Consider the following 144,179-nt stretch of genomic DNA (forward strand, 5'->3'; position numbering starts at 1 on the left):
TTCGAAGCTAACACCTTCTGTTTTAATTAATATTGAGCAAGAAGCTGTTTGCTTCGAAAGTGGTCAACATTATAATTAAGTTTTAAAAGTTGTAATAAGATATAAAGTAATTTTTATATCAAAGTTATTTTGTAAGTTATAAAATGGAAAATCACAAAGTTAGCATTTCAAATGTTGATTATATGTACAATAATCATTATGTACTAAGGAGCTGATGACAGAATTCAACATATTACGCGGATGATGAATGGTTGATGATGATGTGATGCTGGTGAAAACATTAAGGTATAAGTAGCTTTATACTTTCCTCATTTGTTGGATGTTCATAATACCGTTCCGTGTGTTCCTTGAGAATCATCCGGCTGTAAAAAATGAATCAAGATTATTGACAACTCATCTGTGGTGTATGTCGACAGACATAATGAGCAAAATATTTTTACATGATGAAAATCTGTGATTGTTTTGCTTAACGATGCGTGAATTCCTTGTGTGTGTATTTTACATCTTACAATATACAGTGGGTATACTGGCAAAAATATTAAATTATGTATTCATTTTAAATCAGACACAGATTTTTTGAGTCTACTAAGTTGTATTTTATGAACACATTAAGAATTTATATTGTGACAATTGTTTCGCCTTATTAGGGCATTATCAAACGAATGTCAATAATGAACAATAACGATAATGCCCTAACAAGGCGAAACAATTCGCTCACTCCTTTCAAGAACGTCATAAATCAAAAATCGTCAATTTTCAGTTGTGTATGTTTTCGGAATGCCCACAAAATGTACGTTATCCCAGCAAAAGAGGCATATTTTTAACTTAATATTAACCCGCTACAGGGCAGAAAGTGTTATTTTTGCATTTTGAAGAAAAGGTGTTGTTTAATTATTTTTTTAAATGTACTAAGTATTTTTCAAATGGAGAAAAAACCTTCAGTTTTTACTTAAAACGATCTGTTGCACAGTAAAAAGTTCAACAAGTGGCTTGATATTTATTTTTAATACATCGTGTTATATTTTTAAACTTTAAAAACGTTCTCCTGAAAAATCAAGTTTTTTGATTTTTGACGTTCTTGAAAGGAGTGAGCGAATTGTCACAATATAAATTTTTTATGTATTTTTGTTAATAAAATACAACTTAGTAGACTCAAAAAATCTGTGTTTGATTTAAAATTAATACATCAATTAAAATGGAGTTCTACAAATTAAACGCCAAATCAATAAATAAAAAATGTTAACTTTAAAATCCCTGTTATTTAAAGCTTTTAGCCTGAATAAAATATTTCCTATTAAACTTAAAGTTGAATTGACTTGTAAAACCACATAAATATGACATTTCAAACTACTAAGTGTATTTTGCCAGTTTATAGAACGTTCAAAACTTTATAATACTGCATCATTAGTCAAAATTGCATGTTTTCGAGTTAACGTTTTTTGCCAGTACACCCACGATATGTCATACCATAAAGATATCAACCACTACTTTAAAATTCATTCCTTACACTAATAAGTACTTTTTATAAGTTGTCCAATATCCTGGCCTTCGGTTAGTGCTGAAGATTATCTACTCTTTGTTGGTACAATCCATTTTAAGATATGGAATAAAGTCATAGGGCATTCTACAAAACCAAATATGAAAATGGTAAAAAATCTGCAATTTACATTAATGCTTTGCATAGCAAATACTGCACACTTTCTGTTCATCTATTAAGTAACTCATAACGTACTGTATCATATTTAATTTTGCTGCTCGAACGCTTTAACGTCACATGCAGGATATGGAGGAATAAAGCTGACCTAACTAAAGACCTCCAAACACTTCTAGTCAAAGGGAAGCTTCATCTGACAATGCAGAGAAGCAATAAAGTAGATCGATCTCAACAGCTACCATCAAGGATATATCCTGCTCAGGTGAGGAGAGGTCCAGAATGTATTTTATGCTACAGAACAATTTTTTTCACATGTATTTTTATGGGAAAACATTTCGCTCACTCCTTTCAACAACGTCATATATCAAAAAACTTGATATTTCAGATCGTTTTTAAAGTTTAAAAATATAAAAGAATATATTAAAAATAAATATCAAGCCACTTATTGAACTTTTTACTGTGCAACAGATCTTTTTAGGTAAAACCTGAACGTTTTTTCTCCATTTGAAAAATATTTAGTATATTTAAAAAATAATTAAACAATACCGTTTCTTCAAAATGCAAAAACAACTTTCTGCTCTGTAGCGGGTAAATATGAAGTTAAAAATATGCCGCTTTGTTGGGGCACAATTTTTGGGCATTCCGAAAACATGCACAACTGAAAATTGATTATTTTTTGATATATGACGTTATTGAAAGGAGTGAGCGATGTGTTACATAACTTGCTCCTGGAACAAATTACGTATGCCATGTAAGGCATCACTGATTACAATATTCAAATGCCCATTCACATACAAATTTGAAGCGACATCTAGGGAGATTTTAGTGAAGTGAATGCGCCATTCTTTCCAAATTACAATATTAACACATGTTTAGAACAAATATTGTTAATTAAACTAGGTTAGTTAGTTTAACACCAGCAGAGCAGACACCGCAGTAACAAAAAACGCGCTAAGAGTGTCAGAAATGAAGACTCTAAGAAGCATACCTGGTAAGAGTCTACGAGACAGAATAAGGAACAACAGGATAAGGGAAATATGCGAGATCGAAGATGTCATAAGGTGGGGAAGGCAACTAAGGAGACAATGGTATGTGAACAGAATGGAACCATCCAGACTCCCCCACTGCATGGCCAACTTCTGGGCAGAACACCAAAGAGATGGCTTGACAGCTGGGAATCGACATTGCAGGAGGCTAATCCCTCTTAAAAACAGGCCACAAGGCCTCACCAAGCAGAAAAAGAAGAAGATATTTACTACGATGCTTATATTCCTTCTTCATTCATGGCTTTCACCCGGTAACAAATTTCTAAGGTCTAACCGTCCAAGGTTTCAAATTAACACAATTTTTATGGCTTTTTAACAAAATTTTACACAGTTTCTAATTAAGTTTATTATTTTTATTCGTTAGCTTTCCACCCTTCAATAGGACTCTAGACGTCTAAAAAGGCAATATTTTCGATATTTCCAAACCCTTGCATATTAAAAACAGGTCGCAAGGGCTACACCAAGCAGAAAAAGTTATTAATTATTTACTAAACATATTACATACATAAGTCATATATGTATAATATTCCCGATGAGTAATTTCTATTTCTCATTTTGGGACATAGGATTAAGATTAACAAGACTAGAACACAAATAATAAAGTTACAAATAAATGAGAAAAACATAAGGTAAGAAGCATATTCAAAATAAAAAAATTAGAAAATATAACAAATGAGTTAATATAAAAAAAACATAAGCAAAACCAAAATAAGAAAATATGACTAAACACTACATATATATCTTTCAATTAAGTATTTTTTCAGATCATTTATTTTGGATCCCCGTATGGGTTCTATTTTATATATGCCAGGCAGCTGGTTAATTTGGGTACAGGTAATATATTTAAAGGACCTTACTCCAAATTTAGTACATGTTTATCGGCTCCACATGTATTTTGTTATGTCCTTGTGTATTATGATTATGAATTAAGTTAGTTTTGGGTTTGTGGTCTTACATTTGTCTCGGAGTTGTCCATTATACTGAAGTAGTTACTGACTTCCAGATCGTTGATAAGATCTGAATCCATTTCTGCTCTCGTGTCTTCCGGGATGTTCACCTCATCAAGTAGAATCACGAGCCTCTCACTCTACAAGCATTGAAGTGAGATTCTTGTTAACAGGTTGGGTTATCATGACTTAGTCAAAATTTCAGTAATTTGCTAAAGTAAATATTATTATGGCATTATTATGGATACTTTGCTCATGTATGGTAAAACAATTCAATTTGTTTAGGTGGATGAGTGCCAGACATGTAATAGAGCTCTAATTAACCAATTTAAACTCTCATGATTTCGATTCTATTCTACACACACACACACATAATAAATACAAATAAATAATTTGCCAGTTAGTTATTTGTCTGTCATAAGTCAAATCGCTCGCTCCTTTCAAGAACGTCACAAATAAAAAATCGTCAATTTTCAGTTGTGCATGTTTTCGGAATGCCCAGAAAATGTACTGTATCCAGCAAAAGCAGCATATTTTTAACTTAATATTTACCCGCTACAGGGCAGAAAGTGTTGTTTTTGCATTTTGAACAAAAGGTATTGTTTAATTATTTTTTTAAATATACTTAATATTTTTCAAATAGAGAAAAAACCTTCAGGTTTTACCTAAAAAGATATGTTGCACAGTAAAAAGTTCATTAAGTGGCTTGATATTTATTTTAAATACATTGTACTATATTATTAAACTTTAAAAGCGTTCTCCTGAAAAATCAAGTTTTTTGATTTATGACGTTCTTGAAAGGAGTGAGCGATATATGGCCGAATGACACAATATTTTCTTATCTTCCCACCTCCATTGTCCAAATATCAAAAGCTCTTTTATAAATAGTTCTGTTATTTAATGATTCTATAGATAACGGCAGGAGGTTATAGAGCTTTATTGCAAAATACTTGAAGTTCCTTTGAGGAAATGTAATTTGTGTTTGATTTTGTACTGTGGTGACATGATGTTGATATTTATTGATGATAATATTGTCTAAGAATGTAATTTATTTCATAAATAATGCATTTTGGTAAATGATGGTTTTTATAGAAAGACTTTTATAGAAAGTATGGTACTTACTTCTTTTTTCAAGACATCCATCAACCTTGTTCGATCTGACCGAAGGCTCTCACAGTCATCTTCCTGCTTCTTGGTTCTTGGGTCTGACAATTCTAAAAGAGCTAAATGAGCATCTTTTTCACTGATCGCAGCTTCCAATGCCTCTTGCCTGGAAAAAATATTTTTGTTACTTATCATATAACTAACTATAACGCGGCTTCTCAGAAGGGGTAGGCAGAGAGAATAGAACGCCACGCCACTCTGTTTTTGCAAACATTCTTCGCCTCTTCCATATTCATGCATCTTCTTAAACATACCCGTCGATTATTTCAACTCCTGACCTGACCGCTTTCAAGTATTTGACATAACTGATCATACCAAGTTTATCTCGGTTTTCCTCTGCTCCTTTTTCTAACCACATTCACCTCATAAATTTGTTTTACCATTCTTTCTTTTACCTTTCTTCACTCATTTGTTCCACAAGTCCAAACCATCTCAATACACCTTTCTTGATTTTATCGATAATGCTCATTTCAGCTTTACATTATTTCCTCATTTCACCATTCAAACATCTGTCATACATTATTTCGTCTGAGGAATCGCATCTCAACTAAATTCAGTCTACTTTCATCCTTCTTTTGCTAACTCCAAGCTTGACAATCATACATTAGATTTTTTAACTGGCAAAAGTCAAAAGAACGCATCAGGGCAGCCAAGAGGATCATACTCACTTCATTCTTGAAAGTTCTACAAGCTGTTGTCTCCTTGCGGCGGAGTAGTTGGATATATTGGCTTCTAGTCTCCTGACCCTTCTGAGGAGAGGTCTGCAAGTATCACACTCCATAGCACTTGCACTTTGCAAGGAGAGCAATCGCTGTTCCAACTTGTGCATCTGAAATGGTGTGTCATCGAATTAGTAAATTGCATTAAAAAATTGTATTTTTGTATAAACATCAAGATCAATTTGACTGTCTGCTGCTTTTTGTATGCTGACGATGCTGTGCTTTTTGCCGATAGTAGAGAAGACTTTAATGACGAAGATTTTAATGTATGAGATTAAAAAATGTTATAGTTTGTAATGTTTATATCGACGGCCCCTACGTAAAGTACTCTATCTGCAATGTTACTTTACAGGAGAGAGCTTAGAAGATTTTTTCAATGTACTCTTTTTTATTAATTAACGGTTTTATCTGAAATTCCAAACTAGTATTAATATAATAATCATTCAAAAACACGATAAAATAATGTAATAAATCGTTTTTAAACTTTATGCTTTGTCAAAGTAAGGTAGTTAGCGTTTTAGGAGTTCAGTTTATTTCGAAAATTCCATGTAGATAGCGTCTTATACGCCTGAAAACTAGGCGTAATTTATTTTATATACATTTTTTGTTTGTTTATATTTGTAGATAACGGTCAGTTGATAACATACACCAAATATCTCAAAATTGACAAAAATGTAGTTAGAGCACTTTACGTAGGGCACGTCGATATTAATTGAAATAAATAAATTGAATTGAATTGAAAAAAGACCTACAGGAGCTGGTGTCAAATGTGTTCAATGTGTGCGAGAAAAGTGATTTGTCGATGAATGTTATGTCATGGTTTTTGAAAGAGAATGTAGATGTGGATGTAAAATAGTAGTAATCGGGGAAATTTTCGACAGTTAGATGAATTTGTATATTTGGAAAATATGTTTTCTAGAATGGAAAGACTGATAATGCTAATTTGCTGATCATGGTTTTTAAAAGAGATGAATGTAGATCCGAATGTATATTTAATTTGATCCTCCTGGGAATCAAACCCGGTACCTTCAGTATGATAACCAAACAGCTAACCACTACGCTTTGGAGATTTTTTATACACAGTCCACTATCGAATATACAAAATAATATTATAATTTATTTATAACTTATATATCAAGGGTGTTTAAATCTTTTTACACACATTTTGCAGATAGTGATAATAAAAATAATTTATTTGGATAACTTAAATAGCGCCATTTTCTTAAAAAACTACCTCAAGGGCGCTTGAGTGGAGATACAGTGGAACCTCTTATAACGAGCATTACTCGGTACAGAATCTTACTCGTAAAGCGAAATATTTTAGCGTGGAAGTCCCGGCTCAAAAGTAAATGTCGTGAAAAAAGGACTTGACCTTTCTCCGTAACTCGTTACGCGAAATGTCACTCGTTGAGGGAACAACTTATGCACTTTTTTTGCTTGCTATCGAATTACTTGTTATGAGAGGTTCCACTGTATACTGTTTTATCAAGATTTTTACTGATTACTCAACAGTGACAAAAAAGTATGTACAAGTTTGGTGCATAGATGTAAGTTCTGTAAATGCCTTAACAATCATAGTCTCCTCTCTTTACATTATTTTATATATACTTAAATATATTTTTTAAAGAATTAAAAACATTAGTATGATCGATAATCCTGAAATCATTTGAAACATTGGTCTGTATGCTCCCGATAGTTACCTAAGACAGCGTCGACATAGATTGTTTCACATTCCTATACACAGGACCAACCTGCCGATGGTTATGCCTGTAGGAAGAACTACCGCTATGTTGAACAATATCTCATTGGATATTGATCTGTTCCATGTGTCTGAAGGAGTTTTCCGAAGTTCGATTCTTCTACACCTTTAGCAATAGTATTCTTGCTTATTTTCTATTTTATATTGCCTTTATCTATGTTAATGTATACGATGTATAAATTTAAATTTGTAATGTGTATATTATGTATATTTAAATAAAATAAATTGAATTGAAAAAAATTTATTTGGTTACCTTTTCAATGATTCTGACGCGCTCTTGTTCCTCCCGGTAGAATATCTTCTCTCTCTCCGTCGCTATTAGCACAGACTCCTTGAGCGCCTCTTCCAGTTCTACAATTCTTTCATCTTTCATCTGATTCGGTTCATATTCGACACTGGACACATTCAGCAACTGCTCCAATTCATTGATTCTATCATTTTTACTCTTGACTACTGTCAGAAGCTGCTCCAACTCTGCGATGTTACTGTGCTCTCTTAAAGCCGACTCAAGAATTTGCATACAGTTTTGCTGTTCTATAATTTTAGAATTTTTGATGCTTAACTCATCTGTTAAAGCCCCTATTTTCTGTTTATTCTTTTCTAAATTAACTGTCAAGTCATCCACGATTATTCTTTCTTTTTCAATGACTTCTTTCTTCTTTTCATCTAACTTTCGCTCTAGGACTTGTATTTCATATTCTTGTTCTATAATCTTAGCATTTTTCATATCCAATTCTGTGTGTAAATCTCGCAACTCTCCCATTCCAGCGCTTATTTTTAAGAACTCCTCAAGCTTGTTTAAAATCCTTTCCAATTCTTCGATGACAACCGCTTGGTTTTCATCAGTTTTGGGCTCGTTGTCATCTAAGCCATTTAAACCATTCTGTTTCGGAGCTTTCGAGGAAATAGTTTTCAGCAGTTTGTAGGCATCATTTAGATCTTTATCTAGTTCCGCAATGCCTTTATTTTTAATATCTAGGTTTTGATTTACTTGTGGGAGTTTTTGGAAACAAGTCGTACACAGATGATCAGTATCAGCTCCTTTGTTCTATTGTCGCACATAGGATAGTGATGGAACAAATAAAAAATGGACACATAACTTAAAAATGATAAAATGTCCTTATTTACAATGAATACAACTAATTTTTTATAAATATCAAACAAAAAATCAACAATTCACCGAGTTTAATAATATATAAGTCCTCTTCTTGTTGTTTCATATCACACTGTAATCATGAACTTTTGATTTTTCTCGTATAAATATTACTTTTGTTTATAGTATCTTAATAAATTATTTATGATGAACACGTTAATTGCTTTCTTATAACGTAACGCATTAATTTGTGTGCTAATACATTTAATTAAAAACAAGTTTGTAACACGGCACGAACATACAATAAACATTGTTCTTTCAACACTACGCGAGAGTTTAATGTTGAAACTGTCGAGAAATCGCTAACAAAGTTGTACTCGAGAAAGCGTGAGCAAACTGAAACAACCATCGCCTTTGTGGCTTTTTTTAATAATTACTCTAGAAGAAACTTTTCAAGAATCCAGCGGGGCCGGCCTGCTCGGATAGTTGGTATGTTGTTATTGCAAATTGTTACGGAATAGGATGGGATGGAGATCCAAGGGGATGCGTGAAAAGAAGAAGAAAATTGAATTAGTAACAGGGAAATGTTATGGCGGTTTCATCGTATTCAATATTTTAAATAATTTGACCATATATTTTATTAAATAGTTGGGATATTACCTCTTCCTTCTTTCTTTGTTCCTCCATTTGTGCATTTGCTTGTTGCTGGCTTCTAAGTTTTGCTTGCATGTTTTTCAATGACCTGAAATTTAATTTTAATTTAACATGTTTTCATTTATTTATTCTTTTAGCAATAATCAGCTAAGCCTCTATTTAAGCGTCTTGTCTTGTAGGCAAAAGACTTAAAATAGGGAAAGAAGGATTTGAAAAATACATCACAAATACCCAGAAAATAAATATTACAAAAATCATATCTAATTGCATCGCACAAAAATCCCAAGGTAGACGACTCTCGGGCAGACCACCAAAGAGGTGGATTAACAGCTGGTAATCGACATCGCAGGAGGCTAATCCCTTTTAAAAACTTGCCACAAGGCCTACATAAAGAATAATAAAAAGAACAAGATATCTTATTGATAGTCCTGTTGTCTTGCCTTATTTGCTTACAAGACAGCGTCGACACAGATTGTTTCACATTCCTATACACAGGACCAACCTGCCGATGGTTATGCCTGTAGGAAGAGCTACCGCTATGTTGAACAATATCTCATTGGATATTGATCTGAATCCATGTGTCTGAAGGAGTTTTCCGAAGCGGGATTTTTCTACACCTTTAGCAATAGTTCTTGCATATATTTTACTTTAATGTATTTTAATATATACAATTTAATTTTTTTATAGTTTGTAATGTATATATTAATTGAAATAAATAAATTGAATTGAAATTGAATTGAATGGAATTAATAATATCAAAATTACAACTTTGGATTAATAAAATTATACATTCAAAATTATTTTGCTGTAAATAATACATAAAATATATTATTGACCTTCTCGTTTTTGAAATGTCAAAATGGTCTACGGACACAAAGAAAATACAAATGTGTAACATTCATAACCCAGAAGATTAGGAAATAATTCAAATGAAATCTTCCTCACAGTTAGGGAAGAACAATGTTACAGTGAATATTCATTACTGTGAGTATTGGCTTTGTGACCGTCTCAGTAGACGGTGAGATCAGAGTATCGTTCTGTTAGATAAGGTAAACTCACTGTTGCATTTCCATGATCTGTTTCTCCTTGGCATTCTGTTCTTCCTGACTCATCTGCACAAGTTGCAGGAGCCTCTCCATCTCCGCTGAACTCCTTTGTGCTTCCTCCTTGGCCTGCTGCAGTTGCGTTTTAAGGGCATCGGCCTCTTTCTGCGTTTCTGTAAGTTTCTTGTTCAACTCTCCGGCTGCAGCCGCTCCGCCACCCGCCTGGACCAAAAAAACACAATTTATTTTAAAGCCGATGCAATACCATGTTAAATAACCTTTGTTTGTAATATTGTAGTGCAACGATTGAAGGTTGACCTATATTTATATGGGTCAGGAGCATTTTAAGGATACCTTTTCCGTTTTAAAATTAGACAAAACTCTATTTGTGAATGTGATGAGGCGTCATCACAAGATGTCCTACACTCCTTTCAAGAACGTCATAAATCAAAAAACTTGATTTTTCAGGAGATCTTTTTCAAAGTTTAAAAATATAATACAATGTATTAAAAAGAAATATCAAGCCACTTTTTACTGTGGAACAGATCTTTTTAGGTAAAACTTGAAGGTTTTTTCTCCATTTGAAAAATATGTAGTATATTTAAAAAAATAATTAAACAATTCCTTTTTTTCAAAATGCAAAAACAACACTTTCTGCCCTGTAGCAGATAAATATCAAGTTAAAAATATGCCTCTTTTGCTGGGATATAGTAAATTTTCTGGGCATTCCGAAAACATGTACAACTGAAAATTGACGATTTTCGATTTATGACGTTCTTGAAAGGATTGAGCAATATGTCCATTTTTTTTAAAAAGAAAGATTTAAATCGGAAACAGAATATGCGAAACAAGGTATGTAGTTGACAAAAATTGATGATGCATAAAGTCCTATCAGATTTAGTGGTGTCTTATTTAGAAAATATGACAAGACAAGTATGATAAATAAATGAACTATGTGACAAATCTTGATTGATATAAGATATTAATTTCATTGTATCTATTGTATTTTGTTGTTTTAACTATTATTCAATTCACACATTCACTACCATTTTTAAAATAAACAAATGGAATATGCTATAAATTCTTATTATTTTTTGACATCAAAGATGTCAAAAAATGTCTCATCAAAGATGAAGAAGAATATGGAAGTCTGGGCATTTACGGGGCTTACGACCGTCATAGGCTGGTTTAAGTGATCACTTTACACACGTGTAACATTCACCAATTCTAATAAAAATAATTCTAATAAAATTCTAATAATAACACGTGTGTAAAGTGATCACTTAAACCAGCCTATGACGGTCGTAAGCCCGGTAAATGCCCAGACTTCCATATTCTTCTTCATCTTTGATGAGATGTCAAAAAATAATATGAAAATAACTCCTGTAATTGGAGATAATCCAGATTTTGTGAACAAGTATTTGGACACACTCAAAATGTTGTCTATAAATTCTTGTACATAATAGGCAAGGAGAATTTTCTTAGGCAACTAATAAATGTTATTTATAAAAAAAAAATAATGATTGAAGGTATGAATAAAGTGGAAGCTGAATTACAAGTACCTTCTTTAATGAGGCTTCCAATTGGTCCATCTGCTCTTTTCTCTTCTTCAATTGTTTGTCCATCTCTATTAGCGATCTCTCTTTCTCCTCCACTTCTTTTCTTTTACTTTCGATGTTTCTTCTTTGTTCGTCCGTGTGTTTCTTTTGGTCTTCTAACTTCTTGAATTCTTCTTGTAGTTGCCTCCTAGCGGCGGCCGTATCGTCGCCAGCTTTCGCATTCTGTTGACCGGCTGATTGAAGTTTCTTGTTGGCCTCGTGAAGGTCCAGCTATACGGGAAACCCATAAGTTACATCATTAGAGATTGCCTCGGCGACAAATGACAGCGACACCGAACATTCACGGCATTCCCACAAATAAAGCAAATTAAAGAAATGATCTTTATAAAATTAAAATAATGCTTACTCTGTACACAATTCAAAGCAGATAAAATAATGCGTCATAACATTTATCCATAAAACGGAGACAGATGATGATCCGTCAGATGATATATTACTCATGAACGTGTATGTACAACATCCAAAAAGCTGACAACGATGAATAAATAAATACCTGCATATAATTTACAGAATGAAAACAATGCGACACAACACAGATAAGAAAAATGATCACAGATATTATCTATACTTTGAACCCATTAGTTTACCACTTGTACAACATACAATACATAACATGGAGAGAAATAAGAAATGTTTCAAAACAAAATAAGATAAATAACACATTAAAAAACAATATTTATGTGCAAATTTTTCACGTACTAAAATAAACATCGGCGAACAACAAAAAAGAAAATGTATGTAGTGCTGAAAAAAAAAGAAAATTAAAAATAATAATAACGTAAAACTAGACTACTGAAAGGAAGGTTGGAGGATGCCCAAAGGACAGGTTTCGGAATGAGAGCATGCTACGGAAATGCTCAAAAACATTTAAAAAGTGAAATCTACGGTTTACAGAGCATGAATTTATTATGTATATACATAGAAAGAATGATCGCGACTCGGTGATGACTGGACAAAATGGCGAGATAATCTAGGACACAAACACCCGCTACGCAATGGGCGATCCTCCAACTGACCTGGCTCTTTTCCAGTTCTTGCACGAGCATTTCCAGTTGCGCCTGGAACCTCTCCCTTTCTACGTGGGCGTTCTTGGCTTCAGCTTGCGCCTTCTCCAACTCCTTTCTCAACCGCATTTCCTCAGCCTTGTCTCCTCCTTGCTGCGGGCCTTTGTGCATCTGAGACATCTGCTGCATCTGTTGTTGCATGGCGTTAAGCTGTTTCTCGAGATTCTGAACGTGCAGTTGCTTGTCGTTGGCCATTTTTTCCGCAGCGGCAACGCGTCCCTTCTCCGTTTCGACTAATTTGCGCCACTGTTCCACGTCGCCAACTTCTTGGGACTTCTTTTCTGCCTTTTCAGCTCTCATTCTCTGACTATCTCTCTCTTTCTGGATAGTGGTAACCTGTTGCTGGAGTTTCGTTATTTCTCTATCTCTTCCTTCCAATACAGATTTGGTGCCGCGCTCCGCATCTTGGTTCATTCGTCGCTGCTCTTCTTTCAATCGGCGCACTTCCTCTCTCTGCTTCTGGAGTTCTTGTTCCGATTGGGTCAGCTCCTGCTGGAAGTTCATAAGCATATCTTGCGATTTTTCCAACTGAATGACTAATTGATCTCTTTCGACCGTCAACTGCTTGGTGTCCGCGTCGAATTTCATTATTTGTTTTTCGATAGAGTCAGCCTGCTGGTCTCGTTTTTCTAAAATCGAAGCCATCTTCTCTCGGTCTCTCACCGATTGCGCTAGCTCCTGTTGCAATTTTACCATAGTTTCTTGAGTGCGGTGATCCAAGACACGCTGTTGTTGCTCGCTGTTGCGTCTCATCTGTTGTATTTCGTTCCTGAGGATCTCTCTCTCCTGTTCCAACTGTCGCATTTCTAAAGCCGTCCTCTCTAGTTTTTCGTGCATTCTTCCCAATTCGTTCGTCATTCTATCGAATTCCATTCTCGTCGTCTCGTTGGTTTCTTGATATTTGGCAAGATGCATCTGCGACTTCTCTAGTTCCTTAGCGAGGCGACCAGCCTCCATTTCCGTGGCATCTCGGGCTTGGATGGCCTTTTCTAGTTTATCCCTTATTCTCTCCAGCTCTAGACGTTCCTCCGTTCGGAGTTTGTCTCCGGCGACCGCCTGAGTCTTGAGTCTCTCGATTTCGTGGATGTCCGTTTTCAACCGTTCGTTGTCTTTCTCGAGCTGTTCGGACCTCATTTTGAGTTTTTCGTGTCGATCTCTGACCTTCTCGCATTCGATGTGCGCCCTCTCGAGGTCGAGGCGCTGCTTCTCCTGCGTGGCGAGCAGCTTGGCGGTTTCCACCTTGGCGAGCTCCAGCTGCGCGGCCAGCTCGTGCGCGCGGCTCTCGTACTGCTCGCGCGCCTTCTGCAGCCGTTGCACTTCGAGCTGGGAGGCCTCGAAGCGCTCGCGCGACTTTTCGACCTCCGTGCTCCACTTCTCCTGTTCGAACTGATATTTACCTCTGACGCCCTCCACCCTCTCGAGCTCGGCGCGCAGCCGCGCGGCCTCCGGCTCGGCCTTGCGCGCCCGCTCTAGCTCCGCGAGCGTCTTGTCCAGTCGGTCTCTCAGCCTCTCCGCTTCTATTTTGGCTCGCTCGAACTCTTCCTTGGTGCGCTCCTGGGAGTCTTGATACTTGCCGAACTTGGTCGCGTAGCGGCCGGCCTCCTCTCGGGCCGTCTCCGCTTCCTGCTTGTGTTTGTCCAGTTCGGCCTGAACTTTCCTGAGTTCGGACTGGGCTTTGTCGTTTTTGTCGTACATTTTTTCTAGTTCGACCTGCATTCTCGCGAGTTCTTCCTGAGTCTTCTCATTGGAAGCTTGCGCCTTTCCGCACTGAGTCATGGCTCTCTCATACTCGAACTGTAGGCGTTCGTTGTCCTCGGAGAGTTTCTCCTTCTCCCCTTGCACGCGGCGGATGTCTAGCTGCGCCTTCTCGTAGCGGTCGCGCACCATCTCAAGATCGATGGCCAGGCGGTCGAGGTCCTCCTTGGCCTTGTCGTCCTGCTCTCGAGCGCGCGTGAGTAGTAGCTGCGCGCGCGCCGCGTCCTCGGCCAGCCGGCGGGCCTCCTCGCGCGCCTTGGCGGCCGAGGACTGCCCCTTCTCGGCCTCCAGCAGCGCGCGCTCCCTCTCGGCCTCCACGAGCTCGGCCCGGTTCTGCAGGCGGTACACCTCGCTCTGGACCCTGAAACCAGACACTCAATTCAGCACTTACCTCCATTTTACTTCTAACTTGACGACATTTCTGAAATTCTTTAAAAAAATCACCATTATTTTGAAACATCGATAAGATAAAAATCAATAAAGTTTTTCTTGATAATTTTTTCGACTCAATTAAGTAAAATGATACACGGTTATTACTTTTAAATACAAAGATAATTTTTGAACAAAATACGTTAAGTCTTTTTAATATTTAAATTTTAAATGTCAACAGAGACAAATTATCTATGTATTTGAAAACGAATGGTTTTATCGTAGTCGTACAGGAGAAAGTGACCAACTAACAAAATGTAAAATGTTCAGGAGGCCATTTAAGCCACTTGCTTGGCAATAAAATAAACATCAATGTTGTTCATTTTTAACAAGTCAATATTTTATACTTCATACAATATTTTATACAAGTCAATATTTCATAAGTTTTAAATCCTTTGGGATTTTTTCGACACAATATTAAGCTAGTAAAATATCAAATAGTCAATAATCACGTTTTTGTGAAAAATGAACTTGGTCACTTTCTCCTGTATGACTACGATATGAGCATTGGTTACGACGTTCACTATTCTACCCATTATTAAACACCCTTGTTGCATCAATTTTCCAAAGTTGTGTATGTATGCAATCGCATTCATATCTTAATTGGAACTAACAGATGATGCTGCCATATTTTGAAAAATAAATTGTGAAGTAAATAGCTTCCTCTACTTAAACATAGGTAATGGACAATAATGTGCAAAATAGTAAACGTTGCGCAGTGTTTAAAATGATAACTTAATCCAGCCAGTGCCAGGTCGTAAGATCTGAGAATGCTCTTACTGACATATTGTATTTTTATATAAAAAGATCCATTGATTTTGTTTAAACGCCTAAAATAAATATTTAGAGATACTGTCTCTAGAAGTAAAAACAAAATTTTATAAAATAAGTAATATAATATAAAACAATTATATTATTTTAAAATATGTATGCATGCACAGAGTACTTACCTCAAAATATACATAATAATTTTTTATTTTATTTTAAATATACAGATTGTCGAAAACAAATACAAAAAATTATCGCGTTCTTCCAGCGATAACATTGGTATATTTCTGGTATATTTTTTGATGATACTTTGTGGCACATTTACAAAACAAAACTTAAACTTTGTTTTAACGTCTTTTATTTTTGCTACTTTTTTCAAACCGCTTTCGACAAACACATAGTCATCCTCGGTAGATGTTAATATTTAGCCTTAAAGATGACAAGGTGCTTGTCGAAACCGGTGGAAAAAAAGATCCAAACATAAAAGTGGTTAAAAAGAGAGTTTGAGTTTTATTTGATAATGTTTATTGTAACCAAAAAAAATTAAAGTAAAAATTTCATAGAAAAATGAAAGGAACCATTATGGTTAACCCTCGACCAGGCCTTCTTCAAACCCTTATCCGCACCCCAATGGTGCATAGGGCACTGCATCATATAAACGCAGTGTTTTCTTGATAGTTAATACATACATGAAAGGTGATCAGCCCTCCGCTTCAGGTACCAGTCCAGGGTAAAATTCAATAAATATTGTTCAAAACACTCATCCGCACCCGAAGGTGCATAGGGCACTACATCATATAAACGCAGTGTTATCTTGATCATTAACACATGAAGGAAAGGTGATCAGCCCTCCTCTTCAGGTACTAGTCCCGGGTAATAATGAATAAATATTAGAATAAAAAATCCCTAATATTTATTTAACCCCCCGCCCCTGGGAATCGAACCCGGGACCTCCAGTACGGTAGCCGAGCGTGCTGACCATTACACTTCGGAGGTGGACATAGTGAATAAGTATTAGAGTGAAAAAACTCCACAAGGTACCAACTTATAAATATATAAATTAAAAAAAAAAAAACATCGAACACAAACCACAATACCACATGACGTCTACCACGAGACAACAGAAAACATGTCTACCTATCATACTTTTCTAGCATTTTCTCGTATTCCTTGTGAGCCGTTTCCTTCTCGTCTGCCATCTTCTGGGATGCATACAGAGCCTTGTCCAACTTTTCTTTCAGTATGTCTATTTCAGTTATAGCGTCATCTCGCTCCATCTATAACAAAGGACAAAACAAGTTAGCGATGTTCTACAAGTTTCTAAACTAAATTAACAATACAGTAAAACCACGATATAACGGACGTCCATATAACTAACTTCGGATATAACGGATAAAAATTTAGTCAAATCTAAAAAAAAACCTTTTTATTTTTTTTAACATCTCATCAAGATGAAGAAGAATATGGAAGTCTGGGCATTTACAAGGCTGACAACCGTCACCTTTTTTTTTATTAAAACTTCATGTACAGAAAAGAAATAAGTACATTGGCTGGCTTATGGCGTCAGATCACTTTACATACGTATAAAATTCACCGTTGATTGACACTCAAAACTACTCAAAATTTTGGAATTCGTACATATACCATCAATCTCATAATGCTTCATCATTGCGTCTACAACAGCCATTTATGGTTGGATCGAGAAGGCTTGTATTTAGCAGAGATCCTTTTATTTAGATGCATGCAAAAATTTGAGTAATGTGGTTGTCAATCGTGCGTAGAATGGTGATTGTTACACGTGTGTAAAGTGATCACTTAATCAGCCTATAACAGGTCATAAGCCGTTCAAATACCTTGAATTTCACATTATTAGTATATTATTATTAGTGTATTATTATAGTAAAAATATAATTATAATTTATATTTGAAGCACTAACTTTGTGATTTTCCATTTCATGATTAAAATGTAACTTTGTTTTAAAATCACTATAAATATTATATTATAACTCAATTATGATGTCTATCGGTTTCGAAGCTAACCGCTTCTTTATCAAGACTGATTAATCAGTTTTGATAAAGAAGCGGTTAGCTTAGAAACCGGTAGACATTATAATTAAGTTATAATATAATATTTATAGTGATTTTAAAACAAAGATACATTTTATTTATAATAAATTAACTCTTAAAATATGGAAAAACCCAGATTTTGAAGTATTTGGAAATACTAAAAATGTATAGAAGATCTGAAACAGATCGTATTTTGTCGTATTTCATTGCATTTTCTTTTATTATGATTAAACAACAATTTTCATTCATTATGATTTTATAAATAAATATTGTAAAATGTGCCCTCGGCACGGGAAAATTCAGCGAGGGCTCATTTTTATAATTTGAAATTATGTATATGATGAAATAAATAAATAAACATTTTTCAAGGGTTAAAAATGACGATCAGATTCTCCCTTATCACGACCATTTTCAGAATAGAACAAGAACTTTACTTAGAAAAAAGTGTTAGCTTGAACAAGTCTAAAATTTTCAATCCAGAATTCAAACTTGAAGGCATATCGTTTGAAAGTTTTAGAAAGCGCTAATTTTATTAGTTTATTTCCTGCGATAAACTTTATGTAAGAGAAAAATTTCGTTTCATTTCCAAGTTATCGCTTTGAACCATAACATAAAACTGCTTAGTAGATATCTCTCTTATCTCGAAGTTGAGCCCTAATATTTTCGGGAACAAAATACGTTATAACGAGTAGAGAAAAATAATCTAATTTTCTCGAGTTGTTCCGAGGAACTTGCGGTGAAACACTTGGAGAAAAGAAATAATGGATATTCCCTTCTGGGATAAAATGTACTATTCTGGGATCTTTAATAAGTAAACCGGATAGATATTTCCGTAACAATATTATGAGTATGTATGGATTTTCGTTCACAAATACAGTAACTTACCCGATATAGAGGCGTTATCGAGATTTTTATTAAGTATATATTTTTACAGATGGAAACAATAATTCGATATTAGTATTATCAAATGTTTTAAATATGTGTGTATTATAAAGAATAAAAATGTTTCACATTTTTCGAAAGTTTTAAGTATTTGTATTTTTCAAGGGGCAGAAATGTTCCAGCTTTTCAAGAATTACATTCAAGTAGATACCGGTTGAAAATAAGATAACTTAATGATTTTTTTAAATGGCGTAACAAAGAAGAAGAAGAATATGGAAGTGAATGCATTTACAGGACTTACGATCTGTTATAAACTGGTTTAATTGACCATTGTGTGACATTCACAATTCTAATTTTTTAAGAGAAATATTTTTGTTTTTATTATTTACACAAATATTTCAATTTCATACTATTTCTGTGAGCCGAAGAGGTTCATTGTAAGAAATAGGTATCAAATTGTGGTAAAGTGGGTTCGAACCGAGAAACTCTGATTTAAGAGTCCGCTACATTAACTACGGGACCACAACCCGACACATTTATGATTTACAACTACATTACTCAAATTTCGAAAGGTGTATTTATACCTCAACTAAAAATATAATTTGTATTCTTCTGCGACATCTACGGTTGAAATAAGTAAGTTTTTTTAGTATAATTCTCCTTCTTGCAAAATCTATATTTTTATACATTACCCTATTTTTTTATATCTTTAATAGTTATTATAAAATAAATGTAGAATTGCTTAATTGTTTTTTTAATGTAACTATTTTTGTCAATGTAATGTAATGTTTATTATTGTTAATGTAACTATTGTTTATTATATCATTTTTTATATGTAAAGCTGTACAATTCCCAAACAAAAAAATTAAATACAAAACATTTTTTTTTAAATCAGAACCTTCATGAAATGTTTAAATAATAATAAAAAATCTATAAAAATAACAAATTCGTTTTAAAAATATTTGACACTCAAAAAATTGTGATCACCTTATCTCCATAACTCCTTCAGTTTTTATCCTATAACTCCTATATTTTAATAACTCCTTCAGTTTTGATGTCATTAAAAATCTATATTTAAATATTACCTTTTTTAAATTAATGTTTTACTTAGTGAGTACCACTATTTCCACTAGAATACCACTAGAAATAGTGGTATTTACTAAGTAAAACATTAATTAAAAATGGATACATTTTACCACAAAGCGACTGCCGAATCAATTAATGAAATTAAATATTACCGTTAATTTCTGGTGCAGTAAATGCGCCTTGTCCCATCTTTCCTTGATGACGTCAAGTTCCGTGGTCATGGAGTCCTTGTCTCTGATGGCCTTGGATAATTGTGTAGCTTGGAGTTCTATCCTCTCTTGTAACCCTGTCACCTCCTCCTGGCAGGTGTCACGTTCCTTCTGCAGACGCGCCATCAACATCTGTGGATGAAAAAAAAAGTTTATTATTATTGTTATTTGTCCGCCTCCGTAATGTAATGGTCTGCACGCTCGACTACCGTTCTGGATGTCCGTGTTCGATTTCTCAGGGGGTCAAATAAATGTATGTGATTTTTTCACTCTAATATTTATTCCATATTACCCTGGACTGCTACCTGAAGCGGAGGGCTGATCACCTTTCCTTCATGTGTTAAGGATCAAGATAACACTGCGTTTGTATGATGCAGTGTCCTATGCACCATTGGGGTGCGGATAAGGGTTTGAATTTTTATTTTTATTTTCAACCCTATTGTATGGGAGTAAGCATAGAGTTGATAAAAGAAGGATGAAAGTAGCCTGAATGCAGTCGAATTGCGCTTTCTCAGACAAATGTGCGGCACAGCGATCTATGATAGAAGTTCGAATGGTGATATAAGGAAAGAATGCAAGGCTGGAATAACCATTATCGATAAAAAATAAAAGTATTCACAAACTTTAAAAAAAAAAAATTATTAAATTTCAATTCAATTAATTAATTTAAATTAATATATACATTACAAACTATACAAATTTTTATATCGTACACATTAAAAATACATTAAAATAAAATATATGCAAGAACTATTGCTAAAGGTGTAGAAGAATCCCGCTTCGGAAAACTACTTCAGACACATGGAACAGATCAATATCCAATGAGATATTGTTCAACATAGCGAAAGCTCTTCCTACAGGCATAACCATCGGTAGGTTGGTCCTGTGTATAGGAATGTGAAACAATCTATGTCGACGCTGTCTTAGGTAACTATCGGGAACATACAGACCAATGCTCCGGATAATTTCAGGATTATCGATCATACCGCGCAACAATCGATAAAAATGCTTAATCTCATTCCTTCTAGTCTCTAAACTATTGTAGCCAAGCATACCCTGGAGAAACTCGGTCGGGTAGAGCCAAAGATAATAGCCGTACTCTCTCATGTAGAGATACCTCAGAAACTTCTTTTGGACTTTCTCTACCATAAGAGAGTACTTAAGCTCGTGTGGCCCCCAAATTATGGAGCCACTCTCGAGTCTACTTCGCACCAAGGAGTTATAAAGAGTTCTCAGCACGCTTTAAACATAATATATACACAAAAAGAAATAAAAATGTTCAAAGAAATATCTGTATCAATTTATCGAGTGACTCGCGCTGTAAAAAAAGTCAGTAATTGGATTACCGGCAGTTGTATGATAGATTATCTTAACAAGGGAAACTAGTTCCGGACAGTATCTTAAGGACTGTCCGTATCCACTTCCGGGAACTCATTATCTCTCCGCACGAGCCCTCGGCGCCGTTTGAGGGGGGCGATGTATGTTAAGGAAATGGTGGAAATTTAGACAACGCTATTTCCGGTTCCACGCCTACAGGACACGTTTTATGGCGCCAAATCTAATCAAGGACTGGAGACATATTTGTAAAACTATGAATAAATCATCAGTGGGGAATTCTAGTCGATATTTTATTACATCTGGCATGCATTTATACAAAAGATGGTATATGTATAATACCATCGGCCGAGGTTATACAGATCACGGGGTAAATCGAATAAAAAAAATTCTTTTGATATCTTTTTGAAGATACGATACATGCTGGAGTCGGACGATATATTTAATATCTAAGCTTTATTTCGGTTAAATTATTACGAGTAAGTAGCTGATATTGTAATTATTTACTATTATGAAGTGACAATAATCACATTTGGAGGCTTGCAATGTTTGCCTAGAAGCATGTAGGTTTCGTCTTTATAGATAATATTTATGAAGAATATTGTTTTATCTTTTAAAAGTATTTTTTTATAACAAAAAAGGTCCTGGAACTCACTTCATGTCGAGCTTTTTACTTACAAAAATTAATTATATTCAAATATTATTTAAATTAAATTTAAAGCAAGTTTTCTAATCATTTTGACGAATTATATAAACACAGATTGTAATTGCGTAAGCGCCAACATCGTTTCGTTTAATTGATTTTGACATAAAAAAATATATATTATCCGTAAAAAAGGTGCCGGAACGCTGTTTTACCGCGTTACATGGAAAAAAGCCTTGACTAGATGTATGGATGTGAAGACAGGGAGTTTATGTCAGGACAGAAGAGTGTTACGCTCTATCCTCTCTTCTTACCACTGCGGGGAAAAGGCGTGATAGTAGAGTAGTCGTAGAGTTTAATACAATTTTGAAATTTAAAAAATTATGATTTCCTTAAAAAAAAGGCGACAGAACGCTGTTTTACCGCGTTACATGGAAAAAAGCCTTGACTAGATGCATGGATGTGAAGACAGGGAGTTTATGTCAGGAAGAAGAGTGTAGCGTTCTATCCTTTCTTCTTACCACTGCGGGAAAAGGCGTGATAGTAGAGTAGTCGTAGAGTTTTAAACAATCAGCCAAGGTTATTATTATTCGGATCGCGGTGTGAATCGAATCAAAAGAAGAATTTAATATGTTTTAATATTTTCAAGTAAGGTGAATATTTTGGCATAAGTATGTATTATTATATAGCAACTCAAGTGGCAATAAGTAGGATATGTTGCAAGATAAGACCCCACAAGATGAAACCCTAAAATTTGAAGATGGAGACTTTGGGAGAATAAAAGAGGCGTCGGAAGTCCTAAAAAAAGATGGTCAGACGACATAGCCGCTGTGGGGGGTAATAACTGGCTGCAGGCAGCAATAGACCAAAAAAACGGAAGAATACGGAAGAGACCTATGTATATTCAGCAGTGGAGGGTATAAGGCTCAACAAAAAGAAGAAGTGGGTGTATGTTTATATAAAACATTCAGAATATAATTGAGATAGATTAATTCTTGTGTTTGAATTAATTTTAGTCAAATGACAGGCACCGTGGCGTAGTCGAGTAGACGCTCGACTGCGAAACTGGATTGGCAGGTTCGATTCTCGCCAATTGCAAAATAAATTCACAAAATATTCATTTTTCATTGGTCAGGGTGTTTGTTATGTATTTTCGCATAAAACTTCCCGTACCTAACTATCCTACCTGCAGACAAGCTTCTAAAATAGAGGCTTTGCGGGTTATTCATTAAAAAAGTTAGTATCGAATTTCCGTTGAGCAATTTTACTAAAAAAATACGTATATTTTCACTCGAAAACAATTTCCTTTTTTCCACCCTTTTGTAACATGCTTACAAGGGTATAAACAGGCTTACCGGGTTAAACCATAAAACACCTTCTCAAGTAGGCTAACGCAAATTCCAAAGTGGATATATTATCTGTATTATATACATACTTATATGAGATGTTCAGAACGAAAGGGATTTATGTCCACAAAAGTTTTTTTAAGATATCAAGAAAATAAAAAAAAGGAATAAGAGAATTTATATACATGAAATAGACAACGGCATATTTAACTACACTTCTTTATAAAACTACATGAAAGAATTTTGTTTTTAAAATGTATTTTAAATATTTCACCTTATTTAAATAATAAGATTAAAAAAACAGATTAAAAAATTTAATATTGTTTAATTAATGGTTAAAATAATACTTCTTCTATACGATGCAGTGCCCTATGCACAATCGGGTATAGATACGGCATTAGTAGATGTAGGTTTTGTTGTTTCGTTACGAAGCAAATAAACTTAGTTTGTTTTTTAGTGTTTGAGCTTCAAAATAATTATTATTACAGTCCCACGATAATAATTAAGGGAATTTCCTATGGTGAAAGTTGTGTCGTAAGCAAGATGGGGTGGAAATAGGTAACAGGGGAATAATTTAGAGTAAATGTTTAGGGAATTACAGGTAACGAATATTTCAACCCCTATTCGCAGTCTCAACTAATATGTAAGAAATTTCGCCACCTCATAGATACAGTGTGATTACCATTTAAATATATATTTTATTGTATCTTTTCTTAAATTCATTTAAAACATATTAATAAATTTAAAAAAATGAACCAACGACTATTTTTTTTTAATATTTCAAGGGTGTTTTTGTAAATCCAAAATGATAATAAAAATTAGGTATTTATGTAAAAATATTTGTCTTTATTTTACTTTTTTCTGGTAGATAAAATGAATAATTTATAATGTTATTTTCTCGTTTGTATTGACTTTTAATTTTTCTTAAAGCCAAGCTTTCATAAAAATTCCCATTACCCACTGAAATACCACCATTATACACCTACATCTAAAAATATTTAATTTTGGCAATTATCGTCAGTTTGATAATGTGTTTAGGAGAAAAGCGTTTCATTGTGTATATTTAAATAAATGTTGAATTCGATCCAATAATTGTGTATTATTTGTTATATTTTTGATTCGTTACCTAAAAATAAAAAATAAAATTCTACTAACTGACTGCAGTTACAATAAATATTTATTGTTTATACTAGTTTTATGTTTCGCACTGAAATTTCTAGATGGAACTGCATTTCACAATATATAATAAAGCAACAATTATATAGCTTTTTCTACTTTTTTTTCTTGAATGTTTTTCGCAGATACTTTGTGGCACATTTTATAAACTTTATAAAATAAAACAACTTTGTTTTGACCACTTTTTATTGGTTCACTTTATCCAACCGGTTTCGACAAGAACCTTGTCATCATAAGGGTTTATGTACTAAATTTTAAAACATTGAAATACTCATAGTTAATTACCCTTCCCTTACCAAAAACCAAAAATAAATAGTTAATAGTTTTTGGTAAGGGAAGGGTATGTGTGTTTTAGAATTTAGTACATAAACCCTGATGATGACAAGGTTCTTGTCAAAACCGTTGGATAAAGTGTACCAATAAGTGGTTAAAACAAAGTTGTTTTATTTTATAAAGTTTTCAATTTTTATTTTATTTTTCGGGGTTTAAAAATTTTATGAAAACTACAAGGCTGAGGATGAAATCTATATTTTTTTTAAAAATTACAAAATGAATTAAAGTTGCATAGTAAAATTGATAAATTACTTTGCATGAATACGTTTATCATTGATCTGTCGTACGATGTGACGAGCTAAACTATTCACATACTTCATTGTTGCTAATAATAATTTACTAAGTTCACTACAATGATGATGATAACATTTCTCTCGTATAGTGAAATAGCTTTAATCATCCAATTTAACACCCAAAGCACCGTTCTAGCATTATACAAATTTCCACCCCACTACAGTCACTAGTTAAGTTATTATGATTATAGGGTTGTATTTATAGGTTTCTTGGGGAAAGCAATTGGGCCACCCTAAATCACGAATTCTTAGTCCTAAAAAGGACCCCTTCAATTTTAATTATTTTCTTTAATAAGGACAGGAAATTCAAGTTTGGAAAGCCTCGCTAAACAAAATGAAATCTCTTTTTTAATGCGACAAATAAGAAAATAATATATAATAATTAAGTGTTTCGAGATTCACTTTTGATTAAAACCTATTATTTTATTAATGTTTAATTTTATAAGATAATACGGTGTTTTATATCGATATTAAATGTATCGAAACACATGTCACAGAATAATGAAAGAAAAAGTGATATCTACAAAGTTAAATTTAATATAAAAAATAATGAATATTTCAAGAAAAAACATTGTTTTTTTTACCATTTTAAAACTTAAAATATCGGTTTTATAGAATAACTATATTTATTTTATTATGACTTTATTATTACGTCGATGGGATAAAAGAGTTATCTACATAAAATTGACAACATTGGATCTTTTGCATTTTTTGTTCTATAATAATAAATAATATCGACTTACAATATGACAAATAAAAATACAGAATTTTATAGAATAATTAATAATCTTTTAGGATATTCATGCATCCAAAAACCTTTGTCTGTTGTGCTGGAGGTCATGGGTTCGTTTTTCAGAACTGGTCAGAATAAATAAAATTTCACTCTTTGTACTTGATGCGCAGGACTAACCACCTCCCCTTATGTAAATAACGATCAAGATAACACAGAGTGGACATGCAGTGCCTTATACACCATTGGGTTCGGATAAGAGTAAGAAGAAAAAATATCTCATTTTATACACTATGCTTTTAAAAGAAAATTAATAAAATAATAAGGATTACATATTTTAGATACATTGCGTATAATGTACTATAATATATTGCACCCTTGTAATGAAAAATTCCTAAATCTAGATTTATTTTTTTTGCATTGAAATGATTTCAAGCTGTAAATAATGAACACATTTTAAAAATGGTATCCTGTTTAACATTTTTTCAAACAAAAATAATTCATGAAAACCAGAATATTTCAGCAAAATCCTGAAACTGAATTCCCTAAACAGTATCGGGAGATTGAAGCTGGAATAGTTCGGGTCAAAGCCTCCGCATTCAACCCTCAAACGATCGATTACACCGCCCACACTTCTTCCCCAATACACAGATATACAGCCTTCTGAATATAGCCTTCGGGATGCCTACTACCAGGAGTTCAGAACATTGTTTGAGGGAATTATTAATGTAAGGGTATTTTACATGCGGAATCCGAGCAAAAAATTTGTATACGAAAAATTAAAATTTCAACGTTTTTTGATATAAAATGTTTTTGAAATTAAGTTTGAACTTTTGTGATAAAATTATTAGTATTTTACATACCAGTATGTATTTAGGTCACTAAGATTGTCATGCTATTAAATAATTAAGTAATTGTCCAAATTTTCATTCAAACATTTTCCTGTGTATATATATACATATACATTAATCAGCCTAATGGATTTTTATATTTAAAGCTAGAACCAAAATGCCTATTTTTATCTGTTTTTTTTTTCTAAATAATTATGTTAAGGCACTTAACATATTTTTGCTAGTCTTTTTTTAATAAACGCAAACATTAGTTTATGTTTTTTCCAGTAGCCTTATATTTTTTATTGAATGAGTGATTGTTGATGTGAAATTTTTGGCTAAAGGCAGTGACATTAGTTAAAAGCCGATTGAATTATCTTATTGGCAGTAAAATAAACATTTAAATAACTTTATGTATTAATTGTTAAATCAAACATACATTCAATATACATTCCCTATACTCCCCATATAAGTCCCAAGGACATCACTCTTAAATTAAGCTTAACATACGGTGTTCAAAAATGATACAGAACGCATTGAAATACGTGTCATAATAGATAAGAAATTGTGGTATTTACCAAGTAGAACTGAAATTAAAAATTGATATTACCATGTGACTACCGAATCAATTAATGAATAATTTAACCTCGCGGAGTCCATAAAAAAGAGTAATTATTGCTAACTAACTAACTTACTAACTAACACACCACTTCTCCACAAGGGTAAGCAGAGAGAATAGAATGCCACACTACTCTGTCTTTGTAAACATTCTTCCCCTCTTCCACGTTCATGCAACTCGTCATACATACCCGCCGATTATTTCGACTTCTAACCTGACCGAAGTATTTGACATACATTTGTAGGTAACGTAATCATTGTCCCTTTGAATAACGTTTTCTTGAAAAAATATTGGGTTTTATTTAAAAAATCCGTCCGCCTCCGTAATGTAATGGTCAGCACGCTCGGCTACCGTGCTGGATTTCCCGGGTTCGATTCCCAGGGGGGTTAAATAAATATAAGTGATTTTTTCACTCTTATATTTATTCAATATTACCTTGGACTGGTACCGGAAGCGGAGGGCTGATCACCAATCCTTCATGTGTTAACGATCAAGATAACAATGCGTTTATATGATGCAGTGCCCTATGCACCATTGGGGTGTGGATAAGGGTTTGAATGAAATTTATTTAAAAAAATAAATGATTTAAAGATACAGTAGATTTTTAAATTTGTATAAAAAGTGATACTTTTTAATTTTTCTTGAAAGTTTTGAAATTTACTGAAAGATGTTCCACTCCGTTTCCAAACTGCTCGACATTAATCTCTTACGAGCGAACATTTTATATGGCCGTAAAAATGTTAAGTGAAACCAAAGTTTACTCTGTTGCCCTCATCTCAGTTTATGGAGTAAGCATGCAAATATGTTTGTATACACTGGCAAAGTACCACTTAGAGTCTATGTATAAATTAGGCTCTTCGTTGAGTTGGAGGAAAAGTGACACATTCAGAATATTTTATACAAACTTTCAACGAATGAGGTTTTTTTGCTACTTTTTATATTTTTCATTTGAGTTTTAAATACATATCTGTTATTTTTTTTATTTTTCATTTAAGTTTTAAATATATATCGGTAGTGTAAATACACTGGTAAAGTACCACTTAGAGTCTATGTATAAATTAGGCTCTTCGTTGAGTTGGAAGAAAAGTGACACATTCAGAATATTTTATACAAATTTTATACGAAGGAGGTTTTTTTGCCATTTTTTATATTTTTCATTTGAGTTTTATATATATATTTGTTATTTTTTATATTTTTCATTTGAGTTTTAAATATATCGTAGTCATGCAAGAGAAAGTGACCAAGTGCATTTATTACAAAAACGTGATCATTGACTATTTGATATCTTATTAGCTTAATATTGTCCCGTAAAAAATCCTAAAGGATTTTAAACTTGGAAGTATGATATATTGACTTGTTAAAAATGACTAACTGTATTGATTTTAATTTTTTTGCCAAGCAAACGTGACTTAAATGGCCTTCCTGAACATTTGCGTTTTGTTAGTTGGTCACTTTCTCCTGTACGACTACGATTTATCGGTAGTGTAAAGGCAAAGGGGTATATCTGTCTCCAACCAAATTTTGCAGGAGAGCAAAAAAAACTTGTGAAATTAAATAACTCATTTGTTTTATGTATTTTTATATGTACATATCTTAAGAAAATTAAATAAGTATCACAACTACAGCTTTATTCTTTTGACAGATTATGGAATACACTAATTTAGACATTTTGTGCAACAAACATAGAAAATGAAAAATTTGACAGATATATCCCTTTGCCTTTACACTACCGATATATAGATACATAGTCATATACATACATTTATATATTTTAAAAATTCATAAACATTACACATATGTTTTTTTTTACAGAGACCCAACAGCCACCTAATAATGTGTCTTGTCGGTGATTTTCTTTTTACATCGTTTGAAAAAAAAGTTTCTGCTTAATAAAAAGCTTCTTCATCTCATCAATAGATGTTTCTAGTGAAAATTCTTGTCAATTTAAGCATTTTGTTTCGAATTTAAACAATTTATATAGAAATTCTTAGAATTTAAGTAGCGTGTTTGTCGAATCATGGGTAGAATTGGTAAATGTTACACGTGTGTAAAGTGATCACTTATACCAGCCTATGATGGTCGTAAGTTCCGTAAATGCCCAGACTTCCATATTCTTCTTTGTTGAGATATATTGTTGAGATATCAAACAAAAAAAAGTTATTTTTTCAAACGTTTTATTTTAATTTAAAAAAAAATAACCTAATAAACACATGAAAAAAAAGGATTTAATTTTTTTTTTACAATTTTTGCAGTATTAATTCTTGATCATTTTTAACCCACTTCTTTATTTTTTCCTTTGGTTAAATATTAAATGCTTTAATTAGTTTATTTGACAAGTAACAAAATGATCATCTCAACATAGATGAAGAAGAATATTGAAGTCCGGGTATTTACAGGGCTTAGACTGGTACCTGAAGCGGAGGGCTGATCACCTTTCCTTCATATGTTAACAATCAAGATAATACTGCGTTTATATGATGCAGTACCCTATGCACCATAGGGTGTGGACGAGGATTTAAAGAAAAATATTTTTCTCTATTTTGTTATTGTTTTTACCCAAAATTCTTTAAAAAATAATGTGAAACATAAAAATTATAGTGATGTATGTAGGAGAGAGGTTTGTATCTTGTACCGAGTGCACATTTAACAATATTTAAAAAAATTATATAAATAATGCAATAAAATTATTTATGGAATCAAATACGACATGGCTGAATAATACGATCTGTTTCAGACTTTCACAAAATTTTTAGTGTGTCCAAATATTTGTTCACAAATCAGGATTATCTCCAATAGGAACTTATTTTTTACATTATTTTGACATCTGAACAAAGACAAAGAGGAATATGGAAGCCTGACCATTTACAGAGCTTACGACCAGTCATAGGCTGGTTAAGCGATCACTTCACATAGTCTAGCATTCACTATTCTACCCATGATTAACAACCACACTACTAAAAAAGTCTTTCATATATGATCCAGCTCATTACATTTTGTGATTGAGTTCACCACAGTTATCTATGATTGAATTTAAAAAGCATTTATTTACCAGAGACTATTTTATTTGTAAGCAAGATCAAAACCCATGATTTTACATAATGAGAAATGACTTTTCAAAATGCAGAAACCCAGATTTGTAGAAGTGAAGTGAAAATTTAAATAAGTATTTGAACTTATTTAAATTTTCAACTTATTTAAATAATTTGATAAAAAGTTCGTATCTTCAAAGTTTCGTAAGTCGAAGGTTCTTATTAAGGAGACTTTATAATTCTCATATTATGTCCGCTATTATATGAGAAAGTTTGGTAATTATTTAAGAATTTACGATCACCGCAACTTTCACCAATTTTATTTATTTATTTTTATCTCATCATCAATTTATATTTATTCGTAAAATTTTATGATTTTTTTTACAAAAAAACCGCAATTTTTCAATTATTTAAGGGTGACAAATATTTAAATAAAAAAAAATACATATTCGAGATTCCAAAATGATTTTGCGACCCCAAAATAAACAAAATAATTTCAACAAAACTTCAACAAATACTATCATTATTTGGGGTTGCTATGCAATGAATAATAAAAATAACATTTAGGATTTTTACGGAGTGTGTGGAAGTTTTTTGGTGAGAGTATTTTAATATTTTTGAATTAATATAAGCCGTGATGATGACAAGGTTCTTGTTGAAACCGACAGGTTTAATTGTATTAATAAAAAGGTGTTTGTAACAAAGTTATTTTAATTTATAATGTTTATAAAATGAGCCACAAAGTATCTGCGGAAAACATTTATGAAAATCCAAATTATTATTTGAATTATTATATCATCATACATTTCCAAACCCTTATATATGAATGTGCAATTTATAAGGGATTGAAAATGTCAGTATGTGAAGGTGTTTCATAATATTCCTGTAGCGATTGTGAAGCGAACTTTACAAAGTTTAATATCGTAACTACAAGTTGAACCCCGCCGTTACTACGACTACTAGTTGTACAACTCTACACTCCCACTACGATGTAAAATTACTATAACCCAGTTTGCATCCAGAGTCGCCGAACCAAAGTGAATTGCTCCCTCCATTCAAAGTTCGTTAACACTAATTCTGCGCTGCACTGGACTAATTCCAACTAGACTCGGCTTTTTGTACTGCCCCATTACTACACAAAATGTTTTTAATTAGTCCTCAACGGGGTTTGTAAAATGGTCACTTAATTCAATGAAATTCGGCGCTTTATTTTGTGACACGTTTTCGGTGAAAACTGTGTTAATTGCGGCTTGTGAAATATCCCTTGGTTTTTTTGAAAACTGTGATAAAAAAAAAATTGTCAAATAGATTTTTTTTGTCGTATATCTTACGCTCCGCAGATATGCTTGCTTACAAAATATACCTACAACAGCTTATATGAAGGCTATTTAGAAAAGACTTAATTAGAAAATTAGCCGACTCTATATTCAGAACGCGAACGACTGCGCTAGATATCAGTCGTTCTTTTGGGCGCGATTAAAAAAATGTGTATTGGAATTTAACTTTTATAAGAAAATGCATATTTTTTATCATTCTTGTAACTCCTTATCTTTCAATTACTCTTATGCTTTTAAAATCATACATTTATCTCAAAGAAAAACAATTTTTTCAATACACTAAAGGTATTTTAAGTCAAATATTACCTGAGTTTAAAGAAAAGTTGCGATTTATCGTATATTGACACTTGAAGGGAAACGTTTATTTTTCATGTAAATTTGTATATGACTTAAATAAATGTTTAATACTCAATGAAGTTTAAATAAATATAAGGGTTTTTCACTCTATTTAATATTACCCAGGACTAGGACCTGAAACGCAGGGCTGATCACTTTTCCTTCATACATTTAAATATTAAGATAACACTGGTTATATATGATGCCCTATGCACCACTGGGTCTGCTTGTAAGGGCTAGAAGAAGAGTTAAAGTAAAAGAGTAGATATGTGAGTCATCTACATTACGTTATTAGGACGATATCATCCGTATTCCTGATCTCCAAATTACAATAAAACACGCTCACTCCTTTCAACAACGTCATATATCAAAATCGTCAAATTCCAGTTATGCGTGTTTTTGGAATGCCCAGAAAATGTACCATATCCCAGCGAAAGCGGCATATTTTTAACTTAATATTTACCGGCTACAGGGCAGAAAGTGTTGTTTTTGCATTTTGAAGAAAAGGTATTGCTTAATTATTTTTTTATATCAACTAAATATTTTTCAAATGGAGAAAAAACATTCAGATTATACCGAAAAAGATCATTGCACAATAAAAAATTCAATAAATGGCTTGATATTTATTTTTAATACATTGTATTATATTTTTAAACTTTTTAAAGTTTTTTTTATATATATATATGACGTTGTTGGAAGGAGTGAGCGATATATGAAAATATTTCAGTTCAAGTTTTTTTCAAACAGTGTGATGGGGATATGTGGTAGGGGGTAGGGGAGGAAAACCACCCTAACTTCCTGCCACCCTGTCGAGGCTTTCATGGCTAAAAATATAATGCCTCCCAGGACATTCGTTACTTAGTAACTCAACATTTTGATGTGAAATTTGTTACGTTTTCTTTTAACCTGTTTTCGCATACTGAGAATTTTCAGACCTAACCGCTGTGAAACCACCCCGATAAAACCTTTTTATCTTACGAGTTGTATAAAAAAGGTTTTAAAGGATTTCGGTAAATAAGGTAATGGACCTGCTACTAAAAAACGTTTTTTGATGAATCAGGGTTGTGTACAAATGTTCGAGCGAAATGGATTCATGCAAAAAATAATTCATTTAATATTTTTTTCATTATCATGATATATCATGTGTGTAGCAATGTAAAGCTTAACGAAGGCTAAGCTTTCAGTACAATGTAACAAAAAACAGTAAGAACGTATGTTTTTTTATTTATTTTAAGAACGGTTTTTTTATATGCCTTTTTAAAATAATAATAATAAAACCCTTCTCCGCACCCCAATGGTGCATAAGGCACTGCTTCATATAAACGCAGTGTTATCTTGATCGTTTACACATGAAGGAAAGGTGATCAGCCCTCCGCTTCAGGTACCAGTCCAGGGTAATATTGAATAAATATTACAGTGAAAAAATCACTTATATTTATTTGACCCCCCCTGGAAATCGAACCCGGGACCTCCAGAACGGTAGCCGAGCGTGCTGACCATAACACTACGGAGGCGGACATATGCCTTTTTAATATACCCGTTTATTATTTTATATTCTATATTTTGTCCTGTGTTAGTTTTGTTTATATTTAAAACATTTTTTTTAACTCTCTTATTTACGTTTTCAATCTTGTAAACCTTATTCCCATGTACCAAAATGAGAAATGGAAATAACTCATCGGGAATATTATATATATGACATGTATGTAATGTGTTTTTAAATAAATAAGTCAATAAATAAATGATTTAATGGTCTTATTATGGTAGTGAAACATGGAGTTGACAGAAAAAGTATGAAAGTAGACGGAATGTAGTCGAAATGCGATCTCTCAGATGAATTTGTGGCAAAGCGATATATGATACGACGGTTGAAGTTGAAAACAGGAGCAGAAAATAAAATCTAATAAAACTTGGCATGATTAAGTACATATTTTAAATAATTTTTAGTGGTCAGTCAGTCGGAATAATTTAAAGGGTATGTATGAGGATATACATGAATGTGAAACAGGAGAATTATGTTCGAAACGGCAGATTGGTGTGGCATTCTATTATCTCTACCTACCCGTACTTTTAATTCTTCTTTTAACCCTTACCCACCAATAATGGTGCATCGGGCACTGCATATTATAGAAGCAGTGTTATCTTGATCGCAGAATAAAATATACGAAGGAAAGGTCATCAGCTCAGTGCTTTAAGTATTAGTGTAATATTAAAAATATAATACATATATGAGTGAAGAATCACATAAATTTATTTTAACCCTTCAAGGAATGGAATCACCATTGGATCTAGTCAACACACACAACAAACCCTTACCCGCACTCCAATGGTGCATAGGGCATTGCATCATATAAACGCAGTGTTATCTTGATCGTTAACACATGAAGGAAAGATGATCAGCCTTCCACTTTAGGGAAATATTGAATAAATATTTAAGTGAAAAAAACACCTGTATTTATTTGATCCCCCCCTGGGAATCGAACCCGAGACCTCCGAAACGGTAGCCGAGCGTGCTGACCATTGAACTACGGAGGTGGAGGGGGATCTAGTTAGGGGTCATAAAAAAAGAAGAAGAGCGAAGAAAAAGAAAATTTGTTGGGTATTCTTACTTTTCGTAATTATTGAAAAATACAAGAGGACTATCACTAGACAAGAGGACTATCAATTTGAAATTGATTTCACCAATCTGGTGGAGTCTTGAATTTTGTACCTTATGTAGCATAGTTTAATTTCACTTTTAATTTATACTTCTAATTTTTATTTTTATTTTTCTTACTTCATTACTTTTAATTGTTATTACCCTTTTTTACAACCAAATTTCTATTCTTTATATATTTGTTTAACCTGCACCTTTATTGTTTCTGTAAGCTTGTTGTGTTTTCATCTAATCGATGAAAAACATTTAAACTATTTGTAGTGCACTGTATTTCGTTTATTGTAATATGTTATTCATTATTTGTGAACCATAAATAAATTTCATTAGATAAACGTCTGTAAATTTAAGATACCGTCATGGCAGAATGTGTAAGCAGAAGTTACCTGCATTATTCTGATCAAAACTTTTACATTTTATATACAAACACCGTGAGTTGGACAGTCCAATTATAAAGTTCCTGAAACTTCGCCTTCTCCTGAAACGCCTGAAAAGTATTCTGCCCAAAGTTTTCAGTAGTGCAATACGTATTAGTCTTGTATATACTGGATACAAATGAAGCTGAAATATTTCAGGTAAGACAAGTTGTACTATTCACTACGATTGCTCGGATTATTTTTACTATACTTTACACGTATTCTAGCTTCTCTTGTAATCGTGAACTTTAATAAAAAGTAAAAACATGTGTTACATAATCACTCCGTCACGCTTTTAAACATATGGTTATTTGTCTTATATAAAACTGTAAAAACATGTATTAAACTAGCAGTAGCACGTACGTAAATATATGTAATATATTTAGATAATCGAAATGTAACTAAAGTATTTTATTATAACTTAATTATAATGTCTACCGGTTTCGAAGCTAACCACTTCTTTATCAATGAGTCTTGTAGAAGTATTAATCAGTCTTGATAAAGAAGCGGTTAGCTTCAAAACCGGTAGACATTATAATTAAGTTATAATAAAATATTTAGTTAAAGTGATTTTATAACAAAGTTACATTTTAATTATAAAATCAAAAATCACAAAGTTAGTGCTTCAAACATAAATAATATAATATATTTACCTCATCAACAATATAAAATTCAGCTGAAAACTAAATATATTTTTTCATTCACAAAATTTTGCTTGTTCACAAATCTGGGTTTTTCCACTTAGTAGTTATTACATTTTGGCATCTCAACATATAGGAAGAAGAAAATGAAAGTTTGGGTCATAAGCTGGTTAAGTGATCACTTAACACACGTGCAATATTCACCATTTTACCCATGTTTGACAACCACACTACTAAAATTTTAGAGACTCCTGCATATACATATCTCATGACACTACATATGAGTTGATCTAAAGCCATCTACGGTTGAATTGATGATGCTTTTGTTTAGCAGAGACTCGTGTATGTGGATGTATGCAAGATCGGAATAATTTTACAAACTGGGAAACGCCTGGTGTCATGGGAAGAATTTTTCTAGTTTGTAAAGTGATCACTTATGGATTAAAACTCTCATCCAAAAATCTAAATTAAAATACATTTTCCTTTTCATTTATCGTTCACTTTGTGTAATACCACTTAAAAACATTGCTTCATGATTTCCGGTTTTGGAATAACTATTCCGTCATCAGGTCGGATGCAGACTAACAGACCAAACATTAGGCTACGTGTTTTTAAGTGGTAATACACAAAGTGAACGATGAATGATAAGGAGAGTGTTACATTACCATACCACAAAGTTAACGATGCTTTATACATACAAAATATAAAAAAAATGTTATTTATGTACATATGTTATATCGGTATACGTCAACACTGCTAACGAATATAAATTTTTCATGCATTCAAGCTTCCACAGTAGACTAATCTACCCTTCTCAAAAACTTTGGACAGAATTATGAGGCAGAATTTTACCGAAACTCAGTAGGCTTTGTGACGGTCATTGGGTATTTTGGGTTTTTAGTGAGGACTACGAAAAATGTGATTCTATTAAATTGGAATAAATATGAAATATAAAGGTTATATTCATGGAAAAATTATTTTTTTTATCTAATTCATTATACAACAAAGGATTTTATTTATGGATTTGGCATTAACTTTGCGGAATGATGTGTCAATTATATTAAATTAAACACTTGTATTGGTCCACTAATTAAATTTTATTTCATACGACTAGTTTCGAAAACTACAGATGTTTTTGATGAAAATATCGGTGAAAATATCTGTGGTTTTCGAAACTAATCATGAGAAAAAAAAACAATTAGTGGTCTCATAGAAATGTTTAATTTTTAATAATCAACACAGGATTTATTTGATCGAAAACCATTTTTTACTCTCCTGAATTTGAGACTACCCTGCAACGCATTACTGTGGCTCAGTCTGATCAGATAAGATAGAAAATAAAAAAAACATAAATCCGATATACTTATTTCCAATATAAATATTGGAAATTTATTGATAGCAGTTGTGAAGAAGCGTTGTCAATCATGGGAAGAATGTTGCACGTGTGTGAAGTGATCACTAAACTAGCCCATGACAAGTCATAAGACTTGTAAATACCCAGATTTATATTTTCTTCTTGATTTCAAAATGTAAAAATAACTGGTAAGTGGAGAAACCCAGATTTGTGAACCAGTATTAGGACACACTCAAAATGCTGTGAAGATCTGAAATAGATCGTTCAGCCACGGCGTATTTGATTAATTAATTTTTTTTAATATTGTTAAATGTGCACTCGGTACAGGATTTAATAAGGTTTTTCTATAGTAATTAGGTTTGACTATCTTAACTTTGTACATACATCACTATTATTTCTATGTTTCACATTATTTTTTAAAGGATTTTGGGTAAAAACAATAACAAAATACAGAAAAATATTATTCTTTAAACCCTCGTCCGCACCCGATGGTGAATAGGGCACGGCATCATATAAACGCAGTGTTATCTTGATTGTCAACACATGAAGGAAATGTGATCAGCCCTTCGCTTCAGGTACCAGTCCAGGGTGATACTGAATAAATATTAGAGTGAAAAAATCACTTGTATTTGATTTTTTTAAAGTTATTTGTTTTTTTGCCTTTATGCACCTCAATTTAAAATGTTGAGATCTCAAAATGAAAGAAAAACATTCAGGAGACGTAAGATTTAAAAAAAACAAACATTTTCTTTTTATATTATAATACATATTATTTTTCGTATCAACAAGAGACATCCCCAAACTTTAAACAGAAAATAGAAATGGTCTTATTTTCTTTATGTATTTTTTTGTTGAAAGACCATCCAGGGTCCATCGAGTTATAGGGGTGTGGCAAATAACAACCCCCTTTGCCAGTGACTCTTTTTCTAGTGAAGTCCTTCGTCTCCAATTGGAGCCACCCCTTAATATAATATATCGATCAACTACCCGATCACGTATCACAATTCCGAATAAACTCTTTTGTTCCCTTGTCGACAAAATACTCCAGGATTTTCTCGTCCTTCGAAAAGGGTTATAACTATATATATTAATTTTTTCTCTACTTTACACGTATAACTTTGAAAAATTGATGAATTTATATGCACATTTTAACAAAGATGAAGGAAAATATGGAAGTCAGGATATTTACATGGCAAATGACCTGTTATAGGTTACTAGAAATGTCAAATTTGTTAAAAGAAAAATTATCTATTGAACATTAATATTAAATGTTAAAAATGTGCATATTTTGCTGGGATATAGTACATTTTCTGGGCATTCCGAAAACGTGCACAACTGAAAATTGACGATTTTTGATTAATGACGTTCTTGACAGGAGTGAGTGATATATCGTTTTTCCACACATTCGCGTATAATATAATAATTCAATGAATAATTTAATTTAAAATTTTTACGGTATTTGAAGATAAATAAGACTGAAGTGGTTTTTATTTAAAAATAGATAAATATATTTAGAATCAATTATGGTAATGTAAGTATCGATTTAGGGTCATCTGACTAGAAAAAGCTCACAAGACCATTGACCCTTAATCTATAGGATTGAATGTAGGGACCTACCTGAGCTTTCTCGTGCTTATCTCTCAGTCTGTCTGCCTCGAGTTGCACTGTTTCCCTCTCTTTCTGCATGCGAGTCGCTTGTCCGAGGGCCTTGTCCAGCTGTGATTGGATGTTGTCGAAGTCATAGTTTTGTTTCTCCTTTTCCATTTGTACCTAAATGTGAGAAAAAGAAAAATTAGAAAAAAAATTATATTTATTTAAGCAATTAAAAAAAGCAAATAACAATGATATTGGTAATGAATGTTTTTCTATTTTGACTGATATTTTCAGTATTCATATTCTCGTCTGCCAGTAAAAATAACGTAATCACTTAATTTACGTAAACAACAGTCGAGTTGAAAAATGTCAGATTTAAATTAAATAATATTACTCTTATATTCATTTAGCATAGAATTCTGGAATAACATGACAATTTAAATATAAAAAAATAATACATTAAAAAGTGACCTTTTACGTGCAAGTGTTTTATTTTAATATTAAAACAATTTAACTATTTACATTTTATTTTTATTTTTTTTAATATTAAACCATAACATCGTTTACGGTGTTTGAAAATGATGCGGAATGCATCGAAACTCGTGTCACAGTAGATTTCAAGAAATAGTGGTATTAACTGAGTAAAACTTTGATTAAAAATGGAGAGATTTTACCACAAAGTGACTGCCGAATCAATAAACGAAAAACACAATTTGATTTTGAAAAGTAATACAATTTAAGTAAATCGATGATTTGTAATTTATATTGTTGTAATAAATCTTGTTTAAAATATGCCAGAGCTAGGAATTGAAACGCAGCATCACATAACATTTTATATTTTTAAATTGTACCAAGAAACAATTTCAAAATCCATTACTTAATATAAATAGATTATATCCACAAATGCATATAAAATACAATAACTTTGTAAAACACAGAAAAAATACATATTTTAAATTTAAAACTAAAAAAAAAGGATGCATATGAATGTTTAGATCCAAGATTCCTTTTCTGGTGAATCAAGATGGAAATACAATGTAATTTGTAGTTAGATCAAGTAATTATCATGTTGATCTTTTATTAACCCCTTACTTCAAATGCATCACTGTAATTACGCTCTAGATCAATCATCAATCATCAATCAATTAATCATTCATTATCGATGAAGCATCGATTCATTTTGTCGACTGAGGTATAAGGTAAGAAAAAGACAAAGAAATAAAAAAAATCAGATTTAAAATCGCATCACAGCAAATAATTCAAATTTATATAAATAAACTTTCTTTGTTTTAGACAAACAAAGTTATATACAATTTTCACCAAAACAATCACGTTCTGCTTGAACAAGATGGTGAAACTTACCCGACTGTTAATTAAATTGAAACCCTTCCGAGAGAAGGAGTAGCTAAGTAAATCTGCGTTGAGAGACCCTAAGATTGTATTGTTCGAAGGACACGATTGTTTGTATGGCTAGGTCTTACGTTTCCGGAACACCATTCGTAAAATGGACTGTGTAAATGTACTGGTGTGGATTTAAGTACAAATTAAAACTAATTTGATGGAGATTGATGAGAGATAGAATGAATCACAGTAGACAGATCTAGATTTTTACTTTTAAGACAAATATTTTTGTAACTTTGTAATACTGAGTGTTTTTTATTGGTATCTCTATGTAGATGGAAATAATATAGGAGTCTGTGCAATTAAAGGGCTTACGACATGTCACAGGCAGGTTTTTAAGTGATTACTTTAAATACGTGTAGCATTAACCACTGTAGCTATGATTGTCAACTATATAACTAATATTTCGTGTGTTATATTTTTGTATGCTTATGCCGAATTTACAAAAATAATTCCGAACAAATATAACAAACATTTTAAAAAGGTTATAAAAACTAATTAATTTAACCATAAATTTCGGCAAAAAAGTAGCATACGTTTCAATTGAAGCATAAATATATCTTCCGAAATTTGAGTAGTTTGGTTGTCAATCATGGGTAGAATGGTGAATATTTCATGTGTGTAATTTGATCACTTAAAATTAGCTAATGACTGGCCGTAAACCCTGTAAATGCTCAGTCTGCCATATTCTTCTTTGTCTATTTTGAGATATCAATAAAAAAAAAAAATTACTGTGAATCTGCTAAGAGGAGAAAAATCCAAAATTTATGAACAAAAATTTGGAAACACTCAAATTATTGTGAATAAGTCATTTCGAAATGTCACACATAATATTTAAATGTATAAATGTCTCTAATATATATATATATATATATATATATATATATATATATATATATATATATATATATATATATATATATATATATATATATATATATATATATATATATTTATAAATATATATATATATATATATATATATATATATATATATATATATATATATATATATATATATATATATATATATATATATATATATATATATATATATATATATATATATATATATATATATATATATATATATATATATATATATATATATATATATATATATATATATATATATATATATATATATATATATATATATATTATACATATATATATATATATATATATATATATATATATATATATATATATTTATATATATATATATATATATATATATATATATATATATATATATATATATATATATATATATATATATATATATATATATATATATATATATATATATATATATATATATATATATATATATATATATATATATATATATTTTTTTTTTAAACACTTGTCACATATTAAAGATATTCAAATCAATTCAAATTGATTTGAATTTATTTTAAAAATTACATTTGATGCATATTATGCGCATTGGATTAATTACGGCATTTAGTTCATTTGAAAAAATAGCACGTATTTGAAACGTCAATTAAATTTCTTGGTTAATTTAAATAATTAATTTGTCAAAGAAATCTGCCTTGAATGTTTAATCACACAAATATATGATAACGCAAGTTTTGTCAGGATAATTAAATTTAATCTAAAAACTTTGTTTCGTTTCACATGATAAAGTTTTATGATTAAATGTAAAATAGTCTCACTTTTCGCATGAGCGTAGCGTTTGTAAAACGCTGTGACGATAGATTCGTTTTCTCTCGGTGGTTGAATTCTAAATTCAGTAGCAAATAGAGCAACAAAAACAAGGTAGAAAAAATAAAGCGCTCCCTCAGATGTGGAAATTCTTACACACATTCGCACTTGAAGCGAAGCGTAGAGATTCTGAAAAAATCTCGAGAATCGCTTTGAGTTTGTTGTTTCATTTTTATTCATACATTCTAAAAGTCACCATCTTTTCTCTAGACCCAATATAAAGGGTTTTTATTCGAAAAAGTGTGAAAAAGAGTGGCAGCTATTTTATTCTGTGTACGTAATTGTTTGATTAATAGGCGAATTCACAAATCCTGTTTAAATTTAACCTCTAAAAAAGTCAATAATAATCCATTAAAAACATTTTGAGTGTGCCCACAAATCTTGTCCACAAATCTGAGTTATTTCCAATTATTAAAGTAGCTATTTATCACATTATTTTTGACATATCAACATATATGAAAAAAATATGGAAGTCTGGGCATTTACGGGGCTAAAGTGTAAGCCCCATAAATGCCCAGACCTCTATATTCTTCTTCATCTATGTTCAGATGTCAAAAAAACATTCCTGTATTGAATAACGTTTTGCTCGCATAAATATTAGGTTTACATTACGTTTTTAAAAAATATATAAAACCTGTGTGCGATCTATTATGACATATGGGATCAAATGCAAAGCGGACACCGCAGTTACAAAAAAATGCCCTGTCAGAGTCAGAAGTGTCAAAGAGTGTCAGAATTGAAGAATCTAAGGAGCATATCTGGCAAGAGTCTACGAGACAGAATAAGGAACACCAGGATAAGAGAAATATGCGAGATCGAAGATGTCGTTAGGTGGGGAAGGCAACGAAGAAGACAGTAGTATGCGCATGTGAGAAGAATGGAACCATCCAGACTCCCTCACATTGCACTGCACGGCCAACCCCAAGGCAGACCACTAAAGAGATGGATTGACAGCTGGGAATCGACATCGCAGGAGGCTAATCTCCCTTAAAAACAGGGCACAATGCCTATACCAAGAAGATGATAAAGAAGAAGACATTTTATTGCTTTTTAATAATATTTGTGAAATGAAAACAAGGAAATGAATATAAGGGTGGATTTTTTTCCCTTATATTATTATTACAATCAAAATATACTTGTTACTCTTGTATCAGTCAATTTATACCCGGAGGCTTCGGGAACACGGGTTTGTTAATAAAATCAGAGATGCTTTAAGATTTTCTTATGATAAATCTACGTTAATATTGAATTAAATGTATGCATAGGCTGATTTTTTAAGAGGAATAAAAATTCAAAATTCCCAAATGTTCATTCAGTCTATTCATTGTAAAATGCTTCTGCTTTGTCCGCCTCCGTAGTGTAATGGTCAGCACGCTCGGCTACCGTTCTGGAGGTCCCGGGTTCGGTTCCCAGGGGGGGTACAATAAATACAAGTGATTTTTTTCACTGTAATATTTATTCAATATTACCCTGGACTGGTACCTGAAGCGGAGGGCTGATCACCTTTCCTTCATGTGTAAACGATCAAGATAACACTGCGTTTATATGATGCAGTGCCCTATGCACCGTTGGGTGGGGATAAGGGTTTATTATTCATGGTAAAATGGCAAAACGTACTGAATACAAATCAACTGTCAACTGTCAAATCGACCATCTGTAGAAGAAATGTTGCCAGTTTAAAAACCAAGCCACTAAAAAAAACAACCTGTATATCATACGCAAGAAACTCGTTATTCATTATGTTAAATGAAGTCAGTCTTTGAATGTTACATTTAATTTTCATATCAAAGCATATTAGTATTTATTTGGCTTTTTTTTTCAAAGGCTTTTCGTTTTACTGAATCGAAGGAAAAAAAGCTTTTGATGAAACGAAACCCAACTCAAAAAAAAATCACGATATTACACAATTTTCACCTTCTACTCGAATTCTACAGTAAATAAATAAGAATCGACGCTTTAAATTTGTAAAATCCTTCTCAAATCAGACGTAGTTTTTATGGCGGAACAGTTTTCAAATAACAAAATTTAAGGAATCCATGAATATAATAATATAAGGAATAGAAGACAGGCGCTGTAGCGTAGTTGGGTAGAAGCTCGACTGCAAAACTGGCGTCGCGAGTTCGATTCCCGCCAATCGTAAAATAAATTCAAGACAGATTTATTTTCAATTGGTCTGGGTATTTGTGATGCATTTTTCACATTCCGTCTTTTTCTTTACTACCCTACCTGCAGACAAGCCTCTAAAAATAAGGCTTTGCGGGCTATTCCCTAAAAAATAAATTATAAATTTGACTTACCCTTCTGACTTCTCCGATGGACTTGTCCAGTTTCTCTTGGAGTTTGTCGACTTCTGTCTGCGCCTTGTCGAGAGCGTTCTGGAGTTTATCCTGTTGGAGTTGGGCTTTCCCTAAGGTTGCTTGAGTTCTCTCAAGCTCTTCGCGCGACTTCTCCAGTTCTCCTACAGCCTTATCTCTTTCCGCGTGCAACCTGCCGATGTTGGCTTGAGTTCTCTCGTATTCCTCCCTGAGGCTTTCTTGTTCTCCCTGAGCGTTCTCGAGTCTAGCCTTGAGACGATACACTTCTCCTTGGCTCTTCTCGACCTTTTCTTGGAGCGCAGCGGCCTCTGAGCGAGCTCTTTCATTGTCCGCTTGGGTGACTCTCAATTCTGCTTGGGCTCTTCGGAGTTCTGTAGCTGCCTTGTCGGCTCTTTCTTGGATGCGGTCGAGCTCTTGGGATGTCGATAGCGTGCTTCTTCCGAACGTTGTTTGAGATCTTTCCAGGTCGTGTCTGAGGCGTTCGTTTTCCAGTTCTAATCTTGCTAGGCGTTGCTTGGCGGCTTCCCAATCGGCGCCTGAACGACCGACTTCCCCGGCTGCTTTGTCAAGTTCAGCCTTAGATTTGCCTAGTTCTGATTGAGAAGTTTCGAGTTTGGCTTCTAATCTATCCTTTTCAGCGAGTGCCCTTTCGAGCCTTGCCCCAAGTTTCTCTACTTCGCTTTCCAAGGCGTGTATTTTCATTTTGTATTCTGCTAATTCTCTCTCGTGGAGCTCTCTTTCTTCGTTTTTCTCTTGTTCGGCTCTATCGCGCTGTTCTCTAAGTTGGTTCATTTGCTTTTCTTTATCGCCAATCGCTTCTTCTAACGAAGTAAGAGCACCTTCAGAGGAACAATGATGAGCTTGCATGGCGGTGAGTCTAGCTCGAGCCATGTCTACTTGATTATCTTTTTCTTTAAGGAGATCTTCGAGGTTTTCAATCTGAAGTAATAAAAATGAAACATTATAATTGAATTCAGCATCACAAAACACACGAATAGTCTATTTTTTAAATAACAAAAAAGTCAAAATAAAAGCGTGCAACTAAAAAAATAATAAAAATCAAATAAAAAGTGAATTACCTTCTAAGTACTAACTCCTTTTCATTGGTCCTTTATTTTTTGAGGGAAATCTCTCACTGGACAAAAGTATAATAAACAGCTAGCTGTTACAAAACTAAATACACATTTAACATAACAAAACATATAAACGAAATTTAAAAAAAATATGAATTCAAATAAAAGGTGTACAAGGGTGTAAGCCACTAAAAATATCTCATTCATAAAAAAGACCTAAAAATAATTTTTCATCCTAAATTATTTTAGCTTAAAATATTTTATCGCCTGAAATTAGTATACCCAAAATAATTTTACGCTACTTCGGTAATATTTATTAATTAAATTGTAACGTAGGTAAAAATAAAATATGTAAGGGCATTTTTAATTAGCCTGGAAAGAGCAAAGAGAGTTCATTAATACCAATTATGTTAAGTGCTATAAATTTGCTTCAAAAATAAAAGTACGCATAAAAATTACTTTAAATTAATATCCGACTTTTAAAAATACACAAAACTGAAAAATGGGAACTCTAATAATTATTTATAAAAAATGGGACCATGAAAAAAAATCCTACTATTAAAAATCTAAAAACTGGGAGGTAAAAAATCTGAAATAATAATGAATAATAAAGCATAACAACAATAAAAATACAAGTATTATAAAATGCAAAGTAATAAACCAAATGGATTCAAAGTACAATAGTGCGACAGTACATAAAAAAAATATTATCAAATCATACATCATATATCTTTATTTTCAAAATAAATATAAAACAAAAGACTATCTAAAAAATAAAATATGAAAAATAAATAAAATAATATAAAAACCCCCCTGTACATCGTTAAAACCATCAGTTAACTGTCAAATACACAAATTATGACGAATTATTTCGATCAAAGCCAAGCCAAGTCTCTTGGCAAAAGTGTCTGTACTTTTAACAATTTACTAACATTTTCAAAGTTCAACGTAGAAAGTGATATTCGAGTATACCAGTATTTCATATGTACATCATCGTAACCATAAGTAAACTGTCAAATTAACAAATTTTATCGAATTAATGACGAATTATGTCGATCAGTCTTTTGGCAAAAGTGTCATTTTAACAGTTGACTAACGTTTTCGAAGTTGAAGGTAGAATATTTTATATATCGCTCACTCCTTTCAACAACGTCATATATCAAAAAACTTGATTTTCAGGAGATCGTTTTTAAAGTTAAAGAATATAATGAAATTTATTAATAATAAATATCAAACCACTTATTGAACTTGTTACTGTGCAAAAGATCTTTTTAGGTAAAACCTGAAGGATTTTTCTCCATTTGAATAATATTAAGTATATTTAAAAATAATAATTAAACAATACATTTTCTTCAAAATGCAAAAACAACACATTTTGCCCTATAGCGGGTAAATATTAAGTTTAAATATGCCGCTTTTGCTGGGATATAGTATATTTTCTGGAAATTCCGAAAATATGGATAACTGAAAATTGACGATTTTTGATATATGACGTTGTTGAAAGGAGTGAGCGATATGAGTATAAGTCATTTAGACCTAGCACTACTGTTTGAAGGTAACGTTTTTTTGAGCATTAATTTATAAAGGTACCTATTGAAATTTTATACAGATTTTTAGTATGACCAAATTAATTATTAGGTAATACTTACTCGTATATTATTATACTCATAAAACCTACACACGCTACGATTACGGATACGCTACGTTCGAGAACGGATATGCAACTGAGATTGACTTAGCTATTATCGATATTTTAATTTTCCTTCAAAATTTATGATATAATTAAAATATAGCTTTGTTTTAAAATCTCTATAATTTTTGATGTGTTAGCCGTTTTTGCTAGGAGAATAACTTTTTATTTGATAAATTATAATAATATATCTTTTTACTTACGTTTTTTAGTGAAACTGAATTTAGTTGTTGAATTCATTGATATTAATTGATATTAAAACCACATGACATTTCAAATTACTATTTTTAATGTGTTTTCCCAGTTAATAGAACGTTGAAAGTTTTATAATATGCATTATGAAGACAAAATTGCATATTTTCTGGTTAACATATTTTGCCAGTACACCCACGATATATCTATATTCATCCCAAGTTGAGAAAACTAAAATAAAATTACTTTCTAATTTTTCTTTTTATTATAGGGGTTGTGGCCTGTTTTTAAGAGGTTAACCCTTCCTTCCCGGTGTTGTGTACCTTGTACACATTGCTTCTAATAACCTATAAATATCTCTATAAATATAATAAATACAAGGTTAAGATATTAGGTATTCCTCCATAACATATTTACGCATTGATTAAAAAAATATTATTAATAAAAATCAGAATTTATCGGGTACATCGGAGGTATTTTGTGAGTATCGGAACAAATTCGCGTATAAACAGCGCGTGAAGAGTGTACGGGAACCGCGACACTATATTCGCGTCTCACTCTTGCAAACTTGCGCTGTGCAAGCGTGAGGAGCTCAAAGCTCAATGTTCTCTGGCTAGAGCGGCAGTAGCTTTTGGGCTTCCGACTAGAGTGGACCTATGTTACCTTATACCTTGTTCCGTGAGCGTTACCGGATGGTTTTTTAATGTTTTCAGCAAATAAATCAAATTTTTGACTTCATTTATAATTAATTAAGGGGATTAGCTATGAATGTCCGTATTTTTATCATTTTAAAATGCCAATTTTTTTATTGTGTAGTGACTACCCACAAAGGGACGAGCGTTTTTTTTAGCACCGGGAGGAAAAGGTTAATCTGAGTGAAATATTTAAAGCAGTAATACCGTTCAGGAACCTCTCAATTCATTTTATGGTTAAGTCGCATATAATATATGCGGTAATTTTTCAACGCACACGTATGTTATATGTAATGTGTGCCGTGATTTCGGTCGATTTAGTACCAGGCACCGAGTAACACGAGCAGTGTGTTGTTAAATGCGTTAGCCCCGTTATTGGCAATTTAAATAAATAATAATAAAAAAATGTATGCGCAAATCGGACCTTGATGTAAGATTAATATTTGAATTCAGTGAACATTATTGAAATAAATTTTGTTTTGATATCTTAACGAATATGAAAAAAATGGAAGTCTGGACATTTACAGGGCTTACGACCGTCATAGGATTGGTTAAGTGATCACTTTACACACGTGTAACATTCACCAATTCTACCCATGATTTTTGACAACCATACTAATAAATGTTTTGAACTCCAGATACAATGACAACCACACTACTGAAATTTTTGAAACATCTAGATATATTGATCAAACTCAAATTCACAACAGCCATCTTTGTTCGGATAAGGAAAGCTTTTATTAAGTAGAGACTCTTTTCATTTGTATGTAAGGTCCGAATCCTGGATTATGTTCACATACTTGAGAAACGCTTAAAAACATGATTTTCATTGATCTTAACAAATACTTTTTTTTGACATCTGAACAAAGATGAAGAAAAATATGGAAGTCTGGGAATTTAAATTCATTGTCTGGTTTACGTGATCACTTTACATAGTGTAACATTCACCAATTCTTCACATCGACAACCACACCAAACAAATTCTTGAAACCTCTATACATATATTGTTCAAATTCGAAGCAAAGTGCTTGAATCACTAAAATTGTACTAGAGACCTCTATGGTGAGATGAAGAATGTTTATTGAGCAGAAACTCTTTCAGTTGTATGTAAGGTCCGAATCCTGGATTATAGTCGCATACATGACAAAACGCCAGAAAATGTCCTTTTTATTTTATTATTTTAAAATTATACGCTTATAATTTGACCAGTTAATTTATTGACAACATTTTGAGTGTCTAAATACTTGTACACAAATCTGTAAATTTTCTCTAATTAGGAGTTCTCCTTTAAATGTCCAACCTTCTATATTATACTTCATCTATATTGAGTGGTCGAAATTATATAATTGTAAAATATATAATTTTTTTTGTATAATTATGTTGCGTTTCAGAGATTTTCATTCAAATAATTTATATTACTAATTCCTGAACAACCAGATGACTCAAATGAAAATACGACGTTAAAAGAACGCGTGGGTTCATGGTTCCTAATCACGTGGGCTGAGGATGAAATGTATTCAGAATAATAGGGGAGAAATTCCGTTGTAGCATAAATATTCTCTTCTACCCCGAAAGCCTTCCAGTAAGGGTGGAAATAATAATTCGGTTTTATTTATTCAAACAACTAAGCTCTCTCGAAACGTTTTTGTATGTATAACGTAATCGCAAAAACGAAAAGGGTTCAAAGCACATAATGGAAATTACAAATTTACAAAAAAAATGATAAATTCTTTTCGGATCAAAAATTTTTACGGTTGAAATATTTTTTTCATGCCACATATCGCTGCTACTCCGGTGAAAATTCAGACCGGTTTAATGATGTTGGCAACGATGAAATCTGATCACTGGTCAAATTAAAATTTGGTGTTAATACAAATTTTAAGTCATGAAGAATTTAGAATTTTTTAATTCTGATAAAATTTTCAATAATAATAGGCTTTTCCAAAATACATCACCATTATTGTCTATGTTTCCATAAAAAAAAGCCCCGCCCCTTAACCCCCCCCCCTCTTAATGATTATTGATTTACAGAATATTTTTTTTGCTCGTTACTTTTTGTTATCATCTGTTGATGAAAACATTTGTAGTTTTCGAAACAAGTAGTTTGTACTGAAATAAAGCTCAATAAGTTGTACTATAACTAAGTAACTAACCATCGCGCCGCTTCCCCACAGGGGTAGGCAGAGAGAATCGAACGCCACACCACTCTGTCTATGCAAACATTCTTCGCCTCTTCTACATTCATGCATCTCCTCATACATACCCGACGATTATTATACAAGTACGACTGTATGGTATTATACAAGTGTTTAATTTTTAAAAAAAATCCGCCTCCGTAGTGTAATAGTCAGCACGCTCGGCTACCGTTCCGGAGGTCCCGGGCTCGATTCCCAGGGGGGTCAAATAAAAATAAGTAATTTTTCACTTTAATATTTATTCAATATTACCCTGGACTGGTACCTGAAGCAGAGGGCTGATCACCTTTCCTTCGTGTGTTAACGATCAAGATAACACTGTGTTTGTATAATGCAGTACCCTATGCACCATTGGGGTGCGGACAAGGTTTTGAAAATTGAAATTGAATCAATTTAAAAAATAATTAAACTGAATAAAAAAGTATGAAAACGCTTGTTTTTTTAAGGGTTGATGATAATTTACAGTACCATTATAGTCAAAATACTCTCATTAAACTATTACAATTCATTTTCGTTCCTGTCACTTTGAACGAGCATTTTTTTTTTCATAGGGGAATACACGCACCATTTATTTCTGTATTTTGATTCGTGACGAGGTGGCTTTCACCGTGCATGTCCCGATTTAATAATTCAATCGCATGTTTATAGTAATTAGGCCGTTTGTCCAGTCACCCCTAAGAAACCGTAATTCGTTTAGTTCAAGAAAGTTTTCACTTGTGTTGTAAACATCAAATCGAAGAAACAGTTTATTTATACATATATCATGAATAGTAAATGCTTGAATTTATAATTATACCAAATTAACTCATGGTTAATTTCTATACAACATTTTTAGTGTGTCCAAATGCTTGTTCACAAAATCTGGATTATCTCCAATTACAGGAGTTATTTTCATATTATTTTTTGACATCTCATCAAAGATAAAATGTCAAAAAATAATATGTCAATTTCTATCACAATAAATATCTGATTAATTATGTATGACAAAGAAAACAATTAATTTATTTCTTGAATGTTTTTTGCAGATACTTTGTGGCACATTTTATAAACTTTATAAAATTTAACTACATTGTTTTAACCACTTTTTTATTATTATTACACTTTAACCTACCGGTTTCGGTTTTTTGGGTGATTCTATTAGTTATTATTTGGGGTTGCCACATAAATCCTAAATGTTGTAAAAATAACATTTAGGATTTTTACGGAGTGTATAGAAATTTTTGGTAAGGGAATGTAATTAATTATGAGTATTTTAATGTTTTAGAATTTAATAAACCCTGATGATGACAAGGTTCTTGGCGAAACCAGTAGGTTAAAGTGTACAAATAATAAAAAAGTGATTAAAACAAAGTTGTTTTATTTTACAAAGCAACAATTAAACTCTATTTAGGTAAATTTTATGCCGGTTAATTCAATATATACTTCAGTATGCAGATCTTACAAGCATATTTTAAGACACTCTCGTTACCATCCATTGTTTACTATGTGTAATACCACTTATTTTAAACACTTATTTGTGACTACCAGTTTTGGAAAATCATTCCATTATCAGGTCATTAAAATTAAAATAAAAATATTACGATTTGACATTTGTATAAAAATAAAAATTTTGAAAGAGAGAAAGACGAAAAATGAATCACAATGGGAATATTTTCAAAAGTGGACTTGAAATTTTTAAATTCTTTAAAAAAAATTATTTTTATACAAATGTCAAATCGTAATAATTTTATTTTTATTTTAATGACCCGAGATGGAATGATTTTCCTAAACCGGCAGTCACAAATAAGTGTTAAAAAGGTATTACGCTAAGTAAACAATGGATGGTAAGGAGAGTGTTTTATTACCATACCACAAAGTTATGAATGCTTTTAATATACAAAATAGCTTATTTCAAGTTTTATATTGATATTTCTTGGTGGAACTGCATTTTATAAACTAAAACAAAAACTAAGTATATGTTTTTTACACAAAATCTATACATTTGTTGTTCTAATGCATATGGGTACCATTATTTTCCGTGCTTTTATGGGCTAGTTATAACACAACGCATTTAAATCTTACCACTAAAACTAGCGTTGAACTTGGGTCTTTGACATAAACTTCATTGAAACTTCCCTCCCGGTTACCAAACGACTCTTGAAGAAGCAAATAAAATAAAGTTATTTGGCTGTGTACTTCCGAGGATACTATCTTGTTCAATTTAGTAGGTCCTGATTAATGACATGAATTTAACTATAACCTCTAACACTAGGACAAGGAAGGGCGATTGAGAAATCCACAGTTACTTTAGCTATGCGGTTGATAAACATACGTTTCGTTTGCCTACGCAAGAACGCTGGAAATAAAGGCACGAATTTGATTGAATTTATAATTAAAACTGAAAGTTTGATACCTGAAATCAGTATTCAAAGGTCACACAAGTTTTTATCAAAATATATTTTGTTTGTACATCAATGTAAGAAGCTGATAGTCTGTATTAAGAGTTTTAAAGTATTGATTTTTTAAAGCAAATCAATGAACTTTACAACATCTCTTGGGAACTTGCATAGGGCCTCTGCTAAGTAAAAGTATCAAACCAACCGTCCAGTGAACACAAACATAAAGTGTCATAAAAATTAATGACGTATGTATGAGTTCCAAAAATGTAAGTTATGTATGTAATTGTCAATCATGGATAGAATGGTGAATGTTACACGAGTGTAAAATGATCACTTTGGCAGTCTTTTGGTTTGGGCACATTTTATAAACTTTATAAAATAAAACAACTTTGTTTAAACCACTTTTTATTGGTGCACTTTTTCCAACCGGTTTTAACAATAACCTTGTCATCATCAAGGTATATGTACTAATTCTAAAACATTGAAATACTCATAGTTTGGTTATAGATAATTACCCTTCCCTTACGATACCAAAAACTTCAACGCACTCCGTACACCATATGAAAATGAACATTTTATTTTGTACATTTTCATCGTAAGGGAAGGGTAATTATCTATAACCTAACTATGAGTATATCAATGTTTTAGAATTAGTACGTATACCCTGATGATGACAAGGTTCTTGTTGAAACCGGTTGAAAAAAGTGTACCAATAAAAAGTGGTTAAAAATTTATTTTATTTTATAATGTTCCATATTCTTCTTCATCTATGTTGGGATGTCCAAACACAATGGATTTTAATTTATCTACCTAGATAAGTACTTGCAAGATCTTTTAAGATGAATTCAATGTACCATTAGTTGATTATCGTAGACTAATTTTCATTAATTCCGCCTCATTAGTGAAGCGTTATGCAAGCATTCAATCGGAAGAGGTAAGATTGTTTCACAGCATGACAATAAATCCTTTCGGTTGAATAAATAAATATACAATAATCTCAATTGTAACTGCCTCCATAGTGTTGTGGTTAGTGCGCTACACTACCATACTGGAGGTGCCGGTTTTGATTCCCGAGAGGGTCAAAATAAAATATTGATTTTTCAGTCCAATATTTATTTAATATGACCTTGGACTAGTATCGGAAGCGGAAGGCTGATGAATATTTCTTCCATATAACAAGATACCACTATGCGCCATTGGGTGCGGATAAGCGTAAGAAGAATTGCGTCGCCTACTTTCAAAATCCGTCAGATCCAATTTTATAAGATTTTAAAATATGTACTCTATCGGAATGCTAATCGTGGCTTTTATTGTTTAAAATATTTATATACTTGAAAACCCTGCAAAAATACTTAAAAACAGCGATTGCGAATTTGCCTTCTGACCCATATCGGCCAATCAGAGAGCGGGGATAGGTCAAAAATTAAGATGACGTCACTATCGGTTTGTATCTCGTGTATTTTTTTAAATACTGAAAAAAAATATTTAAAAATGTTAAAATTCTTTATTTCATGATATGTATTTTATTTAAATATAGACAAATGTTTTAAACATAAATGTTACCCGGTGTATTTTGCATTTTTTTCGAAAATCGACTATTAGAAACATGGATCTGGCGGATTTTGAAAGTAGGCGACACAATTATAACTGAAATATCGTCAATAGTCAAAGTATTTAATGCACCAGTATGGTAAGTTCAGTTTATATAAACGAACTACAAAATATACCTAATGATTAATTTGGTCAAACTATGAACAAATATATTGGTACCCATTTTTCTATGTTAATTTTAATATCGCTTTTTTTTATTAATAGTAAAATAAATCAATTTCATTTATTTATTTGAATTAAAATGATATTTTTAAGAAATCTGTAACTCGCCTTTTGTTTATAAAAAGGTTATTGCGATATAGTATGGGATTAAGCATGCGACCCTGGGGGACACCGTTCTATAAAAACGAATATATTCGATCTCTCATCGAATTACAAAATAGGCCCCAATTGTATACAAAATCTACGAAAAAATATGTTTATTTACCATTCAAATAAATGGAAACGTTTAGGGAAGCTATTTTACTTTACCTTTCTCTGCAGGACATTTATCTTTCTATCCTTTATGTCCATGTGATCCTTAATCTCTGTCAACTCGTTTCCGATACGATTTCTCTCTTGCGTGGCTTGCATTGCTGTCTGAGTCTTCTTCTCGATAAGTCTGTTCTTTTCTTCCAGTCTTGTTCGAAGTTCTTCCACCTGAGACAGAAATCAATTGAGACATTTTGAGTGTGTTCAAATACTTGTTCACTAATCTGGGTTTTTTCCACTAAGGAGTCACTATTTTTTTGACATTTCAACATAGATGATGAAGAATATAGGTTTTTGTATATTTACAGGGCTTATGACCTAGTATAGGGTGGTTAAATGATCACTTTACTTACACATTGCAACATTTATCATTTACCCATGATTGATTGTTGGTGACTTAAAGTACTTGGACAGACTTTGAAAATAACTGATCAAATTATACGCTGCATAAAACTGAAGGTTATATTTTCTGAAGTTTCCCCGGATGTAAAAATAATCCGGGGTTTGGATCTTGTAAACATCCAAAGGGGTCTCTGATAATTAAAAGCTTTCTCAATCTAACATTTTTGGCTCTTGTGAACTTATATGTACTGCGTCATGAGATCAATGATATAAAGCAGTCCCAAAAATTTGAGTAGTGTGGTTTTCAATCATCGGTAGAATGGTGAATGTTGCACGTGTGTAACTAGCCTATGATAGGTCATAAGCCCTGTAAATACCCAGACTTCCACATTCTTCATCATCTGTGTTGAGATGTTAAAAAACTTAAAATATTTTAAAACTTGAGTTGATATTTCTGTTCAATTCAAAAGTCAATTTCAATTTTGCTTTGTGAAAGTGAGGTGCATTTTGCAAATTGCATTTTGTGATTATTCCCTATTTAGATCTTTCAACTACAGTACTTCTGTGTTTATGTATTATTCTTATGCAGTGGTGATGTACTATTAGTAATAAAAAATAAATTATCAACTAGTGAGATAATATTGTTTCCGGTATATCAATCAGAATACAAAATTTCACGAAGCACACGAGTTTTAATCAAATTAATTTTATATCCTTATATTATCCTATCAGACATCTTCTTCGTTTATTTGTTTGAAAATCCACATAATTAAAGATGTCAAAACACATTTTTTTGAGATAATTTGACGGTTTTGACTGCTGATTTCTGAATGCCAATTGAAAGTAATATTGAAGTAATGAATGAATAATAGTAAAATTGAATGTAACCTGAAATGAGAGTGAGTGAATAATTGAATTATTTTAAACATCAAAGGAATTAAGCTGGACCTAAGAATGTGGAAAAAACATAAACACACTTTAATTAAATGAATTTTAAACATAGGAAAAAAATACTTGAATAAATAAATATGCAGTAATTAAATGTTATGTATAGTCATTTTAGATTAGGTTATTTCTTGTATATAAAATGAATATATCAATATTAGTTGAGATTAGGTACATATTTAAAACAATGTATAACTTTGTTTAGTTTCGATACAAAAGGAATTTGTTTATTTATGGTAGGTTTTGACAAATATATATGGATGATTAGATGAGGGTTCGACGAGATGGATAGTTTCGGTAGGTGTTGCCATAACGAACGAATAATTGTATTTAATTAGATTAGGTTTTGATACTTAAGAGTAGACATTAATGTAAAGTTACGTTAATTTCACACAAAAAAGGAGAACCAAGTAAGGTTTGGTTAGTTCTAAATTTACAAGGGCAGACAGTTAGGTTAGATGGATTTCAGTCGAAAGAGATAAGGCTAGGTCTTATGTCAAACGAAATTAGATGGTTAGATTTGTCATGGTTAGGTTGTTTGTCTAGATCACAGGTTTATATATAACCTATGAACTAGACAAACTCAGTCAGTGAGGATAAGACTAGGTCTTATGACACACGAAAGTGGACAGTTGATTGTCATGGTTAGATCTTTGTCTGGATCACAGGTTGTATAAAATATATTTAGTCAGAAGAGACTCAATTAAGTAGACAGTTAAATTGGTCATGTTTAGGTCGTATGTCTAGATCACAGGTTATATATAACCTCTGATCTAGACAAACTCAGTCATTAGGGATAAGACTAGGTCTTGTAGTACACGAAAGTGGACAGTTGATTTATCTTGGTAACGTCGTATGTCTAAATTACAGGTAATATACAATATAACCTATGATCTATACATACTCAGTCAGTAGAGATACGGCTAGTTAAAGTGTGAAAGTGGACAGTAGGATTGGTTATGTATAGGTCGTATGTCTAGGGGTATAAATAACATACTCGTATCACAGGGTATAAATTACATACTCAGTAGGGAGCGACTCAGTCAAGTGGACAGTTAGATTTGTCATGGTTAAGTCGTTTGTCTATATCACAGGTTATATATAACCTCTGATCTAGACAAATTCAGACAAGAGGGATAAGGCCAGGTCTCATGACACACGAAAGTGGACGGTTGATTTGTCATGCTTAGGTCGTATGTCTAGATCACAGGTTATATAACCTGTGATCTAGACATGCTCAGTCAGGAGGGCTAGTTCTTGTAACACACGGAGGTGTACAGTAAGATTTGTCTAGATCACAGGTTATATAGAGTTAAGTATTACTGATTGAGAGATGGGCAGGTTTAGATGGAGATCGGGAGGGCAAGATGAAGCCGTCTTACGTCAGCCTGGAGCATGTTGTAGTGCTCCTCCTTGGCGCAGAGCGACTCCTTGAGCACGGCGATGTGGCGCTGGTAGTCCTGGTGCTGCTCGTCCAGCGCCTTCATCTTGGCGGCCATGCCGAGGATCTCCTGGTCGCGGCGCTGGATCTCCACCCTGAACTCGTCCAGCTGACCGCACCACGCCATTTCCCAGGACGCGTGCAGGTTCGTTTGGGGCAAGGGGTTTCTGTTTAGTATCGGCGTATTGGCGCCACTCAACGGAGGGTGTCGAGTCTTGAACAATTCTTTTCTCTATATTTATTTATTGATTTGGCGTTTAATTTGTAGAACTCTATTTTAATTTATGGATAACATTTTTATAAATACATAAATTCTTTTCTCATTCAATTCAAACTTAACCGATTTTAATATTTTTTAAATGTTTTTAAATGGTACTTTCAAATATCGCGCTCGTGTTGTAAAACATACAAATGTTGCGCTCAATTTGTAAAACTAGGTTAATAATCGATGTAAATCTTCCAATATGATTTTTATCACAGGTGACTGTAAATTATTTCGTGATAAATTCGAGTGTTTTCCAACAAAAATGTGAATGATATTCCTTTTGATGGTTTTAAAACAACCGTTTTAATATGTTTAAATGGTACCTACATTAAAAATTTCTCTCATGTTGTAAAACTTTCAAGTATGCCGCTCATTTTGTAAGACTTCCGAAATGATTTTAATAACTGGTGACTGTAAATTATTTCGTGATAAATTTGGGTGTTTACCAACGAAAATGTCAATTTTATTATTTTTTGTTGGTTATGAAACACTCGCCTTTTTAAAGGTGTTTAAATGCTACTTTCAAAATTGCGCTCATGTTGTAAAAGTTCATCAATTATTGTGATATATTTCTGTCTTCAAAGGTTTTAGCGAATGTAATAAATTAATTTCAATTATTTGATTTTTTTAAATATTCAATGGAATTTCACAGTTAAAAACTCGACACCCTCATTTTTAATCAAATTTCATACAGTACCTACAAAAAATTGAAAATACTTGAAATTGCACGATTTTTTATTTGTAACTTTTTATTCTGCCAATTATTTTCTTACTGTACAATTTCAAATATTTGCGCATCCAGTATAAATGATTGCCAGCATAACAAAGTAGAAAAAAGTTAGTAAAAAATATTTTTAATTTTTAAAATTAGTAGCATGTTATGTTAAACTAAGCAATTTTAATTTTAAAAAGGACAAGTCTAATGAATTGATTTAAAATATATGATTATGTGAAAAAAGGGAAACTACTTCGAAACTGTAAAAGCATGCAAGAAAAAGTTTTTGCAAAAAGCTTTTTTTGTAACTGACAAACTGATTTAAGTATTACTAAGTTAAAAACACATTATAACTGAGATCAGAGTAATTGGTGGTTTTTTAAAGAACATTTTACTAAGTAACGCAATTTAATCGATCAAATCACGATTTTGATTTTAAATTATAAAAAATACGTTATTTTAACGATAAAAATTAAGTGAAATTTTTGATGCCTTGCAAAAACTTGTAAGAACGAGTATAAATTTTCAAATTCAATATAATATAATTAAGCTTACTTTATAATTAGATATTTTCTTCAGTCAGTCAAAATAAATGTCGTCTCAAATGGAATATTTAGCAAAAAAAACAGTTTTTTTTTGTAAATACACAGGATTTAAAAAATATACATTATATTACTATGGTTTGTAAGAACACATTTTGCATCGATTTATAGAAAAACGTTAAGATAATCATAAAATGTTATACGATAAAAAACTAATTTAAAGTAGTGAAAATCCTCCAAAAATGAGCTCTAACGTCATGAATTTATAAAGCTTATTCTGAAATTACAAAGGTTTGATTCAACGAAGTAGTGTTAGCTTTCAAAACCATAGACGTATAATAAGGAAAAAATGCTGTAAAGTGTAAGTTTTTACTTATTACAATAAAAAAATCTATTAATTAAAAAAATAATTAAGAAATTTTTGGCATCAGAATATTATAAATAATATAATCGAACACAATTTTGGTAGCATACAGTAAATGCAATGATGAAAGTGATGAGAGATGACAGATGACCATGATTTTGTGAACAATGGATGAAGCTCAACATTTATATATATTTTTTAAACACATAAATATAGAAATAATAGTTTATTTTTAAACTCACTTAAATTTATTTATTTTTTCACCGTAATTTATTGAAATGAAATCATGGAATATAATATATAATGAAGGATGCCACTATAAAGAAAATTTGTGATTAACTTTCTACAATTGTATAAAGATTTCATCGCTATGATTTTTTCGTAACCATCTCTCATATATTTTTGAGTTGAAATATTGAAATATTTAGAAGTATATATTTTTAACTGAACACACATAGTTTATAAATTTATCATTATTTTCCAACAACATTTACGTTATATTTACAAATCTTGGTGTTACAACATCTTCTACTCTATTAAGCTATCGAATATGCCGCTATCTTCAGTATTAGACTCCCTTAAATCCAAACTTAAATATTTTTTTCTAAGAACACAATTTTTTTTTATTAATTGACTTTTTTGCTTTATTTTTAACCCTCTGATAGACGCGATGTATCTGTAAGATATATAACTTTTTGTTATCGTCACTTATCGTTTTTTATACGGCAGCGAAGTTTTTTACCGATATGTACATTCAGTAGTTTGAAAATTATATGTTTCTGTTATTAAAATTTGAGAATTGTGAGGCAAGTTACAAAAAAATATTGTTTTATTCCAAATATATGTATGTGAAATAATTCGCGGCCATTGGTACTCTCAATACAAATATTTTTGCCATCGTGATTTTAATAAAGAAAATAAACTCTTAATTTAATTTCTCATTTAAAATCTATTTGTTGATTGAAATAATTAATAAAAAGTCAACATATGAAGCTTAAAGATTTTTCATTTTCAGAATTACTTTGTTATGATGTCAACCCGTTATAAGCAAGCATCTTTCTTGAGATAAATAAGATGCTTTTTGCTTGAAAAGAGTTTAACATTAAATTAAGTTATAAAAAATAAAAAAAGTGATTTAAAACAATGTTATATTGTAAAGTTATAAAATTAATATCTTTAAAAACTAACGAAATTAAAGTTTTATTTGTCAGTTACAAAAAAATTAAACAATGTATTAATAATAAATTGTAAATATTCATACTTCGTAGTTATATTAAAATTAGATTTTTTTATTTATTTTTTGTATATTTCTGACAAGAAATTCTAAAGCAAGAATAAGACGTGTATCTACGTATTAGATACTTTGTGGCCATTCGTCTTTCACTGGGTATTGCGTCCATCAGAAGGTTAAATCACCAAGTTTTTTATTGCTATTGTTTAAATATCTCATTTGGTCACTAACTTGAACTTTCTACTTAAATATACTTAAAATATATACCTACACTTTCTAAACGTCTTTTATAAACATAATTGAATTGTATTCCTACGATATATGTTAGTTTATATGTAATATATTATTTAAATTAAACATTTACTGCATCTATAAAATATATTCTTTATGCCTAATATAGAATGAAAAAAATTATATACTCTAAATAGAAATACTCAAAAATAAATATTTTAATGGAAAAAATATATTTTCTATAAGTTAATAATTAGTTACCCATATTTATAAGAAAAATATTTCTATCTACAATACTTAAAGCATCCACGTTTTGATAAGAATCATTGGAAATAGGTACCTACATAATTTATGGAATATCAATTTAATTGAGTTCTAGTTAGATAAAATCTATTTTAATATAATTTGAAGCCAATTTATGAAATTAATGGATCAAATTTAACCTGAAAATCCATATCTTAATGAAAAAGTGTAATTCTGAAATATTAAATATTTTACTTTATTTTAAATATTAACCTTCAAACGCCCTGTGGTGTTTAAAAAACGGGTTTGCGACGTTCAATGCTTTTTGGTCCCATATGGGACCACTGATCATAGTACATTTTGCAATTAAAACACACTGATTTATGATAATTTTATTAATTATAGGAAAAGTTCGAAATTCCAATTCATAATTTTATTTTCAGTAAATGTTTTTTTCGTGATGAAAAAAATAGGTATATCTCATGGTTAAAAAAAAAACGTAATGCAAACTTGAATATCGTATATGCTAAAAAAGTAATAAATCGTATGCTACATATTCTAACGCCAAAAGTGTAAAAACAATTAAAATAAAATTGGCGTACGATTTTTATTTTTCATTAAATGGTTTTAATTATTTTAAGTTTCGTTTAAATTTTATATACAAAACAATTTAAAAAGTAAAATGTTAGTAAAATAAAAATAAAAGAGTTTTTTTTAAAGTATTTTGTTAATGTTAGTTTTATATATATATTTATTTTACTATGGGGTTTCGCGAATATTGCGCAAAAATTTGCTCGGACTACCTCTATTGCGCACAGCACAAGGGATATTAAAGGTTAACCATTACAAAATACTGAATTTTTTTAAACCTAGATTAAATATATTCTTTCTACTTACAATGGAATCATTTTCTTATTTAATTCATAAGAGTTATCGTTTAAACGTAAGCTAAAATATATAATACGAGAACATATTAAAAAATTAGATAACACGAAAGATGAAAAAAATATATACTAAATATATTTTGCACAGTAAAATTACAAACAAATATAAATTATTTTTAAAAATAAACACAAATACTCTGTATTCATGAATTAAGTTAAAGCATTATTATTATTTAAATTAAATAAATTATTACAAATACGTAGATATGTATTTTTAAATATTTAAATATAACACAGATGTTAAATGAAAATTTTAAAAATAACTTTTTCTCATAAAATTTACGTAACAAAATGTTAAAGATTTTATATAAAATTTTATGCAATCATTATTCTCGTTAAAATACAATTGTGAACGTCATCTAAAAATATACGTTTCCACAAAATTATTTCAAAAAATATTCTTAAAATATAATATTTATTACCAGGGACCAAGAACGTCGAATATCTCCATTAAAACGATAATTCGGAATGTCCTGGATTTTTCAAAATTACGATTTAATTATTTATATAATTTTTCAATAATATTAATTTTGATTACGCGCCGGGAAAACGATTTTTTAAGCTTTTGAATGGGACAAAACGTTTTTAGTCCCTGATTTGAAATATTTACAATTTTACAGAATATAAACAAATTTTTTGTATAAAGCTATCGTAAATTTCTAAAACGTTTGATATTTGGTGGAATTGACGCAGTTCGAAGTGTACATACATAGATATGGCTTTATTGTCAAATATTATTTTAAAATTTAAAATACATTTTAGACTTTTAAATTTTAACAACCATTTAAAAATTCGTATATTTTTATGAAACTAAATTAGAGAATAAATCGTTTTTAAAACAATATGTTCATTGCGAACATTTTATGTATATATTTTTTAATTACAACTAATATAATTGACCAAGGTTTTACTGTGACAAGTTTCCATTGCTTGGTGTTTAAAATAATTTAATTTTATTATATATAGTAAGCAGGGGTTAAAAATAACGTAAAAGTGACATTTACACAGCATCAAAGAGATAATTTTACTTTTACTTGAAGTTTATTTTACATGATTTTTTACAAAAATTCGTTGCATTCGTAATTTCATTTAGACAGCAGTTTGAATTTAACTAAATATGACATATTCGTGAATCGGATAAATCGATTTTAAAATCGGACTGAAATCCAGTAAACTTGACTTATCGATTACAGAATACACTTTTACGTGACTGATCAAGAGTGGACTGTATTGGGTTTTTTGTTCATAAAATATGGTTGGATGTAATTAATTTCTGTAATAAATTTACATCCGGATATCTGGAAATCGAATGATCAGATCAATCGTTAATTTAATTGCCAGATCTCAGAGAAAGAAAATCAGAAAAAAATCGCGACAGTAATATTATCGCAATAACATGAATTTAATCAACAGAGATAGTGATGTAAGATTTAAAAAAAACGGTGTATCAAACACTTATGGAAAGTAAAAAGTGCTGACATTTTTACTGTGAACAATAGTAATTTTAAAAAAAATACTCATATTTTATGCAGTAACTTTTAATCTATCTGTACGACGGAAATAAAATGAGCAAATTTATATAGAAGATGAAGAATTTTTAATTTTTTCTTTTTTATTATTTTTTATAAAGAAGATGAAGAATTAGCAAAAAAAATGCAAAATTGAAGAATTATATACAAATTAATTAAAATCATAGTATAACGTAATTCTAAGCAGCTGTTAATATTAAACAAAACTTCAGTTCGTACTTAAAGAAAAAAATGTAATGATGAATATCACAAGTAAAATAAACTCTTTATATTATATATTTTTAGGTTCTTCGTACTCCCTTACATATTTTTAGGTTCTTCGTACTCCCTTACATAAACACTTAATAAAAATTATTAGAGTAATTGATATTCTATTTCAACGAAATGAAATCCAATAAGTGAACTGTCACAAAAATATAATTTTAATGAATCTGCCGACCGGGTATACAAAACACCTATTCTCATTTGAATTCACACGGAAGAGGTCTTTTGTATTTTCGGTCGCGGTATAATTCGGTTTGTTGACAGATGATAAATTGTATTGGACAAGGTGTCAGAAACAATGTATCAAAAGAGTTGTGCCATTTACATTACGACTGTCAGATTTTAACCCTCTGCTACCAGCATCATTCCTCGGGCGTATGAAGAAAAAAACACGTCGAAAATTTGTCAAGAAAATATTTATTTATTTAATGAATTTAATAATCAAATTTGATTGATCGGTTCATTTTGAGACGAATTCGTTTCATTTAGATTTATTAGCATTATGTATTTATTTGGTTTATGCAAAGGAAAGAGTCTCGGTGATATGTATTAGATATGTCACAGATACGAGGCCGTCAGTGCAAAATTTACCTAACCCTCAATTTTTCACATCCTGACTTACCTACTACAAATTATTTAAAATGTGCTAAAATTTACATAAATAATATTTTATTATTTAACTACAAGGGAATAACTGTAGAGGTCCTCACTATAAAGTTACATTTCCGATATTGCACAAAAAATCATTTAACTGCTAATCTGTTCCGTTTACTGTATTCTATCGAAATGAAAGTTTCGACAAAACGTGACCAATCCTGTGTTTAACCGATGTGAAATCATTAAATCGCACCAAAACGTTACAATTTTACAAGCTGGAATTCCTGATTACTTTAAATAAATTATGTTGGAAATGTAATGTTTTGGTGATGACCTCCACAACTGTACCAGCTAAGACACCAAAGGTAGGATTGTGTCCTTTTGCATTAAATTTAAGCACGTTTGTAGTAGGTAAGTCAGGATATGAATAATTGAGGGATAAGCCACTTTATATTGTGTGAGAGGCCTACAAATTGTGAGAGTAGTCGAGCGAATGATTCTGGTAGTGGTCGGGCGAGTGCGGGGCCTAGAGGCGGTCGGGACGCCGTAATGTCGGGAAGCTCTCGGGCGGAGGTCGCGAGGGAAGAGCGCGAATAGCGCGGAGCGACCAGAGAGGGGGGCGCGGAGTTCACAAGAGCACACTCATCTGGCCATCTTTCCTCACCTGCACATTGTTGAGTAGGAAACTTACTTGTCGCTTAAGGCTACCGTCGTGTTTGGGGTAGAGGTCCGCCAGCGCGGGGGAGGAGGAGAAGAGGGGGGCGGGCGCGGCGAGGGGAGGCGGGCTGGCCAGGCGCCGCACCTCGCCCTCGAGCAGGGCCACCTCGCGCTCCAGGTTGGCGATGCGCGCGTCCTTGGTCTCCAGTATGGCGCTGAGCGTGCCGGACGGCGGCCGCAGCTCGCCGGCCAGCGCGCGCTCCAGCTGCGCCTGCAGCGCGCGCAGCGCCTCGTCCGTGGCCCTCAACTCCTGCGGGCCACACAAGGGTCAGGGGCGCGGCCGCACGACTGGCGCAGTAGTTTGACGAAAGAAACCCCCCCGCGCCCCCCCCTCCCAGCCGAGCGGACATTTCTTTCGCCGAACTAACGCCTTGTTAGTTTGACATTGTCCATCCGCCCCCCCTCCTCTCCTTCCTTCCTGGCAAATTTTGGTCGGAATTCGGATCGAATCTCGCGCACGGGCTAGGAATCTAGGAAGCTCAACCCCTCAGACGCAGAAGCTCGGTTCTCTCGCAAAATGGACAATTTCTCACTAACAGAGCTACACACCTCCTAGTGCCTACTCAGTCGTACGGTGCCGCGCTACGCTACCTTCCGGCATCACCCAGACAGCGTCCGCGGCTGCGGACAGAGGGTGACTAGCAGGGGTGCATTCAACATTCAGGTGCTATCGGTGGGAAATTCGGCAGGCGTCACGCCCCTGGAGAACGAACATACAAGTACGAAAACCAGTCAACTCGAGACAATACAACCATACAAAGACACCATACAACCCTATTCCGTATGCCAACGATATCTTACTCTAGACCAGCTTTCAAACAAAATATTACATTTAGTGATTCGTTCGGAGATATTCGCTTTTAATTTAATTTAATCAAAAAGCATCAAACAATCAAATGGTTTCCTCAGACTAAATGTTAACACCGGGAATTTCAAATATTTTTTAAATAATCATTTTGTAATTAACTGGCAAACAATTTTGAATTGTTTTCACCTCCATTAGTTTGACAACGTCGAAATGGCACGGAACGACCACTTTTCGACTTCATGCGACTAACTAAAGGTTAACGCAACAGATGTCCCAGTACAAAAGGTATCGTTTTCCATTCGCCAATCGTACGAATTCGATTGGCAAACAAATGTGTCGGTTAACATTAAATTCACTCGTAATTTGGCAGTCGGTGTAATTTCAATTTAGCGATGCAATGTTTTAAACAAAATATTAAAATGTCGAAATATATTGTTAAAATATTATACATAATTACATCGAAACGTCATATGATATATTTAAAAAAAAAATAAAAATCCACACATTTTAAGATCAAAACAATTAAAATAACTGTAATTGTATTTCTATTACAGTTAAGAAGGTCCTCACCAAAAAGTTACATTTGCAATTTTGCAAAAAAATCCATTAAATGCAAATCTGTTTACTGTATGCGATGAAAATCTTATTCGAAATTAAAGTTGCGACAAAATGCGACCAATCCTTCTTTAAACCAATATCATTAAATCGCACTAAAACGTTTTAATTTACAAGCTACAATTCCTGATTACATAAAATCGTTTAATTTTTTTTTTATTATTATTACTGTCCGCCTCCGTAGTGTAATGGTTAGCACGCTCGGCTACCGTTCTGGAGGTCCCGGGTTTGATTCCCAGGGGGGGGTCTAATAAATATAAGTGATTTTTTCACTGTAATATTTACTCAATATTACCCTGGACTGGTACCTGAAGCGGAGGGCTGATCACCTTTCCTTTATGTGTAAACGATCAAGATAACACTGCGTTTATATGAAGCAGTGCCCTATGCACCATTGGGGTGCGGATAAGGGTTTTATTATATTATTTATTAAATAATTATTATTTATTATTTATTTATTTTTGTAATTAATGAATTTTTAAATGTCAATTTGTAATTTATGTTTTTTTAAGTGTTCAAGTACTATCTACCCTCTGATTGCAAACAGCTTATGTGGTATCAAACGTTTTGATCAACATCACGATGCTGTTTTTGTTTGGTTGGAAGATATTGCTTTTTAGCAATAAGCCCGCCAATGTACTTCTTTATTTTCTGTACATGAAGTATAAATAAATAAATTAAATAATGGAAATGTAACGTTTTGGGAAGGACCTCCACGGTTATTTTAAATGTTGGCATTATTTTTCGATTATTCTGTATTTCCATACTCCGACTGCCAAATTGTTACTAATATGATATTGATTGATGTTTGTTTGTTTTTGAAAAATATGACGATTGTTCCTCACAATACAACCAATTCCAGTCACACATTTCGCCAAATTTCCCAAGCGATAGAATTCTAAATCACATCTAATCGTGATTACATCTAATAAAAAGCGTTTGAACCATATTCGACATTGATTGAGTTTTTCGCTAAACGTTTTTCTGTTTATTCGAGGGTTTTATGTGGGGAAAGGATATATGTTTACCTCAGAGAAGACGAAAAAGTTAAATAAAGATAACATTTATTTGGAGAGAAGAAACATTTACGATTTATTTACAAAATGAAAGAAATAGAAGTGAAATAAAGAGCATTGGAAATCCAGTAATAAATAGAATAAATGTATTGCATGTTTGTTATCAATTAGTCAATGTTTTAACGGGGAAAATACTTTAAAAATGTATATGTATGGTATATATATACAGATATATCGGATATATATATATATATATATATATATATATATATATATATATATATATATATAAACATAAATATACATTTAATATACGTAATATACGTACTGACACGATATAAAACGCGATATAAAGTTAGATCTTCTATTTTTTTAGCACGTCAAATAATTAATAAAAAATAAAAATAAAAATTACAGATATTTGTCAGTCTCGCCTAGCTGATATTTTGGTATTTTTATCGTTTGTTAAATTATTATTATAAAACAATGGAAAAATAATAATTAATTTATGTATCCGCCGGTCGATATATCCGTATCGTGACTAACCCTAACTTACGGATATTATAATATATATATATATATATATATATATATATATATATATATATATATATATATATATATATATATATATATATATATATATATATATATATATATATATATATATATATATATATATATATATATATATATATATATATATATATATATATATATATATATATATATATATATATATATATATATATATATATATATATATATATATATATATGTATATATATATATACGTATATATATATATATATGTATATATATATATATATATATATATATATATATATATATATATATATATATATATATTTATATATATATATTTATATATATACATATATATATATATATATATATATATATATATATATATATATATATATATATATATATATATATATATATATATATACACATATATATACATGTATGTGTGTGTGTTGATGATACGAGTGGTATCTAATTTCATTAATTCGAAATGACTATCTCAAAAAAATAACGAAAAGAACAACCAAATTATATTGTATACAGTCTATGATATTGATTTTTCCATTACGCTGTCAGATGAAAATGATCTTTCTGGGTGATGCTTAATATAAACAATTTACTGAAAATGTTTACTTTCTGTGTTTGCCTTGTTGAAAAGCTACGACCAACCACGATAAATTGTTGAAAGTATAACGTAATATTATTGAACTTATATTTTAATAATTTTGAACAACGTTAATTAAATATAAACATTTTTTATGAGTACTTCCAAAATTTGCCAAATTAGATAAATGTCAACCTAAATTGATTCAAAAGTAAAAAAAAATATTAATAAAAGGGCATTTATAGAAAGTATTGAAGGAATTGTTTAGTAAAAGGGTATTGAATAAACACTTAGGTATTTTTTTAATGATGTTAAAAAAAAATCCGTTTTCTATATAGGTACTTAGAGACGGTTTTAAAAATCATAATTTTTTTTTTAATTGTTTATTATTACGTTTACCTTACTTGTTATTATTTTTTTTTGTTGATATTTTTTATATATATTTTTAAAAAAAAATCGAAAACGTTTTTTTTAAGCTTTGTGAATATTTACAAAAAATTTTTTTTTTTAATATTCATAAAATTTTCTATGAATTTTAAATGGCTTCAATCAAAAGTAGGCGCAGATAGAACAGAATTAAGAAATATATTCTACATATATTATCGTCTGTTTTGGAAATTTATAATTTTGCTAGTAAAGATGAGAAATTTCTTATGAATTACTGGGAGTGGTAATGATATGATGAAACATTAATTACAATGAATACTGTTAATTGCAAGGCAGCGAACATTTCATTAGTAAGGTTAGGATGATATTTAAAACCATTATCAAATATTAAAATGGACCCACTCGTCTGTTCACTACTGGAAGTTCTAGGGCGACCGCCTCTCTTTGATTTTTCAAAGATAAATGGAGAGATCTTGATTCGAAATCAAGTAACCTATTGTTTAAAGATTTGGCCTGCAGATTCGCTATTTCTTGTAGAACTGGGGATGAACCTAAAAATAATAATAAAAATAAACTCAATGATGAAAACTTCATATTTAGAAGAATTCATCGTTGCAACTGATAAAAAAATCGATATACAACCAAATGCTATCTCTTAATTTGATATTCGACTTTTTTCGATTAGTCGGAAAAAAATTATATCACGTTTTTGTTTAATAAAGCGTTTATGCAAATAATGTAAAACGTATTAAGTTCAAAGAATAAGTTATAAGAAGGATAATCATTTCCAATAAAAATATTTCATTTTTGATTAATTACACACGGGACTTTAGAGCTACCCATAACTACTGTTACTGCTTATTTTTGACATTTCAATATAGATGAAGAAGAATTTGAAGATCTGTGTATTTACAGGGCTTACGACCTATCATGGGCCGGTTAAATGATCACTTTAAATGCGTGTAACATTCGCCATTCTACCCATGATCGACAACCACACTACTTAATTTTTTGGAACCTTCATATATATATGATTTCAATATCTAAGAGTTAGTCTTATATGAATACAGGTATTATCAATCTTATACGTATTTGATCCATCTCATGACGTTTCATGATTGAGTTAACAGTCATCTATGATAGGATTTAGAAAGCTTTTATTTAGCAGAGACCTTATCTTTTGTATGCTAGATCCTAACCTGATTATTATACATACATACGCCTGAAAATCTTATTTAAAGTGTAAAATAACTTCTAACTGGAGACTAACCCAGATTGGTGAACAAGTATTTGAAGATACTCAAAATGTTGTGTAACTCCTTATGTTCAAAGTATAATAGTAATCAATCAAAGTCAATTTTTTCATTCGAAATATCCAATTTATAAAAAAATCCAGAGATTTTGAAAAAAGAGAAGAGTTTTTTGTTGTTGGACATACTTAATTGTCTCGCAGAACTACCCTTACCAGTGGGAAAAATAAGGGGATTTTAACGGCTGAACCACTATGGGAAATTTATATAAACGCAGAGATCGATTAGTGTTGATATCGACATGTATATTTCAGTAATTTAATACATAAAGAGTATGTAGAAATTTTAATAAATAAAGCGTGATTAAATTGAAATTTTATACTTAACATCCAGCTCCTATACTTGAGTGATTAAAATTTAATTCGCAGCCATTTTATCTCGCTACTATTATACAATATCGAATATATCAAAACCGAACTATAATGTATTAAAAATAAGATTAAATATTTAATATTCAGCTCCTATACTTGAGTGATTTAAATTTAACTCGTTGCCATTATATCTCGCTACTTTTATACTATATTGAATATATCAAAGCTGAACAATAATGTATGATAAATAAGATTAAATATTTAATATCCAGTTCCTATACCTGAGTGATTAAAATTCAACTCGTACTCATCTTATCTCAAACTATTATACTCTGTAGAATATATCAAATCCGCAGTATTTTTTAATGAAAATTATTTACTCTATAAGAACAAAAAAATTATATATTTTTAAGGCAGTTAGTACTTCCATTAACAACTTATTTCGGTATTTTTTTCTCCTAATGTTTATAAATACAATAAACTTATTTAATATAGTAAATCTGAGGGACACGCCCAGAGAAGAGAAGTATGAGCTATTGAGCCAAATCATAAAAGGCAAAATATATGGTTGACGAGGTGTGGGCAGAAGGCAGATCTCCTGGCTCCGGAATATATGAGATTGGACAAGGACCGTCGAGGTGCTGTTTAGAGCTGCCCAAAAAAAGGACAATTATTATTAAGTGACTGTCGACGTCAGAGGGACCTGGCATGATACGAACAGAATAAAAAGAATTTATACTCTAACCATTGAAAGCGATTAAAACATAACAGTGAATTAAGGAAGGCCTTACGAGGTCTAGCAATGCCTTCTAAATATGTTTTTTTTTCTTTATTTATTTAATGACAACAGTTATTTGTAAACCACATATCAATTTCGATAAATTGAATATGAAATCATTTATAAATATATTTTCATTGTGTTTTACAAAGTTTTTGTATTTTATATGCATTTGTGGATATAATCTATTTATATCAACTCATGTATTTTAAAATTACTTCTTGGTACAATTAAAAAATATAAAATATTATGTGATGCTGCGTTTCAATTCCTGGCTCTGGCTTATTTAAACCAATAAAAAATTAAAAATAATTGATTTACTTAAATTGTATAACTTTTTAAAATTAATTTGTATTTTTTGATTAATTGATTCGGCAGTCACTTTGTGGTAAAAATCTATCTATTTTTTATTACTGTTTTACTTAGTAAATACCACTATTTCAAGATAAAATGTAAAGAAAGTTAATGACCAAATATAAAGTTGTGTGCTTAAATATTTACGTCAATAAATCGTGTTTAAAGAAATAGTTGTAATTACTAAGTAAAACATTTATTAAAAATGGATGGATTTTACCACAAAGTGACTGCCGAATCAATTAATGAAATTATTGAAGCCAGTACGGTTAAAAAAGGCAAAATGTATAGGAAGTTAATGACGAAATATAGAGTAGTGTGTTTAAATATTTACTTTAATCAATTGTGTTCAAAAGAAATAGTGGTATTTACTACGTAAAACATTAATTAAAAATTGATAACTATATTTGTTGGAAAAAAATTATATGTTTTGATTGTATAGTTCGATCATTCACAAGATTATTTTCACAAAATCGTCTCTTAGATATTCTAGCCTCACTCTCTCTGCATATTTATTCGAAAGCTCCTGAGATATTGAGATATATCTCCATATATTTAGGATTTTCTCATATACTGCTCATACGTGACTTGGCAAAATAATCACGCCTGGGACTTATGGAATAATGTCGCCAGCGCGGTATGCTAATGCAATTTTTTTCATCCTTTTTTATATGGAAAAATATAAGAAAGGGAACTTCGTCCTATAAATAACGAAAAGATTTCTTAATATGTTACATTTTCAAGAAGATACGCTTGTTTGATTAATATTGTGTAGTCAATTCCATAGAGCATTATTTAAAAATGTATATTTAGTGTTTTTAATAAAGTTATTTTTTTATATTGTATGTAGATTTTTTTTTTCAATGAGAGCTTTCACTTACTTCGCGTCGAAATTTTGTTCTTAAAAGATTAAATGCTTACGAAATTGGCGATTCAATTCAATGAACCTAAAATCCGTTGTAGTTTTTTGTATGTATAATTTTTAAAAAAAGTCTCTACACCGATTCTTCACTATAATTTGAATCAATTTTTGGAATGGAGATAATTTGAACGGAATGAATTTTTTTTCGATCAGTTCTTTTTAATAAAATGAGTCATCATTTATATTTCTATTGATTCATTTATTATATTCAGTATTAAAAAAAAAGTAATTCTTAGATAAAAAAAACGTTAATTTTATATACATTAATACTATCCTCAGGTATTTAGATATTTTAGAGAAAAAATAATATGTATTACACTTTTTTCGGCTACTTTTAAAATGAACTTGAAAAAATGTGCTAGAATTATGTAAGAAATACGATATCTATTGTAAAACTTTTTAGTGTCCTTTTATCATTAATTGTTCTAAAGAGCTAAGCTTACTTACAGTACTAAAAATCATTTTTTATGGCGTTTAGTATTTTAAAAAGTGTACGTACGCATGTAATTGTCTCAACAATAGGAGTTTAGTTTAAAAAAACGCGTTCAGCTATTTGTGAATGTATTTTAAGTTAGATATCAATATTGAAGAAAAGACAGTTTGCGAAAGATGTGAGTCATCTAAAAATTGTTCTCTAAGTAGTGCGTGAAGTGTGCGAGATGGTAGATTTTATAAAAAATATAAAAGCATCGAAGAGACGCAGGATGTAAGCATAAAAATAATTCATAATATTTTTTAGGAAAAATATAAATCATTTAAAAAAATAAACTTTATGGTTAATATTTTTCCCATTGAGAAATATACAACATTACATTATACATAGTTGAGAATGCAAAATAATAAAAGTGAAAAAAATATAAGTATGATACAGTAAAATATATATATTTTTTTAATGCAGTCGAAATCTGAAAAAGCGATTCTTGATTTTGACTAGAGAATAGGTCTTATAAATATGTTTAATATATTTTACTGTAACACTTCAACTATATACGGAAGATGCACAATTTACACTAATAACTAATATCTACATAGAACTACATATTTTTGGGAACTCATTAATGGTAAACACCTGTTTTTGAGCCATCGCTTGCATTTGCTGGAACATTTGTCTCTCTTCCTCCTTGCCTGAAAGTAATGGGAGTGAGCAAGAAAGAACACGTTAGAAGCATTACAAACAAGGAATTTCAGCCACGAAAATAACTCAAATTACTGAAAATTAATAAAATAATTAATTAAGTAACAGTTTTCTCAAAAATGATATTAATATAAATATTTTTATTTATTTTTTAAAGTTGAAAAAAAACTCCTGAAATTCCTTTATCAAAAATTAGTTATTAGTAGGGGAATTTTTTTAATTCATGAAAAACACACTTTAAAAAATAAAAACATATTTAAAACTACAAATTAATACACATCGAACCCTTGCTTCAGTGAAATTCAAAAGTAACAGGTGTGATAGCTATTTCGCCTTGAGATTAAAATGCCACATTACCGATTACTATTTATAAGTTGATAAAAATAACTATCAATTTCTTTCAAAGTGTAACCCGAAAAAAAAAACTTATTGTATCGATAAATGTGTAAAGTAAATATCGCTCACTCCTTTCAACAAAGTCATATATCAAAAAACTTGATTTTTCAGGAGATCGTTTTAAAGTTTAAAATTATAATGAGTGTTTCAAAAATAAATATCAAGCCACTTATTGAACTTTTTACTGTGCAACAGATCTTTTTAGGTAAAACCTGAAGGTTTTTTCTCCGTTTGAAAAATATTTTGTATATTTAAAAAAATAATAAAATAATACCTTTTCTTCAAAATGAAAAAACAACACTTTCAGCCCTGTAGCGGGTAAATATTAAGAATAATATTATTAAAATATTCCGCTTTTGCTGGGATAAAGTAAATTTTCTGGGCATTCCGAAAACATGCACAACTGAAAATTGTCGATTTTTGATATATGACGTTGTTGAAAGGAGTGAGCGATATGTAACATACCATATGTAGCCGACCACAGTATAATGCTTAGTATATTTAAAAATGAAAGCTATTATTTCCAGCATGAGCAAGTTTTAAGCTTTCATAGGTTTAAAAAAAATTGAGATGGTAAAGGCACATAGGACGCAGAGAAATGAATCATATTGTAAACCAGGCAATCGCCATGGATCTTCCTCGAAAGACATCTAGAGGAAACCAATTAATTCATGGATGATTCTGAAAGATAACATGATTCAAAGGCAAGGCCTAGGGGACTTTGTATATAACAGAAGGACCTACAGCCTAAGGACGAGGAGAGCTGGCTCCAACAGTCTGCAAAGATGATAAGTTGGTATGGAGCCAGGAGGAAGAAGATTCCCAGGGGGGAGGGGTAAAAAAATAAAGTGAATTGTTCACAATAATATATATTCAATATTATCCTGGACTGCTACCTGAAGCGGAGGTATGATCACCTTTCCTTCATGTGTTAACGATCAAGATAACACTGCGTTTATACGATGCAGTGCCCTATGCACCATCAGGTGTGGATGAAGGTTTGACGAATGAAGAAGAATGATTTTTTTTTATTAAAAGAAAGACTAATATATGTGTTTTTTATTATATACAAAAATACTTCAATTTCATATTATTTTTGTGAGCCTAAGCGGCTCATTGTTAGAAATAGATATACATACATACATACCCATTCATATCCACATACCCATTCATATCCACATACCCATTCATATCCACATACCCACTTATATACACATATAAAAAGATTATTGATCACAAAAAACTAAAAGCCTCATGTTGCTATGATAATTTACCCGTTTTTTTTATACAGTATGTCTAAACCATGAAACACTTTGAGAACAAATGATTTATAGGTTTCCCTAACGTCTTCTTAATGCGAACAAGGCGTTATTCTTACCCCATTACGCTGGGTATTTCACGCCAAAATGTAAAATTTGCACTCAAATCTCGATAAGAATAAATATCTTTACATTTGTATACATATTTAGCACATTTGAAATTGAAATCAAATTTTTCCTGGAATTTAAAAACTACTTTATGGAAGTTTCGTGTGAGTTAAATTGGCGTTATAAATTAACCACTTTGTGTAAGAAATCCTAATATAAAAAAAAAAACTAAAACTTCGTGGTTCAATTATTTTCATACCGAAAATTGTATACAGGGGAACTGCATAATCTCAAAAATTTCCATGAAAATGAAATTTTAATTTTACTTGATATCTCAACATTAATGAAGAAGAAAAACTGGAAATTTGCTGGGCTTACAACCTGTCACAGGTTGGTTTAAGTGATCACTTTAAAGACGTGTAACATTCACAATTCTATCTTTCATTGACAACCGCATACAGAAAGTATGAAGAGCTTTTTTTAATGAAAAAAAATAATGTTTTTAATACTAGTATGCCAATTAACTCGTATAGCCTATAAATATTAGTATGGGTCACGGTTATCAGAGTTTTTTTTTATAATTTTTTTTTAAATCAATCGTATTTTACAAATAAATCAACTGAATACTTTCTTACGATCTGGCTTAATGTTACTTTTTTAAATATTTTTTAACGTCATATTGCTGTATAAACGGAAAAAATATGAAATCACGTTTTAGGCAATTTCAGACCATTCAGATAAATTTTGGTGAACATTAAGATATTGTGTTGCATAATGATTCATATTTAAATTATTAAACATTTGGGAATAAAAATAATCAATCTAGACCAGATGTCTCAAATGTAAGTTTCAAGGCGACATAGCTATCACTCAAATTTTGGGGGAAATTCTGGTAATTTCACCATATTTCAGGGCGATAGGGTGTAATCAATTTGATATTTTTTGAGCATTAATGTATTGTTAGTGGAAATAAATATTTTAATGGTCAAAAATAAGTTCTTTACTTACCCATGCCCTTATTCTGTAACATCTCTAAAAGTTTTTTGATGCTCTCATCTCTGGCTTGAAGGGTTTGCTTCTGAGTCTCTATTCTTAATTCCAGTTCCTAAAAAAAGAAGAAAAAATGACTTAATTTTTTTTAATGGGATTGGAGTTTAGATTAAAACAAAATGTTCATTAAGAAATCTTTTTTATATGTTTAAAAAATAAAGAGATGTGCTTAATGAATAAATCAATATATTTTGTACATTAAAAGCATTAACATCGTAGTATGGTAACACAATACTCTCCTTATCATTCACCGTTCACATTGTGTAATACTGCTTTATGACTTAGTAATAATAAGTCATGAAGTGCCATAGAACGGGGCTACTTGAACTTTGGTGTGTTACTTGAGCCCAGTACAAAAAAAAATGAATCTGTATTTGGTCTACAATAATGAACGTATTGACATGATTCATTATTTCCCTGAGAGGTGACACTTATTGTCACGAAGTATCGTGACAATAAGTGTCATCGATAGCACGATCTAAATATTTTTTTGTACTGGGCTCAATTAACACATCAAAGTTCAAGTAGCCCCGTTCTACGGTAATGTTTTTAAGTCCCGTTGACGAAGACTGTTCTTCATTACATTTTCACTCTTAAGATTTTTAATAGGAAAAGCAATGAGTTGATAATATATTGATTAAATAAATTGTGTGATATTCGATCTAGGATCAACCTACTTTGTAAGAAATGGTGGTATTTGCTAATTTATTGTAACTGCAGACAGTTGGTAGAAATCCACATTGAATTGTTGGGTAATATATCCAAAATTAAACACGGTTATTGGATTTAATTCTACTTTTATTTACATATATTTGATAATATGTGACACGTTCCGTCTTATTAAGACATGAACAAACACTCATGAGTGTTTGATAGTGTCTTAATAAGACGAAACACATCACATATTATCATAAAAATGTAAATAAAAGTACAATTCAATCCAATAAGTGTGTTTAATTTTATATATATTAATATGATATATTACCCAGGTATTAACTTAGATTAAGTATAATATATTCACATGGGTCTGTTTTTATGCAGATCTTTGTGAATTCGCATAAAAAAATCTAAAATTTAGACTAGTGCAGGTTACAACCATTAAAGTGTGATTGTGTCACTTGCACAATGTTAAGCTCAAATCTTACATCGTATTCAAGAGATGATTAATTGGGAAAAAAACAGTAAAAGCACTTGTAATTTGGATTGAAGATTTATCTCAAAAACGATTTCCCATATGCTGATATTTAATTGCGGAAAAAGCTCATTATATTTATTGGATTTTTTTATAAACTTTTTTTATGCGATCTTTAGTACATTCCATTATTTTGATTTGAAGTTTTGTGGTTTTTAAAAATTATGGAACCTATCCCCCAGTTTTGTATGTACTTCAAGTATTTTTTGTGCGACTTCTCGTGGAACGTATCTATCGCATAAAAAGAGACCCAAGTGTTTTTACATATTATACATTGTAAGACGAACATTTTTTGTACGAGTTAAATCCTGTCGAATTTCATTAAGATTATTGGAATTATTGTATTATTTGAGAAAATTGCTTCATCGTTTCAATAAAAACTAATTGGTTTAATCCCCCTTTCTGGAGAAAATTATAATTTTCATCTTCTTTGTGAAGTAACCGTTCGAACTCATCAGCACATTTATCAAATCAAAAAACTCCGTTCGTCGAATTCTATCAAATTTCCGAATAATTTCTTTCCTTTTGGATAATAAATGACTTAAATGTCAATTTCAATCTTACATTTCCAATCTCCTGGCAGAAAATTAACTGTACACGGTGTTTTCCAATAAGTCTTAATAAGTGTTTTAAAAGACTTCCAATTCTGCCTCAATCATTATACTAATATATGTATATATTGATTCGATTAAATCAATAAACATATAATCAAATCAATGCATATTATAGATGGTTGAAGCATCAATCGTTTTTCTGAGCAACCCAGAGCTAACGACTTTGCAATTGGCTGGGTTAAGTATTCACTTTGTACACTTAATAATATTGTACAAAGTTTATCATTCTTCCCATTATGGAATATCTACTAGTATATTGCGTTATATTTTAAAATGCATAAATGTTGAAAAGTCCCTGCCCTCATATCAGCCTTCAAAAGGAATTGGGAGTGCGATTAGGATTCGCAGGGTCCGCATTTAACAGTACGAAGGCAGTCTGGAGATCGGATTTATACTCGGTGAAGACCAATTGCCACCTGTACAATGCCTGCATTGCTCCCGTTCTCTTATACGGCTGTGAAACATGTCACCTATATCGTAGCCGTACAGGAAAAAAGGACCAACTAACAAAACGTAAAATGTTCAGGAGGGCCATTAAAGTCACTTTTTCTTGGCAAAAAAATAAACATCCATGCAGTTTGTCCTTTTTAACAAGTCAATATATTATACTTCCAAGTTTAAAATCCTTTGGTTATTTTTTCAGGGCATTATTAAGCTGATAGTCAATGATCACGTTTTTGTAAGAAATGCACTTGGTCACTTTCTCCTGTATGACTACGATATTTTAATGTGTGTGTGTGTGGTGTGTGTGTGTGTGTGTGTGCGTGTGTGCGTGTGTGCGCGTGTGTGTGTGTGTGTGTGTGTGCGTGTGTAAAAATAGTTTGTTTCCATACGTCATAATTGTACCTATAACCATTTTTTTCTGAACTTCAGAGAGTTAATTGATTAAACATGAAGAATTTCACGATTTCGTTATTCAAAGTATTTACAGCTTTGAAGCTTTACAGCTTCGCATTATTAAATGGGACAATAACGCTCAAAATCGATTTATTTCAAATTGAAATCAACGATTAGATTGAATTTTGAACGATTGAAATTTCAATAGATTCTGCTTCAATTAACGAGGTAACGTTTTGAAAAAGAATTTCACTTAAACGTTCGTTAGTGGAGCCATTATAACGTTACAATAAATATTTTAAAATTAATTTTAAAGTAAGGTTATCAGTCCTTTATTACAGAAATACAGTATATTAAATACAATCTTCTTTTTCTTCACGAGGCCTCAGTCCTCCACTGGATATAGGCCTCTTCTTCCTCATTCTGTTTACTCCGGTTGGTTGCTGCTTGCAGCTAGTTTCTACCCTCCATAGCGACTTTGTCGTCGGACCATCTCTTTTGGGGTCTTCCGACACCTCTTTTGTTCTCCCAAGGTCTCTATCGTAAAAAAAAATGGAATAATTTTGGATCCTATTTTGCAATATGTCCTGCCCATTGCCATTTGAGTTTTGCCAAATGATCCATGATATTCTCTACTTTGGTTTTTTTTCTGGTTTCTTCCTTCATTATGTTACCCCTCAGACTTTTACCAAGCATGGATCTTTCCATGGATCACAACATTCCCATTTCTATGTATCCACTTGAGCTTCTCTGCATTTCTCTTTGTCAGAGCCATACATAGTCTTTAGTTCACTGGCAGTATGCAGGATTCGTTCAATTTTCTTTTTAGACAGGTTGGACATTATATACAATATACGAGTATAATTATAAAACTCTTAAACTCATTATTCATTGATTTGCCGTTTAATTTATAAAACTCTATTTCAATTTATGTATTAATTTTTAAATCAAACATAGATTTTTTGTGTCTACTAAGTTGTATTTTAGTTAAAACATATAAAAATTAATATTGTGACAATTGTTTCGCCTAGTTATTGCATTGTCAAACAAACATTCGTTTGAAAATGCCATAACTAGGCGAAATAATTGTCACAATATGAATTTTTAAGTTAAAGTTAATTACCCTTTCAAACTATGCCAAAAACTTCCATGCACTCCCCTACACCATATGAAAATGTGATTTAAAGTATGTGCGAAAAACATTCAAGAAAAACATTCACGAAGCAAAAATATTTTGGGGGTAATGGTTTAAAAAGTTTCAGGACCGATGGTCTAGGCCAGGCATGGGGAACCTTTCTATTTTAAAAGGCCACATTCACTTATCTGATTCAACATGAGGCCGCAGTAAAGAAAACTTTAAAAAAAAGACACCACCCCCCCCTATAAACTAAATATTTTAATTAAATCACAATATAAATTGGTAAAAATGCAATTCAAAAAAATATAGAAAATATGCATATTCACAAAAATTGGCATCAGTCAAAAGGCCGCACTAGAATAGCCAAAAGGCCGCATGCGGCCTTAAGGCCGCAGGTTCCCCATGCCTGGTCTAGGCAAAGAGCCGCTCCTGCCAAACTCTGGTCTAGATACCTCGTAACTCGGCTGTCCAAACTTAAAACACAGTAAGGGACATTTTTTTGTAGTGCGTTTTTTTTGCATTTTTGGACTAAGTAGAATCTACTTAGTTCAAAAATGCAAAAATATCGTTTTTTGTAGTACGTTTTTTTTTGCAAATTTGGACTAAGTAGAATCTTACTTAGTCCAAAAATGCAAAAAAATCGTACTAAAAAAATGTCCCTTACTGTGTTTTGAGTTTAGGCAGCCGAACTGAGCGACGAGTCACCGCAAAATTGAGGGTGTTTTCGCGTTTTTTTTTAGTGAATTTCAGACACCTTACCTTTATGGTGTCCCTCAGGATAGCGATCTCGCGGGTGAGGTGCTCGTTCTCGGAGAAGAGCACCTCCAGCTGCTGCTGCATCTCGAGCGAGGGCGCGCGCATGCGCAGTCGCAGTTCCTCCTCCAGCTGCCGGACCAACATCGCTTGTTTCTGCGGACAACAACCAAACAACCCTTATTAATTCTTTCGTTTTTATATATTAGTAAATGTATATATATATATATATATATATATATATATATATATATATATATATATATATATATATATATATATATATAAATATATATATATATATATATATATATATATATATATATATATATATATATATATATATATATATATATATATATATATATATATACATATATATATATATATATATATATATATATATATATATATATATATATATATATATATATATATATATATATATATATATATATATATATATATATATATATATATATATATATATATATATATATATATATATATATATATATTTATATATATTTATATATGTAAAATACTTAATATTTAACCATACCCTCACCCTTTAATTCCCACCTCCACGCCCACACATAGACACACATATACACACACTCACACACACACTCACACACACACACACACACACACACTTGCACACACTCACACATACACTCACACACACCTACACCTCTTCTCTTTTCTCTCTTAAATTATAACAATATTTATATCATTATTCAATATTCATATCGTTAGTTAGTCAGTAACACATTCAACGTTAATAAAATAAAAAGGGAAGAAATTTCCTTAGAATGTTTATACTTATTTCGTCTATCGCCCACTTTGAATGTCAAGTATTTAGCAGCGCCCTTTTTTAATAATAAACTACAATGACATTCATTACTTTTATTATAAACGGTATTTTTTTTTACCAATGGGAGCAATTAAAACGCGACTGTATAATAGTAAAAGAATCTTATACTCAAATTAAAACAAACATGCCAATCAAATAATTTTTCTAAGCCCCTTACCGCCCCCCACTAGGCCACCAGCGCCCACAAGGGAGCGTTATCACCCACTTTGAGAAAGACTGACTTAGATCTTTTCAATTCAATTCGAACCCTTATCCACACCCCAATGGTGCATAGGGCACATCAATATCTAGATCGTTAACACACGAAGGAAAGGTGATCAGCCCTCCGCTTCAGGTACCAGTCCAGGGTAATATTAGTCCGACTTAGATCTTACACTTCATAAAACAAAAACAAAAAACAAAAAAAATCTTTGCAAAAGAGGGTGTTAGGGAAGCCTAGATGCTTCTGTATCAGATCCGGAAATGCGGTGGGATAACTTTCAATTCCACGTAGACAAATTATCATGTCTTAAGAATTTTAAGACATAATGGGCGAGAGACATACGCCGCTTTGTAATAAAAAGGTTTACGGTATATTAATCACTTAGACGGAGGGGTGTCATGTGTAATAGAGAAGGTTAATGCAATTATTTACGCTTTGCTCCAACCCTTAACGCTTATTACATTACCAACCAACCCCCTCGTTACACAGATCCACACTGTAGGACTCTTTTCCAAAACCGACTACAAACATATTCACACATTAGGCAGATAAATGAGGGAAATTTAAATAAATTGGAAATTATACAAAATAAAGCGGTGAGAATGGTGCTCAAGAAAAATAGATTTAATAATATAGAAAAATGAGAGAAAAATTAAACTGGTTATTTATAAAAAAGAGACTAAAATTAAATATGCTGACCTTTATATTATATTAATTTTTAAACAATAAATTACCCAAATATTTTAAGGATGAAGCAGTGTTAAACAAACATTTTCATGAACATATTACTAGAAATAAGGATAGAATGAGACTGCCATTGTTGAAAAAAGCCGAGTCACAAAATCGTTTAATGCATAAGGGTTTGAAAATGTATGATGAGATACCTGAATGCATGAAGAATGAAAGGAGTCTGAAAGAATTTAAAAAGAAATATTTTGTTTACTGTTAAAAGATGAATATATATATATATATATATATATATATATATATATATATATATATATATATATATATATATATATATATATATATATATATATATATATATATATATATATATATATATATATATATATATATATATATATATGTGATGTTAATTTAGTGTAAACAATAGCATATATTAGTGTAATATAAGCTAATTAAAGAAATAAATAATAAAAAAAGAGAAGCCACGTATATCTGGCACCCAAACTGTACAAATAAAAATAAAATTAGAAGCAAATAGAAATATTTTTAAAAAATCATGGGTAGAATCGGTGGATGTTACACGTGTGTAAAGTTATAACTTAAACCAGCCTTTGACGGTCGGAAGCCCCGTTTATGTCTAGAATCCTATATTCTTCTTCATCTATGTTGAGATGTCAAAAAAGAATATGAAAAATATAAAGGTTCATATCATAGCCTCCAATGGTTTATATGGTACATTTATATATTTAAAATGCAATGAAAAAAAAATCATCTACATTCAATAAAAGTCATGATCGCACTGCTACGACTTTTACTACCATCACGCTGTTTACTGCAGGGGTAAGCAGAGAGGATGGAAAGCCACACTCGTCTGTATTGACATATACTCCTAGCATCTACATCCATACATCTAGTCATACATGTCCTCCGATTACGTAGTCTTTTAAGTTATTATCATCTGCATTTGAAAATTTATTTCTTGTAATTTACAATCAAGGGAATTACTCCATTATCCCGATTATTTTAAGGGATTTTGAGAAAATCAAGATTCAATTAATTAATTTCGTTTTCATTATAAAGATCACTTAATCAAAAAGGCTTTATTATGTTCCATTATGCTCCCGATAATACCATAATTTGTCATATCTGCGATTATGGTTACCACTATAAAACCCTCATTTTATAACTGAAAAGCCAAACAATGAGGAATTGAATAACAAAGAAAATTTGCCGTAATAATTTGGGAGTTTCTCTTGAAAGCGAATTCCAGATTCCAAGACCAAGAAAGCTCTTCGTTCGGTTTTTAATTAAAAACTTTTTACATCGAACATTTGGCAGAATACAGGGGAATTATTTTTTTTATTCACTGAAAATAAATTAATGGAATTTGAAGTATCTTATCTCATTAGAAAAAAATGTTCATTGACTGCTACTCAAGATGACTGATAAAAAATGAAAAACAAAAATAGAGCAAATGGCATATCTTCGTCACGTGAAGCAAACAACATACATACTTAAATAATAATAACAATAATAAATTTAGATAACTTATATTGCGCCATTTTCGTAAAATAATACCTCAAGGGCGCTTCACTGTGAATGAAGTGGGGAAAATATTATTGTGGAAATGATTTAGCAAACAAATATGTTTTTAGTATTATTCTAAAGATCATCTCACTCTCACTATTTCTAACCATTGGTAGAAGAGCATTCCACGCCGTCGGTCCTGCAACAGCAAAGGCACGATCGCCAAATTAATGGCGTTGGTTGCGAGCTGGTAAGATCACTTTGCCCATTGCAGATGTTGTAGCCGATCGAAGCGTGAGACGTCTATCAACCAATTCATCTGGAATACACAGCTCCTTAAGATACTCTGGAGCCATATTGTGCATTGATTTATACATGAGTAGGTAGAGTTTATACTAAACCCTTTCGGGAAAGCGTAACCAGTGGAGTTTGTGAAGTAGTGGGTGATGTGACTGAATTTAGAAATTCCAAAAATCAGTCTCCATACTTACACTTAATAGTATTCATACACTTACATTTGAACAAAATATAAATCACATGCGTTGTTAATCTTTACGTGCGCCAACGGGTGTGTACCAAAACAGGCGGTTTGTGGGTAAGTGAATTTTGTAAGTGGGTAAAATATTCGGTAGATTTGGCTTCCATTCTGTAGGTCCCGGGTTCGATTCTCAGCAGAGTCGAAATATAAAATAAGTATTTTTCACATGAATAAGGAATTTATCACATAGTGTTACTACTTTCAAAAAGTTCAATTTTCCCCCCCAATTTTATTGAAATTCGAAATTTATTGTGTCTGCCTCCATAGTGTAATGGTTATCGTATTTGACCAAAATCTTGGAAGTCCTGGGTTCGATTCTTAAGGGGGTCAAAATAAATATAATAGTTTTTTACACTATTATTTATTTTGAATTTTTTTTTGGTACCTGAAGCGTAAGACGAATCACCTTGCCTTCATATAGTGAACAATCAGTTAACAATGAATTAATTTAATGCAGTACTCTATGCACCATTGGGTGTAGATGAGGGATATGATGATGAATAGTTTAAGGGTAAGACTATTTGAAAAAATAAGAGTTAAAATCTTGAATATAAAAAAAAAACAATGATATTTTTTATGAATCCTTTTTTCACAAATTAATGAAAAACGTGATTCATTTCCCATGTCCCAAAATGTCGTTTTAGTATTTATGAATACATCCAGAACTTAATGCCTGGAATGGAATTTTTACAGGATTTTTACTGGCTCTGAAATAAATTCGCCGCCATTGCCAAATAAAATGTTCTTTTTACGTCTAAATTAAGCAAGAAGATGTCAATAAATGGGTCCTCTTTGCAATGAGAACTGGCGGGGAAAGGAATCTACAAAAATCCAATACTTCAGAACGATCAAGGGATATTCTATTCCGTGACTTGTGTTAATATTTTAACATGGTGTTATAAAATTGTAAAAGAAAAAACACAATTTTTTTACCACTTGAGTTTATTTTATTATGTTATAATAAAATCAACTCAAGTGGTACAACTTCATCATGTCTTACCACAAAGTGAATGCCGAAAAAGTAAATAAAATGTTGTTATAATATAATTAGAATGTAACTTTGTTTTAAAATCACCCAAAATATTTTATTATAACTTTATTATGATGTCTTCTCGTTTCGAAGCTAACCGCTTTTTTATCAAGACTTATTAATCAGTCTTGATAAAGAAGCTGTTAGCTTTGAAACCGATAGACATTATAATTAAGTTATAATAAAATATTTTCAGTGATTTTAAAACATATATTATTTCGAGAAATAAAAATACTTTGTGTTCTGATCCACTCACATTTTTATTAACCAACTAGTTTCGGCAACAACCTGTTGCCCTCTTCAGGGTTTCATTTATTACTAAATATATATATACATATATATATATATATATATATATATATATATATATATATATATATATATATATATATATATATATATATATATATATATATATATATATATATATATATATATATATATATATATATATATATATATATATATATATATATATATATATATATAAATATATATATATATATATATTTATATATATATATATATATATATATATATATATATATATATATATATATATATATATATATATATATATATATATATAAAAAGAAACAGTGTACAAGTTGTTGGGTTTCAAAAGGGTAGGGGTGGGGGTAATGGTGTTTTAAGGAGGGGTAAGAGCAAGGAAGGGGATAACTCTGTTTAGGTTGGGTTTGATTTTAATTTTTTATTAAATTTAGAATGGATGAACTTCGGAATCACTTTATGTTTTAGACATTTATTTAAAAAATATATATTTAGACACACCAATCTGTATTTCACTGTCTCTTTCTTATACATTTTTGCTTTGCTGTCTATTACCGAATAACGATTTACAAAATTATTTTCTGAGTTTTTAAGTATGAGACAATCTGCATACAGTCACATAAATAGGTCTTACTTTATATGACATTATCTAAAAAGTATAAAGGAGTACAACAAACAGTTGTTCAAATAAAAGGCAATAAAAATATTGTTAATAGATTCGGCAGCCAATATCTATAGGCAGGTTATATCTCTTCATTTTTATTAAAAATTTACTTAGCAAATACCACTTTTTCTTAAAATCTATTACGACATAAGCTTCGATACATTCCGCGTAATTATATATCCGCGAATATAATAATATATTGTTTATATTCTCACTGAAAAAAAAATACGTATACTTAGCTACGTAGCTAAAATATATTGGCCAAACTGCGAGAAATTTAAAGATTAGAATTAAAGAACATCATAGCGGTCTTGTTGGTAATTATTTTTCGGAATATGCAAATCACATAATAGATACTAATCACTCATTTCACTCTCATAAATTAAAATTATTACACCTTGTTCCATATAAAGGCCAAATTATGAATTATCTTTAAAATTTTGAAATCCAAAAAAACCTAAAATCTTATAATAATTTATTAAATAATATATTGTTTCAAAATTCTTCACCGTTGCTTTCCATTTTTCCTTTGTTTTCAAACTCCGCCCCTTGACTAACCCTTTCCCTTTACTTTCCCCTCTCCTTATTTATAGAACAATTTTATATTTTATATTTGAGTTATTATACAGACCTGAATGATGGAAGTTTAACTTCTGAAACATGTAGTCTATAATAAAACTCAAGTGGTAAAAAACAAGTGTTTTCTTTAATCATTGTAACATGTCTTACCACAAAGTTAATGCCGAAACAATAAATAAAATAGCTACGTAGCTGTTGCGTATGTTTTCTGTTTTAGATATGTTTTGTGTTTTTTTTTTGCTGTTGCCTTCTAGCACTTATTTGTACTTTATTGCTCTTTTAAACTTGTACATCTTATAACTGTTTATGCTTTTTTACTTTAGCTCTAAATTAAGTCTGCTTTTTTACTCTTTTTAACTTTTGCTCTATTTTATTATTGATTTCTACTTTCAACTCATTTAACATATATGAAATTTTGTAATTGGAATGTTACAATTACCTTTTTTTTGTTATTCATTATTGTAAATGTATTTATGTTAATGTTCTGTTAAATTTCTAAATAAATAAAATAAACTAAAAAATAATAAAAAAAACAGCTCTTAGGGACGCAACTCTAAAATTTAGATCTAGCTTCAAATACGGTGTTGAAATCCGTTTCACAATAGATTTTAAGAAATATTGGTATTTACCAAGTAAAACTTAAATAGAAAATAATATAATTATTGACATGATTTTTTCCGTAACTTTCAAAAAGTATACATTTTTTTATGAGTTTAAATTAAATAAAAAAGTGACATTTCATTTTAGGCGTAAATAATAAATCCTCCCTCTGACAGTGTTAGTTTTAACAACCCTGTAATGTCTTAACCAGAGTTATAAAATAGAGACCCGAGTGGTTGAAATTGGGAATCGTAAAGTTGACCGTTAAGTCAAAGTGCTGTGAAGGCTTTTGATGTTTCTCGTCAACCGATGCTGTATGTGTGTGTGTAAAAATTAAAAAGTTTCGTTGAAATGGTTTGGACATGAGAAATGAACGAATGAGGAATAAACGATAAAACGAGAATATGAGGCTTATGTACTCTAAGTAGTGAAGCAGAGCAAAACCTATAAAAACTTGGCATGATGTTTGCAATGACAGGTGTGACGTTCTACTATTTATCTCTCCGGCATGATGGTTATCAATTATGTTATAAGTACTTATTTTTTTTTTTACAAAGATGTCTCTTCGTCAGGACAATCACTAACACAGCATGCAAACAATACTACCCTTCACCACCAAGAAAACCACTCCAATCATCCTACGAGTATATAAGTTGATTCGATTACAGGTCTAATTTTATTGTACGTTTAACCTCGGCTCGTAACGCATGTCTGAATTGAAAACTATAGTGCATGTTGGTCTTCGGGTCGACCAAAAATCGCATGTGTTAGACATTTTGTGTAGTTTTGAGTGTGTAAATGGTGCTATGGTGGTGAAGGGTAGTATTGTTTGCATGCTGTGTTAGCGATTGTCCTGACGAAGAGACGGGTACGTCTCGAAACCGGTAGACGTAAAAATCTCGGTGAGTGATTATAAACTTATTTTATTAACATTTTTGTAAAAAAATAAATAAGTAAAAATGACTAACCAAAAAGTAGGTGCTTTAAATATGAATAATATTGAAAATATGTTAGAAGTATATTACAATATTTTGAGTGAGTCCAAATACTTGTTCACAAATCTAGGTTTCTCTACTAGGAGTTATTTTATTATTTAAATTATAATTATATTTAAACAAGATAACTGGTCAAAGTACAAGCTGCGAAAAAATGAAATTTAGGTTTTCGGACGTTTTTCAGTATGTAATATAATTCGGGTTTATATAGTGCATACAAATAAAGGTTTTGTTAAATAAAAGCTTTCTAAATTTAAACATAGCTGTGAGTTTGTGAACTCCATATGTTCCACACAGGAAGCGGATACGGATATAGGTAAGCAAGTTGTTTACTTTATTTAAATGTTACTAGATTTTTACCAATATTTATTAAAATCTATTATGACACGTGTTTCGATGTTTTCCTCAGCATTCAAAATGATGCGGAATGCATCAAAACACTCAGAATAAATTTTAGAAATATTTGTATTTACCAAATAAAACTTTAATAAAAAATGGATACATATTACCGCAAAGTGAAAATGAAATGTGCCAAATCAAATAATGAAATAAATAAATTTGGTTTTTTATATTCATCGTCCACATTCTATAATACCACATTAAAAAACACTACTTCGTGTCTGCCGGTTTCGGAATAATCATTCCATCATCAGTTCAAATGAAGGCTTAAAATAAATTATTTCTCTCTCTAAAAATTTTATTTTTGAACAATAAAATTAATTCACAACATTTTGAGTGTGTACAAATACTTGTTCACAAAATATGGATTATCTCCAATTACAGGAGTTATTTTCATATTATAAATGTTACAGTGTGTAAAGTGAATACACTTAAACCAGCCTATGGTCGTCAGGCCCGTAAACGCCCAGACTTCCATATTCTTCTTCATCTTTGATGAGATGGCAAAAAATAATATGAAATAAATTATTAACCTTGAAATGGTGCTAACGTCGACTACATAAGTAGAATAGCAAATGATCTGTTGATTGATTAAAAATGCCTCAAAAAAATAATTACACTCATTTTATCCCAAATATATAAATTGTTAATGAAATCAATCGATTTAAAAATACCGGCATTAAATATTCAAACATTCGTGAAACAGGAGTTTTACATTTCCGAGGTATTTTTCAGGCATCACGTGTGACTGCAAACACGAACCACCCTAACGTCAAAAGTGATTGATCGCCTGTGGCCACAATTACCCCGTTATTCAGTGTGCTTTCCTGAAATACACCCCACGTGAATTCAGTGATCCCTGAAAGTTAATTGGGATGTGAAATATTTATTTGCCAGAACTATTGATTGACTGATTAAGTATTAAAAATTTAAATGGTATGAACTTTATAAAATTAATTAACTTTGATTTAACCACGTTTCTTATTAATACAATTTAACCTACCGGTTTCAAAAAGAACCTTGTCATCATCGGGATTTATTTTAATTCTAAAACATAAAAAAACATTCAAATATTCTCACCAAAAACTTCTCACTCTCACTCACTCATTCCATAAAAATCCAAAAGGATTTTTATGGAGTGTGTGGAAGTTTTTGGTGAGAATATTTTACTGTTTTTGATGTTTTAGAATTAAAATAAACCCTGATGATGACATGGTTCTTGTTGAAACCGGTAGGTTAAAGTGTACTAATAATAAAAAACGTTGTAAAAAAAGTTGTTTAATTTTATGAAGTTTATAAAATATGCCACAAAGTATCTGAAGAAAACATTAAGAAATTAAATAGTATATTCTAAGATGTAAACTAGTCTCATAAATTGATTCGGGAGTGACTTTTTAATGATAACTTTAATATTTTATTAAAGTTTAACGTGTTATATTTTCGTGGTAAAATGTATCCATTTTAAACAAAACATAAAAAAATATTAAAAACAACTCCTATAATCGGAAATAATCCAGATTTGTGAACAAGTATTTGGACATACTCATAATGTTGTAAATGAATTAACCGGCCAAATTCTAAGTTTAAATAATATTTAAAAAAATTGAAAAGAATATTTTCCAGCGTTTCTCATGTATGCGATTATAATCCAGGATTCAGACCTCACATACAAACGAAAGAGTTTCTGCTAGAAAAAAAGCTTTTCTTATCTCACCATAGATATCGCTACTGAAATTCTAGTGACTCAAGCACAATATTTTGAAATTGGATCATACATATAGAACTTCCAATTTTTTTTAGTAGTGTGGTTGTCAACCATTGGTAGAATGGTGAATGTTACACGTGTGTAAAGTGATCACTAAACCAGCCTTTGATAGATCGTAAGCCCTGTAAATACCCAGACTACCAAAATTGTCTTTTTTGTCCATGTTGAGATGCTGAAAAAATGCAAATGTTCTATATTTATAGTATGCTCGGTTTAGTGCTATAATAAATTCACGGTATACCAAAATACTTTTGATCCGAGTTTTGTACTTTGTGATGGTAAGCGTGTTTTGCATCGTGTTGGAGGTCCCAAGTTCGATTCCCAGTGGGTGGTCAAATAAATATAAGTGATTTTTTCAATCTAATATTTATTCAATACCACCCTACACTGAACACCTTACTAACATCTGTTAACGATCAAGACAACACTGCGTCAATTTGATGCAGTGCCCTATGCACTATTGGATGCGGTAAGGGTAAAAAGAAGAAGAAAGTGATCACTTAACCAGCCTTTGACAGTTCGTAAGCCCTGTACATAAATACCCAGACTTCCAGATTCGTCTTTTTCATCTATGTTGAGACGTTTAAAAAATGCAAGTGTGCTATATTTACGCTCGGTATGGTGCCATAATAAATTCACGGTATACCAAAAATACTTTTGATCCGAGTTTTGTACTCTCGGTACAGGGTTCACGTGAACGTTTGTAAAATCGATACTCATCCCCTCCACCGCTACTCTCTTCTCAACCCCCCGCGGCCTACTTCCTACTACCCCTCGTCAGAGCAGCGCGACCTACAACTGAGAACTGGCTTTTACGAGAACGTACCTTGAGCCATTTCAACAGATTTTTATTTAAACAAAATGACTGGTCAAAGAATAAGCTGCAAAAAAATGGAATTCAGGTTTTCGGGCGTAGTAATATAAATCGGGTTTAGATGATGCATACAAATGAAAGTTCTCTGCTAAATAAATGCTTTCTAAATCCAATCATAGATGGCATTTTGTGAACTTTATATGTTCCACATAAGTTTTACTTAGTATATATCACTTTTTCTTAAAATCTATTGTCATATGTGTTTCGATGAATTTTGCTTCATATATATATATTTACATATTTATATATATATATATATATATATATATATATATATTATATATATATATATATATATATATATATATATATATATATATATATATATATATATATTATATATATATATATATATATATATATAATATATATATATATATAATATATATATATAAATATATATATATATATATATATATATATATTATATATATATATATATATATATATATATATATATATATATATATATATATATATATATATATATATATATAAATATATATATATATATATATATATATATATATATATATATATATATATATATATATATATATATATATATATATATATATATATATATATATATATATATATATATATATATATATATATATATATATATATATATATATATATATATATATATATATATATATATATATATATATATATATATATATATATATATATATATATATATATATATATATATATATATATATATATATATATATATATATATATATATATATATATATATATATATATATATATATATATATATATATATATATATATATATATATATATATATATATATATATATATATATATATATATATATATATTATATATATATATATATATATATATATATATATATATATATATATAATATATATATATATATATATATATATATATATATATATATATATATATATATATATATATATATATATATATATATTCAAATATTCGTGAAACAGGAGTTTTACATTTTCGAGTACCCTGAGCCATTTTAACAGATTATAAGTTGAATGCAAAGCAGACATCGCAGTAACAAAAAATCGCCCTAAAGCCGCTTGTGCACTACCCAGAATTTCACCGTCTGGCAGTCCGGTTTTGAAAAATAAAAGCGAATACAACAGTTTAGCGTGATCGAATTTACGCGCAACGTGTTCACGCAGATATCAAGAGCACCGATCCGAAGAAAGATGGACAAAAGCACAAGCCAGTCCAAGCCAATCATCGTTTTAAAACGCTATCTGAAGTACCGGACGGTAAAATTCCGTGTAGTGCACAAACGCCTTAAGAGTGTCAGTAATGAAGACTCAAAGGCAGTGTTTCTTGACCTTTTTGAAATCAGGAAGTACTTTTGATCACAAGGAAAATTTGCGGTACGCCAAAATAAAGATTAAAAAAATGTAACAAATTACGTTAATTAAAAAATAAATTAAAACATTCAAAAATAAATTAAAACATTAAAACATGAATGAAAAAAATCAGTGAAAATAAAACGACTTCAAGTTAATAAAATGTCAAACAAAACAAAGTTTGTTATAAATAATGTCCTAGAAACACGTTTGTGGAGAGCTTTTCCAACAAATCCAAAGAAAATGGCAATGATGCATCGTCCTGGCGTAGAAACCCGACACGGTAAACTTCGGGATCGAAAATAGATTACGTTATCCTGAAAAATTCTCTACTAAGGACATTCAATACAACCTCTCTAGGGATGTTTTAGATTTATGCGATGTCAAATGTCAAACGATTGAGAAATCACCTATGAAATTATTTATAGACCCTAATTTTTATGGGCAGAAATGTATTTTCACATTAACGGGCTTTTTATATTATTTTCTTGAATGTTTTCCACAGATACTTTGTGGCACATTGTATAATATCTTTATAAAATTAATATTAAATTATTATTAGCATTTTATGGAGTGTGTGGAAGTTTTTGGTGAGAGTATTTTAATGCTTTTATGTTTTTGATTTAAAATAAACCCTGATGATGACAATGTATTGTTAAACCGGTAGGTTGAATTATATTTATAAAAAAAGTGGTGAAAACAAAGTTAATTAATTTTATAAAGATATTATATATCAACCTGGACTGGACCCTGAAGCACAAACCTTGCCTGAATGTAAGTGACGATCAAGATAACACTGTGTCCATAAGATGCAGAGCCCTATTCACTATTTAAATACAATCTAAGAAATAAAAATAAAAATACCTTAATCATTTTAATTATATTAAATTAAAAAAAAAAATACGACCAGGTTTAAGACTTGAATCTAGGTCCCTCGTATATCCGGTCAGAGCCTATTCATGGGTAATATTCCCTTACCGGAAAATTAGTGAATCCTCATTTATATATATTATATCTTTTAAGAGTCTCTTAATGTTTCCGGAACTATTATTTTTAATAATTTATTGTGGACTTTTAAATACGAGTAATATTATTTTTTGGTTGTAAAATATATCAAATAATATCCTCTTTCTCTCTTCTTCCTGGCTCTTTTCTAACTTCTAGTCTTTGCAAACTGTTAGGGTCAGGTTTCTTCATTCTCAGGATATAGACCCTAGATCCTTCTATCGTGAATAATGTCAGCTAGGTCATCCCTTCGAATCATGTAATCTTTACGTAGAATCTATGATATTTTTGATCTTCTTCTGATGTCTTTCGAGGAAGATCCATGGCGATTGCTTGGTTCACAATATTTAAAGTTTCTTTTCATCAGGAGTCGTAAGTTGACGATTAAAAACAGCAGTTTTCTGCTTTACATTTCAACAGAAAAAAAAAATGTATGTAAATCATACGAACAAAAATTTCAATAATCAAAATAAAGAGTAATTTTTAGGGGTAAATATTGGGAAAATATATTTTATTTTAATTTATCTTAGATATTATTTATTTATGAAACTTCAAACTGAATTTCAAACCGTAAAAATTACTCTCACCCGTTAACACCAGCATATTTCGTTGTCGCCATTCTGTTATTTTGAGGTTTGCTAAAACCACCTCTCCTAAAAGCCTTTGATAACTTTTCGCCTGAAATAATACAGCCTTCCCTTTCAAGAGGGTTGACAAACCATCCCTTACCTAACAATTTTCAATGGAAATTTTGAATTCTTTTAAAACTGCTAATATCTAAGAGACTGAAGACTAAAGTTCAATGGCTTTTGAATATAATCAACCGAGAAATTAAAATTTGCCTAGTCATACCTTTTCTTCGACTCCAATTTCTCCTCAAACGGTTTTACAAATAACAGTAAAATTACTTTCTTCTTCCAACCATTTTCAAAATTCAAGTAATTTTTAATATGATTGATTGTTTTTCAAATTTTATTTTCATTTTCCCCGGAATTCTCATCATTAGCAGTATAACAATGTACATTAATTTTCACAGAATAAGAAAATACCATTCGTCAAATTAGATTTTAATAAATGTCTTTGCATCTTTTTCCATCTCAAGTTCCCAAATCTGGATTATCTCCAATTACAGAAGAAATTTTTTTTTGACATCTCAACAAAGATGAAGAAGAATATGGAAGTCTGGGAAAGTTTTTGCTCAGTAAAAAAGCTTCTTCATCTCACCAATAGATGTCTTCAGAGAAAATTCTAGAGATTCAAGTAAGATGTTTCGAAATTGGTTAATATATATACATAGAACTTCCAAGAAGTTGAGTAGTGTGGTTGTCAACCATGAGTGGAATTGGTGAATGTTACACGTGTGTTAAGTGATCACTTAAACATCCTATAACGGTCGTAAGCCCCGTAAATGCCCAGACTTCCAAATTTTTCTGCATTCTTGTTGAGATGTTAAAAAATAGTACTAAAAATGTACAAAAACAATGATTAAACTAATTACAACCATGAAACGTATATCGAATCACTTAAATATTAAACCAAGTACGCATATGAATGACTCGGTTACCAAAAAATTAATTTCATTAAAAGCACCTGAAAAGCTATTTTTCAGCTTTATATTTAGGCCAAAAAACTCGACACGACGGCTCTTTGTCTCATTCCCTCGCATCACTATTTGCGAGTGGGAGAGAGATGGGAATGGTGTGAAAAAGCCGTAACAATGGAGGATTTCCGGCGTATCTACTGCTGAAAATGCAGCCGTTCTGAAACTTTGGTAAACTAATATTGTCCGCAAACCGGAGGCTGAATAATTCCGCAGTCGAACAAGTTTGGGGAACTTGGGACAACTTATGTAATTCGCGTCTATCGGAATATTTCCACTCGTGGAAAATTTGCCCCGAAATGTGCTTCAGAGGAGATAACTTCGAAAATGAGAAAATAAACGGAAATTCAAGTAGCTCGAAGCTTTCTAGGACTAACAAAAGTGTAAGAAAGGGTTTCGCAAAATGTTTAGATATGTCACCTGTATGGAATTATAGAGATACACGTATTTATATATTCCTGGTAGCGGTATCCTTCAAAAGATGTTTTTTTTTTATTCATAATCCTATTCTTCTTGCAGTTGCTAAAATAAAAAAGGAGTCGTGGTTCCAACCCTAATGTATCGAAGTGCAGCATAGAGTTTAAAGAATAATAAAATAAGAGTGACGCAGTCGAAATTCGATCTCAAATTTAAGGGGAAACGATGTATGATAGACGTTCTAATGGTGAAATAAGGAAAGAATGCAAAGCTGATATAAACATTATCGATAAAATTAAGAAAGGTATTTTGAGATAGTTTAGACATGTGAAACGAATGAGTGAGGAAAGAACGGTAAAATAAGTTTACGAGGCAAATATAGTTGGAAAAAGGAGCCGAGAAAGACCGAGGAAAACTTTTATGATCAGGTATATCAAATATATAAGGTGATTCATATATGTGGAAGAGGCGAAGAAAAATTTTAAAGACAGAATAGTGTGGCGTTCTATTCTCTCCGCCCATCGCTGCGAAAAATTGCGTGATAGTTTATTAGTAAGTTAGTTTAGATGTTACGACGATTATAGTACTTATTCGACGTGCCTTATGATTAGGTTTAACATAATTCATATTACTACGACCAAGTTACAGTGCCCTTTGCACTATTCAGCGCAGACACGGATCAAAAGAAGAAAGTGCATAGTTTATAAATCAGGAGACGATTGACAGGTGACTATCAATATGTTCTACTTAACTCGTACAATGTAGGAAAAGTTACAAAGATATACCTTCTAGTTTGGGGTCATCGCTTGAATTTTTAACGATACCGACTATTTCCAGTACACTTTAAAATACTCGGATTGAGTATACTCGTCAGAAGTACGAGTTTTTTTTTATAATGGACTAAATTTACTGTTTTATTATTAAGATTTTGTTACGAAAATTCATAAACGAGTATATAATATTACAATTTATCATTAGAATCCCAACTGTCCATCAAACTTCCTCCTTTAGCTTTTTCCTCTCCTTCCCTCAACTCGCTTTTTTCCTTTGTCCTCCTTATTATCATCTTTTGTAGTTTTTTGTACTATCAACCCTCAGATTGCAAACATCTATACATGGGATCAAACGTTTTGATCAATACCACTAGTCTTTTTTTGATCTGTTGGAAGATATTGTTTTTTTAGCAATAAGCCCGCCAATGTACTTATCTCTCTTTCTGTACAATTTTTTTTAAATAAATAAATAATTAAAAATGTGTTTTCTTAGGTGTCTTGCATATATTTGAACAGATTTTTTTTTTATTTCTTAAATATATTTGCAAATTTATAAACGAAATTAACATGTTATTTTTATGCAGAGACTCACTGAGCCACCTATCTATTAAGATAACGCCTTTAGGATACAACTCAAAGGGTGAACAAAAGGTACATTATAGAACCCTGCTCAGGACATCGATTACCTGTTGTAAATTCAGTTGGCACTGCATTTTATCGAAGCAGTGTCAACTTTATTGTCAAATACATAATCAACCCTGAACATATTGGTAGGTGCTAGTCAAGAGCAATATTAAATCAATATTAGAACGTAAAATTGGTCATAATTATTTTGACTCTGTTAGAAGTCGAACGCGGTATCCAAATACAGTAAAACCTTGATATAACGTACCTCTATATAACGTTTAATTTGGTCAAATGTAGAAAAACATGAAAAATTCCTGGTAATTTAAAACATGCTTAAATTCAAGTTTCGCCACAAATTATGTCTCAAAACTTTAAGTTTTCAGACATCATTTATGATTATGAAGTTATCAGTTGTAAGATCACTCGACGATCTAATAACATTCATTGACTATTCGTCCGATAACAAAGTTTAACTATAAAATATATTATACTATAACTATTTTAAACGCAATTCTGTCATTTTAGAGTTGAATATAAATAAAACAGTATTTTTTTTGACATCTCATCAAAGATGAAGAAGAATATGGATGTCTGGGAATTTACGGGGCTGACTCATTTACGGGGATTGTTATATGAAAATAACTCCTGTAATTGGAGATAATCCAGATTTTGAGAACAAGTATATGGACACACTAAAATGTTGTAAAAAAAACAGTTAACTTCAAAAGTGCAAACAAAACTTGATTCCTTTTCAATGCAAGGATTACAAGAAGCAAGCGCGTCGATATCAAACAGCAACGTTTCTCCACGACGAGTGTCCCAAGACAATAAATATAATTTTGTTTGTGTTTTGTATTGTTTATTTATATAATTTTTTTTGTATTTTGTACTTTGATATATATTGATGTATTTAAAACCTATTTTTATGAAACAAACTTTTGGCTTTATTGGACAATTTCTCCACCGAATAAGTCCGTTATATCTATGCTTTGCTGTACACTAAACTCAACACAGAAGGGCGAGACCTATTTATTTGAAATTATTTTTAGTTATCGCTTGTTACAAAATAAACACTTTCATTTATTTCGACAGAATTAATCGCAAATGTTTACTCCAAGTCGTTTATGGACGGCAGAACACAGAGTCAATCGAATCGAGAATTTTGGAATTTAGCCAAGGAATGAATTAAAATCATTTAGATCAAGTACACTGCGAATACTCCTTGAGAAATGTCCCTCAAAATTTGTTTTAAATTACAGCAGAAGACAGTCAAAGAAGTTTTATATACTACAGCAAAATTCTCCCCGCATAATTTAATAAACAATTTATGGTCGAGATGGCGTGAGACAATAAATATTTCACTTTCAAAATACTTTGATCGTTTCGTAGCTTTATTATACAATACGAAATAGTTGAAAGCTTTTGGGCAAAAGCCATTCGTTTGGCACATCTCAACGTAGATGAAGAAGAATATGGAAGTCTGGGTATTTATAGGGCTTATGACCTATCATTAGCTTATTAAGTGATCACTTTACACACGTGTAACATTCACCATTCTACCCATGATTTAAAAACATACTACTCAAATTCTTTTTACTTCAAATTCAAATTCGAAACATATTGTTTAAAGTTATTAGAATTTCACTAGACACATCTATGGTAAGATAAAAGAAACTTTTTATTGAACAGATACTGTTTCGTTTGTATGTGAGGTTCGAATCCTGGATTATTTTCAAATACACGAGAAACGCTGGAAAATATCCTTTTTTTTTTTATTTGAACAAATACTTGTTCACAAATCCAGATTATCTCCAATTTGGAAAATATATTGAGTTTATTCTTGACTTGTCAAAAAAAAATAATAATAAAAAACATATATATAATTCAATAATTGTGTAATCTATCCTAATTTTACTAACAATATACAATACATAATTTACATTTTTAGCGCTAACTTTGTGATTTTCCATTTTATAATTAAAATATAACTTTTTTTTAAATCACTATGAATATTTTATTATAACTTAATTATAACGTCTACCGGTTTCGAAGCTAACCGCTTCATTATCAAGACTGATTAATACTAATATTTTATTAATATTCAGAATAATTTAATTATAATAGTAGAAAAGCGCCTTCGCGGAAAGCGGATTTCCTTCCGGAGAGGCTTCTAAGGAATTTGCAGCCGTGCAGCCGGGCTATGGATGCAGCGGGCAGGAAGCTGGGTGGGGGGTAGAGGGGAGGGTGCTCCGTGGAGTCACAATGAGATCCAATTAAATGATAACATCGAGATAGCGAGTATAATGGTGACTCGCTCTGCCAGATCATAGAGTTTATTCTAAATTATGGTAAATTTCAGGGGAGCGCAAACAGGGTGACATATCGCTAACTCCTTTCAAGAACGTCATAAATCAAAAAACCTCAATTTTCAGTTGTGCATGTTTTCGGAATGCCCAAAAGATGTACTATATCCCAGCAAGAGAGGCATATTTTTAACTTAATATTTAATGTAATCAAACATTTAATAAAAGTAATTAATTTTTATAATAAAAAGCGATTATTCAAAAATTTCAGAAAAAACCGTAATATTTAGTAATAACACCCTTTGCTGCAATTACAATTTCCAAACGTCGGGGCATGCTTTCTATGCAGATTTTTGTATTGGGCCGAAGATTAGGGTTACCATGCCATACTCTGATAAGAGTTTTTATCAGTAACCGCTTGGTGGTGATGACTTTTTTAGCAATTTCCCGTTTCGTTAGCCTCCAAATGTTTTCAATGGGGTTCATATTCAGCAAATTGCCCGGGCAAGGCAAAACACATACTCAACAGACCTTTTTTTCAGCCAGGAATGCGGTAACACTCCTGACTTTATGACACGGTACCTATTCATGCATAAACACATACTCTTCATCACGGGAACCATTCCTTAGCCTCGGCTGAAGCCGACTTTTCAGTACTCGCTGGTACTGGTCTTGCCTCATGGTCCCTTCCATGATATGGAGGTGTCCCATACCCTTAAATGAGATCATGGACCACAACATTATGCTAACAGGGTGTTTTTAGCCCTCTTCACCAGGCAGTTCGGGTGGAATTTTTCTCCTGGGCCCCGTCGGACGAATTAAGTTTTTCCCACCAAAATTTTAAATGTTGACTCGTCTTAGAAGCAGATCTATAAAGTATTACCATGATTGCAAAAATGTGTATTTTTTATTATCTTCTCATTTTATTATACAAATATAAGTCATAAATACTCGATTCCAATCCGAAACAGTCATATTCCGGAGTGCTCTGGCCCATAAGAGTCGTTTCTTCTTCATGGCCTCAGTCAGGCGTAGTTTTTTGGTTGGACGTCGACCAATTAGATTTACTTCGACTAACCGTCTCCAAACTGTCATTTTGGAGGCGTTGATTCCTACATCGCTTATCAACGTAGTGGACAATCAACATACGTTTTACGATTTTGGAAATAGATGTCCCTGATTTTACGGTGACCACGCGGAGTGGTGATCGTTTTTCTGACACTTTTTCAGACGCGGGCTGCTTCTAGAGGTGGGTTTTTATGAATTTTTCTTTTTATCCGGTTGACTCCTGACTTCGAAATACCTGTGAGTGCTGCTATCTCTCTTTAGAAATATGTGGAATGAAGTAGTTAGGTTGGTACTTTCCTACATTTTCTTGGAGATATGTTTGAAGACTTGCCCATACTTATTTATTTATATATATATATATATATATATATATATATATATATATATATATATATATATATATATATATATATATATATATATATATATATATATATATATATATATATAAAAATATAAATATATATATATATATATATATATATATATATATATATATATATATATATATATATATATATATATATATATATATATATATATATATATATATATATATATATAAATATATATATATAAATATAAATATATATATATATATATATATATATATATATATATATATATATATATATATATATATATATATATATATATATATATATATATATATATATATATATATATATATATATATATATATATATATATATATATATATATATATAAACACTCTCATACACATAATATTACACAAACTAAGTTTTTTATGCTGTTAATGGAAATATTGACTAGAAAATAATAATCTTACGTCGATGAAAATTATTTGATTGCATAAATTATAACAATATTTATTTAATTTTACCCCGGAGTGGTACCTGAAATGGAGGGCTGATTTTTTTCCTTGTTAACGACCAAGATAATACTGCGTTTATATGATGAGGATTTGAAAAAGAAGAAAATAAAAGAAATAAGATTTGTCTTACATATTTTATACCATATTTAAATAATAATTTTTTAAAAAATTAATATTTTTTTAAATAATTAAATTTTTAAAATACTTTGTTTCACTCCCCTGTCTGTTCGCATTCCACCGCCGCTAGTGCAAATCGCTTAAGATGCACTAGCTCTCCATAATGCACTTACCCCCATCTTCCAACCCCTATTTCCACCCCACATATAAAGCGCTATCGCTGAGCCAGTGAGCTAGACGACCTATTGGTTACGTTACCCACATCGGAATTCCATTACTCCAGATGCGTCCAAGGCACTAGCTTCAAATTAATAGGGTATGTCATGAAAATGCATCAACGATGAAAAGAAGATCCTAATTTTGCAACATTTAAATGTCATAACGAAATAGATGAGTTTGAAGTTCATCTAAAAAATATATTTATTTTTTAAAAACGTGTGACATATAACAGGCGCCGTGGCGTAGTTGGGTAGACGCTCGACTGCGAAACTGGCGTCGCGGGTTCGATTTCCGCCAATTGCAAAATGAATTCAAGAAAGATTTGTTTTCAATTATTCTGGGTGTATTTTTCACATTTACCTTCCCTATCCTTACTATCCTACCTGCAGAGAAGCATTTTAAAAAAACGTTATTAATTTTGAAAAATAAAAAATAAAACATACTTCGCTTTGCGTACCAACGAGGGTAATATTAATTAAAAATTGGAGTGAGGAAACACAACTTTTAACCCCCTTAGGAATCGAACCCGGGTATCTAATGATCATAACATCACAACTCTATGCAGGCGGACAAATAATGATTTATTTGTTTATTTTAACATATTACAACATATCACTCACTCCGTCATCTATCAAAAATCGTCAATTTTAAGTTGTGCATGTTTCCGGAATGCCCAGAAAATGTACTGTATCAAAAGTGGATTTTTTAACCTAATATTTATCCGATACAGGACAGAAAGTGTTATTTTTGGATTTTGAAGAAAAAATATTGTTTAATTTTTTTCAATAAACTAAATATTTTTCAAATAGAGAAAAAACATTCAGGTTTTACCTAAAAAGATGTGTTGCACAGTAAAAAGTTCAATAAGTGGCTTAATATTTATTTTTATTTTAATTTTATTTTTTAGTCACAATAAATTCATTTATCATTAATCAGCTCAAAAGCAAAAACAATGAGCTAAAATAATGTCTAACGATTGAGAATGGAAGTCGATTTGGTCTTTGGTAAAATTTTGATATCGATCCTAATTGCAGTATGTCCACACTTGCCCAGATAATGTCTAAGATTAGTGCCGTGTCTAATGAAATGAAAATTTACATAATTACCATAAATATAATAAAGATGTAACTTTGTTTTATAATCAATTTAAATATTTTATTAAAATAAAGTTATAATAAAATATTTACAGCGATTTTAAAACAAAGTTAAATTTTAATTATAAAATAGAAAATCATTAAGTAAGTGCTTCAAATATAAATTATATGAAAATATACAGCCTAGAATTTAATGTTAAAACATAGAAATAATGAAAAATCCGACTCAGCTTGTATTTTTTTAAGGATCAAAGTATTATTCAAGAGATCAATTGGACTTATAATGAATTCATAAACTTCCGAGGCCTTATAAACGCGAGGAATTTGATGAACTTATAAACTAACCTCTCAAAGTCCTATGCCATTTGAAGTACCGGATTGTTAAAATATTTAAGAAAGAATATTATAAGAAGATTAAGTAGGTATTTACTGGTTTTTTGCAGAACAATTTTCACTTTAGCTCCGATTATTTTTTTCTTTATACCAACAAATCGACATATTATTAACGAGATAGAATTTCACAACATTTTGGGTGTATGAAAACTTTTATTCACAAAACTGTGTTCAAAATGTGAATAAAATAACTGGTCTATATATATATATATATATATATATATATATATATATATATATATATATATATATATATATATATATATATATATATATATATATATATATATATATATATATATATAAGCCTTGTAAATACCCAGACTTCCATATTAATTTTCATCTATGTAGAGATATCAAAATAATAGTTCCTGTAATTAAACGTGAAAATATCCTGTAATGTATGTATGTACATATCGCGTGCCTTGCTTTGAAAATGTACGCAGACCTCGAGTAGGTTTGTTAAACACAATTGTTAATTCCCTAAGGCATTTCGCGTTTGCCAGGATTTGATTGAAGAACATATGTGTTCACGGGTCGTCTCTACCAGGTGGCATTTTAGTTTCAACAGGTATCGGCCGACAACATGCGATGGCGTCCGGCCAGAAGCCAATGCCAATTCTGCTCCTCAGCACTTGTACGGACAATAGTAAAGTCAAAATTATTATATTACATGTGCTATGAAATGGTTTGAATTTTATAGGTGTCTCTATTTGATACGAAACATAATGATATATTACCCACGAGGGTATACTGGCAAAAACGTTGACTCAAAAATATTCAATTTCGGCCTTTTGATGCATATTATAAGGTTTTCAATGTTCTATAAACTAGAAAAATACACTAAAAAGTTTAAAATATCACATTTATGTGGTTTTAATAGAAAATTCAACATTACGTTTAATAGCCGGTATTTTATTCAGGCTAAAAGTTTTAAATAACAGGGATAGAGTTAACTTTGATGCCAGTACATCCACGATATATCGTTCTTTTTATATAAAAGAAGACTGTATCGAAACACGCGTCACAATAGATATTGAGAAAAAGTGGTATTTACCAAGTAAAATTTAAATTAAAAATCAAATGTATTTAATGTTTATGTGTTCACTAATGATCAAGGTAACACCGCGTTTATATGATGCAGTGCCCTATGCACCATTGGGGTGCGGATAAGGGTTTGAAAAAAAAAAGTGATATTTTTGAAATGTCCCTCTATTTCGTCTAAATTTTGGAGATGTGCCTTTAAATGTTGAACGATGAAGAAGAAATTAGCTGTTTCTTATTTTTTATTCGCATTTAATTCCACAAAGATGGACAAACGTACTACCGAGCCACGCCTCTTTGTTCGTTTGTTGATATCTCACACTAGATTTATTTATTTATTTGCGGTATAACTGCTTGAAAATGTTTTTTTTTATTTTTTATTTAACTTATATTTTGGTCAACATTTTTAAGTGCGTGTAAATACTCATTCACAGAATCTTGTGAATGTTACACGTGTGTAAAGTGATCACTTAAACCAGCCTATGACGGTCGTCAGCCCCGTAAATACCCAAACTTCCATATTCTTCTTTATCATTGATGAGATGTCAAAAAAATAATATATTTTGGTCAGTTATTTTGATTCAAAATAATGTGTCCGAATATTTGATCAGAAAATCTAGAACGTTCAATGTATAACGTTCACGCGTATAACAATATATATATTTGACAACTCGATGAATCATTTTCATACATTAGAATTGGAACCAGGACTCCGTTGTACACTGCCAATTTGGCTTGCGCTGAAAGGTTTTTTAATAAAACCAACAAAAAAAAAACATTTTCATTCATCTTTTTTACCAACTCTGTGCTTCATTTCCAAGCAAACCACAATTGAAAATATAAAAAATTATTTCGCTTCTGAAATGTTGAATTAAACTTCTTGAAGCTTATTTTTTTATGGTAATTTAAAGTTTTCAGGGTGTTATTAAATACCTAAGGGTATGTACTGAGTACACAGTGTAAAATACCCCCAGGAGAACAGAACGGCGGTGGAAACCTCGAGGTGTTTCCAGAAATATTCACGAACGCTTTTACGGAAATTTATTATTTCATATTAAATTAAAATGGCATCGTGCTGTAAACTTTTCCAGTATTTCGCGAAGATCACGTTTTATAAAGAAATTCAAAAAATAATGACGGATAATTATTTATAAATTCTTATTTATAGATTTGGCGTTTCATCTGTAGAACTACATTTTAATTTATATATTAAATATCAAACTCAAACACGATTTTTTTTTAAATATTTTGTACATAAAAACCATTGTTAGCTTTGTGGTATGGTAATATGACACTCTCCTTAATCATTCATCGTTCACTTTGAGTAATACCACTCATTAAAATTAAATTGTTACGGTCTGACATTTGTACAAAAATAAAAATTGAAAGAGAGAAAAAAGACAAATTATTCAAAATGGCAATATTTTTAAAAGTGGATATTAAGTTTAAAATATTTTTATTTTGATTCATCTGTCTTTTTTCTCTTTTTCATATATTTTTTTGTATAAATGTCAGACCGTAATAATTTCATTTAAATGACCTGATAATGGAAAGAATATTCTAAAACCGGTATTCACGAATTAATGTTTTTAGTAGGTATTGCATAAAGTGATAGATGAATGATAAGGAGTGTGTAAAGTTGATAAAGTGTACACATAAATCCGATTCGGAGATAAATGCTATCATGGCTTTGAATGTTGGAATGAGTGTTTAAATGTCACCACTGTTGTGTCTAAAAACATAACAAAAATACAAACTTTCAAGTACAATACTATATGTATGTTTGATATGTAGAGACATTGAATAAACTTATACAACATTTTGAGAGTGTCCAAATACTTGTTCACAAATCTGGATTATCTCCAATTATAGGAGTTATTTTCATATTCTTTTTGTTATCTCATCAAAGATGAAGAAGAATATGGAAGTCTGGCCATTTACGGGGCTGACGACCGTTTTAGACTGGTTTAAGTGATCACTTAACACACGTGTAACATTCTCCAATTCTACCCATTATTGATAACCACACTACTCAAACTCTTGGAAGTTCTATATATATGAACCAATTTCGAAACATTGTTCTTGAATCACTAGAACTTCACTAGAAACATCTATTGGTGAGATGAAAAGAAGCTGTTTATTAAGCAGAAACTCTTATATTAGTATGTGAGATCCGAATCCTGCGTAAGTGACCATACATCCATATTCTTCTTCATCTTTGATGAGATGCCAAATATAAAAAAATAAGAAAATAAAAAAATAAAAAAATAATAATCTTTTTATTCAAAACAATCATAAAAACGCTATCTGATTCTTGCGTTATCTTGATAGTTAATACATGACGGAAAGGTGATCAGCCTTCCGCTTCAGATACCAGTCCAGGGTAATATTGAAAATTATAGTGAAAAAACTAACTTAAATAAGCCGAGTTGATAAAATGTATAAATGAATCTGAAATACAAATAAATAAGATCACGGCTTTGAATGTTTGTATGGCACCATGTTTCTTAAAACATAAAATCATTTGTATTAAAACATAACAATATACAAAGTTTTACGTACAATACTATGAACGCTTGATATGTAGACACATTGAATAAAGTTTTAAGATTATAAAGTTTACAAATGAATCCGGATCATTCATACCGAGCTACTAACTCATTCAATTCTGATCAACCCCCTATTAAGTGGTAATGTCTCTCTACTCCGTACAATACGCAAACTTCAAACTTTCTTAGCAACTTACTCTGAACAAAGAACGAAAGATTTGTTTATATTACATATTGCGTATATACACAAAGCGATTTTCATCTTCAAGCGAAATTTTCAGGAAATTAGCTAACTTCAAGATCTTTGTCAAAAGCAAAATAATGAATAACTTTTCCCATACGTGAGAAACGGTAGTTATATAGACCAAGAAAAGAGCGATCGAATATAAAAAGCGAATGAAATAACGACTTCTTTCAAAGAAGACGTTATTTAATTCGGTTCTTGGATCCGATCACTTAAAGCAACAGTCTGTTCACAGTTATTTTACCTCTAGTTTTTATCCAATTATTTATTTGGCAGTAAAAATAATTTAAAAAAAATATATATAAAAAAAAACTAGAGGTTAAAGAACTGTGAACATTTTTAAAATTATTCAATTGGCAGTTTAAATAATTAAAAAAAATATAATAAGAAACTAGAGGTAAAATAACTGTGAACAGACTGTAATCTCGCTGATTTATCACAAATGTGGTTTTGTATTTGGAGTATTTTAAGCTCATATTTGATGATATTTGACAATATTTTGAGTGTGTCCAAATACTTATTCATAAACCTGGGCTTTTTTCCAATATTTTTACATTTAAGAAATGTAATAATAATAAAATAATAAAATAAAACCCTTATCTGCACCCCAATGGTGCATAGGGCACTGCTTCATAAACGCAGTTTTATCTTGATCGTTTACATATGAAGGAAAGGTGATCAGCCCTCCGCTTCAGGTACCAGCCCAGGGTATTATTAAATAAATATTAGAGTGAAAAAAATCACTTTTATTTATTTGACCCCCTGGGAATCGAACCCGGGACCTCCAGAACGGTAGCTTATCGTGCTGACCATTACATTACGGAGGCGGACCAAATAATGCAATAATAACTCCTTAAAATAAGTAATATCCATGAAATTAAGAAAGTGTGTTTTGATGGTTTGGACATGTAGAACATATGAGTAAGGAAAGAACGGTTAAATAAATTTACGAGGCAAATGTAGTTGGAAAAAGAAACAGAGGAAGATCGAAGAAAACTTGGCACAATCAGATGTGTCATATACTTGAAATCGGCCGGGTGAGGAGTCAAAATAATCGGCGGGTATGTATGAGGAAATTCTTGAATGTGAAATAGGTGAATAATGTTTGCAAAGACAGGGTGGTGTGGCTTTCTATTCTATCTTCCTATTCCTGAGGGGAAGCGGCGTAATGGTTAGTTAGTTAGCAGTTAGTTAAAATAACTCTTTGTATAAACTCTCAAAGTATTTGGACACACTCAAAATGTTGTAAATAAATTAACTGGTCAAATTACAAGCTGTTTAAAATTTCTTTACCTATTTTTTCCTGAAATTAAAATAAAATAAATACCCAACATCCTTGCCATGATCTATATTAGTATATTATCATAATATTAAATCCTTTTATGGGGAAGGATAACTTAGTTTAACAAATACGGCTTGAATTCTGTCTGGTATTGGAGCATGGGTGTAGCCAGAATCAACAAATTAAGATTGGAAAATATCGTTCTTACTTATAAAACGTTATCTTGTACTATGTTAAATAGCTTTGTACTAACATAATACCCGCGTATAAATATATAATATATACCATATAAAAAATTCTTACGTTTTACATATATAAAAAAACCTTATCCGCACCCCAATGGTGCATAGGGCACTGCGTCATATAACGCAGTGTTATCTTGATCGTTTACACATGAAGGAAAGGTGATCAGCCCTCTGCTTCAGGTACCAGTCCAGGGTTTTATTGTTTAAATATTACAGTGAAAAAATCACTTATATTTATTTGACCCCCCATGGGAATCGAACCTGGGACCTCCAACACGGTAGCTAAACACGCTAACCATTACACCACGTAGGTGGACAAAAAATTAATCAGTAAATAAAATATTTTATAACAAATTTAACAGTTCACTCACTTCAGCTACACCCCTGTCTGTCAGTTTGTCAGCTTTACCAGATGTAACTCATGTGTTCCAGATGGTTGTTGAGAATCACTTTACTGATATATTGGGCACTCACACACACTCCAAGACACTCACACCCACACGTAATAACTGTACGTATGGTAATCATTAACATTATAGCTCTAAGTGCTCTAGTATGCGTGATGCGCACAACCTCGCTCGTCAATGTCACTGCCGCAATAGCGTAAACATTTTTTATGTGTGACAATAATTGTTTTTATAATTATTGTTACAGTTGATAATTATGTAGGTATCTATTTATTTAGTTTCAAACTTATTTCATACATAAGTGCAACATATATAATATTCCCGATGACTAATTTACGTTGTCCGCTTCCGTAGTGTAATGGGCACCACGCTCGGCTACCGTACTGGATGTCCCGGGTTTGATTCCCAGGGGGGGGGGGTCGAATAAAATAAAGTGATTTTATTTATTAATTTCGCGTTTGATTTGTAGAACTCCATTTTAATTTATGCATTAATTTTTAAATCAAACAGATTTTTTTGAGTCTGCTAAGTTGTACTCGTATTTTATTTTTAAAAAACACATAATTAATATTGTGACAATTGTTTCGCCTTGTTATGGCATTTTCAAACGAATGACATTCGTCAGTCCATTTAATCTTCACATTCGTTTGAAAATGCCAAAACTTGGCGAAACAATTGTCACAATATTAATTTTCATGTGCTTTTTAATAAAATACAATTAAATAGACCCAAAAAATCTGTGTTTGATTTAAAAATTAATTCTTAAAATAAGTGATTGTTTTACTCTAATATTTGTTCAATATTACTCTCGACTGGTACCTGAATCGGAGGGCTGATCACCTTTCCTTCGTGTGTTAACGATTAAGATAACACTGCGTTTATATGATGCAGTGCCCTATGCACCATCTGGTACGGATGAAGGTATGAAGAAGATGATAAATTTTCATTGGATCAAGGTTAACAAGAATGAAATACAAATTAGAAAGAAAAAAATATTTAAAAAATTAACAAAACCAACAGATGACAAAATGTAGAATTTAAAACGATAAACGGGTACAGTAAATAGGCATATAAAAAAGGGTTATTAGGTAAGAAGCGTGTCTAAAAGAAATGATTGAAAAACGGTAAAAGCATTTTTAAGCAATTTTTACTTTTAAGCAAACATTACTTAACGATGTTTGCTTTTAAGTATTTATTAGATAAATACCAATATATTCCCCTACAAGTATTTATTAAGAATAATAAAATAATATAATATTCTCTTTATCAATGAAATAAGGAAAGGATGCTAGGGCTGAGATAAGCATTATCGATAAAATTAAGAAAGGTGTGTTGAGATGGTTTGGACATAAATAGGCATATAAAAAAATATTAGGTAAGAAGCGTGTCTAAAAGAAATGATTGAAAAACGGTAAAGGCATTTTTAAGCAATTTTTACTTTTAACCAAACATTTCTTAACGATGTTTGCTTTTAAGCGTTTATTAGATAAATACCAATATATTCCCCTACAAGTATTTATTAAGAATAATAAAATAACATAATATTCTCTTCATTAGTGAAATAAGGAAAGAATGCAAGATAAGCATTATCGATAAAATAAGAGAGGTGTGTTGAGATGGTTTGGACCTGTTAAACGTAAGAGTGAGGAAAAACGGTTAAACAAATTTATGACGCAAATTTACTCGGAAAAAGGAGAGGAAGACCGAGGAAAACTTGGCACAATCAGGTATACCAAATATTTGAAAGCGACCGGGTCAGGAGTCGAAATAATCGGCGGGTACGTATGAGAGACGCATGAATATGGAGGCGAAGAATGTTAGCAAAGACGGTAGTGTGGCGTTCTATTCTCTCTGCCTACCCCTGCGGGGAAGCGGCGTGGAAGTAAGTTAGTTAGTTAGTTAAATAACGTAATATTCTCTTTATAATAATAATAAAACCCTTATCCGCACCCTAATGGTGCATAGGGCACTGCTTCATATAAACGCAGTGTTATCTTGATCGTTTACAAATGAAGGAAAGGTGATCAGCCCTCCGCTTCAGGTACCAGTTCAGGGTAATATTGAATAAATATTACAATGAAAAAAGTCACTTATATTTATTTGACCCCCCCTGGGAATCGAACCCGGGACCTCCAGAACGGTAGCCGAGCGTGCTGACCATTACACTACGGAGGCAGACATGCGATTCTCTTTATTTGAAGTTATTTAAAGATGTCTTGTTTCAATTCGATATACGTAATTCAGTGTGTCTTTATTTCTATTTTCTTTATTTCTATTTAACCATACTGAGCCATAGCAATGCGTGGCCGGGTACAGTCAGATGTTTATGAATATGATGAAATAACAATGCCACCTGATCGAAATGTTTTGTATACAAGTTTGATTATAAATGATGAAACACATTCATAGTTTGATGCCGAAAATAAATTCAGGAATTTTTTGTGATTCATCACTTTATAACTGGAAACATATTTTTAATTTCTGAGGGTCTTCATTGTAGTATTTTAAGATTGGGATATTTACGCATTCAATGGAATAAATATTAATGATTAATTTTTTTTTTAAATGGTTGAATTTTTCTTAGTTGCGTTTATTATTAACTTTGCTTATTTACCTTACTTGAAGTTAAATTTATCTTCAAATCCACTTTTAAAAATATTCTCAATGTGATTCATTTGTCTTCTTTTTCTCTTTCAAAATTTTATTTTTGTATATATCGCTCACTCCTTTCAAGAACGCCATAAATAAATAAAAAAATGATTTTTCAGGAGAACGTTTTTAAAGTTTAAAAAAATAAAACAATGTATTAAAAATAAATATGAAGCCACTTATTGAATTTTTTACTGTGCAACAGATCTTTTTAGGTAAAACTTGAAGGTTTTTTCTCCGTTTGAAAAATATTTAGTATATTTAAAAAAATAATTAAACAATACCTTTTCTTCAAAATGCAAAAACAACACTTTCTGCCCTGTAGCGGGTAAATATTAAGTTAAAAATATGCCTCTTTCGCTGGGATATAGTACATTTTCTGGGCATTCCAAAAACATGCACAACTGAAAATCGACAATTTTTTATTTATGACGTTCTTGAAAGGAGTGAGCGATATGTGTCGCCTACTTTCAAAATCCGCCAGATCCATGTAAGTCATAGAGAATTTATAAGTAAGAAATAGAGAATTTTCCCATTTTTATGGATCATTTTTAGTATTTAAAAAAACAAGAGACGCAAACCGATAATGACGTCATCCTAATTTTTTACGTATCCCCGCTCTCTGATTGGCCGATATGGGTCAGAAGGCAATTTTTATGAATATAGCGGAATTTGAAATACAACGCTGTTTTTAAATATTTTTAGCAGGGTTTTCAAGTATATAAATATTTTTAACAATAAAACCCTCAATTGGCATTCCGATACAGTATTTGTTTTTGAATCTTATAAAATTATATCTGGCGGATTTTGAAACTAGGCGACACATATATGAATATGATAAAATGGCATTCATAATTCCAGAGCATGCGAGTTTGGTTAAATGAATGGAACATTATTTGTTCTTTGCGTACGAAGGTTAATTATGTTGGCATTAAATTCCTGGGAGTATAATTCATGATCAAGAGTTAGATGTTAATTCGGCGTGGAGCATTCAATGTATCAATATACAATACTATGATGCCATGTCGCAGTGAGTAGGGGTCCTTTTCTAGACTCACTTGCTGTCATGAAAATCTAGTTATGCTTCATCTTCTTCATCCTGGCTCAATCCCAACTTATCGTCTTTATAGACTGATGGGGTCAGCTCTCCTCGTACTCGGGTTGTAGGTCCTTCTGTCATGGACAACGTCACCTAGGCCATCTCTTTAAATGATGTTTTCTTTCTGCAGTATTCATGAATTATTTGGGTTTCTTCTAGACGTCTTTCGAGGAAGTTCATGGCGATTGTCTGGTTCACAATATGATCAGGTTTTAGTTTTAGTCCTAGTAAGTCCATGAATAACATCCCCAGGCCATGTCTTCGAATCACGTTTTCTTTCTGCATCATCCATGAATACTTTAATCTTCCTCTAGACGTCTTTCGAGGAAGATCCATGGCGATTGCCTGGTTCACAATATGATCAGGTTTTAGTTTTAGTCCTAGTAAGTCCATGAGTAACATCACTCAAGCTATGTCTTCGAATCACGTTTTCTTTCTGCATCATCCATGAATACTTTAATCTTCCTCTAGACGTCCTTCAAGGAAGATCCATGGCGATTGCCTGGTTCACAATATGATCAGGTTTTAGCTTTAGTCCTAGTAAGTCCATGAGTTACATCACTCAAGCCATGTCTTCGAATCACGTTTTCTTTCTGCATCATCCATGAATACTTTAATCTTCCTCTAGACGTCCTTCGAAGAAGATCCATGGCGATTGCTTGGTTTACAATATATTAAGGTTCTCTGCGTCCTATGTGCCCAAGTTTTAGTTTAAGTCCAGTTTTGTCACATATCAAGTGAAAATTACCGAAATTCGAGCAGAGTGGTCCTAGATCGAATATCACACATTTTTTCAATCAATCAATATATTATCAACTCGTTGCTTTTCCCATTAAAAATGCAAATGTATTGAAGAACGGTCTCTGTAATTGGTTGCTTCTCGTTTAGTAAGTTGGACACAGAATTAACCAGAGTCCAGTTATTATTCTTCTACATCAAAATTTTTTAGTTGACTATAATAATTTTTTTATCAAAATAATTTTAATGGAACCTTCGATTTATTTTGTTCACAATCTTTAAAAAAATGTTATGTTGGGATAAGAATCATGTCGGTAAACTGTATTTTTTTTAAATTTAAGGTATTTTACCCAAATACAAGTACCAAAAGTTAAACTTACAGACCCAAAAAAAAGCTAGAGAATATCGATAGGATTCATGATTCCAATCCAGTAATAGTCACTTAAAAACTTTACATACACGGTCGTTAGCTTTGTCATGAGTCAGAGAAAACCATATAAAAATGTGGGATGTAATCATTTGATTACATGGTAACGTTGAAACAAAACAACGTGGGAAGATAAGAATATCATCATATTATAAATATTTATTTTATGTGTGATGAGCAAGGACGTGTATATCTATAAATATATAATGTAACGCTTGAATCATAACCTCAAATGTGTCGATATAATAAATCCCCAGTGTGGAGCATACTGTTATATAGAAGAAAAACGTGGACTTTGAGATCTTTATTGAAATTATATTATTATATTATCATTAGAATTGTATAGCTATATAAGGACCGTCAGTCTATTTTATCTTTACGTTCGTTTGAAAATGCCATAACTAGGCGAAACAACTGTCACAATATATTTTTATGTGTTTTTTAACAATAAAATACAGTTTTACTTAGTAAATACCACTATTTCTTAAAATCTACTGTGACACGTGTTTCGATGCATTCCGCATCATTTTCAAACACCGTAAAATACGGTGTTTGAAAATGATGCGGAATGCATCGAAACACGTGTCACAGTAGATTTTAAGAAATAGTGGTATTTAATAAGTAAAACATTAATTAAAAATGGATAGATTTTACCACAAAGTGACTGCCGAATCAATTAATGAAATAAAATACAGCTTAGTAGACTCAAAAAATTAGTGTTTGATTTAAAAATTAATACATAAATCGAGAAATAAAGTTGAAATTATCTACACCCGTTGGTCAAATCTTTAATTTCCTGTCTTCAATGAACAACGATAAAAAATAAATGAAAAAATATTATTTAATATAGCGTGGAAGAGTTATTTTTAGAAACGTGGTATGTAAGTATTTCATTCCACAGGATTATTACACTACCCTCGCTCCATCATCCCCCCAAGACTTGCGCAGAAAGCATTTGAACACCTATTCCAAGTATATTCTTGCTAGCAACACTATAATTCCATACTTTACTTGAAAAGATTTTTTGTAGAATCCTCTAAAAATATCCCAAGTAATTTTTACTCAGAGCGTCGTTGTAAGGGTTGTAAAAATGAATGAATGAGATATCATTCAATGATAAAATCAATGAATACAAAAATGTAATTTGTAAAATATATAAAATAAAACCCAGTCAGGGATCCAAAATGAATGAACTGAAAACATACTTAATGGAAAGACATTAGGGTCAGTGATTACTTATTTGTTTTTCAGTCTTGTTAACCACTATCCCATGTCCCAAAACGAGCAATGGAAATTACTCATCGGGAATATTATATTTGTGACTTATGTGCGTAATATGTTTAAATAAATATATTATTTTTGACATCTCAACATGATTGACGACCACACTACTCAAATTCTTGAAAAATATTGATCAAACTTGTAACACAATATGCGCGAGTTCACTAGAGACATCTATGGTGGGATGAGGAAAGCTTTTATTAAGCAAAGACTCTTTAACTAAACTCAGCCTATGACGGTCGTAAATGCCCAGAATTTCCATATTCTTCTTCATCTATGTTGAGATATCAAAAATAATTCCTAATGGGAGATAATCCAGATTTGTGAACAAGTATTTGGACACACTGAAAGTGTTGTAAATAAAATAATACGTAATATGTAATAAAGGGTGAATTACCTGATTCTCATTGTTGAGAAGTTTGAGCTGATCGTTGATGAGGCTGTACTTGGCGCTCTCCTCCTTGCGCAGCGCGCGCTCCTTCTTGAGCTCGGGGCTCCAGAAGGTCTTGATGCTGTGCATGCTGGAGCCCAGCTTCTGGTTGGTGAGCTCCAGCTCCTTCTTGAGGTTGCCGAGCTCGCGCTGCAGGTCCGTGTTCTGGTGCTGCAGCTCGCCGATGAACACGCCGCCCGAGTCGCGCAGCGAGGGCGACTGGCGCGCCGAGCGCGCGCCGTACAGCTCCTCCTCCAGGAACAGGCCGCGCTCCAGCGATCGGTCGCGCAGCGCGCCGCGCTCCAGCGAGCGCTCGCGCGGCTCGCGGATGGGCAGGAACTCGCGGTCGCGCTCGCGCTCGCGGTCCAGCGACTGGTAGCGCACGGACAGCGGGTGCGAGGGCCGCGTGGCGCTGCGCGAGCGGTGGCCGCGCCGCTCCTCGGGGCTGGGCGGCGCCTCGTGGTCATAGTACGGGGACCCCATGCCTCTGTGCGCGCCGTGCGGGTAGCCCTGCTCCGGGCTGGGCGCCTGCCGCAGGCGCGGCGGGTAGCCGCGCGACGGGGAGCGGTCCACGCTGGGCAGCTCCGTGCGGCGCGCGCGCGGGGAGCGCCCGTCTAGAGCGCCCGCGGGAGCGTACCCCTCGCGAGACATGCCCGCGCCGCCCGCGACCGCGACTCGCTCGAACTCCTGCAGCCTGGCGCTCCGAGCGGCGTCGCTCGCATTATCATCGCTTACGACATCTGACCGCAGGCTGACGCGCGGGACCGAATGCTCGCTCTGCACTCCGCACTCTGCCCGCTGTAACGATCTCTGCGCTCGCGACAACCGTCACTCGGATCGATCGCGCGACTTCCGGACTGGCACTCGCGGAAGCTACCTGTCAGGCTGGCGCTGCTGGCCGGGCTGCTGGACTCGCTCCCGCGAAGAGTTATAGTACGACAGTAGCGCGGAGGGCGGGAAGGGTACGCGGCATCGACCGGCGGATGGCGCTTGCGCATCAATCGCCCGCTTTTTCTTTCACAAAATCACCCGCCACAAACAATTCTCGATTCTCGGGAAACTAGACTATCTTTTTTTCTTCTTCTTCTTTTCTTCTCGTCGTCGGAGGGAGATATCGATCGCGGGATCCGGTCAGGAAGAGCGAGGAACGGGACTCGGGATGCGCGCTACTGTCGCGACGGTCGGCACGGGAGTGAGGACGGGAGCGCCGGAGGGGGGAAAGGAGGGGAGGAGGGAAGTGGCAAATAGCTAGCACTAGCGCCCGGAGGACTGGGGATAGCGGGGAGCGGGGGTGACCACGTGACGCGGCACACTCGGGACTGCTGTAGCTGAAAGAAATACTGAAAACATTTAGTACGATTCGATCAGTTAGTACGCTGCCCACTGCGCACTGACGGTTTTATGGCCTTTCAGTCAATAATGTAATAATTGTCGGATTGTGGTCTCTTGAGTTTCTGGGTTCGAACCCACCCTACCCCAATTTGATACCTATTTCTAATAATGAGCCGCTTAGAATTACAGAAATAGTATGAAATTTAATTATTTTTGTATATAATAGAAACGGAAATATTTTTTTCTTTTAATAAAAGCTGTCATCCGCGCCCGATGGTGCATAGGCCACTGCATCATATAAACGCAGTACTATCTTGATCATTTTAACACATGAAGGAAGAGATCAGCCCTCCGCTTCAGGTAGGTACCAATACTGTGTAATATTGAATAAACATTATACGTATATATTTATATGGGTGTGTTTGTGTGTGTGAATAAATAAATCATAAAAATAAAATATGTGACATATTATTTACGCAAAAATAAATTGAAAATATGAAAACGCGAACATAAAAATAAATCATCGCAATAATATACCATCTTTTTTATCTCTTCAAAATGTATGCTAGGTATACAATTTTACACATGGAAAATTTCTTAAATTTTTAAACAAAAAAATATATATATATATATATATTTTTAATCACTTTATATTTTAAATCAACATAATACATAATAATAAACGCACGGACATTATAATTCATTTATAAAATCATTTAAAACAAGAAAAAACAAAAATGTTAATAAAATGGAAAATCATAAAGTTTAAATTTTATAATAAAAATTAGTTAGATTTTATTTACAACACGATTTTCTCAAAACAAAAACGATTTCATGCGTTTTCCAAGTACTTGAATAAAATCATGGTTTCGGACCTCACATAAATGGAAATTTGCTCTCTGCTTAGTAAAAAGCTTTCCTCATCCCACAATAGATAGCTATTGTGAACTCAAGCATACTGTCTTATGAATTTGATCAATATATCTACAATAGAAGTAAAAAATTAGAGTAATATGGTTGACAATCATGGGTAGAATTGGCGAATGTTACACGTGTGTAAAGTGATCACTTAACCAGACCTGTGACAGTCGTAAGCCCTGTAAATACCCAGACTTCCATATTCTTCTTCATCTATGATGAGCTGTCGAAAAATATAGTTTTTATTTACCTATCTTTTTTAAATAGGCATCAGGAAATCAATAGGTCTTTGTCACCCTAACTTGAGAAAACTAATATAAACCCAATTTCCACTGCTCAAATAAGTGGAAAATCGTATGACTAAATTCGACTTAAAAGTAGAAAGGTCTCAATATGAACGCGTTGTGATATTTTCATCGTACATTTAATAAAACACTTTTACAGTATGTTAACAAGGCTAATTTTATCGAGCTTTTTCAATGGTATGAACTGGATTCACGTGGTTTAGAAATATTTTGAGGCAAATACGTCGGGTTTGTTATTTTATTTGATAAATATTGCATCATTTTCTCTATTTGCATTTTAATAACGTAAATAAAGGCAGGACCGAAAGTAATTTACAGAAGGATACGTTATAAGGGGGCGAATTTGGATGATTTAATGTACATTATTTTTCAATTTTGAAAGAATGTGGTTTACATACATTTGTATAACTTTATAAACGTATCCCTACATTGACAATTGGTTTTTTAAAAAAAATGTTACATATTATGAAATTGTCACATTGAAAAATTCATCCAAAATAATTGTTACATTTTCTGGAATGTACCATAAAAAACGCAATTTTAGGGCGATATAAATTAAATTTTCTTTTAACCCAGGTAACATTTTAACTTAATCGATTTTTTTTGTGCTTAAAATGCCGTTTTTTGTATTGAAAAAAAACAGTTTTTCTTCGACATAAATAAATATATTTTTTCAGAAAAGAAAAGAGTTATTGAAACGTTAGAAATTGAAAAATAAATAAATATATATTTTCAATACATTTTCAAAAAATAAAAACAAATTCCCATATATTTCTTTTTAAAACACGTGTTCCACGTGCAGCCGGTCGCGTACTGAATTCAATATTTGCAGGTTAAAGAATACGTTATAGGGGGCAAGTTTATATGATTTATGTACGCAATTTTTCAATTTTGACAGAGTTGGATAAACATAATTTTTTTTAAATATCATAAGAATAAAAACATTGAAAATTTGGAAAAAAAAAATGTTACATTTTCTGAAAAAAAAGTTCATTAATAAATAAAAAATAATAAATAAAACCCTTATCCGCACCCCAATGGTGCATACGGCACTGTGTCATATAAAAGCAGTGTTATCTTGATCGTTTATACATGAAGGAAAGGTGATCAGCCCTCCGCTTCAGGTACCAGTCCATGGTAATTTTGAATAAATATTACAGTGAAAAAATCAGTAATATTTATTTTACCCCCCTTGGGAATTGAGCCCGGAACCTCCAGAACGGTAGCCGAGCGTGCTGACCATTACACTACGAAGGTGGACAAAAAAATATATCATAAAAAACGTAATTTTAAATTGTTCCATAAACTTTTTGTGAATCTATACGGTATTTTCATGCGTAACATAATCTAAATCGGAATAAATTAGTAACAACAGTTTTCTCATTAACGAATTTATCTAAAAAAAAAAAATTGTATTCTTCCAAACTAATAGTATACAATACAGTGTATTTTTTAGTAACATCTAAATTTCATACTATTTTAGGCGAAAGCCATAATAGTATGAAAAAATCAAGTTGTGGAAGAGTGAGCTTGAACCCAGAAACTCAACACAAAGTCAGTAAGACTAACCACCTGACTTAGAACAGATTTTTTTTAAACCCTTATCCGCACCCAATGGTGCATTGGGCACTGCGTCATATAAACGCAGTGTTATTTTGATCGTTTACACTTGAAGGAAAGGTGATCAGCCCTCTGCTTCAGGTACCAGTCCAGGGTAATATTGAATAAACATTATATGTATACGCTGACCATTACACCACGGAGTTGGACAATATTTTTTTTTTTAAACCCTTATCCGCACCGCATTTTATGGTGCATAAGGCACTGTGTCATATAAACGCAGTGTTATCTTGATCGTTTATACATGAAGGAAAGGTGATCAGCCCTCCGCTTCAGGTAGCAGTCCAGGGTAATATTGAATAAATATTACAGTGAAAAAATCACTTATATTTATTTTACCCCCCTTAGGAATCGAACCCGGGACCTCCAGAACGGTAGCTGAGCGTGCTGACTATTACACAATGGAGGCGGACAAAAAAATATGAAAGTATTTATAAGGTATGTTAATGTATAATAGAAAAAAGGGTGAATAATTAATTAACAAATCGTTGAATTCTTATTTATTTATTTTACATATAAACATTTTTTTTACAAAAATTACACTTATATATATATTTAAAAAAATAAACTAAGAAGGCATTGTGATTTTGCTCCGAAACATGTATATGCCCCTCATAAAAAAAGTATTAATATTTATAATAACGCTGGCCAACAATGATTTTGTAACTGAAATTTAGATGACTGATTTGGACTAAGTTAATCGTTCTTATTCAAAGTCTATATGGTGACAAGCTTGTATCACGTCAAGTTTTGATGTTACAGTCATATTATTGTTTGTATGGACCCCATACGTTGAAACCGTAATAGTGGTTGGTATCTAGACATGTTTTAGTCTAAGGTCTAAGGGATTAAAAAAAAGTATTGATAATTATGGAGTAACAATGGAAATATATTAACTTATTAATATGGAATACAATAGCATTATATGTATATATATAAATTTATACATAAATAACAAGATAAACTTTAAAAAATTTTACATGCTTCATATTTTTTGCATTCGTTTTTTAATTCAGCTATGCAAAGTGCATAAAGATCGGGTATTTTCATGCCAGTTACAAAATAAAAGTTGTAAATTGTTGGCCAGTGTAATTAATAGAAAAAACATATTAAAGTAAAATATATCGCTCACTCCTTTCAAGAACGTCATAAATAAAAAATTGTCAATTTTCAGTTGTGCATGTTTTCGGAATGCCCAGAAAATGTACTATATCCCAGCAAAAGAGGCATATTTTTAACTTAATATTTACCCGCTATAGGGCAGAAACTGTTGTTTTTGCATTTTGAAGATAATGTATTGTTTAATTATTTTTTTTAATAAACTAACTATTTTTCGAATGGAGAAAAAACCTTAGGTTTTATTTAAAAAGATCTGTTGCACAGTAAAAGGTTCAGTAAGTTCAGTTTATTTTTAATACATTGTATTATATTTTTAAATTTTAAAAACGTTCTCCTGAAAAATCAAGTTTTTTGATTTATGACGTTCTTGAAAGGAGTGAGCGATATGTAGCATAAACATTTATGCAGTGGCGTGCACAGAGAATTAATTAGGGTTGGCAGTAAAGGTAGGCAGTAAGGTAAGCTAGGTACTACTTAGTAAAGTAGGGTAGGTACTGGTTGCATTTTTATATATCACGCGGGTAAGTTAGGATAGGCACGGCTTTTCTGCCTATATGGAATGCATGCCCCTGCATATATATATATATATATATATATTTTTTTATTTTTATTTTTTTTTATTTTAAACTTCATGTACAGAAAATAAAAAGTACATTGGCGGGCTTATTGCTAAAAAGCAATATCTTCCAACCGACCAAAGACGGACTAGTGATATTGATCAAAACGTTTGATACCATATATAGCCGTTTGCAATCAGTGGGCAGATAGTACTTGAACATTTAAAAAAACATAAATTACAAATTGACATTTAAAAAGAAACATAAATTAACAAAAGACGATAATGAGGAGGGCAAAGGAAGAAGGGAGAATAGGGAAGGAGGTAGAGGGAGGAGGTTTGATCGACAGTTAGGATTCTAATGACAGATAGTAATGTCTATATATATATATGCAACAATAAAACATAAGTATAGATTTAAAATTTTTAAGACTAAAGGACAAGAAAACGGAATGTTTTTTGAGACTAAAGGACAAGAAAACGGAAAAATATTTTCAATATTTTGATTTCAATTTAAAAAAAATGGTATGGAAGTTCAATTGTATATAAAATTCATTTTGTTTATCTATATTTGATGTCTTACTTACAATCCATCACCTTTGGATAATCCTAACTAAATTAACTATAATTAATTATAAAAAAGTGTAAAACATTGGCTATACATATTTCAATAAAAATATGTTATATTTAAAAAGAATATACTATAGAACGGGGCTACTTGAACCTTGATGTGTTACTTGAGCCCAGTACAAAAAAGATATTTAAATCCGTATTTGGTCTACAATAATGAACGTATCGTGACAATAAGTGTCACCTGTCAGGGAAACAATGAATCATGTTGATACGTTCATTATTGTAGACCAAATACAGATCTAAATTTTATTTTTGTACTGGGCTCAAGTAACACATCAAAGTTCGAGTAGCCCTGTTCTACGGTACATATTATATTATAAGGCACACTCTTTTAATAAAAAGTCATAATTACTTATTTAATAATTTATCATCTTGAACAGAAAATATACATTCATTGGCAGGTTAATTTCGGTGATGCAATATCTTCTAACCCACCAAAACAGACTAGCAATAGTGGTGAAGAAGTGTGTACAGTAATTTTTAACTAGTGGGCAGATAGCTCTTACAAACAGCGCAGTGAGTAAAAAAGATATATACATAAATTATAGGTTGTTTTTGATGAAAGCAAGGCAATCTGATGATAGGCATTAGGATCAGGTAAGGAGCTGAGGGGAAGAGGAAAAAGAAAGGTTATTCAAAAGGGTAAGGCAAAAAAATAATTTAATTTATAATTCTCTACTTAGCCGTCAACAGTATGTACCTACCTAACTACACAACATTGCATTTAAAAGATTTTTTAGTAATGGCAATAAAAAAATAATGATCATGTTGGCAGTCTTGTATTTTTTACTCATGTAACAAGTGAACAATTTAAGTGTAATGCGAAAATACACCTTTGGCATACATTTACACTATGACTAGTAATTGAAAAACGTGTGCACATTGTAAAATGAGTCATTCTTTTTGGACCCACAATTTGAAAAAAGAAAAAGATATATTTATGTACAAAGAAATTATAATATTCTCGATAAATTTCATTACAAAATGCGTAAAAAAAATTAAAACAATGTCAAAACATCTGCCATGTCTGTATCCTAAATCAATATATGTATGTAAGTTCTTGCATTTTAAAAGTGGGCAAATCCACAGTTAACGTATCATTATTTTTTTATATAGGGTGTATAATGAAAAATATGCGTGAGACTCTCACACGTTACAAGTGAAACTTTTTAGGTTCTAGAAACAGTTGACTTTACGTCGGCGTCGTCTACCTAACAAGAAACTCTCTATTTCTTTCAAAAGTAATTTTTGGCACTTTTTTGTTGTTTATTTGCTTTTTTCATTCTCTAAAAGCTATCACTCTTTTTGTACTTGGCTTTTACACAAACATATATTTTTTCCACATACATATCGTAGTCGTACAGGAGAAAGTGACCAACTAACAAAATGTAAAATGTTCAGGGGGGCCATTTAAGTCACTTTTGCTTGGCCATTTAAGTCAAGTTTTTGTTAAAAAATGCACTTGGTCGCTTTCTCCTGTATGACTACGATATATAAGTTACGCGGGCCGCAATACTTTACTGGTATGAGGAAAAAATCAATACTTTCCCCTTTAGAAAACAAATTTGAGATTTAAAACAAACTGTTCCATAGCAAAATAATTTATAGAATATTTGATAGACTTATGTCTATCAAATATTTGTTGTTGGAATAAATCTAGCTTATGCAATAGCAACACTCTTATATAAGATCTTATGTGGACCATAATGACAATCCTCTTTGGGTGTTACTATTGTGCATCAAAGTTGAAACGAATGTACGAAATTTAGAATGCCAGATTTTTTAAAATCATACTCCTGATATTAAATATGTTTAGGGCCGCACCTAAAAGCTTGGTGGGCCGCATGTGGCCCGCGGGTTGAGTATCCATGACCTAATGTAAGGTATAATATGCAAGTAACTACTGGTTCCCTATGCTGCACATGCTATGTAGACTGTCTAGGACATACGTCATAAATCAAAAATCGTCAATTTTCAGTTGTGCATGTTTTCGGAATGCCCAGAAAATGTACTACATTCCAGCAAAAGCAGCATATTTTTAACATAATATTTACCCGCTACAGGGCAGAAACTGTTGTTTTTGCATTTTGAAGATAATGTATTGTTTAATTACTTTTTTAAATTTACGAAATATTTTTCAAATGGAGAAAATACCTTCAGGTTTTACCTAAAAAGATCTGTTGCACAGTAAAAAGTTCAATAAGTGGCTTGATATTTATTTTTAATACATTATATTATACTTTCAAACTTTAAAATCGTTCTCCTGAAAAATCAAGTTTTTTGATTTATGACATCTCTTGAAAGGAGTGAGCGATATGAGACAGAGAGAGTAGAAACAATTCTCCCACTCTTTCCTTTCAACTGCTGGTTAAATTCGGAGAAGGGGAAGTGTTTCACCTTTTTGTCTGATCCAGGATAATTTGACTGCCACGACTAATAATGTTTCACAAAAGTTGAAATATGACTGCTTGAATTAAGGATTATAAAAATTTCAAGTATAATTACATATTTAAAATGAAATACAAGCAATTCCAGTAATTATAATATTTTCAAATGCCATCACTCGGCTGAAGAATTTTAAAGTTCTTTCCTCTCTCCTCTAACACATTTTCCTCGGAGAAACCATAGCGTCTGAAAAATAAACAAATAAGGATTGAATACATACAATCTGATTTTATTTTCAGAAAACTATTTAAAAAAAAACATAAATAAACTTGCGTAATTTTTTATCACTATTTATATACAGGGTAGGTCATCCAACTCCGTGGTGTAATGGTCAGCGTGTTTAGCTACCATGCTGGAGGTCCCGGGTTGAATTCCCAGGGGGGTGAAAATAAATATTAATGATTTTACACTCTAATATTTATTTAATACTACCCTGGACTGGTCCCTGAAGTGCAGGAGTGATCAACTTGCCTTTATGTAAGTAACGATTAAGATAACACTGCTTCTATACGATGCAGTGCCCTATGCTCATAATTGAGGGATTAGAAGCCAACATTACTCATTTGCACTATACCGATCTAAATAGACGTTTTAAAACGCAGTTGTGGTTTATATTTGAAAAGTATTATCTTTAAAAAGTAAATGCCAAAATGTGATGATAACAAAGATAACACAATCAATAAGAATTTTCAGACTGATATTAAGAATTAAAAAAAAATTAAAACATAAAAAATCTACCTATATGTACTTATGAGAAACCCTCAAGGGTTAAAGCCAGCTTTTCTGACCAAAAATTTGGATGTACTGAATTTTTAAATATAATTTTTTCTATTTAATGATTTGGCGTTTAATTTGTAGAACTACATTTTAATTTATGTATTGATTTTTAAATCAAACACAGATTTTTTGAGTCTACTAAATTGTATTTTATTAACAAAAATACATAAAAAAAATTATATTGTGGCAATTTTTTGGCCTCATTATGGCATTTTCAAACGACTGTCAATTGTCAAAAGACTGTCAATTTTCAAACGACAAACAATTGTCACAATATTATTTTTTTATGTGTTTTTGTTAGTAAAATACAACTTAGTAGACTCAAAAAATCTGTGTTTGATTTAAAAATTAATACATAAATATTTTTTCTACTGATTCATTTGGTTCATGGTACCTTGAAGTCAACAGCCAGACCTCTTCTTCTGCCCATTTCCTCCACTTCCGCAGCAATATTCTCTTGAGTCGTTCCTTGCGTCTCAATATAGTGGCAGTCGCTTGAAGCGTAGTGACACGATATAGCCTTGCGGAATTTCTAAAGACATAATTTGATTATAAGCTAAATTTACATGTTTTATTTCATGGGTTTTTTTGACAGCGTCATTGCGATGACATCACACAAATATTATTTTAAGTAAAATGTCATGGTTAAAACAGCAAAATAATCTGAAGTATGGTTTAAATGTTTGAATACAACCACAGATGGTAGTGCAAGTGCCATTTTATAAATAAATAGGGCTTTAGGGCGTTCATGTATGCCATACTCTTTTGAGGAAAGTTTTGTTTGAAGGATCATGTTAAATCCAATATTCCTCCCGAGTGAAAATAGATTTGCTTTGTCAAAATTTGAAATATGCGTGTATGTAATATGAATAACTTACGTTAGTGGAGTTGGGCCCAGATCCATGGACGATGATTGGGTGGAAGAATACAGTGTCTCCCTTTTCCATGGGCACGTAGACTCGCTTCTCTTCGGGAGCGATGGTTCTATCCATTATTCCATGGTACGCCTTATTCACTATACCATCCTGGAAAAATCAAAACCAAAATGATCATTTTCAGAAGAAATGCCATATGCCAAATGGTGTTTCTCAGAATGTGCATAAGAGCATGCACTACTAATTCTCATACAATAAAATTTAACTAACTAACTAACCATCACGCCGCTTCCCCGCAGGGGTAGGCAGAGAGAATAGAACGCCACACCACTCTGTCCTTGCAAACATTCTTCGCCTCTTGCACGTTCATGCATCTCCTCATACATATCAGCCGATTGTTTCCACTCCTAACCTGACCACTTTCAAGTATTTGGCATACTTGATCGTGCCAAGTTTTTCTCGGTCTTCCTCTGCTCTTTTTTCCAATTACATTCGCCTCATAATTTTTTTTTACCGTTCTTTCCTCACTCATTCATTCTACATGTCCAAACCATCTCAACACCTTTCTTAATTTTATCGATAATGCAATTACGCTTTCATATAATGCCTTTTATTTGTTACAACTGATATCAGTGCAATAATATTGGTCGATGAGTACAAACCTTTGCTTCGGGGTAGGAGTGAGGTAACAGTTGCCCCTTATGTGAACCGGGAACCACATACAGACACCCATTCTCCTTGAAGACGTCTTCCATCGCAGTCCAACTTGCGACTATCTTATTCGCGGGACGGAATGGGAAGTAATGGAGATCCTAAACCAAAATAATTTTATGTTAAATGTTATTGATGATAAGTATTATTGTTCATTGCGCGTTGCAGGAACCTGGGTGAGGACCTATTCGACATCGGATCCATGTTAGTTCATGTGAAACTTAATCTAAATTTGAGTGTTTGTTTCGCTTTCACACACAGTCATGGCGCTCAGTAAATTTTTATAAGTGAATTTATCTATTTTTTTAAATGTATATTTATCACAATTGGCATATAGTTTATTTGTGGGAAACGCTTCAAACCGTCATTGACATACTGTTGGTAGAGAGCGAGAGACGCTTATAAGCGTGCTATTTGCTCACTTTTGGTAGAACGTGAGAGACACCAAAAACCATTGTACAGATCAGAATTGCGTTTGCGGTTACTTGTGATTAGTATACTGAGGGTCAGGCGGCAGACTGTCTGAGTATAATTTAGTTTGGGGTTGATGAACAAAACCACCCAACAACAGTGTATTTTTTTTGCACTCTGCTCATAAATACAAGGTAAATCCATGGATAAGAGATTCTTCTTACGCATTTACTGCAGTGCTCTCAAAGACACATTGTATGCAAAATAAGACACCAGTGTATTAAAAGTAAATAAATAAAATGTCTTGGATACACATAAATAAATAACACACAATGACACGGACCGTTGGACCATTTGATCAGGTATCGATGGATTTGACCGGAAATCAAATGTTCACCAAATAATGATCACGCGTTTTGAATATTTTAAAAAGAAAAATGCAAAAATATTCCTAAGTATCATAATAAAGATTACAACAAAATATTTATGACATTGCTTAAATGATAACCAAGTTATTAAATGTGATGTTGTTGTAAGGGGATTTCGAATCCGTCTCTTAGGTCTTAAAATACATTGTTTAAAAAATATCAATTGTTTTTCCTTGCCATTATCCAATCCTGATAGTGCATTCTGTACTGCATTTGGATAATGCAACGTTGTTTGGATGTTAATTGCACAAAATCATGATATTCAGTCTTTTGACAGCATCATTCTTGTTTGTGAACTTTCAATCGATTTCTGTTGGATAGCTACCTGATGCGGGGGATGAATGGAGGTCCCGGGTGGTTTATTGATCAGCATACTGTGCATCCCCATGATGTCTGGTCCAGTGAAGCTCTCCACATAGTCCAAGAGAAGGGGATACTCAGTGTACTTGGCGAACACCTCATCATGAAGAATATCTTGTACCTGAAATAAGTCCGTAATCATCTTAAGGTGGAAACTGATCGGAGCATTTTGACGTAACATCGCTCGCGGCAAGCACCAGCATCCGAAACTATGGATGGAGCGCTCGGCTCGGTATACTGACTGCCTGAATGAAAATCAGTCTTCATCTTACAACCCATTCATCTATATCAGTGTTCGGCAAACTTATTAGCCAAAGAGCTAAATATGCACATTACGACGATTAACCTTTTAACCACGTTCACTTTATTCCTGAGAGACGCCCGCGCGGCGGTATTTCACCCTTTTTCAAATGATTACTTTTATCATGTATTTAGTTAAGAAACGATTTATTTTCCTAAACAAAAACGTTCAATGGGATTCATTGTGCCTTTTTGGTACTCTATAATACACTCGTGTCACATTATTCTTGAAATATATCGTAATATAAACAAATAAGATCGTAACATAAATAAATCAAAGCACGCATCGTGTGTGACTCTTGCCCACTGGCGATGCGTAGCGTCAAGAGTGAGACAGATACAGGGCATGATTATGGCGCGGACTAATTACCGACCGCAAGAAAAATCAGGGATCTTTTCTTTTATTTATCCTTGTGATGTTACAAATTATTAGTCAGATATTTCAACAGATGTCATAAGGCCAAGGATTGACGTATTATTTTATCCAAAGTTCCACACCATGAAAAAATCCCTCCAAGTTGAACTGAGGTTCGAAACTTGGAGTAAAGTAAAAACACATACGGTTATGTCAGTCGCGTACGGGGAATGTTTCGTGAAAACACATACGGTTATGAGAGCCGCGTGGATCCGGTTAAAATTTATGTTAAGAACCAAATATGTTTGCAATTCTAGTACACCTTTATTATTTATTAACAATTTCAACAAAACTTCAAATATTTGGGAGTTAAATATTTCAATAAACTCCCTAAAGAAATTTAAAAAATAGAAGATATAAAAATTCTTAAGAAAAAAAATAATGACCACTACATATAAATCTTGAAAAATATATATAAAAAAAGACTATTATACCATTAATTATATTAAACATTAAACCTTGAGTGTAAGTCCCTCTCCAAGCACAAGAGCTCAGTCTCTTTTTTGGAGAGGCACGGCGAATCTAGAACTATAAGTTTGCCATATGTATAAATGTTTAGAAGTTGTATTATGTTGTACTTTAAAATGTAAATTGGCGTCGCGGATTCAATTCATGCCAATTGCAAAATAAATTCAAGAGAGATTTATTTTCAATTGGTCTGGGTGTTTATGATGTATTTTTCATATTTACCTTTCCTTTCCTCACCATCTTACCTGCAGACAAGCTTCTAAAATAGAAGCTTTGCAGGGCATTCATTTAATTTTAAAAAATTATTAAATAAATAAAAGTCGAAGAACCTTTTCACAAATATTTGTGCTAGAGCCGCATGCAAAAGGTTGAAGAGCCACGGGCGGCTCCGGAACCACACTTTGCCGACCAATGATCTATATGACCAGCCATTTCCTCGGGAGAAAGGGAAGAACCCCACGCCTGTATCCAGACTCACAGCAACAGGACTTACGACCTGTCGTAAACTGGTTAAATGAATCCCTATATACAGGGTGTCCCATAATTCTATGTATTCCTTTTAATGGGTATTAGGGCCAGCTTATGACTCATCCAATAAAGAAAATATGACTTCAGTAAAAGTGCCTTAGTTTCCTAGATATCGCTTACTCCTTTCAAGAACGTCATAAATAAAAAAACTTGATTTTTCAAGAGAACGTTTTTAAAGCTTAAAAATAGAAAACAATGTATTAAAAATACATATTAAGCCACATATTGAACTTTTAGCTGTACAATAGATCTTTTTAGGTAAAACCTGAAGGTATTTTCTCCATTTGAAAAATATTTAGTAAATTTAAGAAGATAATTAAACAATACCTTTTCTTCAAAATGCAAACACAACACTTTTTGCCCTGTAGCGGGTAAATATTAAGTTAAAAATATACCTCTTTTGCTGGGATATAGTACATTTTATGGGCATTTCGAAAACATGCACAACTGAAAATTGACGATTTTTGATTTATGACGTTCTTGAAAGGAGTGAGCGATATTTCCACTTTTATGAATTTCCCAAATATCTACGCCTTAACTCAGTTTTGAGTGCCACATTTTCAATTTATCATATTTTAGAATTCTAATTTTAGTTTCATAAAACTGAATACCTATTTTATATTTAACAGTCCGAAATATTACCAATACTGGCTTGCCTTGGCAGAAAAAAATATATAATGCCCGATTAATGATTTTAAAATAAATCTTTAGGTGACTTTGACTCTTCTGAAAAAAATATACTACGTTAACCTGGCAAGTTATTTTAAAAGTTTGTTCAATTTATGTCATTTTAAAAACAGTAAAAAAATTCCTTTAATTTACTATAAAAAGATAGTGCTTTTTTTAAAGGAATACGTAGGATTATGGGACACCCTGTATAGTCTGCAATATTCAGCATTTTCTCAGGTGTTTTAATGTTCATATAACGAAATCGGTTAGTCAATCAGTCAATTATGCCCTTCTACGTGGCCGTAGCCAATAAGCTATTATTACCTTATTGTACAGATATTCTCCTTTAAGTTCGGTGCCCATTTTCAGTATTTCCTTCATCATAGTCATGTGACCTTTATCCACAACACCATTGCAAAGGTCGAGAAAACGTTCCCTGAAAAAAGAAAGTAGAAGTTATGATAATGTAACACCATGAATAAGCTTGAGTTCAAATCCGAGCCAGGGGGTAACTAGTGTTTACATATCGCTCACTCCTTTCAACAACGTCATATTTCAGTTGTGCATGTTTTTGGAATGCCCAGAAAATGTACTATATCCCAGCAAAAGCGGCATATTTTTAACTTAATATTTACCCGCTACAGGACAGAAAGTGTTATTTTTGCATTTTAAAGAAAAGGTATTGTTTGATTATTTTTTTAAATATACTAAATATTTTTCAAATGGAGAAAAAACGTTCAGGTTTAACCTAAAAAGATCTGTGGCATAGTAAAGTTCAATAAGTGGCTTGACATTTATTTTTAATATATTTTATTATATTTTTAAACTCAAGTTTTTTGATTTATGACGTTTTTGAAAGGAGTGAGCGATATGTAAAATTTGGAAATTCACAACATATACAGACAGCATATGCTTATTTATCAGGCATTGCAGTAGTAAAAGATGATAAAAAAGAAACAAAATATTGTTAGATAGAAAAGTGGTTACAATAATTGATTTGGCCATCAATTTGTAGTGATGTCGATTCATTTGTAATTTAAATTTTACCTGGTAAATACCACTATTTGAAACAATAGAAATTGATCAAAATGAAAATAATAATGAACCCATAATTAACCCTTACTGGTCAAATGTCGAATCTCATTCGACATCGATTTTTTGCTCTTAGGTCCTATGTCGGATGTTATTTGACATTTTTTCATCATTGGTATTATTAATTTAAATTCCAAGCTTACATTTTTGACAGTATATGGAACGGAGGACAATTTTTTTTTTCCTCCTATAGATTTTTATCTACCCGTCCTAACCTATGGCGCGGAAACAATGACTCTGGCCAAGCGATCCTCCCATAAGTTGCAAGTTGCACAGAGGAGCATGGAGCTAATTATGCTTGGAATAACATTAAGAGACAAAAAAAGGAACGATAGGATCCGACGCCAGACACAGGTCTGTGATTTGGTAGAGCAAATTGCTTGGCTGAAGTGGAAATGGGCCGGTCACATAGCCAGAATGACCGACGACAGATGGACGAAACGGGTTCTGGTGTGGAGACCGAGGAACCAGAGGCCTCAAGGACATCCACCGATGAGATGGGTGGACGACATCAGGAAGTTTGCTGGAAGACAGTGGATGGAGACGGCGCAGGATCGGGAGGAGTGGAGGCGGAAGGGGGAGGCCTTTGTCCAGCAGTGGACCTCAACGGGCTGATATGATGATAGATTTTTATAGGCGATTCAGTTGGCTTGGCCATGTACTCCGCATGCCTCCTGAGAGCCTTAATCAAGCTTGCCTCTTTTACAAGCCATCAGGTTCGCGCCCTCCAGGACGACCACTGCTGACAATTCGTCGGCAGTTCTCGTCAGAAATTCGGGACGCGGATCTGACTTGGGAGGATGCAAGGGAGCTGGCAGCCGACAGAAAAGCCTGGAGACAGTTTGTGGACTCCATATGCTCCACCTAGGGAGCGGATATGGTTTAATTAATTAATTAATAGATTTTTACTTGGGTTTTTTTTTTTAATTTTGGGGGACCAGAAAGGGTTAAGTTCTATGTTCAAAACACAGTCATAATCAGGAGAATTTACTTAATAATAAGCTTACCTGCATTCATCCAATAACGTATCGGGAATCAATTTTTTGATAAGTAAGTATCCATGGTGTTCATAAAATGTCCGCTGGTCTGGTGTCAAAATTCCATTATCGAGCGTATAAGCGTAAGGAGAGAATTGATTGGCAGTTCTGTAAAATTTCAAAAAAAAAAAAATATACATATTAACACACTTTGGATGGGAAAGGTATTTTTCTTTATTGATTTAGCGTTTGATTTGTAGAACTAACTCCATTTTAATTTATGTATCAATCAAACACAGATTTCATGAGTCTATTAAGTTATTATTTTTTGACATCTCATCAAAGATGAAGAATAATATGGAAGTCTGGGCATTTACGGGGCTGACGACATAGAACTCTAGGGGCTCACATACTAATATAAGAGTTTCTGCTTAATAAAAAGCTTCTTTACATCTCACCAATAGATGTCTCTAGTGAAGTTCTAGTGATTCATGAACAAGGTTTCTAAATTGGTTCATATATATAGAACTTCCAAGAATTTGAGTAGTGTGGTTGTCAATAATGGGTAGAATTGGTGAATGTTACACGTGTGTAAAGTAATAACTTAAACCAGCCTATGACGGTCGTCAGCCCCGTAATTGCCCAGACTTCCATATTCTTCTTCATCTTTGATGAGATGTCAAAAATAATATGAAAATAACTCCTGTAATTGGAGATAATCCAGATTTTGTGAACAAGTATTTGGACACACTCAAAATGTTGTAAAGTCTATTAACTTGTATTTTATTGTTAAAAACCACATAAAAATCAATATTGTAACAATTTTTCGTCTAGTTATGGCATTTTCAAACGAATGTGAAGATCAAATGGACCGACGATCCTTATTGAAATTATATTATTTTATTAATATATTTTCATTAGAATTGTATATCTATATAAGGACCGTCAGTCCATTTCATCATCACATTGGTTTTTTTTTATTTTGTTGTTAAAAAAATACATAAAAATTAATTCAATTACATCTTAGTAGACTCAAAAATCTATGTTTTATTTAACAATTAATACATAAAAAGGGTATTTTAACCCATTCGGTAAATTGATGCTTAAAGACGGGAAGGGTATTTTCACGTTCTGCGCTGGCCTCATTTCAAAGTCAGAAAAGAAGGAAGTATCCAATGTTTTCATGTGAATTTTATATACCAATCTCTTTTTAAAGGTTTTAACAAAACATATCGCTCACTCTTTTCAACAACGTCATATATCAAAAATCGTTTTTCAGTTGTTCATGTTTTCGGAATGCCCAGAAAATGTACTGTATCCCAGCAAAAGTGCCATATTTTTAACTTCATATTTACCCGCTACAGGGTAGGAAGTGTTGTTTTTGCAGTTTGAAGAAAAGGTATTTAATTCTTTTTTAAATATGCAAAATATTTTTCAATGGAGAAAAAACATTCAGGTTTTACCTAAAAAGATCAGTTGCACAGTAAAAAGTTAAATGAGTGGCTTGATATTTATTTTGATACATTTTATTATATTTTTAAACTTTAAAAACGATCTCCTGAAAAATCAAGTTTTTTTATATATGACGTTGTTGAAAGGAGTGAGCGATGTATCAAAAATCGTTTTTCAGTTGTTCATGTTTTCGGAATGCCCAGAAAATGTACTGTATCCCAGCAAAAGTGCCATATTTTTAACTTCATATTTACCCGCTACAGGGTAGAAAGTGTTGTTTTTGCAGTTTGAAGAAAAGGTATTGTTTTATTATTTTTTTAAATATACTAAATATTTTTCAAATGGAGAAAAAACATTCAGGTTCCACCTAAAAAGATCAGTTGCACAGTAAAAAGTTCAATAAGTGGCTTGATATTTATTTTTAATACATTTTACTATATTTCTGTACATTAAAAACGATCACTTGAAATTTAAAGTATTTTGATAAATGACATTGTTTAAAGAGTGAGCGATATGTACATAATTATCATAAAAAATGCCTGTCTAAAATGTGTTATTAATTATTCATATTTTTTAATTATCATAGGTCATCATCATACCTTTGCTAATAGTATTGTATTAAATTTACATGTGTCAATATGATTACAAAATGATAATTTCAATTGTTCTAACATGTTATCAAACATGATAATAATAATAATAATAATAATAATAAAATGACAACTAAAAAAACCACATAATGAGTCTGAGTCATTAAATGTTTTCGAATTTAAACACATATTGTAGTTTTAAAGATAAACAGTGTATGTTTTACACAAAAAATCATTAAATAGGCACTAACAACGATTTGATCATTAATTTTATGGATTGTCTTGCATATTTGTGATAAAATGCACATTAACACTTAATTCCACATTCACACAATAGATAAGTTCTACACGATGCAGAAAAAAGTGTACTAAAGTGAACTGAAATAATAAAAATATGATGGATAGGTCTCCTTGAAACAAAATCAATTCACAATATCAAAAAATTAATTAATTATTGCTTATTGTATACTAATCAGAGTCATGAATTGTGTGTTGAAATTTTAACACAATGCTTCGTTAGAATAAATTCATATGTAAAAATGTGTATTTTCATATATATTTTTTTTAAAGAGAAATATTTGTGTTTTTTATTATTTACACAAATATTTCAATTTCATACTATTTCTGTGAGCCTAAGCAGCTCATTATTAGAAAAAGGTATCAAATTGTGGTAGAGTGAGTTCGAACCGAGAAACTCTGACTTAAGAGTCCGCGACACTGACCACGGGACCACAAGCCGACACATGTATGTTTTCATAGATTTGGAATATTTTAATTGCTTTGCAAACATTGTAAAATAACACATGTCAGAGAAGTATGCTTTCTATTTGATTTCTATTCCATTTAACCAGTCTGCGTCACAGCAACTGTGGCCAGGTACAGCTATTTAGTTTTTTTTTTCATAGAATTACCCGCAAAGTCTCTATATTTTTCAGAAGCTTATCTGCAGGTAGTATTGTAAGGATAGGGAAGGTAAATGTGAAAAATACATCACAAACACCCAGACCAATTGAAAATAAATTTTTCTTGAATTTATTATGCAATTGCCGAGAATCGAACCCGCGATGTCAGTTTCGCAGTCGAGCGTCTACCCAACTACGCCATGGCGCCTGTCTAATTGGTCAGTTGCTAATGAAAATGTTACAAAAGTAAAGAAAATTACAGCGGACAGATAAAAGGTATTTTATAAGCCTTTGTGAATGATAAAAATAATTAAAAATATACTGTAATTATTTTTGTTGGTATGAAAGATAAGCGAATAGCAAAGTAAGATAATACACAGAAGGTATAAAAAACAAAGAAACTTTTATTCTTTAAAAATATAATAAGAATTCTTAAATTCTTAAGAAATATAAAAATATAATAAGAAAGAAGTCTATTTCAAGTGGGAATATTGAATATCATTGATAGATTCGGCAATCACTTTGTGGTAAAATCTACCCATTTTAAATTTAATTTTTACTTAGTAAATACCACTATTTCTTAAAATCTACTGTGACATGCGTTTCGATGTATTACGCATCATTTTCAAACACCGTATGTGTAGCTAATTCTTTAAAAATAAGAAACCGCTCCTAACCCCTTTTTAACCTTCAACGTCCCAAGGACCCAACTTTAAAATTTAGAATTAGCTTCACATAGGTGTTTGAAAATGATGCAGAATGCATTGAAACACGTGTTGCAGTGGATTTTTAAGAAATTGTGGTATTTATTTGAAACTTAAATTGAAAAAAGAGAATATTGAAGTCTGGGTATTACAGGGCTTACAACCTGTCATTGGCTGGCTTACCATGAGTGATCACTTCATGATTTTATGAAGTTTACAACCTATAAAATCTTATTTTTACCATAGATATCCCTGATGAGTTTTTATTTAAAAATCCATTTAATCTTTTCAATATAAACATAAAACTTTCACAAATTTGAGTAGAGAGGTTGTCAGTTATGCGTGGTGAATGTTACATATTGTAAGTGATCACTTAAACCAGTTAATGACGGGTCGTCAGTAGCATGCATAGAGAATTAATTACGGTAGGCAGTAGAGATAGTAAGGTAAGCTAGGTACTACTTAGTAAGGTAGGGTAGGTACTGGTTGTTTTTTTTATATGTCACGCCGGTAAGTTAGGATAGGCACTGCTTTTCTCTCTAAATGGAAGGCACACCCCTGCAGGTCATAAGCCCCGTAAATGCCCAGTTTTCCACACTCCCAACTCAAAAATAAATCTTCATTTTTGTAGAGATATCAATATAAATCTTAAAGACAAAATAGTTATACATATCGCTCATTCCTTTCAACAATGTCATTTATCAAAAATCGTCAATTTTCAGTTGTGCATGTTCTCGGAATGCCCATAAAATGTACTATATCCCAGCAAAAGCGGCATATTTTTAATTTAATATTCAACCGCTACAGGGAAAAAGGTGTTGTTTTTGCATTATGAAGGAAAGGTATTGTTTAATTATTTTTTTAAATATCCTTAATATTTTTCAAATGGAGAAAAAACATTCAGGTTTTACCTAAAAATATCTGTTGCACAGTAAAAAGTTCAATAAGTGGCCCGATATTTATTTTAAATACATTTTATTATATTTTTAAACTTTAAAAATAATCTCCTGAAAAATCAAGTTTTTTGATTAATGACGTTGATGAAAGAAGTGAGCGACATATTACTTTGGCAAAGATCTACGTGGTACATAAAAAATGTGTTATCAAATGACGATTTGTTTATTTAAAACAATTTGTTTAAAAAAATATATATACGTATGTATGACGCGCGATAATAAAGCATACTGATGATAATGTAATATAGACTTTGGTCTATAAACAATTATCGCTGCTTTGTTTTTTTCAATAATTGCTGGAAGATTTATGTTGACGAATTTAAGATTTTTTTTAGTGGAAACTATTTTAATAATGATTATTTTCAAGGATTATATTTTTCAACTTGACGCATTCGTACTTTATACAGTTTATCGTTATTTCATTTCATTTCATTAAAATCCGAATTGTAGGCAAATTTGGCAATTAATGCAGAAAAATCGACTGAGAAAAATGTTATAAGTAACTAATTTTATATTCAAGCGTTGCTTCCACCCATTTTTTTCATTAGTCTTTACGAAAATTATTCGCTAGATAACAATTGATAAAATAAAATGTAGAGGATAAGAAAAGGTTAAAGTTTAAACAGCGTTAAGACCAACAAAAATAATTTTATTATAAATCTTTGAATTGCAGAATAAAATATGAAAACACTTACGGATTTTGGGCTATCTTCATTCCCGACAAGTGATTTTTAATCACTTCTATGCGAAAGGCCGTCATTTTTAATAAAACTTTACTTCCGCGACGTACGGTAGACAAATGTTATCTGATCCTATTCAAAATAAACAATACTGAAAATTATGTTAAGCTCAAGCTATTATTTTTTAGCATAAACCAGTTTGCGTACAATAATAAAAGCAGATATACAGAATTTTATTCGACGACAGATGACGGAATGTCAGACGTCAGAGAAAACCATAGATCAACTAAAACAATAATATCGCAAAAGTCACAATGACAGTACACGCCATAGAACTTTACCTAATAAAGATAGCAAATTTTATATATGTGAATTTCGAATATTGTTTATTTATCCGTTGCTTTCATTATTCCTTCAAATCAATAAAATATAAAGAAATAAACATGTTTTCTTTGAATGTTTTTCGCATTTATTTTTCGTTTTTCAAAGTACCTACCTACTCATGAGAATTAAATAAGTTGGTTGTACCGTAGATTGCGCCTGTACCTAAAAAATACTTAACACATCTAATAAGCAACAACAAATTATCAATTATCATTGCTCACATCAATTACATGCGATATAATTGTAGTTTTTATAAACTATAAACTATTGTACCACTTACTATCACGCCATTTCCCGTAAGGTACGCAGAGGATAAAATAATTGTAGACATCAACACATTTTATACACGTACGCCAATTGAACGGACTATGGTTGACTTATTATTTATAATTAGACCACACTTACTTGTACTTACACTTACTTACCAAATTACGGTATATACTTAGTTTTGTTTTGGGACTACAAGATGAATATTACAATGCCAGCTTGCTAATCCGAACGCTCCGTAGTCCGAAATTAACTGTAATACGAACGATTTTACAGCTCAGCTGATGCCAGTTTAAAAAAAAATCCACCTTCTGTAGCCGTGAAAGCTTTTAACATAACCATTAACTGGAGTAAAGAAGTCGTCCAGAACACTGAGAAGTTTATGATTTTGAGACGAATGCGTGTTCTAGCCCTTGAACACCAGTTAGGTTAGTTGCTTCAAAAGAAAATATCTGATTTTTTCAAGCTTAAATAAAAATGTTAAATTTATTCATTTAGTACCTAAATAAATGTGGCTTCACCGCAAAATGCTTCGTATTCCCTGGGTGGATAAAGTCACAAATGAAGAAGTTCTCAGAAGAGCTGGATCACACAGAGAACTCTTGTCCAATATCAAGGTTCGGACGATTTCATCTCTGGGTCACGTATTTCGTGCCGAGAAATACTACATTCTACAAATCATCATGATGGCAAGGATAGAAGGACTGTGAGAAAATAGACATCGTGGCTTCACAACATTCGCGTCTGGACCAGTCCAGTCCAGTCGAATATATATCCCAAGATAAAAGGAGTTGTTCCGGAAAGCGCAGGACAGCGAAGCCTTTGAAACGTTGATCACAATCGTTGGGGGGCCTTGAAAAGGCACGCAAAGAAGAAAAACCTAAATAAAAATGTAAAATAAAGAGCGTTTCCAAGAACCGAAATTTCTTTTTTTTAATCTGAACAATTTGTAATCTGAACGACTCCCCTTTATATTTTGATTAGAGATCTGGCACTGTACATACTTTGTTTCCGTATCGATCAATCGCGTAAGGATATTGAGTAGGGATTCTAAAATATGCAAATAAGATTAAAATAATATTTTTAAAGATTAAGCATTTAATTTCTAGAACTCCATTTTAATTTATGTATTAAATGTTGAATCAAACACTATTCTTTTGAGTCTAGGTTTGAGGTAGTAAGTTGTATTTTATTTACAACATTTTGAATGTGTCGAAATAGTTGTTCACAAAATCTGGATTATCTCCAATTACAGCAGTTATTTTCATATTATTTTTTGACATCTCATCAAAGATGAAGAAGAATATGGAAGTCTGGACATTTACGGGGCTGACGATACTAATAAAAGAGTGTCTGCTCAATAAAAAGCTTATTTTCATCTCACCAATAGATGTCTCTAGTGAAGTTCTAGTGATTCAAGAATAATGTTTCAAAATTGGTTCATATATATATATATATATATATATATATATATATATATATATATATATATATATATATATATATATATATATATATATATATATATATATATATATATATATATATATATATATATATATATATATATATATATATATATATATATATATATATATATATATATATATATATATATATATATATATATATATATATATATATATATATATATATATATATATATATATATATATATATATATAGAACTTCCAAGAATTTGAGTAGTGTGCTTGTCAATAATGGGTAGAATTGGTGAATGTTACACGTGTGTAAAGTGATCACTTAAACCAGTCTACGACGGTCGTCAGCCCCGTAAATGCCCAGACTTCCATACTTTTCTTCATCTTTGATGAGATGTCAAAAAATAATATTATTTTATTGTTTAAAAAAACACATAAAAATCAACTTTGTGACAGTTGTTTTACCTAGTTATGGCATTTTCAAACGAATGTTAACTAACTTTGCTATTTATACTATAATTAACTAACTATGGTTGACTTATTATTTTAAATGAACCAACACTTACTTGTCTCTTAACGACAGCTTTTAATGTGCTTTTTTAACAATATAATACAGCTTATTAGGCTGAAAAAATCAGTGTTTGAATTAACATTTAATACATTAATTAAAATAATAATAGAACATACTTAATTAGAGATAACGGTTGGCTGTCATAGACGGGGAGAAGCGGTTCTGTCAAATTTTGAAATTTGAGAAATATAGTTGTGAAAGTCCTCACCAAAAAGTTACATTTCCAATGTTGCATAAAAATCCTTTAAATGCAATTCTGTTCACTTTACAGTATTCTATCGAAATATTAATTAAAGTTGCGACAAAACCTGAACAATCCGTTGTTAAACCAATATAAAATCATTACATTCCACCAAAACATTACAGTTTTACAAGCTAGAATTCCTGATTGCTTAAAATAATTTATAATGGAAATGTAACGTTTTGGTGATGACCTCCACAGTAGTCATCACGGGTAGAGTGGGAAAAGCTATGCAGTGTATAAAGTAATAACGCCCACTGAATGATTTCCCGTTTCGACGCTCGATTTTAAAAAAAGAGTTTTTTTTAATGTATCAACGCCTTAAAATAATTTAGATCTTTGAAATTTGACCTCCGTACCCGCGCCACAAACGTTGTTTGCACAAAAACTATTTATGTTTAAAAAAATGTATAAAAAGATTTTGCGACACAAATTATATAAATATATATTTTTAAAAGCAATATTTAAATACAGGGGAACTCGAATATATAATGCAAGTAATTGAAAGATAAATGCAATAAAATCTACAACTGTTTATAAATTCTCAACTGAGTATACAAAATTTTAAAATAATCAGATTGATAAGAAACAGTTATTAAATAGTGGTGAACTGCAAAAAAAGAACAAATTTTATTGGTTTTCATTTTACCTTAAGTAAGAGAGGGAATCATAAAATAACTGACCAATAGTTTAAAGAATTCAACTTAAAGTAATAATTATAATAATTAAATATAATAACAACTATATAATTTTATCCCACCAGACTGATTATGTCGGTAACGACGAAACCCGGTCACAGGTGAAATAAAATATCTTCAAACCCGCACCCCAATGGTGCATAGGGCACTGCATCATATAAACGCAGTGTTATCTTGATCGTTAAAACATGAAGGAAAGGTCAACAGCCCTCAGCTTCCGGTACCAGCCAAAAGTAATATTGAATAAATATTAGAGTGAAAAAATCTGTTATATTTATTTGACCCCCCTCTACTTGCGAATCGAACACGGCACTTCCAGAACGGTATCCGAGCGTGCTGTCCATTAAGCTATTTAGGCTGACTTGGAAATAAATAACATGTGAAATAAACTATATAGTTTATTCCACATGTTATTTATTTATATTTGTAAGAAATATCAGTACTAAAATAAAATCTAATTTTAATATCATTTTCGATCAATTACATTTCGTCTTTTCCGTAAAATATTACCTCAAGAGAACTTCAGAACACTGTTACGTAAAAAAATCAAATCTTTATAACAGATAATAATTTATGAATTTTTTTAAAAGACGACAGTGGGAATCATAAAATAATTCACCATAAATTTAGAGACATAAAAGTCAGAATAATAATACTTTGAATAAATTTTTATGACTTATTTAGCCTCAATTTTATAAAATACTACTTCAAGGGATCTTCAAAATACTCTTATCTAAAACAAAATATTGTGCCTGTTTTTATTTTTTGAAAAAAAAAACTTTATATCAAACAATAATTTATGCATTTAAAAAACAGTTGGAATGAATTTCCATTCCAATGAAAGGTGGAAAAATTATGTTACTTTTAAAGAAACCATAGAAGTTGTTATGTCTGTAATTAAATCAACCAATACCCAACATGATATTCAAAGGACGTCAATCTGTGAAAACTCGTACGAGATAAATATAATCCAATAATAAAGGTAGAAATAAATATTATACAAAATATTAAAGGTGACAAGAGTTTACAGAGATTACGAAAAGTATATGAAATGTAAAAATCAACATATAATTGTTTGAAATGAATGTAATAATTATTATTTCAACAAAATAATAGAGGACATTCAAACAATAAAATAAAAACTGGGGGAAAATATCAGGTCCATGATTAAAATAACGCAATTAATTTAAATGTATGTAATCATAGAGTTTCCAAATAGATTTGTGTTCAATTATAATAGGTGTCAAAATACATTTAAGTGTTTTTTTTTACTGTAATATTTATTTGATATTACCCTGGACTGGTACCTGAAGCGCAGGGCTGATCACATTATCATTATGGATTTAATGATCAAAGATTATGATCAAGAAAACACTGTTTTTATATGCCGCAGTGTCCTGAGAAAAAGAAGAAAAATATTATTATGAATTTTTTTATATTATTTTTTTGACTTCTCATCAAAGATGAAGAAGAATATGGAAATTTTGGCATTTACGGGACTGACGACCATCATAGGCTGGTTTAAGTGATCACTTTACACATGTGTAACATTCATCAATTCTACCCATTATTGACAAGCACACTACTCAAATAAACTTAACTAGAGACATCTATTGGTGAGATGAAAAGAAGCTTTTTATTTAACAGAAACTCTTTTATGAGTGTGTGAGGTCCGAATCCTGGATTATAATCACACAAATGAGAAACACCAGAAAATATCATTTTCAATCATTTTACCTTAAAATTCGACTAGATAATTTATTTACAACATTTTGAGTGTGTCCAAATAATTGTTCATAAATCTGGACTATCTCCAGTTATAGGAATATTTTTCATATTATTTTTTGACATCTCATCAAAGATGAAGATTTTTTAATTTTTTTTTCTTTATCTTTGATGAGATGTCAAAAAATAGTATGAAAAATACTCCTATAATGGGAGATAATCTAGATTTGTGAACAAGTATTTGGACACACTCAAAATGTTGTAAATGAATTTTTCAGTTATATCATACGATGTTTGTGATTCATTCTATAGGACGATTTAATTAAATTATTTTTATCTATACGCCTAAACATCTACTATAATTGGTTTTATCGTGTTGATTTTGCACATATATTTATTATAATTTAATGGGATTTTTTAAATTAAGTTTTCCTGCCAAACCTTTTCTCAAAACAGCCACGGCATATCTCT

General features: G+C 31.6%; 2 protein-coding genes across 2 annotated transcripts; both read right to left on the reverse strand.

Moving 5' to 3' along the window:
* Nucleotides 1–7,989: 7,989 nt before the first annotated feature.
* On the reverse strand, nucleotides 7,990–117,360 carry LOC148302301 (uncharacterized). Its single transcript, XM_088271808.1, has 16 exons — nucleotides 116,125–117,360; nucleotides 80,884–81,033; nucleotides 76,302–76,398; nucleotides 73,465–73,520; nucleotides 64,716–64,991; nucleotides 57,041–57,208; nucleotides 54,372–54,539; nucleotides 44,052–45,008; nucleotides 38,647–38,799; nucleotides 19,902–20,090; nucleotides 16,852–16,991; nucleotides 12,715–14,878; nucleotides 11,642–11,908; nucleotides 10,096–10,301; nucleotides 9,043–9,124; nucleotides 7,990–8,856 (listed from the first exon to the last, which is right to left on the reverse strand). Exons 1-16 carry the CDS (start codon nucleotides 116,806–116,808, stop codon nucleotides 8,821–8,823), a joined length of 5,793 nt encoding a protein of 1,930 aa, XP_088127934.1. The 5' UTR covers nucleotides 116,809–117,360; the 3' UTR covers nucleotides 7,990–8,820.
* A 5,628-nt stretch (nucleotides 117,361–122,988) lies between these two features.
* Nucleotides 122,989–138,732, reverse strand: LOC148302302 (phytanoyl-CoA dioxygenase, peroxisomal-like). Its single transcript, XM_088271823.1, has 8 exons — nucleotides 138,396–138,732; nucleotides 133,127–133,264; nucleotides 131,352–131,463; nucleotides 128,613–128,768; nucleotides 127,400–127,549; nucleotides 126,741–126,887; nucleotides 126,257–126,394; nucleotides 122,989–125,271 (listed from the first exon to the last, which is right to left on the reverse strand). The coding sequence occupies exons 1-8, from the start codon at nucleotides 138,458–138,460 to the stop codon at nucleotides 125,218–125,220; spliced, it is 960 nt and encodes a 319-aa protein (XP_088127949.1). The 5' UTR covers nucleotides 138,461–138,732; the 3' UTR covers nucleotides 122,989–125,217.
* Nucleotides 138,733–144,179: the final 5,447 nt, after the last annotated feature.

Source organism: Brachycentrus maculatus, unplaced genomic scaffold, assembly GCF_059751285.1.
Source record: "Brachycentrus maculatus isolate JH-2025_06_01 unplaced genomic scaffold, ASM5975128v1 h1tg000463l, whole genome shotgun sequence".
NCBI lineage: Eukaryota > Metazoa > Arthropoda > Insecta > Trichoptera > Brachycentridae > Brachycentrus > Brachycentrus maculatus.

Excerpts from the sequence above, each read along its gene's own strand:
- LOC148302301 (XM_088271808.1), bottom strand. The coding sequence starts at position 116,808 with ATGTCTCGCGAGGGGTACGCTCCCGCGGGCGCTCTAGACGGGCGCTCC. Across the intron at positions 10,302-11,641 it reads TGGAAGCCTCATTAAAGAAG|GCGGGTGGCGGAGCGGCTGC; the intron begins GTACTTGTAATT and ends TTTTTGGTCCAG. Across the intron at positions 8,857-9,042 it reads AACAAAGAAAGAAGGAAGAG|GCCGGCCCCGCTGGATTCTT; the intron begins GTAATATCCCAA and ends CTATCCGAGCAG.
- LOC148302302 (XM_088271823.1), bottom strand. The coding sequence starts at position 138,460 with ATGACGGCCTTTCGCATAGAAGTGATTAAAAATCACTTGTCGGGAATG. Across the intron at positions 133,265-138,395 it reads ATGAAGATAGCCCAAAATCC|AACTGCCAATCAATTCTCTC; the intron begins GTAAGTGTTTTC and ends GAAATTTTACAG. Across the intron at positions 126,888-127,399 it reads ACTCCTACCCCGAAGCAAAG|GATGGTATAGTGAATAAGGC; the intron begins GTTTGTACTCAT and ends TGATTTTTCCAG.